Source organism: Hippopotamus amphibius, chromosome 12, assembly GCF_030028045.1.
Source record: "Hippopotamus amphibius kiboko isolate mHipAmp2 chromosome 12, mHipAmp2.hap2, whole genome shotgun sequence".
NCBI classification, from domain to species: domain Eukaryota; kingdom Metazoa; phylum Chordata; class Mammalia; order Artiodactyla; family Hippopotamidae; genus Hippopotamus; species Hippopotamus amphibius.
The window spans coordinates 59,657,561-59,801,739 of NC_080197.1; the positions used below are offsets into that span (position 1 = coordinate 59,657,561).

General features: G+C 40.6%; 1 protein-coding gene across 3 annotated transcripts; it reads left to right on the forward strand.

The window, feature by feature from the left end:
• The first annotated feature begins 361 nt into the window (after positions 1-361).
• On the forward strand, positions 362-105,819 carry BCAT1 (branched chain amino acid transaminase 1). Of its 3 annotated transcripts, none has more exons than XM_057703543.1 (11): positions 362-420; positions 43,829-43,900; positions 54,355-54,555; positions 59,182-59,292; positions 61,661-61,780; positions 78,934-79,097; positions 86,358-86,500; positions 91,978-92,063; positions 94,700-94,840; positions 97,399-97,473; positions 104,761-105,819. In XM_057703543.1, the coding sequence occupies exons 1-11, from the start codon at positions 415-417 to the stop codon at positions 104,800-104,802; spliced, it is 1,161 nt and encodes a 386-aa protein (XP_057559526.1). In that variant the 5' UTR covers positions 362-414; the 3' UTR covers positions 104,803-105,819. The 3 variants fall into 3 exon arrangements, with proteins under 3 accessions (XP_057559526.1, XP_057559525.1, XP_057559527.1); XM_057703542.1 differs by lacking the exon at positions 362-420 and adding an exon at positions 42,597-42,729; XM_057703544.1 differs by lacking the exon at positions 362-420 and adding an exon at positions 43,252-43,755.
• Positions 105,820-144,179: the final 38,360 nt, after the last annotated feature.

The following is a 144,179-nucleotide window of genomic DNA, read 5'->3' on the forward strand; positions in this document are numbered from 1 at the left end:
GAATGACAATCGAGATCTGTGATCTGGTTTTTCCCTCCTCCTTGACACCCCCACATCCCTACACACTCCCAGGCACTAGTTCAGGGGTAACGTGTCTGAAACACTGGCATCCTCCACCCCCAGGAGTGAGCGGTGGGAAGGGTCTGGACTGGGCGCCGGGTCGGAATTTTCGTGCTGGAAGAGACTCTACCCTCTGGGGGCAGTCTGGGGGAAACACAGCCTCACGGCTCTTCCTGCTGATGCAATCTGCAGGAGAGCCAGCCATCTCCGCTGCCAGGGCCAGTCTGCAACGCGCCCGCCACGTGTGCCGGCCGCCAGCCCGGCCGCTTCCCCAGACCCGCGGCGCCCGCATCGCCCGGGACGCAGCGCCTCTGCCTCCGCTCACCGCCAGCTGCCTTCAAGGCCGACCGAACAATGAAGGTAACTGCTTATGATTCTGACTGTATTTTTTTTACAAAAATGTGTGTATGCATTTGAGCCTGAGATTCCTCAGATGCACAGTTGGCAGAAAGGGGACGGAGGAAGCACCACACGGTTTGTTGCCCCGCACACGCTTGCAATCTCTTCCTTATCAATCATCATCGGACATCACCTTCCATTCTTCTTCGCTTCAGACGTCTGCTTCACCCCTGCTCACAGGATGTGGCGCCTCCAGCATTTTCACAGCTGCATTTGTGAACCGAGATAAAAGGCTGCTCGCAGCTCCTTCCCCTGCCTGTTTTGAAGCCCGGAAAGGAAGAGGAAGCTCTTCTCAATGTCTAAGATGCACAGGAGGTGGGGGATTTTGGAGGAGAGGTCTGGGGCTGTCGCTGGCTGTAACGGGGTTTCTGCAGGGTGTAAGTTAGGAGGGAGGTGCGGGACTAGGTAAGGGCAGGGTGGGGTGGGGGGAAACTGTCCTCACCGTAGACCCGGAGGCTCCTCTTCCTTTGTTTCCTGTGGAAACGCAAGCTTCTGGGAGTTACAAATCAAAGATGCCTCAGGGCATTCTTTTGTTAAAGAGCACGCTAGTGGCTTTTATTCATGTGCTAACGAAGGATAGGTAGCCTAGCTGCCTATTACTTGGGAAGGTTTCTGTGTAGAAATAAACAGTTTTAAGGGTGCTGTTTTTTCTGGTCTTACCTGTTGGAAAACTGCAGTGATATTAAAAACTGAAGTGCAACCTTTTTAAAGGAAAGTGAAGGATGGGCAAGTAGTCCTGCCTTCTCATATCTTGGAAGTAGGAGATTCCTTTGCGCGGTCTGAGCTTTGAGAAGAAAAAAAGCCATGTTTCAGAGATTCCAAGGAGGGAGATAAGTGCGGTTCTCAACTGGGCTTCTCCATAACCAAACCCAGACGACACTTTCGCTTATGAGAAATAATGTCAATGCTGTTTTTACACCAAACAAAAGTTTCCACTATGATTAAGCAGGCAATGAGTGGAAACGTAGTTCTGTATTAAAAAGAGATCATGCAAATGTGCCCTGGTAAAAAATTCAGCAGCCTTCCTCTTCTGAGTTAGAGATTCTATTTCTGGCTTGCTCATGCCTGTCTGATTTCAGTTGAAAAGTACACTTTGAGTATCGAATTAGTAAAAGGAGAAAATTATGAGAATAAACAGTCTTGCTTTTCCAACTTCCCCGTCCCAGGTGGAACTGAAGTTAATTATCTGTATGTAGTTGATTATCTGTAAGTTCATGGGTGCTTTAACATGAACCCCAAACCCCCATCCCTTTTACAAAGTACTTTTATAATGTTGCCATGATAACGGCTACTCTGTGCACCTAGGCCAAATAGAAATATGGAGACAGAGATTTTGGGGGAAAAGAGAGATGGCTTCATTTTTCTGCCAGGCAGAAGGGAAGACACAGCAGGCCAGCATCTCAAGAACTGTGGTCCCCCCCACTGCCCACTTCTTGGGAGTTGGAGAAGATTTTATACGTGGGGCTCGCAGTCCAGGTAAATAAGAGTCCAGGTGGTGAGGATCTTGCATTCTTTTCTTCTGCAAATTCATGATCAAAGCTGGCATCAGGCAGTGCAGCAACTAGGTCTGGTGTCCCTGAAGTTATCCATCCATAACCTTCTTTCTGAAATGAAGAGTGCTACAAAGGGGTGTGGGGGGGAAGAAATGCCAGGTGCAAGGTGTTACTCATATGCAGTCAGAGAGTAATCAGCTTTGTGAAGGACAAGTCTAGCTACAAGTGTTTGTTAGTAGTAACAGCTAAAGAATAACCAAGATTGACTCCCTCTTGCAAGAGCACCGGCGTTACAACTGCTGAACAACCACTCACAGAAAGACACTGGAACTCACCAAAAAAGACACCCCACATCCAGAGACAAAGGAGAAGCTGCAATGAGACGGTAGGAGGGGCACAATCGCATTACACTCAAATCCCATAATTGCTGGGTGGGTGACTCGCAAACTGGAGAACAGTTATACTGCAGAAGTCCACCCACTAAAGTGAGGGTTCTGAGCCCCATGTCAGGCTTCCCAACCTGGGAGTCCAGCAACGGGAGGAGGAATCCCCAGAGAATCAGACTTTGAAAGCCAGCAGGATTTGATTGCAGGACCTCCACAGGACTGGGGGAAACAGAGACTCCACTCTTGGAGAGCACACAAAAAAGTTGTGCTCACTAGGACCCAGGGGGAAGGAGCAGTGACCCCAAAGGAGACTGAACCAGACCTGCCTGCTGGTGTTGGAGGGTTGCCTGCAGAGGTGGGGGGCAGCTGTGGCTCACCAAGGAGACAGGGGCACTGATGGCAGGGGTTCTGGGGAGTGCTCATTGGTGTGAGCCCTCCTAGAGTCTACCATTAGCCCCACCAAAGAGCCTGTGGCCTCCAGTGCTAGGTAGCCTCAGGCCAAAGGACCAGCAGGGTGGGAACATAGCCCCACCCATTGGCAGACAAGCAGATTAAAGTTTTACTGAGCACTGCCCACCAAGTTGGATTAAAGTCATACTGAGCTCCACCCACCCAGTCCTACCCACCATCAGTCCTCCCATCAGAAAGCATGCACAAGCCTCCTAGATAGCTTCCTCCACAAGAGGGCAGACAGCAATATCAGCAGTATTTCTTCTTGTGGAACTGAAAACCACAGCCACAGAAAGACAGAGAAAACGAAAAAGCAGAGGACTTTGTACCAGATGAAGGGACAGGATAAAAACCCAGAAAAACAACTAAATGAAGAGGAGATAGGCACCCTTCCAGAAAAAGAATTCAGAATAATGATGGTGAAGATGATCCAGGACTTTAAAAAAAGACTGCATACAAAGATCGAAAAATTTACGAAAGACCTAGAAGAATTAAAGAGCAAACAAACAGAGATATGCAACACAATAACGGAAGTGAAAAATACACTAGAAAGAACCAATAGCAGATTAACTGAGGCAGAAGGGCGAATAAGCGACCTGGAAGACAGAATGGTGATAATCACTGATGTGGAAAAGAATAAAGAAAAAAGAATGAAAAGAACTGAAGACAGCCTAAGAGACCTCTGGGACAATGTTAAACGCACCAATATTCGCAGTATAGGGGTCCCAGAAGGAGAAGAGAGAGAGAGAGAAAGGACCCGAGAAAATATTGGAAGAGATTCTAGTTGAAAACTTCCCTAACATGGGAAAGGAAACAGCTACCCAAGTCCAGGAAGCACAGAGAGTCCCAGGCAGGATAAACCCAAGGAAAAACATGCCAAGACATATAGTAGTCAAATGGACAAAAATTAAAGACAGAGAAAAGTTATTAAAAGCAACAGAGAAAAACAACAAATAACATACAAGGGAATTCCCATAAGGTTAATGGCTGATTTCTCAGCAGAAACTCTGCAAGCCAGAAGGGAGTGGAATGATATATTTCAAGTGATGAAAGGGAAGAAACTGTAACCAAGAATACTCTACCCAGCAAGGATCTCATTCAGATTCGATGGAGAAATCAAAAGCTGTACAGACAAGCAACAGCTAAGAGAATTCAGCACCACAAAACCAGCCCTACAACAAATGCTAAAGGAACTTCTCTAAGTGGGAAACATAACAGAAGTAAAGGACCTACAAAAACAATAACAAAACAATTAAGAAAATGGTAATAGGAACATACATATTGATAATTACCTTGAATGTAAATGGGCTAAATGCACCAACCAAAACACACAGAGTGGGTAAATGGATACAAAAACAAGACCCATATATATGCTGTCTCCAAGAGACCCACTTCAGACCTAGGGACACATACAGACTGAAAGCGAGGGGATGGAAAAAGATATTCCATGCAAATGAAAATCAAAAGAAAGCTGGAGTAGCAATACTCATATCAGATAAAATAGACTTTAAAATAAAAAATGTTACAAGAGACAAGAAAGGACATAACATAAAGATCAAGGGATCCATCCAAGAAGAGGAGATAACAAGTATAAATATATATGCACCCAATATAGGAGCACCTCAATACATAAGGCAAATGCTAACAACTATGAAAGAGGAAATGCAAGGCAGAACTAGAGACACAGATGTAAAGCATAAACACATGGACACCAAGCAGGGAAAATGGGGAGGGTTGGGGGGGAATGAATTGGGAGATTGTTATACCACAGTGTACACTCCAAATATATGCTGTTTATTGTCTGTTAACTGTATCTCAATGAAAGTTCAAAAAAAAAAAAAAAGATAACCAAGATTGTTTAACTCTTTCAGGCCACGTTATCTTTCTCCTCTAGCCTATTGGAAGTTCTCTTTGTTTTCCTTGCTCTTAAGAGGAAAAAGAACAATCACTTCTATTTGCATTGCAACAATTTCCCCCACTGCTAGTTTATTCCCTTCATATCAATGGAGAGACTCACTTCTATATGTATTGCAATAATAACACAGGAAACTGGAAGATATCTTCAAGTAGTCTCCTGTCTGCTTTCTGATATTTTCATAAGATTAAGAAAGAAATGTTTGTATTCTAGGCATAATCTAAGGAGTATATGTTTCCTTTAAGCGTGTTTTTATTATTTCAAAAATCTTTCTACTAATCTTTTACCTAAGTATTGCTCTCATGATCATCATTTTTTAAAAATGTTATTTGCACAAGCCACCACAATAGGCTCTGTCCTCAGCAAATTTTCCAGACACGGTCTTGCCTGGGAGCTATTATTTTAAGATGGATACGTACAGAATGGGCAACCCAGTGAGAAACAGCATATACATTGAATAGGATGTGTATAAAAATGGTTAAGTACATATGATAATTTATTGAATTAAGGTGGAGATTTAAAAGAGAAATGTATCTGAAAGGACAGAGAGGAGAAGTCATTGTCAGGGATGCATGGTTAAGTGAAGAGAGAGGGCTGTTTGTGTGCGTGCAGGGGGCCAGACAGGATGCCTGGCAGGGAGAGGGGATTCACATTCCAGACATAGGATGTGGCCCTGCAGGCCGGGCTCAGAGATATGTAGCTAGTTAAACAGGCCTAACAAAACGGCATTGGTAGAAACTGCGGTGATGAGGAAAAAAAGAGAAAGGAAGAACAAAAGATGAGAGTTTAATTTTGACCAGTATTTCATTTAGTGAGTTCCCATAATAAATAATTTCATTTGATTTTAGAACTACAGAGAGAAAGCAAGGTAAGTTAAGAAGATTTTCCATTTGTATGCAAAAATTTCTCTTGCCTTTCAGCTCATTGTACCTGAGACGGTTTGATTATTTGAAATGGGTTTAAAACCTTGTGAAAGAAAGTTGAAAACAGTCATTTGATTATTACAGAGGCTTATGTTAAGAATTAAAATCAAGTTATGGTTTCCTTCAGCAGTTGTGTATCTCCCAATTACTTTTATAATTTTAGATGTTATTCCTTAGTTCAGGTCAGGACTTTTAGTTCTGCAGGGGAGGAAAAATAATTTTCTCTCTACCCTTCTAGATTCTTGACTGAGACATCCCTATAATGAAACACAGATTAACAGGAAAAAACCAGAAGTCTAATAACATGTATACCTGCTGTATACATGGAAGATAGTCAGGAAAACTGAGTCACTCCCTGACATGGCCCAAGCTATCATCTTAAATATCTTCTTCAGCTAAAGACAAAAGATATTGGGGCAGTGGGGCAAACCAGTTATGGAAGATTATCAGACAACACACAGTAAATTGCAGACTTAAGTCAGTACCTTCTCCATTGGTAAGAGTTTCTAGAGATTTAGTTATCCTTCCTTTCCTGGTACAGAGAGGGAGACACCCTTACAAATGGGGATTTCCCTTATAAATGCAACTTCTACTCTGTTTTAAGATATTCTTTTGTATCTTTCAAAGATAATTAGCTCAAAATAATACTTATGCCAAAGAGGCATATTTTGGGAGTGGTCTATTCTGCTCCCCTTCAGTTAGACTCGGGAAGGGTTGACCTAAAACAAATAGATTGTGGCAAATATTTCTCCAGCAAATATTACCAAGTCCAAGCTCACTCTGCTCACTGCACAACAGGCCAATGAATTGGAGATGAGGTGTTGAGGCAAGGAATATGACTTTATTCGGAAAGCCGGCAGACCGAGAAGACGGCAGACTAGTGTCTGCTAAAAACCATCTTATCGGGGCCTGGATGCCAGTTTGTTTTATAGAATCAGAGAGGGAGAGGCTGTGAGGAAGTAAAGTTAAAGGGCCACCATCTTGCAAAAGATCCCCGGGAATGGCCAGCCTCATGAGGGGATATGTTAACTTCAGCCATTCACACAGGTGAGCAGGGCAGATTGTCTGCCTGTGAGCTGAACAGCAACAGTCAGGCAGAGGGGCAGGGTTCCCTGAGGCAGGCCATCATGTATGATTATAATAACAAAAGCAACAAAAAGCAAAGGTTAAAGGCAAAGAAACAGATCTAACGTGGAGTCTGATTTAGCTCTACACAAAGATGGAATCAGCAGAGAAGTGCAGTTCAGGGTCTGCAACCAAGGCCAGCTACAGGCAAGTCTCCACACAGCAAGGGAAGAAGTCTTTGTAGAGGGGAAAAGGACTTTGGGGCCATAGTAAACAGAGTCCATGGCTTTTCATTGAGTGAGTTGTTGCTGGAGGCTTTCCTCTTGTTGGACTCCGCTATCATCACTGGGCTGGAGAGTTCCCTTTTCTGGTCTCCTGACTCTATTTAGTTGAAGTTTCTGTAATTTTTTAAAGAAGCGCCCAGCTGGATAGTACAACCTGAGAGGTCTAGGCTTATGAGTAAACTCTTTCTATGCATAAATGAAGAATTGTTTCTACACTGCAGGCACCTTGAGTGTTTGGGTTAGTTATATCTTTGGGGGTTTCAGGTTGTCTTCTTCTCTGAATGGCCTCTTCTCAATGGATGTAAGAAGATGAAAATGAAGAGTTTTCTCTGTCTTACTTTAGGCTTGGCAACTGTAATTCCTCTAAAAGATGCCATTCTAGGGAACCCCAGTGGAATGTTCAGCCTTACCAGGCCCGAGGGGATTTAGTTACCATATTAGAGTGAGAATCTGGTACCTTCCATGATAGACATCATTATTCCAGGCATCCTCTACTTTCTACATGACAGGAGGAAACTGTGACTGGTCTGCTCACTTTACAGTTGTACATGTGGGCAGCCTTTGTGTTGTAACTTTATCCCCTTAACAGCTGTCCAAATGCTCTGAACATTTAACGTGACATATGGTAAACATTCCTACTGATGGGCTTTCCTGAGTCTTGTAGCCCATTTGGTAATACATGTCCATGGCCATTCAACAAAGGCCACTGAGATTAGATTCCATATACATCAACCTGAGGTGCAACTCAAATGACGAGAGTTTCAAAATGAAGCATTTGGGATGCTCTGACTCATGAACGTAACTTTGCAAATGTTTGTAAACATTTTTATTGTCAGATCTAGTCTATGATTCACAATGTCAGTGGTGAATACAACGCCAAAGCAGAATCAGTCTTTTCTATCACACGAGGGTTCATGTGCCAGTTGCACCTGTGCTTCTAATCAGTCTCTTCAAATCCACTAGCTGAATAGTATTATCTCTAGAAATGGAGTATTTGTATCCTTAAAATAACTTAGGAATTAGATCACCTTATTAATACAGAATAGCATAGCATATAAACGTTTTCCTATTGTCATATTGGCCATGCTCATTTGTGGGAAAAGCCATTTTACAAAATATTTCTCTCGTGGTCAGTGATTTATTGGCTGCAACGGGTTTTCATTGCTGTGCATGGGCTTTCTCTAGTTGCGGCGAGCAGGGGCTACTCTAGGTTGCAGTGTGCAGGCTTATCGTGGTGGCTTCTCTTGTTGCAGAGCACGGGTTCTAGGCACATGGGCTTCAGTAATTGTGGCACGTGGGCTCAGTAGCTGTGGTTCGCGGGCTCTAGAGCACAGGCTCAATAGTTGTGGCACACGGGCTTGGTTTCTCCGCGGCTTGTGGGATCTTCCCGGCCCAGGGCTCGAACCCGTGTCCTCTGCATTGACAGGCAGATTCTTAACCACTGCGCCACCAGGGAAGCCCCCATGTTCAGTGATTAATGGGAGAAAGAAAATCTTTAAAAAAGAGATAATCACCCTCCAGAAATATAGGAAAAATGTCAAGAAGAGAGGAAAATGGAAGACAAGTGAAAAAAAAAAAATAGAGGAGACTACATTACAACAAGCAATAATTGTGAAAAGTCATACTGAAAAACATGTGATTCTTCGTAATCAAAAAATCTGTAAAATTCAGCTAGTTCCGTTAATAATCCTATATTTCATCTAAAAGAACCAATCATTAGTCTTTTTATTTTGACATGTAGATGTGAATATTTGATCAACTGCATGTACAGTCTATCCCCTAGTCTGAGAAATGTTTTTGCTACTTTGACTGGAGATGGTTGAGAGTCCTAGGACACAATTAGAGTTCCAATTCTATCTGACTCCTTATAAATCTAGACAGAAGGAGCACCTGTTGGGATGTTCTAGGCCAAACACGCTACAAATGTCTCTTACGTGTCCAGCAAAGACCTCAATGGATTTTGGGCATGAGGCTGAGGGTGGATTTGCACACGGTGATCATGCAGCAGTTGTTAATATTCCATCACTATGTGAAAGGGCAATTTTGCCTCGTACATTTCATTTCATTTTAGCGGATTCAGATTCAAAGTTATACTGTTTTGATTTTAGTGTTAGATATTAGAGCAGGAATCTGAAATCAGAATAAATGTTTCTTGGAACTTTGAAGATAAAAGGTAGAGTTAAAAGTGGAGCTGTAGGGTCTGCTTGGGGAAGCATAATAATGTATTACTCAGGGATTCCATGGTTTTCAAGCTTGGTGAATGGTCTGTATACTTGTAAGGTTAGTGTTGGTGTTTGTAGTAGAAACACATCCAGGTTTTGGGAAGGACTTCTTTGCTTAACAAAAGTAGAGATGCTTTACATTTTTAAATGCTATATAAGTTACGTAACATGGAAATGTAACCTCAAATCATTCATATGAGGAAAGCATGGCAGCTATTTTTTTTTTATAAATTTATTTATTTTATTGGCTGTGTTGGGTCTTTTTTGCTGTGCGTGGGCTTTCTTTTTAGTTGCGGTGAGTGGGGGCTATCTTCGTTTTGGTGCGCGGGCTCCTCGTTGCCGTGGCTTCTCTTGTTGCAGAGCACGGGCTCTAGGCACATGAGCTTCAGTAGTTGCAGCACATGGGCTCAATAGTTGTGGCTCATGGGCTGTAAAGCGCAGGCTCAATAGTTGTGGCGCACGGGCTTGGTTCCTCTGCGGCATGTGGGTTCTTCCTGGAGCAGGGATCGAACCCGTGTCCCCTGCATTGGCAGGCAGATTCTTAACCACTGCGCTACCTAGGAAGCCCAGCAGCTATTATTAACCCCATTTTACAGACAAGGAAAATGAGGATCAGAAAACTTACTAAAATTGTTCAAGATCACAAATAGCACAACATTATAGGAAACTAGATATTTTGACTCCTAGTCCAGTGTGCTGTCTCCCTCACCGCTGGTTCTAGCCCTTTTTGGGTCTGACGTCACCTTGTAAATCTTAGAAGAATGGACGCTCTCCCCAGCAAAATGCACGAATACACATAGGCACAACACTTTTATATCTAAATTATTTGTTGTTAAAACCAAGGCAGTGCAGTCTATTTAGCAGGGAAGACTAGTGGAAAATACTGAAATGATCTAGTTATTTAGAATAGTGGAGCCTATTAGCTCTTGCATCTGAAATCACTTGAGATATGTAAATATATAAGCAAGAGATCCACACTGCCCTTTCAATATTGACAATACCTGCCTTTAGTCCGAACAGAAAGGCAAGCAATATTTTCTTTGCCTTTCAGCAACACATAAGTTACCAGTTTCTTCGTTTTATCTCGTAACATATATAGTATAGCAGAGGAAAAAAACGTTTTCCTCTTTCCTTTTAGGTTCATTTCCTGGCATCCTGCAAATTAGGCTGACAAAAGACAGATAAACAAGAGAAAACCAGAGTTTATTAGCTCTTGCAGCTTGCCTGCACACAGGAGAAACTCAGTGATGAGTAACTCATTGGGGTGGTTAGAACTTGGGTTTATATAGCATCTTAGCAAAGGAAAACAAATTTGTAGAGAAGTGACAAGACAAAGGCAAACGTTTTAGGTTTCCAGGGGCAGCAAACGGTGGGAAGGTAAAAATACGGGGATGCTAATGGGGGAATATTTGTGCAGGTCCATCTCAGTACTGATTTTCTGTCTTCTTCATGGCTGTAAAACTCCTGCAGGAGAGGAGATTTTGGCAGTCCTCTTTTCTGAGAAGTTTCTGCATTTAGTCAGGGAAGGAAGTCTCCAGGAAGGCCTCCTGCTGCATCTGTTGGATGTCTCTTATTCAGCTTAAAATAATCCTTATCCCAAAGTGGCATATTTTGGGGTGTCATGTTTTGATCCTCTACAATAATCACAGAGTAGAACTTGATTCACAGAAGCTGCACCCTAGTTTCTTTGCTCTTAATCTCATGTTGAAGTGTATGCATGGCTGTTTCATTAAACAGAGTTAACACACAATTTCTTAGCAGAGTTTACTAGTTTGGGGTGCCTCCCCTTCCCATTTTATTGGTAACTTCCCTATCCAAATGGACAGGTCCACATGGCTATGTTGCTGCCAGATGACCCCTGCCTCAGCCACAGCTAATTATAGCAAGGGTGGATATTTGGCTCAAGTCCAACCATCTTTGAGTTCTTTCTTACTCTCTCATCCCCCACATTCAATCAGATACCATATCCTGCGGATTCTGTTTTATCTGTTTCTATATGTTCTCTCTTTCCCATTGCTGGTATACTGCTTTATGTTCTCATTACTTCCTGCTTGAATTATTTCAGAAGTCTCTCAGCTGGTCTCAAGATAATTTTTCTTAATTTTCCCAAGACATTATTTTGCTTATGTCGTTCACCTATTCAAAATACCTCTATGACTTCCCCATCGTCTACTGAATTTAACTTAGTGGATGAGGTCTTTTCTAATCTAACCTTTCTTCTATGTGGTTGTGTTCCTCCAGTCATAATGGAGGATTTGCTACTCCTTAAAATGAGCTTTCACATTTCCACATATTCAGTTCTAATTCCCCATACCTCCTCCCCATCTGCCCTGCATCACACCACTCACCATGCGGCTTACCTCTCAGGCACTTTTTGAGAACAGTGAGTTGTTTTACAGTGGAATGGGTATGAGTGGAAGACGGGAAGTTAAGAGTAGGGCCACCTTTTGAAGTCAGGAGATAAGATATTGATCATATCTGGCATCTCTGCACACACCTTTCCTCTCTTGCGTGAACCTTGTACTATCATTGGTGCTTTTATGGATATTGGTTGAGCTAAATGAATGATCTCTTTCTAGACACCCCGGACCCAAATTAATGGATTCTGTTTTATACTTCTTTGCTTTCAAACAGCAGATACATTTTTTTTTCCAGTTCTGGATTTATTTGGAGTCAAAGCTTTAACTGACTCCCAAAAGATAGAGGGTTATTAAAACAGACAACAGTAAGTACTTACATGTTTTAATGCTAATTGCCAAATTCATTTTATACAGCTATAATTCCCTGATTGATTTTTTAGAGAGTGTCAGAAGTGAAACTGTATATAGATTGTAAGCATACATTGCAGACATTTCTTGGAAAGTTCATTCAAAAAATGCTACATAGCAGTGTGAACTGAACCCATGAAAATCATAAGCAACAAAGTCAACAATACCAGTCTACTAAATCACTACCGTCTTCAGATTCAGGCAGTATGTAAAGAGAAAGTGTCCCTGCCACATCCCAAGAAACTGACTTAGAATATAGAACAGAGTCATGTGTCTAGGAATGTTAACCAACTCCCATACCATTTAACATAGGGATTTTTTCTTTTATTGTTGCAAACAAAGCACTTTGTAAGCAAACTAATTAACGCATACACTGACAAACAAATCCAACAAAAGAGGTACTTAGAGGCAGTGTTCACTGAATACTGGAATTTTGAAAGAAAAGCATCTATTAGGTCATTTTAGGCATTTACTTCTGCTAAAGAAGGATTGTTCTTTTGAGTTTATTTTTCTAGCTTTCAATCCTATTCCACTTAAAAATCTCGAGAACCAAGACTTGTCAAATCTTCGGTGGACAATTTTGCCACTTACTATATTCACTATGTAAAAGTTTCCTGATAATTAACTTATTTTCCTTTCCCTTTGGTTCTGTATCCTATTTGCTCTAATTGGTAATGTCAGGAACTCAGTGAATGTGTAGATAGAGAAGGTCAGCAAGGTTTGTGCTCCTTTAGTCATTTCACGCATGCCTCTTAGATTAACACTGTGTCTGCTGGTCCACCAGGCTCATTTCCTCCTCTTGACCAATGTCCTTAGAACACTTATTCACGGTAGCCCATCAGTCTACCACTTGGTGTTAAAAGACAACATCATGCTGGGAATGAGGCGTCAGTTGCAACCGCACGAACGTAACTACATAGTTTGAGATAGATTTAATAGTTCAACATCACTGTCAATACTGAATTTGATTAGAAGTGCCTTGTATTTACTTGTATGTGTGTGAAATGATATACGAACGAGAGTATTTACTGCAGCATATGTTTGTAATAACAAAAGATTGGAAGTCACTCACATTCATCAGGTGTAAAAAAGAATGAGGTTGAAAAAAAAACTGATGGAGGGAAAAATGGGTAAGCTCTATATAAAGGGACATCTCCACGAGCCTTTTCACCATATATGTTTGGTTATACACTTGATTTTTGACCATGTGAATTTATTATATTCAAAATTGAAATTAAAATGAAAGAAATGGAAGTCCCTTGCAGTGAAATTAATTTGACTCTAGAGCCATTATCAAGAAAATCTGAAATTCTGGGTAATTCAGCACAATCAAGTTGAGACCAAGGATATATGTCTTGAGAAAATCTCCAAACTATTATATTTAATCATAACTAAAAATTATCCTTTGCTATACACCTGAAACTAACACAACATTGTAAATCAACTATACTCCAATATAAAATGAAAATTTTAAAAAATTATCTGTTGAGAAAACAGGTAAACATACCTTGTACAACAAATTTTACAGTTAACTATTATATTAAGAATATACAGGAGAGAAGATGGCCCTCTATGAGCCATGAAGTGGGCCCTCACCATACACCAAATCTGCCTTGATCTTGAACTTCCCAGCTTCCAGGGGAGAAATAAATATCTGTTGTTTACAAGCCAAAAAACAAACAAACGAAAGTACACAAACTCTTCTTGAAAACTAACATTTAAAATAATAACCAGCAAACAATGATTGACTTGAGTTTCATTTAATTAAACATGTAGCTCTTACTAAGACTACCAGGCCTTGTAGCAGGTAATTGGCAGATGGAAATAATTCAAGCATTATTCATACTCTTGAGAAATCACTCTATTCAGGAAGAAAGATATATAAAAAGCAGCACAATAAAGTATAATAGGGGTAACAATAGAAGTCTGCACGAAGTATAGTGATACATGAAACAGATCAGTCAGAGAAATCAGGGAAGGCTTGAAATCAGTGGAGGTGATGTTTGAGCAGAAGCGTGAGAGAAGGTCAGGTGAACAAGAAAGTGAGAGCGTTTTAGGCACATACATGGTCTACTTTCACCCAACCCTAGACTTCTGGACCTAGATTCAATCACTCATTCCTTTACCATAAAAGACTGTGAGGAAAAGCCTGACCTCCCTTCCAGGCCACTGGTAAATACAGAGGCCTGAGTACCCGACATCCTCGAGGAATGAACTATTAGAACTCATGACACTGGCAACCGGCAAACAGTTAAATTCCCCACACCACACTTTGCTCACAAGGCCTCCATCCTTTGCTCTCTCATGATGCTCTGGTTTTCTCTCTTGACTCAACCATCCCTAGAACCTCCCACCCAAATTCATCCACAGCAACCTTTGCAACTCAATGTGAACACACCTCCGCTCTTCTTCCCTAAATGTTTCCCGCTCCTCCTGCCCTTAGGTGAGGTCAGTTCCCTCTACAGGGGAAGTGACCACTTTCTCTACTCTCTTCCCTCTCCGAGGTAGAGGGGGCTGGTCTCCTTCACCCTGCCCGCGCTGTCTCCACCTCAGACTCCTCCCATAAAACCCCTCTCCGGTGCTCACACCAGCAGCCTGTGTGCTTCTCTCCCTGCCTCAGAGCTATTACCGAAAGCCAAGCTGTCATTCCGTCACAGTATCCACTGAAGACTTTAGCACTTGGCTCCTGGTTCTCTCTTCCATCTCAAGTCCTCTTTTCCTCATATTATTTCAAGGTGCATGGATGGTCCATTCCGCTTTCTTGCATCGCAGTCTTTTTAATTTTCATTTCCATTACCGCGCTACATTCCTCACAATCCACCCACACCTATGGTCATACCCTAGATTTTTGGATGACACTAAATTATACCAAGTCCCATCAGTTATTTTTGGTCCAGGATACAGCTTACATCTGTATGGCTTTCTCCATTTCATCCACCGAGCGCCCAGTTCAAGCTACTAGCTTCTCTTCCGTGGGTATACACGTTTCTATGTTTGCTCACCTCTTGCTTGTCCCCATCCCCACCCCAATCTGTTCTTCACAAAGCAGAGTGATCACATCTGTCATCTTAAAAAACTCCGTATGCTTTGAATAAAACCCAAAGCCCCTCCCATGCTCTAGAAGCCCCCAGAAGATCTGGTCCCTCTTCCCTTTGCAGCCTCACTTTGTTACCACTGTTTGGATCTCCCTCCATCCCCCAAATTTTCCTTCAGGGACTTTGCACTTGCTGATCCCTTTGCCTTCATGGCCTTCTTCCTACTCCCCATCGAGCTGGCTCCTTATCACCCTGTCAGCCTCAGATTGAATGTCCCTACCTCAGAGATAACCTCATTGACCCCCTGTGATTCGCAGTCCTTTAGAGTACTAATTGCAATTTACAGTTATTTATTGGTGTGATTATCTGTACGGTTGTGGAATTGATATCTGACTCTCCCACTAGATCATACATTTCTTGAGGGTGGGGAGCACATCCAGTTTTTTGCCACTGTGCAAACGCACGGAGTCCGATACCTGGCCTAGGATAGGTAGTTGGTGAGTGTGGTAGGCAGAATGGTGAACCCCCAGTGATGTCCGTGGCTTAATCTCCTGAAGCTTTGATGTAAAGGAGATTTTGCAGGTATGACTAAGTTATAGATCTGGAGATGGGGAGAGTATCCTTGATTTTCTGGCTGGGATCAGTGTAAGCACAAGGGTCTTTACAAGAGGAAGGCAGGAGGGTCACAGGAAGAGAAGATGCGGTGGTGGATGCAGAGGTGAGGTGTAGGGGAGAGAGAGTAAGATCTGAAGATGCTACACTGCTTGCTTGGAAGATGGAGAAGGGCCCATGAGCCAAGGACTTCAGATGGCTTCTAGAAGCTGGAAAAGGCAAGGAAACAGATACTATACCTTAACTTGGGACTCTGACCTCCAAAACTTTAAGATAACAAATTTCTGTTATTTTTAAGCCACAAAATTCATGGTCATTGGTTACAGCAGCAATAGAAAATGAATATAGATTTTGGTACCTAGAAGCAGGTTACTACTCTAACAAATACCTGAAAACGTGGAAGTGGCTTTGAATTAGGCATTGGGCAGAGGATGGAAGAAATTTGAGGAGCCCAAAAGGAAAAGCCTAGGTTGTCTTAAACTGATTGTTGTAAGAAATATGGATGTTTAGAAGCACTGCTGATGAGGGCTCTGAAAGTATTGGAGTATATGTTCATGGAAACCAGAGGAAAGGGGATCCTTATTGTATAGTAGAAGAAAGCTTAGTGGGCTTGTATACTACAGTTATGTGAAAAGCAGAACTTGTAAGCGATGAACTGAGATATTTAACTGAGATTTCCAAGCAAAGTGTTGAAGTTGCAGCCTGGTTTCTTCTTTCTGATTATAGTAAAATGCAAAAGGAAAGATAGAAGTTGAGGAGGGAACTGTTAAGCCCAAAGGAACCAGGTTTTGATGGGTTGGGAAATTCTCAGATTCTCCAGATCATAAAAGATGCTCACATTAGGAGATGCACCATTAGGAAAGCACACTCTGGTGAGAAAGCTGAGGCTAAGTTAGGAGGCTGGGGTAGGATGCAAGGAAGAAGTGATGGTGCTTGGACTACGGGGTGGTGGTGTGGAAAAAGAGAAATGAGTTGATTTTACTGGGGCTTTTTAAGGGTCGTTTTCGCCTAAAAGTGGAAACACACGCTGCGCTCTTATAGAGCTCTCTTTCCTGACCACCTGAGCTCTCTGGCCATCTAAACCCTCTCCGGAATGTTCTGTCTTAGTGTCCCTTGGGAACAGATCCTCTTTTTCTACAGGTACACGCTCTGGATTTCTCCCTGGACTAAAGGTCCAGTGAGGGGTGGTCTCTAGCTTCCTGCTCTTCCCCACACCACTCCATCAGTGAGTCTTCTGGATGCCCTTTAGGCAACTCACTGGATCCACTTGGTCCAAGAAACAATCACCATCACATGCATTTCACCTTGGGCACAGACCGGAAGGCAGGGACATCTTGTCCTCCAGTCCTTGGGTAGCAGACAACTTAATACAGCGTTAACAGGATTAGAGAGAAAAGGAGAGAGAATAATAATGTCATGCAGCCACCAAATGACCCAAAGCCTGTAAGGAAGACAGAAATCCCTTGATCAAGAGATCCAAAAACTAGAAGAACCAGAGCAGCTGGTGCCAAAAGGTAAACGAAACTGAGATGTGGTAACTGATACAACTAATAGCAAAGAAGGAAAAATGCCCACCCCCTTCTTTTCATTTCCCTCAGGATGATGACTTCAGAACACTGGAATGCATTTTTTGGCCAAACACTTGAAGAGCACTTACTGTGTAAGCATCAGGCAGTGCTCAAGGTCTTGAGGCCATGAGGATGAAGAACAGGGAGAGCTGAGACTCTTATGGCCCTTACAGGGAAAGGCCACGTAACGTGATGGTTATGAGCACAATCTGGGACCAGGTTGCTGCTGTGTTTTCTTATCTATGAAATGGCGGTAATAATAGTACCTACCCTGCAGGGATGCTATGAGGATTGGATAAAATAACAAATGTAAAGCCTTTCCATCAGTGGTTTGAAAGAAGTACTACATAAATATTAACTAAGGTTATTCTAATTTACTCTCATATGCTAACAAATGAATTATTTCAACTAGTGATGCAGGAGGAAGAAAACAAAACTAGTGATGCAGGAGGAAGAAAATAAAACAAAGTGGCAGAGCTGAGGGGAAGCCAGTACTGATTTATACCCGCTGGTCAGGGAAAGCCTCACAGGGAAGGTGAACTTTGTGCTAACACCTGAGTACCATGAAAAACCATGGGGTGATCTGGAGGTAGCATCCCATGCATAGTGAGCAGCAGAGTTAGCTTTCTAAACTTCCTGGAGTTTACTGAGCAAAAGGAAAAGTTTCATGTAGGGGCCACATCATGAATACTCTTTTAAGCTGTGGTAAGGAGTGTGGGTTTTGTTTAAAGTGCAGTGGATTATTTCAGCAGCAGATGGAATTACATTTTAAAAAGTCACTGATGAGTCAAGTAGTAATTTACAGTTACATTTTTTTTCTTACACAACTCTTTGTTTTTCCTGTAGTTAATTATTGCATTCTTTTCTTCCGTTTGCTTACTTTACTATGTATTTATTATGAATTGTTCCCAACTCTCCACTAGACTCTATAATTTTGCATATCTCAATGTATCCATTTATCTGTCAGTCCTTTTTTTCCCCCCCGGATCCTTTTTTTTTTTTCTGCCACCCTTCTTGTTCTTGTTCCAATCTATCCTGGTGTCTCTCTAGGCCAGCTGCACAGCTGTCTTTCTAAGACTTCTCCTTGGCATCCTGTGTCATCTGTGTTAGGTCCCCAGATTTCTGAATCTCGTGGCTTCCTCTTTCTTCGTTTACTTCCTTATTCGTGTGGAGCATATCTTTCAGTAGTTGCCAATTAAAGAGTATATGAGAGGTAAATGTTTTGATTCCTTGGGTGCCCCAAAATGCTTTTGTTCTGTCACACTGGGTTGATATTTGATTGTGAACAGCTTTCTGAGTTAGAAATGATTTTGCATCCAAATTTTAAAGGAATTACTATATTGTTTTCTAGTTTCCCGTGTCATTAAGAAGTCAAAAGGCTCTCTTTTTAAAAATAATTAATTAATTTATTTATTGGCTATGTTGGGTCTTCATTGCTGCACACGGGCTTTCTCTAGCTGCCATGAGTAGGGGTTACTCTTTGTTTCGATGCAGGTGTGCAGGCTTCTCATTGCGGTGGCTTCTCTTGTTGCAGAGCACGGGCTCTAGGTGTGTGGGCTTCAGTAGTTGTGGCGTGTGGGCTCAGCTGCTCTGCTGCACGTGGGATCTTCCCAGACCCCTGCAGAGATCAAATCCATGTCCCCTGCATTGGCAGGCGGATTCCTAACCACTGTGCCACCAGGGAAGTCCCCATAGGACTCTCTTATTTCAGATCCTTTTTACATGCAACCTATTTTTGTTCTTTCCAGAGCATTCAGGATCTCTTTTTATTGCTAGCGTTTGGAAATTTTATGATGACATGAGTCCTTATTCATCCTAGGAAATCTTCTGGTCATATACCTTTTGATAATTTCTTCTCCTCCTCTTTCCCTGTTTTCTTTTTCTTAATCTCCTCTTAGTTTATTATTAGACTGCCTTGATTGATCCTCTAATTAAAAAAATTCCTCCCCAAATATCCAATTTTGGGGGAGAGGGGGAGATTTCATCAATGTTATCTTCCAACCTTTTCCTTGAATTTTAAAATTTTAGTCTTCATATTTCTAAGACCTTTAAAAATTCTCTAATTATTTAAATAATATCATATTCTTGTTTTGTGGATGAAATATCTTTTCTACATTTCTGAGGAAATTAATTATAATTAAAACATTTCTTTCTACTCTCTGTTTTGCCCCTCCCCTACAATTCTTATTTGTTTCTGTTTTTTTTGGAGGGTGGGGGTTGCCTTTCATGTAGGAGGCTTTCCTCGAATACCTGGTGACCTGTGGCAACTCATTTATATTTAAGAATGAGGCAGTAAGAGGCCTCTAGGAAGCTTTGTGCACACACTTGTTACCTCCTCTGGTCCATTTCACAGTTTTATGACTACAAGAGAGTGACTAGGCCATTTCATTGGAGGACTCCCAACCATTCTTAATTCTAGGTCTTTTCTCAGGGTTCCGTATAGTTTTTTGCAGGAAGAATCACCCAATCTGCACAGGACTTCCTGCCTATGTTTTGTGGGCCACTGTGGGGAATTAGTGGTTTCATCATTTAGTGTGTGGATTTTCACTTATTCTCCCTGAAAAATGTTTAGATTCCCTCAAGCCTGGATCTCTTGTGGCTCATTTTTCCAGTGGATATAACTCTGATTTCCTGCTGGACTTAGGAAGAAGTAGTTACCTGGCTGTGCCAGGTAGGCATGGAGACCCAGAGGTAGGTGTAGATGAACCTTATATGGGTGAGACAGGGTGTTAAATGGAACCATGGCCTCTACTGAGGCTCCAGTGTAATCAGCTCTCCACATCCACAACTGTACTGTGTGATTTTATATAAGGGACTTGAGCATCTTTGGATTTTGGTATCTGATGGGGGTCCCCAGAGGATGCTGTAGGGAACACAGAGGGACAAGTATCTACACTTTCCAAACAGACATGTTTGATGCATTCAAAGAACTTTCTAAAGGACAGCAAAACTAGTTCTGCAAACTTTAACTCATTACTTGTCTCCAATTTATATTCAAGGCTGGAGATTGAGCAGGCAGGGGAGAAGAGCATTATTTGGAAAAAAAAAAAAAAGGTTGGCCAAGTAAGGTGTGTTTGGCATTTCTCCTCCTTTACTCTGGAGGAGGGAAGGAGGGATACTCCCGTCTCTCCTACAGGATCCTCACCAAAAACTATGTGAGGAGATCAGTGGATCCCTTTGCTGAAAGGGTCTGGAGTGAAGCCTGGAGATTTCTTGAGCGTACTTGATTTGCATTCCCTGTTGTGTGGGGGTGGAGGGTGGGGTATATACCAGTGTCTGACTCTCCCCTGGGTCAGTCGTGGCTGGCTGGCGTTGCCTGTGATGGGAGAGTCAAGAGAGGTGTCTTCAGAGGATGCGGTTTACAATTCCAGAGTTTTGTGGGGCAAGGATGCCATGAGCTACATGGACTCTTAGGAAAGGAGCCATATCAGAGTCACCTGGAAAGGACCCTGTCCAAGAAGGCTGCTTTCTGGGGCAGCTGTTAGAGGCTGCTTAGGGGATATAATGCCAGCCAGAGCTGAAGGAGCCCCATCGGAGGTGAAGCAGAGTGTGCACTATTGCAGTGGGGACTGCAAGGCAGAGGTCTCCTTTGGTGGTGGGGTAAGAGAAGACAGGTGTGTGAAGCATCCAAAGATGCCCTATGATGCTATAAAAAGCCAGCATTTGACCAGTTCCCACGGGGGGTGGGGGGAAGGGCACTGCCAGAGTGTAATGGTCCTAGACAAGTTTGTTCCTGTTTCCTCTTGTTCCTGGTGCACATGACCCTGGGGCATCCAGAAAGAGCAGCTGGGGAGTGGAGAGGAGATGGAGCAAGGAAAATGGTGAAGAAATAGAAGGCCGCATTCCGGCTGCTGGGGTTGGAGTGGGGGCTGATCAGAGAGAAACAGCTGTGAACGTGACGTGAAAGTTTCATTTCAGTTCATACTGGGTCTTTTAAATACTTGAAAACAAGATTGGAGTCATACCTAAAAGTGACTAGGGACACAATAGGATCAGCCTGATCATCTCCAGATGGGGAACTGGGTTTTAAAAAGTGGGGTTGAAGGCTTCCCCAGTGGCGCAGTGGTTAAGAATCTGCCTGCCAATGCAGGGGACATGGGTTCGATCCCTGGTCCAGGAAGATCCCACATGCCAAGGAGCAGCTAAGCCTGTGCACCACAACTACTCAGCCTGTACTCTAGAGCCCATGAGCCACAACTGATGAGCCCATCCATGTGCTGCATCTACTGAAACCTGTGTGCCTAGAGCCTGTGCTCTGCAACAAGAGAAGCCACTGCAATGAGAAGCCTGCACACCACAATGAAAAGTAGCCCCCACTAGTGGCAACTAGAGAAAGCCTGCATGCAGCAATGAAGACCCAACACAGCCAATAAATTACATAAATGAATGAAAAAATAAATAAGTAAACAAACAAATAAAATATATAAAAAATAAAATAAAAAGTGGATTTGAGGGTGGTGGTGAGAGAAAAATAAAACTCTTACTGATTGTACTCTTCCCAAGTTAATGCCATTCAGTAATGGTTATATAGGTTTTTATCAAAACTCCCTACTTCAGCCTCAGCTTTAAAAGTCCCTGGTGCCTCTCTTCTGAGCCTTTCTGAGCTCTGTGAGGGAAATCAGGTTATTATCAGCATCTCCTCTGGGCAATGTAGTTTCAGTTCCTTGTAGGCTACAGAGCTGGTAATTTCTCACCTTCTGCTTTCTGCCTTCCAGAATGGGTTGATGTCACTCGGTGTTGTCTCCTATTCTCTCTCCCCTGCGGATTACGTGTTAAAAAATTCTGTTGTCTCAGTGAGTTTTTGGAAGGATTGTGGAGAAATGGTCATGTGTTCCACCATGTTTAGTTGGAATCTCAGGCAAATACTTTGGGATAAATCGTAACATCCTCAGTTTTCCCAGTACTGCTACATAGAGCTTGTCTATACACATCACTTTGAATTCTCCTCTTCCCCCCCATAATTGGATTTTTGGTCATTTCCTCATCACCAAAGTGCTGAGATTTTTTTCAATTTAATTTTTAATTTTTATACAATTTTTCTTTTTTTGGCCATGCCATGCAGTTTGTGGGATCTTCCTTCCCTGACCAAGGATTGATCCTGGGCCCCCAGCAATGGAAGTGTTGAGTCCTAACCCATTGGACGGCCAAGGAGTTCCTATATTTTTATACAATTTTTATAGGTTACTTTCCATTTATAGTTATTACAAAATTTTGGCTCGATTCCCCATGTTGTACAAGACATCCTTGAGCCTTCCTTACACCCAGTAGTTCGTGCCTCCCTCTCCCCCACCCCATATGGCCCCCCCCCACCACTGGTAACCACTAGTTTGTTCTCTATATCTTGAGTCTGCTTCTTTTATGTTATATTTACTAGGGTGTTGTATTTTTTAGATTCCACATATAAGTGATATCATACAGTATTTATCTTTCTCAAAGAGCTGAAATTTAACTCAAAACAAATGACTATTGTTTCAGGTAAAATTTTTAGTGAGAGGATGAAAATTGTAGCTCAGAGTTGAAATGGGATTTAAAGGTTGTATGTGTTTTTTAACTATTCTGTCCCACATTTTACAGACAAGTGAAAAATTTATATATGTATAAATGTATATTTTATATATTTAGAAATATTTATATAATTTCTCCAAAACTCTTTTTTTTTTCCCCAAAACTCTTTTAAAGAGGATTTCCAAACCTACTGTATTAGACAGGGTTTTCCAGAGAAATAGAACCGATAGGACATATATGGAGAGAGAGAGAGATTTATACCAAGGAATTGGCTCCTGTGATTGTGGGAGCAGGCAACTCTGAAATCTGTAGGGCAAGGTTGGCAGGTTGGAAATCTGGTAAGAGGTGACGCTGCAGTCCCAAGTCTGAAATTTACAGGGAAGACCAGAAGGGCTACAAACTCAAGCAGGTTTTCTGTGTTGCAGTCTTGAGGCCAAATTCCTTCTTCTGGAAATCTTAGTCTTTTTTTTTTTTTTTTTTTTTTTAATCTCTTAAAGCCTCCAACTGATTTGTTGTGGTGATCTGCTTTACTCAGTCTGTTGATTTAAATGTTAACCACATCCAAAAAATAACTTCACAGTAACATCAAAACTTGTATTGGACCAAACAAATGGGCACCATAGCCTAGCCAAGTTGACACATAAAATTAACCATCACACTTACTGTAGAGATGAAAGAATATTCAAAAACAAACAGTATGCCCTTTATCTAGATTCATCAGCGGTTAAGCTTTTCTTGTGCTTTATCTTTCTCTCAAGTGCTGAATCATATGAAAATAAATTCCAGCTGTGGTAATACTTCTCACCCCAAATACTTCATGTCCCAGGAATAGGGACATTCTCCGAATAGCACACTTAAGAAAATTAAAATGATTGCAGTAAGATTATTTCCAGTCCCTATGCTGATTGTTCCAGGTGGCTTCAGACTGTCTTTCAAAGCTTTCTGCTTATTTGCTTTGTTGTTTGCACACTGCATTTGTCCCTTTCAATCTAGAACTATCCCTTTTTTGCTGCTGTTCTTTTTCATGACACTATTTGGAAGAGTTCAGCCAGTTGCTTGTAGGATATCCCCACATCCTGGACGTGTCTAGTTTTTTCTTTTGGGTCCAGGTTAAACCTCTCAGTAAGAACACCACTTGAGGTGAGATTGTGTCCCTACTGCCTCACATCAGGAGACCCACGATGTTCCCTGGTACCTCTATGAACATGTTAAGTTTGATCACTTGGTGAAGGTGACGGCCAGCACTTCTCTCCATGTATAGGAATATTCCCCTTTTTATTTTTAAATTTTTAAAAATTATTATTTTTTTTTGGCTGCTTTGCATGGCTTGTGGGATTTTAGTTCCCCAACTAGGGATCAAACTGAGGTCACGGCAGTGAAAGCACTGAGTCCTAATGACTGGACTGCCAGGGAATTCCCTCCTCCTTTTTAATTAGTATATAATCTGTGGCATGATACTTCGGGATTATGACTCTCTCTTTCTCCAACCACCTTTCATCTGATGACTTTAGCATCCCTTGATTGATCTAATTCTATCACTCTCAGCATTGGTCCATTGGCATTCTCACGTAAGGGAGACGTCTCCCTTTCTCTCCCTCTGTCTCATTGTAAGTTGCTATTTTTTTTACAAGTTATTAAGAATTACTATATTTTTAAATAAATTAGCAGCAATTTCCTCAGTCTAGAAAAGGGAGGAAATGAGAGAGTACGTTACCAACATACCTGATTGAAAGTATCTAGTGCTCTAATCATGCCATCATTCAGACCAAGAAGCCAAAATCAAAATCACAAATACAAGTTGTGCAAAATCAGCTTGTATTTTTTTGTTTGTTTTGTAATAAAATCTAACAGTGAATGGGTAAAAGTTAAACAAACTGATTGGGATCCTCAGCAGCTGCAGAGATGGGCATGGATGGCACAGGCTGCTTTCTACGTATTGATACTTTCATATCCATTATGTGCCCTCTGTGGTCTGAAGACTTGGGTTCTGGTACCAGTGCTGCCTCTTTTTAGATGTTACTCTGGTCAAGGTAGTCAACCTCTCTGATATGCAGTTTGACTATCTCTAAAGTGAACATGAGAACTACACTTGGATACTTCATGTCCTTTGCCCTAAATGACAACCTTTCCACAGCTGATCAGATCTCCTCCTGTGCAGAAAAGCATCAACCAAGTAGATCTGAGATTGCTAGTCTTGGAAAGGTTTGCTGGCCCTTGTCTGGTGTCTGGGAACTTGAATTTCTAGAGGGTTCCCACAATTCCCTGATAAGAGTGGCTTACTGCACCGAACCTCTTTGTACAGATAATGTGGTTTCTGCCGTACATCTGTTTCCTTCTGAGAGTCTGAAATTTGTATATTCTGGCAGAGGGTGACTTCATGGCCGGCCCCCGATAAAAACCTCAGGCACTGAGTCACTAATGAGCTTCCCTGATAGATGACGTTTCACACGTGTTGCTGGAGGAACAAAGTGCACCCTGTGTGACTCTGCTGGGAGAGGACTCTTGGAAGCTTGCACCTGGTTTCCTCTGAACTTTGTCCCATGCGCCTTTTCCCTTTGCTGATCTACCTTTAGTCCTTTTTCATCCTGTAATAAATCACAGCTGTGAGCACTGAGTCCTGCATATCATCCTAGCAAATCATCACACTTTTTCCAGTTTTCTCATCTGTAAAATGGAACTTATGATAGTAATAATACTTACCTTACAGTGTTGTACGAAATGCGTGTGGAATTCAGGGCCTGGTGTAGGATGTGTCTGATAGAGGGTGGTTGTTACTATGCAGTATGTTGTTTACATAAGGAACATCTTGTGTTTTGTGTGCGTGTTCGTGTCTTTTTGTCAAAGTAACACTGGCACATCCGCTCACATAAATTAATTCTCACATCTTTGATGACTCATTTGATGAGAACAACAGGTTCACATGCCAGCTTCTATAGGACACCTGCTCCTTTCACTAAAATGTGGGTGTGTGGGTGTGTGTGGGTGTGTGTTTCATCACCTAACAAATGTGAAATAATTTGGGAGTTTTTTTATGGTCTGAATGTGTCTGCCCAGCATTCACATGTTGACTCCTAACCCCCAAAGGTGGTAGTATTAGGAGGTGGGTCCTTTGGCAGAGGACTAGACTCTCACAGCTGAGACTAGCACTTTATTTTTATTTTTTAAAATTTAAAAAATTTTTTTAAGATTTATTTTATTATTTATTTATTTATTTTGGCTGTGTTGGGTCTTCATTGCTGCGCACGGGCTTTCTCTAGTTGTGGCGAGCAGGAGCTACTCTTCATTGTGGTGCGCGGGCTTCTCATTGTGGTGGCTTCTCTTGTTGTGCATCATGGGCTCTAGGCGGGAGGGCTTCAGTAGTCGTGGCTTGTAGGCTCTAGAGCACAGGCTCAGCAGTTGTGGCACATGGGCTTTGTTGCTCTGAGGCATGTGGGATCTTCCCAGCCCAGGGCTCAAACCCATGTCCCCTGCATAGGCAGGTGGATTCTTAACCACTGCGCCACCAGGGAAGCCCAAGACTAGTACTTTATAAAAGAGGTTCCACAGAGATCCCTTGCCCCTTCTACCACATGGGAGATGACAAAAAGTCTGCATCCCTGAAGAAGGCCCTCACTGGCTATGTCAGTACCATGATCCTGGACTTCCTGCCTCCAAAACTGTGAGAAATAAATGTTTGTTGTTTATTAGCTGCCCAGTCTGTGGTATTTTGCTACAGCATCCCAAAAGGATTAAGACAGCTTTCCTTTTTTTTTTTTTTTCTTCTCCTGGTTCCTTTGATGTGCAGCTGGCAATCTGTAGAGTAAGCACACGTTACATATTTTAACAATAGAAAGTTACAGAAGTGAGGAAGGGGCATGGAATGGATTTAGAGAGGAACTTTACAGTTTGTCAAGTTGTGACTGATGGAAGCCGTGAAAACAAAATGTACTAAGGATATACCATAAACCTTCACTCCCTCTACAACTACTGCTTTTACAACATTTGTCCTTTGGTTGCCTTGAGGTGAAGGAAATGCTGCTGAATGTCTCATTAAATAGTAGGAAGACCTCCAAGGGATGTGATATCTCTTATGATCAAGAGAGCAAACCACAGAGAAAGCATATGGACCGGTATGTGATGTGACTCGGCTCCGCAAGCACCACGCTGCGAGAAAGCTGACTTTCAGGAAAAGTACAAGCCACACTCATTAAAGGCAGAATTCCAGGGCAATACTGGCTCTTGGCTCCGCAGATCCAGCCCTAGAACAGCCTCCTGTTGAACATCCATCCTTGAGAACCGCCCATTAACCCTTCCATATTTAGAGCATGGGGAGGGGAGAAAGAGGGCTTTAAAGTGAAAATTGGCTTTCTTTCCCCGGTCTGCCATCCAGTCAGTGCTCATTCTGTAGACTCCAGAATTTCTACCATCCACTGTCCGCGCCTTTTTTCTGGGTTAGGCCCAGGTGGTGGAATATACTCCCAGAAGGGCTCCCCTCTTTCAGTTCTTCCTGCTTCAACCCATTCTATACATTGTTGGGAGAATGTATCTCATATCGTGGTATTAATTCACACCTGTCAGAATGGCTATTATCAAAAAGACAACAAAGAGATCGGGATTGCCATATATACATTACTAATAAGAAAAAAAACCAAATTGTACACTCTAAATATATGCAGTTTATTATCTGTTAACTGTATCTCAATAAAAGTTCTTAAAAAAAAAAAAAAGACAACAAATAACAGGTGTAGGTGAGGGTGTGGAGAAAAGGGAACCCTCGTGTGCTGTGGGTGGGAAGGTAAATTAGTGTAGCCACTATGGAAAACAGCATGGAGGCTCCTCAAAAGATTAAAAGTAGAACTACCATATGATCTAGCAAGTCCACTCTGGGTGTATGAAGAAAATGAAAACACTAACTCGAAAAGATTTATGCACCTTCTCACTGCAGCATTATTTATAATAGTCAAGATATGGAAACAACCTAAGTGTCCACCAACAGACGAACTGATAAATAAATTGTAGTATGTGTGTGTGTGTGTGTGTATATATATATATATATATACACACACACAATGGGCTATTATTCAGCCACAAGAAAGAGAAAGAAATCTTTCCTTTTGCAACAACACAGATGGACCTTGAGGACATTATGCTACGTGAAATTAAGTCAGACAGAGGAAGACAAATACTGTGTAATCTCACTCGTGTGGAATCTAAAAACAAACAAAACCAAGTTCAAAGATACAGAGAACAGACAGGTGGTTGCCAGAGGTGGGTTTGGGGGCTGTGGGCAAAATGGGTGAAAGGTACAAACTTCCAGTTATAGAATAAATAAGTCCTGGGGATGTAATGTCGGGCATGAGGACTGTAGTTAGCAATACTGTATTGCATATCTGAAAGTTGCTAAGAGAGCAGATCCCAAAAGTTCTGGTCACAAGAAAAAGAAAATTCTGTAACTGTGTATGGTGATGGATGTTAACTAGATTTATTGTGGTGATCATTTCACAATATATACAAATATAGAATCATTATGTTGTGCACTCAAAACTAATATTATATGTCAATTATACCTCAATTTAAAAAAACATGTAAGTAAAGGAGGGTGGCAGGGACTCGAGGCGGGGGAGTCAAGGAAGGGAGGGAATACGGGGATATGTGTATAAAAACAGATGATTGAATCTGGTGTACCCCCCAAAAAAAAATAAATAAAAAAATAAAAATAATAAAAAAAATAAAAAAACATGTAAGTATGAAACACACATGGTCACACTTTTAAAACCATCTTTTTCTATGGCAGAAGGTAGAGTGATATGAAAAATGCCATTCTTTACTGTTGGGCCTGTTTTTACTCAGTAGATGGTTGCATTACTGTAAAGTCATAATATCTACTTATATTTTGTAAACTAATCGTATTCAAATGCACACAGTAAATGGCTATTTAAAAGCCATCTGTGGTAAAACTTTTGCGTTGTGGAACCTCTATGATATATCTGTTTTGTAAATTGAGACTGTCATATATTGGGCTTACTTTAGTGGGAAAAATTTATGCTGTCATCATTAGTGAGACAGAGCTTCCGTACCAGTTTTTTCCTTTTTTTTTGGCTGCGTTGGGTCTTCGTTGCTGCGTGCAGGCTTTCTCTAGTTGCTGCAAGTGAGGGCTACTCTTTGTTGCGGTGCACAGGTTTCTCACTGCAGTTGCTTCTCTTGTTGTGGAGCAAGGGCTCTAGGCCAGCGGGCTTCAGTACTTGTGGCTCGTGGCCTTAGTTGCTTCGTGGCATGTGGGATCTTCCTGGACCAGGGCTTGAACCCGTGTCCCCTGCATTGGCAGGTGGATTCTTAGCCACTGAGCCACCAGGGAAGTCCCAGTACCAATTTTTAAAAGCAGAGAAATAAATTAACCAGACTTTTTCAGGAAGCGAGTTTTAATTCACTTGAGGACTGCACCAAATCTGAATACTGAAGGAACCCTAATAGAAAACTGGTTTTTCTGTATGTTGCTCCAGTAATCTGAGGAAAGGCTAAAAAGCCAGGGGACCTCTTAGTACAACGGTAGAAGTGCTAGCTACATGAGGTGGTCACTTTGCCAGGAGGATTTACGGGACATCTGAGGTCAAACCACCTCTTCTCAGCCAGGCAGCAGGACTGCAAGGAAGCCACGCCACGTCACAAGGTCTGTGTGTAGCGAGGTGAAAGTTCTGTGGAGCCTTTCATCTCCTCTAAAATTAGAAATAATTCCAGTTTCACAGATGCCAAATTTTCTCAAATATTTCTCAGCGATGAAGATTTAATATGAATCTTCACTGCAATAATTATAACTAACAGACTAAGAGCTTACTGCATGCCAGCACAGGCTTTATGTGAATTACCTCATTGAGTCCTCATGAAAACTCTATTATTAGCATTTCACAAGTGGAAAAACTGAGACACAGAAAGGTTAAGTGACTAGGCCAAGCTTGCAGAGCCACTGAATCTGGCAGTGTCACTCCAAAGTCTGTGCGCTTTACTGCTGCATTATAGGCTCTCCCTACAAACTTGATAACCCGATGTTAGAAAAAAGAAACAACTATAACACATTCTGTTATGTTTGCAAAATGCTCTAACTTACATATTTCCTTATTACCTCTGTAGGGAAGGTAGCTAAGATTCAGAAATTAATGTGAGGTTTAGAGACATAAGATTTGCCCAAGATTATAGATCTCCTAGATAATAGAGCTAGAGCTTAAAACAAAAATCTTGTAGTGAACTCGGAATTCATGACTTAGTAAGATTCAGAAAAAGTTCCAAGGGTAGTTTCTATCCAGAAATGTGTGGAAGTTAGGGGAAGTAGGCAAAATATCTTATAAATAGGTAAAGGCAGTTTTAGTAAGTAAGGTTCAATATATTTATGACACAGAGCCTGAACAAACAGCCACTTTAAAACCTGTCTTTGAGAACTTCCCTGGTGGCGCAGTGGTTAAGAATCTGCCTGCCAACGCAGGGGACATGGGTTCCAGCCCTGGTCTGGCAAGATCCCACATGCCGCAGAGCAACGAAGCCCGTGCGCAACAACTATTGAGCCTGTGTGCCACAACTACTGAGGCCTGAGCTCCTAGAGCCCGTGCGCCTAGGGCCCATGCTCTGCAACAAGAAAAGCCATGGCAATGAGAAACCCGCATGCCACAATGAAGAGTAGCCCCCGCTCATCGCAACTAAAGAAAGCCCATGAGCAGCAATGAAGACCCAACGCAGCCAATAAATTAATTAATTAATTAATTTAAAAAAATCTGTCTGATTCTTTTATGCCTAACACAATTGAGTTTACTTAAGCATTTGTTTTCTCCTCTTTTTTCCTTTTCTCCCTATATATATTTGTGTGTAAAATATATCAGCTTATCTATCCACTTTTTTTTGATTGTCACAATAAGTTTAGTTAACATCCATTGTATGATTTTTTAGACAAAAACATGGTGGATTTATATAGTCAATCAATTTATTCAGAGAATTTTTTTTTGAGGTTCACACAGTTGCCTGGTTGTGTACTAAGCACTGGAAATTCAAGAGGATGAAGTCACTGCCCGGACAAGGGAAGACTGTTAGGAAGTGTCATAACTGCTCTAGGAAATGTAAGGTTAAACTAGCATCTCCAACCTGCAGAATTCACACCCCTGGGGATACAGAAAGACTTTCCAAAACGGTACCAGGACAGACAAGTGTTAGGAAGCCAATCATCTTCCAGGTTCTCAATCTTTATTTAAATCTTTCCCAACCCCTGGCTGCAGGAAAACATTCGGGGAGCAAGCATCTTGCTAGTTCTCTTTTCCTACCTCCCTTTCCGCAACAGCCCTTCTCCCACGCTACAAAAGAAAAACTTTCATTCACTCCAAATTGCCCAGCAAACCACCAGAGCATAAAGAAATGGACAGTGTAGATGACTGTGTCAATAAAGCCTTTTAAAATTAAGTCCCCATAAACCCATAAACCCACTGTCGGGCTTCACTTCTTTGTCTTAGTGCTGTTTCTCCCTCGGGGTGGAAAATGGCCTTAGAAACAGGAAGTTTCAGTGTGTGATGTGGTAGTGTGAACTTGGACTATGTTTGAGATCATCTGGGCTGGCAAGGAACATTGAAGAAAGGCAGGTGACAGACTCGGGGCACTGTTCTTTCTGTGCCTTATCTTTCCACATTAAAGTGAGAGTATTTGAGGTTTATAAAAAGCATGCTGGAAATGACGTCTATAGGGCATGCCCTTGGCTTTTCACCTCGAGAAAGCTTGACGGGCTCGTGTCCCATTTGTTTGCATTTCTCTTGCATACTTGGAATGATCTCATAGAGCAGGTGGTGATAAGTGCCCTGTTCACAGTCCTGATAGAGAATGGCACATCTTAGAGCAAAAGGGACATGTCTGGGAGAAGGTAGCATTTTATAGTTTCGTGAACATACATTACACTCACAGGAAAGGCATTTTCATTAACTTTTTTCAAAAGTTCACTGTATTCCAAAATACCTAATTTTCCTGTGCTGTATATCTTCTGCTCATGCCAACCATTAACCAGTCCTCATTTTTCCCATTTACCACGTACTTACTAAAATTAATCTCTCTTGATGGGGGTATGCTGTGGATTCTACTGTATATAGTATACTTAACAATCTTGAATAAAACAATACATCTACCTTAGTCGTGGCCCAAGGTCTTTTCTTTCTGCTATTAATTTTCTCAAAGTAGATTAACTTGTGCTCGTCAAAGTGGAGCAGCTGCTTTTAGTGGAAAACAAAATGTTCTCTAAAACAATCCAGGCTGTAATACTCTGGGTTTTAAAAAACAGTCCTCATTTAGTTAGGATTAATTTCTCCCTCTTAGAAGTTGATATGTGGTTCTGTTTCTGTAAAATGCAAAGTTATAAGCATAATTGTTTCCAAACATGAAGTGAAATTTCTAATCTTTCCACCTAGAATCTTCAGGTATCTGTTTCTCTGTCCATCTGTCACTCCTTTTTAGGGTACGTCGAGACAACCCTAGCGTAGAGACTTGCCAGGCTAAGGGTGTCTTCTGTGTATGAAGGAAAATGAGAAGTGCCAGTGAAGGCGAGAGGAGGGGCAGGAAGGGAGAGGAGGTAAGAGCTTCAGAATCTACAGAATCCACCGACCTCAGGAGTCTGCACTTTGCGAGCCCAGTGGTTTCAAAATGGGTGAGTGCCACAGAGACCCCTGGGGTGTCGGAAGGATTGATTATATTTGTTTTCCCTAACATGTAGGGAAAAATGAAATTGTACTTATATTTAACTCACATGGGTTGACGTGGGCACCCTCTACTCAGTGCATCAGAGGGTCACACTGTCACTGACTTTGAGCACTGAGTGTCGGCAGCGGGCGTGGCCGTGGGAAGGGTCTCCTGTGCAGCTCAAGCATTTGCCCTCTTTCACAGAGCAGGTTGTGACTGTGGCAATTTATATGAGCCTGGTTACGGGGCTTTGCAGATTATGTCAGCCAGTGTTAACTGATAATCCTTGCAAAAGGGACAACGGCGCTTTAACTGATTTCTGCAAGCAGAACAAAACAAACACCAACAAAATTCAAAGCACATATCATCAAAAAGTCTACAAAATAATAAATTCTGGAAAGGGTGTGGAGAAAAAGGAACCATCCTACACTGTTGGTGGGAATGTAAACTGCTGCAGCCAATTTTTTTTTCCTTAAAAAACTGAATATAGAGCTACCATATGATCCAGCAGTCTCATCCTGGGCATATGTTCAGAAGAGACAAAAACTTTAATTCGAGGACTTCCCTGGTGGTCCAGTGGTAAAGAATCCGCCTTCCAATGCAGGGGATGCCGGTTCAATCCCTGGTCAGGGAACTAAGATCCCACATCCTGTGGGCCAACTAAGCCTGGCACCACAACTACTGAGCTCGCGCGCCTCAGCGAGAGAGCCCACGTGCCCTGGAGCCTGTGCGCCACAACTAGAGAGACGCCCGCGCATCACCACGAAGAGCCCATGTGCTGCAACGAAACATCCTGCATGCCTCAAGGAAGATCCTGTGTGCCGCAATTAAGACCCAAAGCAGCCAAAAACAAAAACCAAAAAAACTTTAATTCGAAAAGATAAATACACCCCCAATGTTCATAGCAGCACTCTGAAGAATAAAGCATTGCCATTTGAAGCAACATGGATAGATCTAGAGAATATCATACTAAGTGAAGTAAGTCAGACAGAGAAAGACAAATATTGTACATTATCACTTATACGTGGGATCTAAAAAATAATATAGATCAAGTTATTTACAACACAGAAAACAAACGGACAGTTGCCAAAAGGGAAGGGGGGGAGGGATAAATTAGGAGTAAGGGATTAATAGATACCTACCAATATGTATAAAATAAACAGCAAGGGTTTACTGTATAGCACAGGAACTGTGTTCAGTATCTTATAATAACCTATAATGCAAAAGAATCTGAAGTTGTTTACCTGAAACTAACACAATATTGTAAATCAACTATAGTTAAAATAATAATAAATATTAGCGATATAAAAATAAGGAAATAACCAAAACAAGACAGCTAATATTTTTCCAATTCTTATTACAACTTCTCTATTATCCATGTTCCGAGATAGAAATATCAATGATTTAGTCAGAACTGACAAGCAGTGGGGCACAAAGTTGTGGTATCATCAAGAAGACTACTTAACAGGGAATTCTATCTACTGTCATTAATGATTACTTAGTCCTGCTGCATATTTGGCCTTTAGCCAAGGACGGTAGAAGAAAACAACCATAATTAGAAAGATATTTTAAAATGCTAATTATTTCATATTTATCTTTTTTTTTTTTTGGTCTCACCCTGATGCATATGGGATCTTAGTTCCCCGACCAGGGATTGAACCCATGCTCCCCGCATTGGGAGCGCAGCATCTTAACCACTGGACCGCTAGGGAAGTCTGTATCTCATATTTTTTATTCCTATTTTTGTGTATGACTTATCATGTATTAGTTTATTTTCATAAATAACTATATAAATATGTTAGGCTTGCATGCTGTTTTGGTTAACATTGCTATAAAACCAAATACCCCGAAACTGTGTGGCTTAAAACAGTGTCTTATTCTCTCTCATGGTCTGTAGATTATCTGGGCTCAGCAGAGTAGTTTTAACCTGGGGTTTCTCATGTGGTTTCTGTCAGTCATCTGAATGCTCGACAGGGCTGGACACTCAAGAGGGTGACTCACAGCACTGGCAGCTGATGCTGGATGTTGGCTGGAGGCTCACCTAGGACGGTTGACTAGCAAGCCTCTCCTTCACCTGGGCTTCTTATAGCATGGTGGCTGGGTTCCAATGCCAAGCGGGGGAGTCCCAAGTGCCTTCCAAGAGGAAGGAAGCAGAAGCTGCCAGGCCAATGAGAGTGTATGTCTAGCATCGGAGCAGCAACACTTCTACATTTCTGCCATATTCTATTGGTCAAAACAGTCACAGGCTCCACCTAGATGCAAGAGGATGGGGGAAGATCTCTGTCTCATGATGGGGTTGAACACAAGAGCATATGCAATGGGAGAAAATGTGGCCATCTCTGGAAAATACAACCTGACACACATGCTACAGTTTTTACCAATGAGTTTACAGTCGTACAATTCAGCATGGCTGGAACGAGTCACAGTTGTAGGTAAGATCACAACCTTGTGAACAAAATGACTTGACCAACAGCTGTTTGACCTTGGAAAGTTTAAATAATATCTCTGAAAAGCAAGAAAGTAGAACCTGTGGTGTGTATGGGGGGAGGGGCTCTTTGGAGTATTGGATGAGAAAACATGTCCCCAAAGTGTTATGGAACCAAACTTGGGTCCGCTCATCCATGCGTTGCAAAGCCAATCTACTGACACAGGGTTGTGGTGAAGGAAAGTGCCGCTTCTATTGCAGGCACCAAGCAAGGAGTCCAGAGCAGCTAGTGCTTAAAAGACCTGAACTCCCCAATGGGCTTCAGCAAAGCGTTTTTAAAGGCCAGGTAAGGGAGGGGAGTGCCCGGGTGTGTGATCCCCTGGTGCACAGTTCTCGGATTGTTGCTGGTGGGGCTGAGGGTGAGGTAACAGGGCGGTGCCACAGGGGCTCACATTATCCGTCTCGGCCCTGATAGGTCTGGGGGCTGTGTGCTCATGATCGTCAAGGAGTTAACTTCCTCCACTCGGTGGTGGTTTTAGCATCCACGAAACAACTCAGGACATGTGCATCCGATACTATAATCTAGGTGCTCCAGGGAAGAGCTAAAGCAGAGGATGTGGGGGAGGGGGCTGTCCCAGGAACTCCCCATGGGGAAGAGCCCAGGACCTCATAACTGGCTGGATGAATAGCAGATATCATTATGGTTTTGAACTGGGGAGTGATTGGTTTAGAAAAAGCTTTTTAGACCAAGCACTCTGATGATAGCACGGAGGATATAGGAGGGAGGGGAGGAAATGGGAGATCATGAATGCAGGGGAATGGGGGGACCACCTGGGAGACTGTGGCCAAAAGAGAGGAGCAGGTGGAGAAGACAAATGTGCAGGCAGTCTCAGTGTGATCTGGGGACTTACTGGAAAAATCTAGAGCCATGCTTTTGTGATTTATCTTTTGTAGATTATAAGTAAATTTTATGAAAGATCTGTTCCCATGAAATCATAAAGTCCTGATGAAAAGTTGTGTGAAAGTCATATGTTTTCTAAATCATTTCATTTTACTGCTAAAAGTTATTATTCAAAGTGGAAAACATGACACTCAAAATGTCGTGATAGTTAAATTTAAAGTTAGTTAACTGTCATGGGTTGAATTGTGTTCCTTCAAAAAGATATATTGAAGTCCTAAAACCCCAGTAACCTGTGGATGTGATCTTATTTGGAAACAGGGTCTTTGCAGATGTAATCAAGTTTAAATGAGGTGAAATTGAATTAGGATGGGTCCTTAATTCAATATGACTGGTGTCCTTATGAGAAGAGAGAAATAGAGACACAGGAAAGGAGACACCTGTGGTCTCCCATCAGAGGGTGAAGGCTGCAGCTGCAAGCCAAGAAACACCTGCGGTTACCAGAAGCTGGAAGAGGCAAGGAAGTATTCTCCCCTACGAGTAGAAAAGGAGGCATGGCCTGGCCCATGCCTCTTAAGTTTCTGTGGTTTTAAATCACCCCGTTAATGGTACTTTGTTACAACAGTCCGAGGAAACTGATACAGTAACTACAGTTGACCCTTAACAGAAGGTTAGGGGTGCAGACCCTCCAATGCAGTTGAAAATCTGCGTATAATTGAGAGTTTGCCCTCTTATCCAGAGTTCTGCATCCGAGGATGCAACCAATAGGGGATCAGGTAGTACTGTAGTATTTACTGTTGAAAAAAATTCACCTACGCGTGGACCTGTGCAGTTCAAACCTGTGTTGTTTCAGGGGTCAGCTGTATAAACACTACAAAGAATGCTAATTTTACTTGGTTAAAGGAGGCATGGCATAAAAAAGACCAGCTCAAGAATTCTTTTGTCAAGATTTCTTTATGATCATAGAAAGAAATTATTATTGACATGGAAAGGTCATGTCAACCTTTCCAAAGATGGGGGGTTCTCAGGGCAGGAAGGAACTGTCTTTCATCCATCTGTGCCCTCCCAGTCCAAGCAGAAAGCATGCAAATAATAGGTGTGCAGTTTGCTTTACTGAGCCTTTTTCTTTTTTAAACAAACTTTATATTAAAAAAAAACACACTTGAAGTGCTAGATGTAGACTTTTAAGGTTTCTCCTCATATGATACAGTTCTGACCATGAATATACCTAATCTAAGGGCTACACATAAGTGAAAAGCAATCATGATTTTTAATTAAAAAAACCAGAAATATAATAGCTGACATTTATTGAGCAATTATGAGATGCTAACTAAGACACTGCTGAGTCCCTGCCACAATGTCTTCATGTTGAATCTCATCATTGCCTTGTTACTTACTCTAATTTTACACATGAGACTCAAAAGAGGTTAGTCATGTGCCAAAGATAATAGAGCTGATAAGGGATAGAGCCAAGACCCCAACTGTCAGCTATGGCCAAACATATAACAATGCCCCCAAATTGCACTAAGACCAGAGCCACATATGGCTATTTAAATGTAAATGCAGGGACTTCCCTGGTGGTCCAGTGGTTAAGACTTTGCCTTCCAATGCAGGGGGTGTGGGTTCCATCCCTGGTCGGGGAGCTAAGAACCCGCATGCCTTGCAGCCAAAAGACCAAAACATATAACAAAAGCAATATTGCAACAAATTCAATAAACACTTTAAAAACCGTCCACATCAAAAAAATAATCTTAAAAAAAAAAACTGTAAATGCAAATGAACAAAAATTAAGCAAAATTAAAAATTCAGTTCTTTAGGCACTCTAACCCACATTTCAACTGCTCAATAGCCATGTGGCTTGGTGCAGAGACAGAATAATTCCATTATCACAGGAAGTTCTGCTGGAAAGCATTGATTCAATCCCTTAACAGTCATAATTCATTGAAAGCCCATATGATGGCTGGTTAAGGCAAGAGGTGGAATAATGGAAGGACGAGAACAGAGGGAAAGGAAGGAGAAAGATTTAGAGAAAGCAGTTCCTGGAGAAAGGAACCTAGATCTAGCAGTAGAGTGGCCCCTGAGGACATTTTTAGTCTGTTAGATTTGTAAACTTTGACAGTTAAAATTCCAAAATATATTAAATACATTCTTTTTAAAAAATTAGAAATCTGCAATTCAACAGATGGTTAAGTCTCAGTTGTGTGCCTGGCATTGGGTGGGGGGACTGCTAGGTGAACAAAGTAGACACAATTTCCCATCATCAAAAATAGAGCAACAGTACTCAAATAATTACAATAAAGTATGACAGTTATTTTGTAGTGGAAAGGATTCTATAGAAATAAATAGCAGAGGGACCCACATAGCCTAGACAGGGTTTAGAAATGTCTCCCCAGGGACGTGCTATTAAATAATCTGAGAAAGGAAGGATGAGGGGGCAGTGGGCAGTAGCAGGGGAGTGCTGCAGGCAAAAGGCCAGCTATGAGAAGGCCTGATGTCAAAAAGAAAGACTGAACTAAGTTACATGGGTGTCTGGAGAGAGGAAGAGTAGCAAAAGGTGAGCCAAAGAGCCAGGGACAGGTGGGGGAGCTTGCTGAATTATTCTGTCATAAGGATGATGCAAAGCCTGAAGATTTTTCAGCCAACAAGAGATACTGTTACCGAGTCCAAGCTTGCTCTGCTCACTGCATGACAGGCCAATAAATCAGAGATGAGGTGTTGAGGCAAGGAATATGACTTTATTCGGAAAGCCAGCAGACCAAGAAGATGGCAGACTAATGTCCCCAGAAAAACCTGTCCTTTGGGGGTCTGGATGCCAGTTTCTTTTATAGAATCAGAGAGGGAGAGGCTGTGAGGAAGTAAAGTAAAAAAGGTAGAATAGAGAGGGAGATGCAGTGGGGAAGTAAAGTAAAAGGGCCATCAGCCTTGCTAAACATCTCTGAGAATGACCAGCCTCAGTGAGGGGATGTGTTAATTTCTTCTTTTCTGTAGCCATTCACAGGTGGGCAGGGCAGGCTGTCTGCCCCTGAGCTGAACAGAGGTGTTTCCGTTTAACCTTCAGGCAGAGGGGCAGGGTTCCCTGAGGCAGGCCATCATGTATGACTAATAATAACAAAAAGCAACGAAAAGCAAAGGTTAAAGTCAAAGAAACAGATCTAACATGGAGTCTGATTTAGCTCTGCCCTGTTATAATATGTTTGGATTTGCATTTTGAGAGAATTTCTTTGACACGCTAAGAATGGCTTAATAGGAAGCAAGGCTGTAGGTAGAGGTTACTTGGAAGATATTTGGTACTAGGATGGCAGTAATATGGCTGGAGAAATAGCGACTGTCATGATATTTGGAACTAGAATGTAGACGATGGTGATCACCTGCTTGTGTCTAAAGGGTGACCCTGATATTTCCAGCTGGAGAAACTTCATAGAGTAGGGGTCAGTAACCTACAGGCCAAATCCTCTCTGTCCTATACAATTTTATGGGAACATAGCCATGCCTGTTCTTTTATGTATTGTCTATGACTGCTTTTGTGATACAGTGACAGATTTGAGTAGTTGCAGCAGAGACCACATGAACCTCGAAGCCTAGAATATTTACTATCTGGCCCTTTAAGAAAATGTTTGCCAGTTGGGATAAATGATCATTACCTACGAGGGACTGATTTACCAGGGAAGACTTTAAGTAATTTACATCTGTTACATACGTTATAATAATCTATTTCAATTGGCAAACATGAAGTGTTGCTATTGTCCCACTTTACAGATGAGAAAACCAAGGCACAGATAGGACATTCTCATTCACACCCATAGCTTCAGTTATCACCTACATGCCAGTGACTTATCAAATGTTTACTTCTAATCCAGACCTCTCACTTGAGCTTCAGACAGTCTCAATATCTCTAGCAGGCTCGTATCTCTAACAGCTAGTCTCAGGGGCACCTCAAAACTCAATATGCCCCAAACCAAACTTCTGCTCACCCCTTCAAACCACATCGTCTTTCAGTGTTTCATTTTTCTTGGTGAATACAGCTAACCACAGGAGCAAGCCAGAATCCAGGGAGCCCTCCTAGGTCCCTCACCCTCCCTGTTTCTTCTCACATCCAATCTATCTGAAGGTTGCTGAAATCTGGCTGCTTTTCTCCATCTGTGTCACCTACTACCTGCCAAGTCCAGCTAATTAATAGGATCATCTCACACCTGGGTTCTGTTACTAGCTTCCTTATAAACCACTGCAGCCAGGCCCTCCTCTAATGTCCAAACTTCAGGCAGAGGACACTTCAAGTCTGTCAACTGCCCACCCCCACCCCCTACCTGATGCTAATCTTTTGATGGTTTTTCTCCTTCTGAGGATTCCTTGGGCCCTTTCATGGTGTTTTTACATTGTTTTATTGTTTTTTGAGTTATTGTACAGCTACCTGATAGGAGTGCAAAACAATTCTTGTCAGTAGATGTGCAAATCAAAGGTTAGGGTTCAATTAATGTCTCTCCTTTACCTGGAAGAAGCCAGTTTCATGTCCATTAGCAACTTCATTTCTCTATTCACTAACCCAGTAATGAGTCTGTTCTTTGAACCAGTTTTAATATCTGCCTGGTAACTTCATTAAATGAGTTACATAAACTCTACAAGTTCATTTTATACCTCTATGACAGTCATGCTTTTACCTTTTGGGGAAACTTAACCTTTAACTCTCTCTCTAAGGCACTACCTGGCTGGCTCTTTGCCTATCCTCCTGGGCTCAGGCTCACCTTGGACAGAGCACCCTCCACGTGTCTCTCCTCCAGCCCTGGCTCTCTCTCTTGTATAAGCACCACACTCCTTCTCTTCTCAGAGATGTCCTTTCTGCCTGCAACTCACTGGATGCTCTTCCTCCTTTCTTCCTATAGTAAAATTTTTTATCCTCCAGATCTTTGCTTAAGGATTTCTTACTGGAAAGCCTTTCCAGAGCTTTCTGAGTCAGCTACATTCCATCATTCCATTATGAGAGGCTCTTAAAGCACAGGTAGCACTGGCTACATTTGCAATTTCACATTGTGGGATTAGTTAACACTTTTTAACACAAGTACCGTTTTTCTATTTGGCTGGAGGCAATGCGTGAGCATAGGATGGTGTGTGCTCACATTGTGTCCCCAGCACTTAACCCAGTGCCTGCACAGATGGTACACACTTAATGAATATTTTAGATAGATTTTTGACTGTAAGTAGATTGCTACTCAGGAGAGAGGTGGGCTGAAAAAAATACGAATTGAGTAGTCAGCAGTATCTAAGTGCAGCCATGAAAATGCACATGAAGCAAAACTATTGGGTTGAGCACAATGAAGGCTACCAGGAAACTTGTTTCGGTGGAATAATTGGACAGAAGTCAAATTACAGTCACTTGAAACAGAAGGAAACAGAGGCAGTTAATACAGATGTCACTTTCCAGAGTTTGGCTCTGGAGGGGAGGAAAGGTCAGGGTGGGCCTGTAGTAATTCTTTAATAACACCATTCTTGTATTACACATGCTTCCTTGGCCCAAAAGGGAGGATTTACAGGTCACATTTAAAATGGCAAGAAAATTGGAGTTGTATAGTATGTACCTTTAAAACAATAACAGGCTTTAAAATGAACGGTACAGTGTAGACATTTAAACGAGCCTTCTGAATGCAAATAAGTTGTAGCTCTTCAACTAAGGGTTTCTTATTTTTAGGCTTGAGGCAGGAGTTGAAAACTGGCAGCCCTAGAGTATACTTAATCTGTATTTTTTTTTTTACTTGTTCAATTCAATTTTACATTTCTTTAAAAAGAGACTCTGGTTTCCTGTGGCATGTGACCTGTCTGGGCTCCACCCCAGCGTAAGAGGCTTTTCTATGCCTAGTATGAAGGGGAGAGAGGAAGGGAGAAGTGAAGGCAGTTTTCTGAGCGATAAGATTAGAGCTATATTGTCTTCGGGGCTGTATGAAATCAATTCTAAAACCAGACTGGATTTATCCGCTTTTACCCAAAATAAACTGCCCTCCCCCCTTTCTAAGATCAAATCAGTACAAGTCACCACTTCCTATTAATTTCAAAGCCCAGAAAGGCTCATAATTTAGGTTGACATTGCTTCAGGAGCACACAGCAGACAATAGCTGTTACAGTCTTCCTTTTCCCTTTCCGATGTCACTTTCTCAGCTCTCTTTCTAAATGTTGCTATCACAGGCCTACATCAAAGAACTGTCAAGGCTGCTTGGTTGAGAGCTCGTTGTCTACTTTGCCTAAAAGCGATGAATGGGTTGGGTGGGTATTAGGTGGATCTAAGTGGCGTCGAGGTATTTGGGCAGAAACATCTCTTAGGGGATAAGAACCTAGTAGCCCCGTAACACCCCAGGTGACAAATCCGACCTGGGTAGGTGGCGAAAAGAAATCTAAAACTCGGAGGCGAAAGTCGGCGGCGCGGCCAAGCCCCAGCGCACGCACCGCACGGAGCCGGCCGCCACCACCCGGATTTAACCGCTTTTACCCAAAATAAACTGCCTGTTTGCGCGTAGGGGTCCGTGGCAGACAAGAACGCAGGCACAACTGCCAATCTTGGCTGCAAACTCTCAGGAAGGGGGAGGGAAGCAGAAACTACCTTTTGAGGGTTTGTCGAAGGAAAACCTGACCTAATGTAAATTAATTTCCCTGAAGTTGCCTTCCTCTGGGCGGAGGGGCGTTTCCAGGCCCACCCAGGCGATGTTTGGTAAATAAGGATGCTTGCTGTGTGCCTGCAGCCGGAAAGGCGTTCCTGCACTCTCGCGCCCGGGGGCTGGGGCTAGGGCTTGGGCTTTCCCGACTGAAAGACCAGAGGGACCAGGCAGTTGAAGGTTCCTCCCCCAGGGATGCTGGAGGGGCTGCGCTGTTCCCTGCGCCTGGCCCTGGCGCGGGGCTCAGGGTGGTGGCGGCCGGCTCCGCGCGGTCCGTGCGCTGGGGCTTGGCCGCGCCGCCCGCTTTCGCGTCCCGCCGGGCGCTGCTTGCCGCCGCCGCTCTCCGCAGCCGCGCGCTCCCGGAGCCTCCCCATGGCCAGCCCGCCCCCCGCCGCCGCGGCCCTCGCCCGCCAGGTACCCCGATCCCGGGCGTTCGCGGGGATGGGGGTGGGGGTGGGGCGGATGGGACCCCGGGTCTCGGAAGCCCATGGGCCTGGCCGGGCGCGATGCTGTTTCCCGCACGATCCTGCTTCGCCTTGCACCACCGTTCTGTCTCCATCCCCGCGCCCCCTCTTTCCCCAGCCCTGCCCGAAATCTAGAGTCCCAGCCTGAGAACTCTTCCTCGGAGCAGCCCCCGGCAGCCAGGTCTAAAGTCCCGCCGGTGACCCGCTCCGGTGTGCGGCGCGGACAGCCACGGGGAACGTGAGGGTAGCCATGGAAGCCGCTGTGGTGGAGGAGGGGGTTGGGGGCGGGAAGCGGAATTTCTGGGCTGCCAGAACTGACAACCACATCCTGCGTGCCTTCACCACCCCAAAATATTTTGACCGCAGCCTTCTGCCTCCTTGGATCCCTTTCTTCCTCTCTCCGCTAGTAATGTAGCAGATTCGGCCTTTTTGTTTTTTTCTTTTTTAAGGTATGCACCTTTTCCAGTTCGACCTGTTTCCACTGTGTCCTTAAGTATGTTTAAAATTTACCCCCTAATTCCATAAGGTTTCGTCCTTCACGTGTGGGGTGTGGTGTCGTTGCGCCTGCATCGGAGGCCCCTGCCCGTGGAGAAAATGGTTCACTCTGGTCCCCATCCTTTTTCCTGGCTTGCTATTGTGCGCCCGTGATCGACAAGACCACGAGGCTGAGCGCGCCCCGGAGATTTTTCTATAAATGGCTTAAAGCCCTAGTCTAGACTATTTTCTCGGATAAAAGGGAGACAATTACCTTCTTGTTCTTTGCTGGTGAACCCTAGCTCTGTAGGGCGAACCTAGAATTTAACCAGTCTGCCCGAAGCCAGCGGTGGAGGACAAAAACAGCCGCGACCTCCGGCAGGGCGAAAAGAGAAGGGCAGCGCTCGCAGGACCCTCTCCTTTGGGGCTTGTGCCTGGGTGTTTGATCCTCTTTCTCCTGTTTGCTTGGGGACCGGACCGGAGCGGAGCAAAGGGTGTGATGGTGAGTGATACTGATTACCCCAGACCCCAGTTACCCACCTAGTTTTCCTTAATGGATTTAATTCTTCTTTAAGGACTGCAATAATGGATGCTCCGCAGAATGTACGGGAGAAGGAGGATCAAAAGAGGTGGTGGAGACATTTAAGGTAAGTTATTTGCCAGAGGCTAAGTGAAACAACAGTTCAATTGAAGACAGCCGTTTCTTGTTGAGATTTGGGGCAGTTTTCACTGCAGTAATTTAGATAAGCTGCTATGCATTTTAAATTCCACTCTTCTGGGGGAAGTCATTTGGAGAGCAGTGTAGTACAGTCGTATCTAAAGTGACCTGGCAGTTAATTGCTTATTTTATCTAATAAATTATAAAAGTTTTCTTGGAAAATAACCAGTTCATGAATTTCACCTAGAGGTTTGCATGATTATATAATACTTTAACACTTCAGCCTATTTGTGGAAAAAGTTAAACTCATGTATTTCCTCTTTGAGCAGCAGCTAACATTTTAAAATAAAAAGGGAAAAAAGTGTTGGTTGTATTTCCTTCTTTTCTCTCCGAATTATGGGGTTTTTATATATTAAATAATCTCATACTTCATGGAGAAATAGTGAGGAGCAAAAGAGAAAGAATGTTGTAAAGTACTTTAAAAATCATAAAAACAGAAGTGAAAAGTCTTATTTTCTCTATAATTCATTATCTCCACCTACTCCCGACCCCCAGACTGTGGAGAGTTTTGCTTTTCTTTTTCCCTCCTGCTCTCTTGTGCCTGTTTCTGTCACTGTCAGTTGTCATCCATGGCAGAGTGTCCTAATGATCTCACATCCTGGCAGGGTTCAGAGAGGGAGTGAAACCTGACTCATCAATTTCATACATACCCAGCTCTATACTAGGTGCCAGGCACTGTGCTAGGCATTGGAAATCCAAAGACAAATTTAATATAAGGTCTCTGCTGTCAGGATTGTTTTAAAACCAAAGTATAATAGAATACAGTAATTTTCTTACTAAAATAAGTTTGTGAATTTGTTCCTTGTCCTTTAAAGGTACTGTCCTCCATAACCCAACAGTCAATCTATTCTGCTCCTCTATGAAGACTAAGCTCTAATACATTTTAGGGACTTAGATGTTGAGATATGGGTCCTTGAAAGAATGAGATAAAAAGGATTTCTACTTCATCATCTCTAAAGGTCATTTTATATAGTAAGTTCCTCAAGGTAAATTCCTCAAAGGTTATAGATAAATTAAGAACTTCCCAAAAGGCCTTTATACTTTTATACGTGGAAGAATTGTTTGCAAAGTGGAGTTAATTCCTCATGTAAATAATCTTCTCTTTGTTCATTTAGACTTCTGTACTTTAGGTTTTAGTTAAAGGGGGTGTATTGATATTCTATACTCATGTATTTGCATATCAAAACATGAGTGGTCATGGTAGTTGTATTCACAGTGCAAATGAAAAATGAAATTGATAATCTGGGGGAGGAAAATGGTGGATTTTACAGGACCATGTTGACTTTGGGCATGTTCTATCTCCTTTTTGATCAACCCCATTTATAACTTTTAAATTGTCTTTTGGGTCTCTCATGGGCAGTTTTCATATTGCATCCCCTCCCCCATTTTGATACAGTCATTTTAAAGTGAGGAAAGTGAGGAAACCATTTTCCAACAGAATCCAGTAATGAGTTGCATTATTACTCATACTGGGAAGTCCCACAGAATCTTTCTGTGGACTCCAGAGTCATCTTTGTTTCAAGGAGGTCCGCCGTCTATTTCTTCCCATCCCTCTGCTTCCATAGAATGTGGCACTTCAAAGCTCTAATTTACTCCTATTCGTACCTTCTTATTAGATTTTTTTAAAAGTGTCTCTAAATGATAATGAACGTGGCACCCATGGCTTTCCAAATAAAGCAAGACAAATGCACTTGTTTTATTTTTTAAATTTTTAAAAAATTTTATTTATTTATTTATTTGGCTGAGTTGGGTCGTAGTTGCCGCATGCAGGATCTTCGTTGTGGCGTGTGGGGTCCTTCGTTGCCAGTGCGGGGGCTTCTCTATAGTTGTGGCATGTGGGCTTAGTTGCCCTACGACATGTGGGATCTTAGCTCCCCAACCAAGGTTGACCAGGGATCGAACCTGTGTCCCTGCATTGGAAGGCAGATTCTTAACCACTGGACCACCAGGGAAGTCCCACACCTATTTTAGAACAAAGTTATGCAACTGCTGATACAGTTGTAATGCAGAGAGAGCCTTTGAAAGTTTTAAGTGCCAATTTGGAGAAGTACTGATGCCATATTGGCTGTTGGCCTGAATGCCACTGATACAGCCTTCGAGTGCTCTCAGTCTGGTTGCGCTGGCCTGCTGCGGCTTCCCTATGGTAGACTCAATGGTTCCCCAACCACACATTTTGAGTCAAGAAATTGTTATTTTAATATACCTTGTTTTTGTCAGTATTTCTTGCCATTTCACAATCGAGGCTTTATGGCCTTCCAGATTCTTCCACAGGCATATGGTATGAGACATCCTGGCTTTGAAGTCATCAAAGACCATTGGAGCATTGGAAAGAGACAGATTAATGATGCAGGAGAAAGTATCATTTTTCAAACTCTGTTATTGTTATCCATCTTTAGAGAGGAGATATAGAAAAAGAAAATGGTTTCTAAAGAACACTGAAAATTGTTTATAAAATATGTTTCTTTTATACCAGTGCTCTTTTCCCCTTGGAACTGCACTTCATATCTACTAAAACTAGCCACACACCTTTGATTTATATTGTTTGTTTACTATTGAATTTTATTCAACTGTATCACCTAATTGTTTAGATTTAGTATTCTTAGGTAATTTCTTTTTACACTCAGGTTAAAAGCTGTTATTTTTAGTTTCCAGAATTTTTGTCAAATAAAGGAAAATTGGAGTTCTTAATGAAATTCTCAAGCCACCTAATAGTGTGTTACTTTGAAAAGCTGCAGGTAGGGGCAGTTCTCACGTAGAAATCAGAAAGTTAGAGGGTTGCAATTCACATTGTTAAGAAATTATGTGTCTTACAAGAGGATGTTGTAGTTTACTGAAATGGAACTAATACTTAGTGATATAATTACATATATTCAATTTCTAGAAACTTCTAATATTAGCAAGTTGTTATTACAGTAGCACTAAATTGAGCATAAAAACATAACAGCTTTGCCATTAACTAACTTGATCTCTCAAGGCCAATGGGTCCCGCCCACTATGGGTGGCCTTAGAGGCATTTTAAAGAGAGGATTCAGAAAAGTAAAAAATATACACTAGGCCTTGATCATTCTTCAAGTTGACTCTCTGAGGTTTGGAACAACAGCAACAAAAAGGTCTTCCATAAATTATAGCAAGTACAAGTTTTTGTTTTTGGTTTTGTTTTTATAGCAGTCTATTATGTTGAGATATCCAAAACCATGAAGATCAATCCAGGTTTAGTGAAGTTTAGGACAGAATTAATCAGACATATTTGCTATGATACTGTGCTAAATGAGAGTTAGGCCAACATGATAAAGAGAAGTGACTCCCTGACTTCCCTGGTGGTGCAGTGGTTAAGAATCCGCCTGCCAATGCAGGGGACATGGGTTCGATACCTGGGCTGGGAAGATCCCACATGTCCCATGCGCCACAACTACTGAGCCTGCGTTCTAGAGCCTGCAAGCCACAACTACTGGGCCCATGTACCACAACTGTTGAAGCACATGAGCTTAGAGCCCATGCTCTGCAGCAAGAGAAGCCACTACAATGAGAAGCCCATGGACTGCAACAAAGAAGAGTAGCCCCCGCTTGCCACAACTAGAGAAAGCCCGTGTATAGCAATGAAGACCAAGTGCAGCCAATAAATAAATAAATAATAATAAAAAAGGGGAAATGGCTCCCATTCCCAATTGTTTTAAATCTATCCAAAGGATTTTATAGAGGAAACCAAGCATTTTGGCATTTTGAAGAGTGGGCTGTCTATCTGGAGGGGTTGTATGAGCAGTGGGTAAGGCAAGTGTTGGGCAGTTGGGAAGCTGTGGGTGCCCCAGGCTGCTGGGCTGGGTGAGGGTGCTAGTTTCCACATTTACTGCTGGAGGAAGAAAGGAGGGAGTTTGGATAAACTGGAGGCACCTCATGTTCTGTTTTACAAATGGAGGAAATAATGGAGAAAAAGAGGTGAGGATGGGAAGACATCTGTAGCGAAGTTTTAGTCCTCCTATCTCTTCCCATGTCAGACAGGAGTACGTAGTGTTCAGGCACTGGACTAATGTATACTCCAAATACAGTCCCGCCATGTTCCTTGTTAACAGAACTCTGATTGTGTTTGCGGTTCTCTGACCAGCCCTGCATGATGAACCTGCCTTCCCAGCCTCCCTTGCAGCTAGAGAGATCAGTGTGACACATTTCTAACCAATAAGGCATAAGGGAATTTCTGGGAAATTTTTGCTTTTGTGTTCAAAGAGAACAGATTTGTCTGGTATTGTCCTTTTCCTCCCCTTTCTTTGGAGTCTGATTAGATCATTAATACTGAAGCTACAGCTACAGCTATAGCAGCTTTCTTTTGACCCTGAGGAGATAGCCGAGAAAATCACAGAGCCTTAATTACAGGGTGCTGCCAGGCCTAGCTCCTCCAGCCTTGTTATCTGAGAAAACCAACTCTTGTTTGGGTTTTTACTTACTTGCGGCTGAATGCATTGATTGGTAAATGAAAAGTAAAAGGTTTATGCAGAACCTTAGTGAGAAGTAGAATTGTAAAAGGAAGCTAGTGCCCTGCTTGAAATCCTTGATTTTGGGGTTAAAATATTTGGTCTTGGGTGTTTAGCTGTTTATGGACTTTGAAGGTCATGATTAAACGTGATACTTGAAAGTACAAGTGTCTCAATTCATTGATTGATATGGGAAGCAGGGTGGGGAGAACATTGGGAGAATGATAACCTCAAAAGTAATGAACATGCAAAAAAACAGAGGAAGGACTCCCTAGGTGGCACAGTGGTTAAGAATCCATCTGCCAGTGCAGGGGACACGGGTTCGAGCCCTGCTCCAGGAAGATACCACATGTCGTGAAGCAACTAAGCCCATGCGCCACAACTATTGAGCCTGTGCTTTGGAGCCCATGAGCCACAACTGTTGAGCCCATGTGCTGCAACTACTGAAGCCTGTGAACCTAGAGCCTGTGCTCCACAACAAGAGAAGCCACAGCAATGAGGAGCCCACACACCACAATGAAGAGTAGCCCCCACTCGCTGCAACTAGAGAAAGCCCATGTGCAGCAATGAAGACCCAACACAGCCAATAAATAAATAAATAAATAAATAAATTTATTTAAAAAATAGAGGAAAAAGACACGAATTTGCTAGCAGATCCCATGTCTGGGAAGTGGATATGTGGTTGCCAGGTGAGATTTTTACCTTTTATTTTTCTTTCCTTCTTTCAGTAGAATTTTTTGAATAAATTAAGGATTAAGTCAAGAAGTAGAAATTAATATGAATATCAGAAATGGGGACCCAGCTTTGAAGGAAATATTATGTGTTCCATTTTAGACATATTCAGTTTGAGATAACCAAGTTCATATGATTGCAAGAGAGTATGTGGCTTTCAGTAAGGAGTCACAGATCTGGGAGACTTGAGTCTCTGTCACTGGTTCTCAGCCCTTCCTGTGCATTGGCATCTCCTGGAGAGCTTTAAACCAAAACTGATGTGGAGCCCTACTGCTGAGTTTCATTTTCACTGATCTTAGGTAGGGCATGGGCATTGATATTTTTCTTTAAACAAAATAATCCTCCCAGGTAAATCAACTCAGCAGCCAATGTTGGGAACCCTTGCTGTTCAAGTCGATGAAATCTTCAGGGGAGATGGTGTGGTGTGGTCCTCAGCCCTGACTGCACAGTTAGAATCCACTTGGGTAACTTAGACAAACAAGCACCCCCCGCTCCTTCCATCTGGGATTCTGGAATTGGGGTCCAGTTAAGTGTTTTTAAAACCTGCATAGCTGAATCCAGTGTTTGGTCAAGGTTGAGAATCACAGATACCAAGGAGGAAGTGTAGAGGCTCAAGGAAAAAGCTCAGCATTAACCAGATTCTCTTATTTTTCCACCAAACTCTCCTCCTTCCTTCAACTTTGCTCCTCCATACTTAACAAAAACAGCAAGAAATTAAACCATGGTAGCCTGGCTCTAGTATTATCCTTCAGATTACCTGGAATGGAGAGGTAAACTAGGGTTACCTTAATTGCTAGCAGTGTCTATGGTAAAGATCCCAGGGAAATAAAGAAGATGGCGTACAACCTTGGTTACACAGAGCCAGAGCCCATGGAGAATTGGAATGTTGCTCACTATACAAAAATGTAACTGGTTCTCCCAGCCACTCCCTTTCCTGCATCCCCGCCGCACTGGCTCTTTGCTATTTCCTGTGCATGCCAATTGTGTTCCCACCTCAGGGCCTTTGTACTTGCTTCCTCTGCCTAAAACACTTTGCCCCTAGATATCTACATGACCTAGCCTCTTCATTCAAGTCTCTGCTTAAATGTCACCTCATCAGGACTTCCTAGCTGGTGCAATGGTTAAGAATCTGCCTGCTAATGCAGGGGACACAGGTTCAATCCCTGCTCCAGGAAGATCCCACATGCCATGAAGCAACTAAGCCCTTGTGCCACAATTATTGAGCCTGCGCTTTAGAGCCCGTGAGCCACAACTATTGAGCCCGTGTGCTGCAACTACTGAAGCCCACATGCCTAGAGCCTGTGCTCCACAACAAGAGAAGCCACAGCAGTGAGGAGCCTGCGCACCACAATGAGGAGTAGCCCCCACTCACCGCAACCAAAGAAAGCCCTCACACAGCAAAAAAAGACCCAACACAGCCAATTAAACAAATTTAAACAAACCAACAAACAAACCAAACAACTACAACAAAAAACGTTATTTAAAAAAAAAAAAAGTTGTTAGGTTAATTTGTTACTGAACTGGTCAACCAGACTGTCCCAGGGTCCTAGCCTGGGCCAAGACCCCTGTTTTTGCCAGGGAGGTTCTTTTTCCAGATTTGTGCAGCCAATAAAACTGACGCTGAGACTGGAACAGACAAGCTTTATTCAATGGTTAAAGAATGGAGAAGTGCGAACCTAGTTTACAAATCAACTTCTCAGCCCAGGTCAGTCAGAGACACCAAATGTATAAGAGGGTCAAGTTAAAAGGAAGGGAATTGGAAAAAGTGGGAGGAACATTCATAAGTTATCCGAGAAATGGGGTGTGATTTGGACCCAGAACTGATGCAGCTCTCCTTTTCAGTCCTTGTATGGCTTTTCTGGTTGTCATGGCAACCATCAACTGTCATGGTGCTGGTGGGGGTGTCATTTAGCTAATGCAATACAATGAAAATATAATGAGGCCCAAGGTCTAGTGGAAGTCAGATCTTCCACCATCTTGGGCCTAGTTCTTTCTAGCCAGTTCTTGTTTTTCAGTCTTTCCAGCTTCTTCCTGAAACTTAGGTGAGTTTCTGTGGGTTTCTATTCAACGGAGGGGCAGGGGTACGTTTCTGGGGCAGCAGCCTTGGTAACAGAATGAATGAGTGATACTTGCTCACAGTGGCTACCACCTGTCTTTGGCTGTCAGAGAGTGTGCCCTAGAAGGAAGGCTGAGCCCTTGCATCTTGGTATCTCCAGTGCTTGTTTAGTGCAGTGTCTAAGCCACTCTGCTGGTGCAGTTAGTGTTCATTGAGTGAATAAAAAGGCGAAATACTAAGAAGAATAAAGCAGGTTAGGAAGGAAGAAAAGTAAGGGTAGGAAAAAATAAAAATCACCCAACAGTTTGATGAGGCAAAGCCATAGTCTTGTTTTTAAAATGTTCTATGCAGATTGCTATTGGAATAAAGTTGTACATATTCCATTGCCTATTGGTTTCATGGCAGGTAGCATTACTGGAAAGCCTAGAAATCCTGAAAGGTAGAGGACCCTGTGTGGTTGGCTTCTTCTTGATTAGCTAAAGTTAGAAATAGCAGGTGGGGGAATTCCCTGGCAGTCCAGTGGTTAGGACTCCACACTTCCACTGCTGGGGGCCTGGGTTTGAACCCTGGTCAGGGAACTAAAATCCCGCAAACTGTGGGGTATGGCCGAAAAAAGAAACCAAAAAAAAAAAAAAAACCCAAAAACAAAAAACCAAAAAAACCCAAACCAGAGATAGCAGATGGGAGGTTGAACTTTATTTTACTTTTGAAGAACCATGCAAATTATTGGTTTTGTCATTGAAAAAAAAAAAGCCGAGGTCTGTGGCCTTTGCAGTATTTCAGATGTATCTAGAATTCATGGATAAAAAACTCACCCCTTTTATTCACACGCTCTGCTCCATTTTCACCTACTTTCATCTTTCTGTTTTTGTTTTGCATCTTACTGCTGTTATTAAGAAACTTTTATTAATAGTGTTAATAGGTGAAAATTTGCATTGTTTGTCGTACTATATTGATATAGTTCCAGATTTTTCTTAGCCCAGGATCCCCCCAGTCACTTTGTTTTACTAACTAAAACTAAAGCACAAATGCTTCATTGTGCAAGAATACTGTGAAACCATTCATGTAATAAAAAGTTTACGTTAGAATTTCACTCACTTTAAATCCTGGCCATCTTCTATGAAAGGGCCTGTCATTCGTTATAGGGAACATCTGAAATCAACCAAAGTTATTTTCAGCATTTAAGAAAAGCTTTACTGTTGTGTGTGCCCGGCACTGTGCTAGGGTTGGAGAGCTGACTGCGAATGCTCCAGCCAGAGTTCTTATCATGGAACTGTTTATTACCGGCCCATTCAAAAAGTCTGACCTTCCTTATAACCTATTAACAGTCTAGAAGGGTCGGCAAACTTTTTGAATGGGCCAGGTAATAAACAGTTTTGGCTGGAGGGTCATCAGGTTTCTGTCACAGCTAATGGACTATGCCATCAGGTGAAATTTGCCCAACATCCTACCTAGTCTAGACGATAAAGGGAGAGAAATGGAATTCAAAGATCAAAACAATTTAGCTGGAATAAGTTTATTTTCTTGCACTTAGTGATGGGTTTTAGGTTAACTTACTTACTTGGATTAAATACCAAGAGAAGAAATTTTTTTCCCCAGATTTTGCATTTTACTGACATATTCCAAAGTAGTGTTACTAGACTGGCCTGAAAATTACAGTAGTGTGTTGTCCTTAATGCCTTGTGCTTCATTGTAATGTGAGCTTTCTGGATGTTTTAAAATAAATAATGTTTTCTGTACTTCCCCGGCAGTCCAGTGGTTAATACTTTGCCTTCCATTGCAGGGGGTGCGGGTTCAATTCCTGGTCAGGGAGCTAAGATCCCACATGCCTCTTGGTCAGAAAACCAAAACATAAAATAGCAGCAATATTGTAATATTTCAAAACGGTCCACATCAAAAAAAAAATTTAAAAAAATAAAAATAAAGTAAAATAGCATTTTTAGCCTAAATATTCTTCTAAAAATAACTATCATTCATAATATATCAAATGACTAAGGCAGCTATAAAGCAGGGAATTAATCAGAAGTAATTACATTATTTGAAAAATAATGATCAGAGCTGATGATAGGAAGTAAAATTCTGTATTTGATTTTGGAGGGAAAATTACTTTTGTGTACTGAAAGAAGTGGAGTCTGACCTTCCTTATAACCTATTAACGGCTTGACCTTGTCCTTGGTTAATTTGGTTTTTAAGTGGTCTGAAAGCTCCTTCCCCTGTGGATTTTGTCAGCGTTCTACGGCTGTTGTAAAGTTAGCGATGCTATTGTCTGTGATCCGGATGCTTACGTGATGGTCATTTGTAATCAGCAAGCCGGCTGTGGAGAGCTGGTGAAATGGGGTTGTGTGAAGTTGTTTCCTATTACTCTTATTTATCTTTCTTTGAATAAGGGGTCCTTTGTTCACTGTTTCCTCAACACAGAATAGAGGGTTTATATCTCAGTGTTCAATCTCTACTTCTGTTTTCAACGAGGAAAACATTTGCTTCACTCTGCTGCCTGTCTCCTACAATGCACCAGAGGGTTTTGGAAGCTCCTGCCAAGAATTCTTTGGGGAGCTGGAGTATAACCATCCCAAGAGGTTCAGTTTTTAATGACATTCTTTTTAGTTTAACAAGTCATTGTGAGTGTTGCTGTTTTCATGCTAAGAACCCCCCTTTCTTCTTTCTCGAATGTTCCACATGGGGCCTATGATGGGAGTGAAGAAGAAAAACGTTCTTCTTTTAGCATCATTTAACTCCATCTACTCTTTTGTCCCTGTTTCTAAATGTCACTGAATTTTGGTTCTGACATTTATTCAGCAGGGTACGGTGCAGAGATTTTCTTTTTTTTTTTTTTCCTGCTGTGCCCTGCAGCTTCCTGGATCTTAGCTCCTCGACCTAACCACTGAACCACCCAGGAATTCCCTACATTGCAGAGATTTTTAAACTACAGTCCAAATTCTGAAGGCAGGCATGATTTGCTTGGCTCACACAGTGTTGTTAAGTTTCTGAGTTAGTTGCCAACATTTAAAAGTCAAATGACTTCACTTTTTAATGGCCAATGTCTTAAATTGTATCTGTCTTCATGCCCTCTGTCTCATCTAGCTGATGAACGTTCAGTTACTTTTCTTTAACGGTGCTGATTTTCTTTCCCAGGCTAAAGATCTAATAATCACACCAGCCACCATTTTAAAGGAAAAACCAGACCCCGCTACTCTGGTTTTTGGAACGGTTTTTACGGATCACATGTTAACAGTGGAGTGGTCCTCGGAATTTGGATGGGAGAAGCCACACATCAAGCCTCTTCAAAACCTGTCATTGCACCCAGGTTCCTCGGCTTTCCACTACGCAGTGGAAGTAAGTACTTGGGAATTGATGATGGCGATTACTTGGTCTTCACTGGGGTTATTACTAGGTAGCTCCCCTGCTCAGATAGTGTTAGGGCAGCAGGGCTTTACCATATTAACTAGCGGCAAGTATAAATGGCCTGCAAGCAGTTGGATTGAAGGTAAGCCTTTTTTTTTCTTTTCTTTTGGCTGCATTGGGTCTTCACTGCTGCACAGGGGCTTTCTCTAGTTGCAGAGAGCAGGGGCTACTCTTCATTGTGGTGCATGGGCTTCTCATTGCTGTGGCTTCCCTTGTTGTGGAGCACGGGCTCTAGGTACTCAGGCTTTAGTAGTTGTGGCACACAGGCACAGTAGTTGTGGCTCGTGGGCTCTAGAGTACAGGCTCAGTAGTTGTGGTGCACGGGCTTAGTAGCTCTGCTACATGTGGGATCTTGCCGGAGCAGGGATCCAACACGTGTCCCCTGCATTGGCAGGCAGGTTCTCAACCACTGCACCACCAGGGAAGTCCTGAAGGTAAGGCTTGAGAACTAATTTTTTCAGGTAATCTTGAATTTTTTTAAAATGTGAATTAAAAAATCATGTAGATAGTGAGCACACTGTAGGGTATACAGAAATAAAAATATAATGTACATATAATGTGCACATGAACTTGTAACATTGGCTTATAATATTATAAATAAAATTATTTAGAGCCAGTGGGAAGGACAGTTGGCAAGAAAATTAGCCATCCAAAAGCCTGTACTGTTAATATTTGACTAAATCACCTCTTAGATCTTCTAATGATTGAGAAGGGGTCATTGAGTACCATATTATATTTAGATCTTAATGCTAACTGCATGGTTTTATGACAGCAATAACTTGTAGTTATGCATGTTAAGGGACATGTAATTCAATGTCATCCTTCAGGCATGAGTGGAATAATGATAAGCATAAAATATTAAATAGTCAGAGGGTGCTTCTCTGGTCCTGGCCAGGATACACACTTAGCCAGATACCCAATACACTCCCCATTCCCTTGACCCCAGTATACTTTATTCATTTTTAATGTGTTGAATATCTTTCCTAGAATATTGGGGTACAGGAATGAAGCAATGGCCTACTTACTAGGGGACTAAAAGTTGGGAATAGTCAATATTTTCATAATGATAATGATAAAATAACATGTGGTTATTGAAATCCTGCCTGGTACTAGGTATTTTATATGGGTCATCTCATTTACTTGTTTTAAGTGAAAAAACATACAGTTAATCATTCAGGTTCTGGAGTCAAACTTGCTGGGCTCAAATCCTGTCTGTAGTCATATTATTTTAATCCAAAAGTGAACATACAAATAATTTCCTTGGACATCTTTCTCCTCCACTCATCAGCCCTATTGATTTTAGAATACTATTGATTTTATTTTTAGAGCTACAACTCATGTGGTTTTGTTGATTTCAAAAGTTTTTTTTGATAAATATGTGAAGATTTTAAAAAGTGAAGGAGAGATGTGAAGCGTGAGTAGGGAAACTGGATGAAAGAAAATGAGATTTTATAACAGGGATTTCATTTCCAGGTTGAGATAAATATTTAGTGAGATAAAACATAATTTGAAAAAATGGACACCATGTACTATTAAATGAATGCTTATACATGAGTGCCCATATAGCTACCATCCAAGAAAGGAAATAGATGCTCTGAGTATCCCAGAAGCCGTCTTGTGTCCCTTCTACATCATAAACCCTGTATCTTCTGGCACTTGTTCTTCTTTCTTTTGTGCTAACTTTTCTTCACTTTTCTTTTTGGATTGTTTGTATCTGTAACACTACGGTTTTGCAGCTTTTTTTTTTTTTAAGATTTATTTTTATTATTTACTTATTTTATTTTTGGCTACATTGGGCCTTCCTTGCTGCGCGCGGGCTTTCTCTAGTTGCGGTGAGCAGGGCTACTCTTCTTTGTTGCACTGCTCAGGCTTCTCATTGCGGTGGCTTCTCTTGCTGCAGAGCATGGGCTCTATCTAGGTGCGCGGGCTTCAGTAGCTGTGGCGCGTAGGCACAGTAGTTGTGGCTCGCCGGCTGTAGAGCACAGGCTCAGTAGTTGTGGCACATGGGCTTAGTTGCTCCTTGGCATGTGAGATCTTCCCGGACCAGGGATTGAACCTGTGTCTCCTGCATTGGCAGGCAGATTCTTAACAGCTGCGCCACCATGGAAGCCCCTACAGTTTTGCTTCTTTTTGAACTTTGCATAAGTGGAATAGTGTGTATGTGTGTGTGTGGGGGGGGTGCACATGCGTCTATTGTTTGAGCTCAATGTTATGTTAGATCTGTCCATCCAGGACCAACCCTAATATCTGTGGGTCCTGGGGCAGAAGTACAAACAGAGATATCCCATAGTCCACCCTCTCTGTCTCTTTCTATCCTGGCTTCATCCTGTACTACAGGGGCCTTGCACACACACATAGATGCCCACACCACCTACAAACAGACGACCCTTGGCCATCCCTTGGACTTAGATGTGGGCATCTTAGTAGTCCTGTCTGTTCTTAAGAGGATGAAACTAAAGAGGCCCATTCAGGCCCTGAAAATAGGATCTGGGCCACTTGGGCAGGGAATTCTAGAGAGCTGGTACTTGGAGTCTGTCTAGAAAAGGGTCCAGCCAACTACTTGCTCCATTTTAATAGATAAATAACAAGGACTTACTATGAGGGTGAGTCAAAAATTATCCGCACTCTGGCTATAGAATTTCTACAGGGAACTATATTTAATATCTTGTAATAACCTATAATGGAAAAGAATCTGAAGAAGACTATATATGTATGTATATATGTATAACCGAATCACTTTGCTGTACATCTGAAACTAACACAACATTGTAAATCAACTATACTTCAATTAAAAAAATATTTACCATTTTAAGTATGTTTGCTACAAGTTTATTTCTCCTTTTTTTCTTAGTTATCTAGGAAACTTTTTTTAAAAATCATAAATGAATGTTCGGTTTTATCAGGTGCATGTATTGCAATGAGATGATCATATAGTTTTTCCCACATAAGCTGTTAATATAATGAATCTCATTAATGTATTTTCTAATGTTAAACCCAACTTCTATTCCTGGGATAAATCCAGCTTATTTAGGCTGTGTTATCCTTTGTGTATTTTGCATCTGTATTATTCAGTGAGATTATCATATAATCTTTACATAAATTTGAACCTATGTCAAATGTGTATAATTTTTAAACTGTGAAGTAAATTGAACCTTACAAAGTTACCTTCCTTATCTCAAGTAAAGCTTCTTGCATGAAAGTCTGTTTTGTTTTATATTTAGCAATATAACCTCAGCAGCTTTATTTTTGAAAGTATCTGTATGATATATTGTTCTTTATGCTTTTTTGTTTCGAATGTTTCAGATGTTATCAGCTGAATTAATCTGACAACCATATCTTTTAACTGAAGCTTTAGTCCTATTGCATTTAATAAATTATACATATATTTGCACTTCAACAAAACATCTCATTTTGTGCTTTTTAATTGTGCTCCAGGATTTATATATCTTTTCTCATGTAAGCTTTAAGGCTATAATATTTAAAGGTCCTACTTTTCTCATTCAGTGCAACATACTTTCTAATTTCCATTATTTTTCTTCTTTGACTCACACTTATGTTACATAATGGGTTTCTTCTTTTCCAAGATGTTAATATTTTGTGGTTATATTTTTGGTTTTGATGTCTGGCTTGGCTTGAGGTGGGAAAACGTGTGAAAAGAACATGCCTTTCTACAGGTGGTGTATGCAGGGCTCTGTGTGTCCATTAGGTTAGTTTGTTGTTCTTGTTCAAATTGTCCATATCTTAACCTTGTTTTAGCCTGTTTGTTCTATCAATTACTTAGAGAACCTGTGGTAAAAATTTCCCTTTTTTTTTTAAATTTTATTTTTATTGGAGTGTAGTTGATTTACAATGTTGTGTTAGTTTCCGGTGTACAACAAAGTGATTCAGTTATACGTATACATACATTCATTCTTTTTAAGGTTCATTTCTCATATAGGCTATCATAGAGAAAAATTCCCTTTAAAATGGTTGCTTTTCATCTTTTCTCTGTAATTATCAGTACGCGCTAACTTCTTTTCATGTCCCCGCCCAGTGTTTGTCTGTGGCAGCACCCTGAGAAGGTGGCATGGCCCTAACATAGCAGAGTCTTGAGCTGCTTGGTTTCTGTGATTTGGGAGACTGAACACGCTCTGGTCCCATTTAGATTACCCGCTCTCCAGAGTTTGTACGAGCCAGATAAAATAAAAAGATGCATGGCTGTTTGATGGATCAGGGGCAGGGTACTGTGGGGCCTTTGATTCCATTTCTGTTTTCTAGGCAGTCAGTCCACGTTGTGTGGTTGTTCTCTTCCAGCCTCCACTGATTTATGTATTTAACCCTCTGGCTCCTGTTAATAAGCAAAGGCAAACTCCCAATTCCCACCAGATCTTGGTCGTAAAGGGACTTCTTTTTATCCCAATGACGATAGCCAGCCCGTCTGGCTTTTTCCGTTTTGCATCTGTGTCAGTAGCTTTATGTGGTAAAGGAGACGAGGGCCCACAGGGAAGTCGGTCTTTTGGACACAGGGATTGTTTTCATTTAGTTACCTTGTAACATTTATTTCTCTTTTATCTTCAGTTATTTGAAGGATTGAAGGCATTTCGGGGAGTAGATAATAAAATTCGTCTGTTTCGGCCAAACCTCAACATGGATAGGATGTACCGGTCTGCGATGAGGGCGACTTTGCCGGTATGTAAATGCAGGCGTCTCTCTTGTGTTTCTCTTGATGTGATGGGTCACTGAATTCCCCCAGACAAACCATTTCTGAATACTTAGGTCCACATTTGGTATAAACTGTAGGAGCACTGAAGTTATTTCTGATCTTTTTTGTAATCAGTGAGGTAAAAATACAAACAAATAATCATTTGGCAACTTCGCAGTCTATTTCTTTATGAGCGTCTGTGGGGGTTTAATGTGTATGTGGAAGATAATGGAATAAGGAAGAAAAATATGCCTCAGACTGAAATAATAAAATGTAAAGACGGTATGAAATTGTATCTCAATAAAAGTTCTTTAAAAAAAAGACCACATGAAATTATGATATGAAAATCTGATGTACTGCACAGATAAATGCAGGATGTTTTGCCTCACTGCTTAAGACACTGGCAAGTATGCAGTGATTGAATTAGTTGTTTGGATGTTTTACCCCAAGTTTTATTTAAAAAGAAAAAAAGGATATCAAAAATGTTTTCTTATGGCCACCAGGCCCTGGCTGTAAGATTGTTTTTTTATGGAGCAGAATTCATTCTGAGGTGGGTAGGATTTAGACCCTAAGGTTCATGTCTAGGTAGGAGGTCCTAGATTACTTTCATTCCCTGATACTTGACCAGGCTGCCTTTCTGAACTGAAAGAAGTCTTTTCTTCCTTTGACATAGTTTGTTTGTCCCTAACTTTCAGCTGCGTGTTGAAGAAGCCCAAGTGATGACTCCTTTTTATCCAGGCGCTTCTTTCTCCTTCCTTTCTTTATTTTTCTTTTTCTCTTCTCCTCCAATTATTTATTTATTTATAAAAGTATTTATTTATTTGTTTTTTAAGAACTTTTATTGAGATACAGTTGACATACAATAAACTGCATATATTCAAAGTGTACAATTTGATATTTTTTTTCCCCACCAGTAATGTATGTATGGCAGCCCCAACCTCTCCTTCCTTTTATAACCCATGCTTCACTGACCATCTTCAGAGGCCAGAAGATAGTAGCAGAAGGGAAATTCAAGTAATTTCTTTGGATTCGGTCCTAGTTCCACGCTTTACCCATTACAGACAAATCATTGGGAAATCCTTTAAAACGGGGACAGAAGGAAAGGCAAGTAACATTTATTGGACATCAACTCTGCCGCAAACTGTGTTATGTGGTTCTACATTCCTTGCCTTTTTAATCATAACAGGAAGGTATGTATCGTAAATTTTAGCAGCACCTTTGTACAGAGAAGAAAACTCAAGCCCAGAGAGGTTAAATGACTTGCCTAAGATCACACAGAATAATGGGACAGGGCAAGAGCTTCACTAGGGATGTAAGTTTTTAAATCCCTAGTGACGTTCTTTCCGCTAAATCTTAACCTCTAGACAGCCGTATCAGAGACCCCGCACTTGATACAGGGAGATGATATGTCCTATGTGATTGGCAATCCTGATTTCTGTAACATTACCACACCGTGATTGCTGTTGTAAATTAATATTTATTTAAATAGCTAAATCCTGATGTCATGAGCTCTGTTCATGTGTGTTTCTGACTCATTTCTACCTTGCATTACCCATCTCATCTCTGAAAGTATGTTTCTTTGCCCTTCCAAGTGAATAGAAACTACCTATTTTACAAACTGTCACCCATCTAGTATATAAAAACCTTTTTCACTTTGAAAGTAAACTACTCTTTGCTTTTGCCCATTTTCCTATTGGATCATCTGTCTCTTTCCCACTGATTTTCAGGTTATCTTAACATTTTCCAATTACAGTCCTTTGCTGGTTATGTTACAGATAACTTCACCCAGTGTATCGCTTCTTATATCGTTTGAAGAACAGAAATTCTTAAGTTTTAAAGAGTGAAATTTTGTCCACTTTGTTTCCTTTATGATTTATGCTTTGTGTCTTTTATTTAAGAATTACTTTAAGGTGACAGTAATATTTTCTTTTTTTTTTTTTATGAAAGTCAATGTTTTCTCACATTTAAGTGTATAATCCAACTACAGTTGGTATTTGGGTATGGTAGGGGAACCACTTTTTTATCTTCCTCATGTGGATAATCTATCATTCCATCACAATTTGGAGGGGAAAAGTCACAGAAAAAATTCTTGCTTGGTTTTATTATTGTTGCTTTAAAATTTTTATTTATTTATTTACTTATCATTTTTTAATTTTTAAATTATTTTTGGCTGCACCACACAGCTTTGCAGGATCTTCGTTCCCAGACCATGGATTGAACACAGGCCACTGCAGTGAAAACCGCTGAACCGCCAGGAAATTCCCTTTTTTAGCAGTCAGAGCTTTCATGAGGGTCATTTCTTAGTGCTCCAGTGGAAGAACATTGCATCATTCTTTATGCTTTTCATTTCTTCAGGCATTTGACAAGGAGGAGCTTTTAGAGTGTATTCAGCAGCTGGTGAAATTGGATCAAGAATGGGTCCCCTACTCAACATCTGCGAGTCTGTACATTCGTCCTACATTCATTGGAACTGAGGTGCAGACTGACTTCCTGTTTTGGGTTGCTTTGGTGGGCAAGTTATCTCTGTTTATGCTTGTGTGAAACTTCTAGTGTGTAGTTTGAAATAGTCCCCCAATGGCATCATTAATGCTCCTTTCCCTGCATTATTAAGACTGTAAACATTTTCCTTAAAGGGCCGGATAGTCAGTATTTTAAACTTTGTGAGCCATATGGTTTCCATCACTCCTCAGCTCTGCCTTGTGGTACAGACGCAGACACAGACCCCAACATAAATGAGGAGAGGAATGAGCAAGGCTGTTTGCCTTCCCCTAATCAAGACTAACCATGATCTCCTCAGTTTACCAGTGTAATGCCTCCTGTCTGGGCAGTGCTCCTCCAAGGTAAGAGCTGTAATGGTTTTGAAATTTGGAGGAGAGAGAGCTGTTACTTTTTAATCTTCATTTTCCTAAAGTCTTGGAGTTACTTGGTAAGGGCATAGGAGTGGATGGCCCATTTTCCCCATAGACAATGTTGAAAATAAAGTTCACGGTGGATATTAGGGAAAGCACTTGAGAGCTAGGGGAACAGGTTTTTGGATTTTTTTGTTTTTGTGTGTGTGTGTTTTTGTTTTGTTTTGTTTTAAATAAATTTATTTATTTATTGGCTGCGTTGGGTCTTCGTTGCTGCACGTGGGCTTTCTCTAGTCTTGGAGAGCCGGGTTGTGGTGCATAGGCTTCTCATTGCAGTAGCTTCTCTTGTGGAGCACAGGCTCCAGGCGTATGGGCTTCAGTAGTTGTGGCACGTGGGCTCAGTAGTTGTGGCACACAGGCTTAGTTGCTTTGTGGCATGTGGGATCTTCCTGGACCAGGGATCAAACCCATGTCCCCTGCATTGGTAGGTGGATTCTTAACCACTGCGCTTCTAGGGAAGTCCCTAGGGGAACAGGTTTAAACAACATGGCTGTAAGATCTCCCGATAGGTTACAATCTGTTGGTTGGTGCCCTTGCAAAAGAAGGGCATGCCTGGAGTGGCCAAGGCCATCTTTGTGGGTGAGTATGTGACATAAAATATAAAGATCCTGTCCCTATCTTCTTCCTCTATTGGGCAGGGGAGGCCCTATGGAGAATGGTTGATATGAGGGATAATTGATGGGGGGAGATTGAATGTGGGCGGTGGATGGAGGGGGTGGCATATGGAGGTCTTTAGGGATAGGGAGAATGAGACAGAGCATTTGCTATAGTCTAGCCATTCTGCTCTCTATGGGGTAATTGTATGGTTACCGTGTTCTCCACTAGGTTGTGTGAATGCAAGCAGTAAGGAAATATATAAGGCCAGAGGATAAGTACCTAAGTGGTCCTTTGGCATCCTTTTGATGCCTTTTGAAAGACTATTAAGTGTCTGGATAATGAATTTCAGGAATTGCAGTCTCCCTAATAAAGGTTAAAAATTGGAACAATTAAAAAGTCACCTTCTCCTTAAGTTTCTAAAATTTTAATATTATTGAGTTTTTAAATATTATTTAACTTTAGACAAGGAAGAAGCAGTTTTTAAATTTTGTTGAAACATTACTAATCTCAAAGCACTCCTTCCTAGCTATCCCGAGGTGTTTTCCCACTCCAGAGATCTGATTCTTCTATTCCTAGTTTGTTGAGTTTTTGTCATGAATGGAGGTTGGATTTTGTGGAATGCTTTTTCTAACTGTCTTGACGTGATTATGTGGTTTTGTCTTTTATTCTGTTATAATGTATTATATTAACTCATTTTTAGATGTTAAAACAACTTTGTATTCTTGGGCTAAATCCTACTTGATTATGGTGAATAATTCACATTATATCTTGCTGTATTCGCTTCTCAAATATTTTAAGAATTTTTATCTCAATGCTCATGAAAGGTATTGTTCTGTAGTTTTCTAACATACCTCGTTCTGTGATTTAGTCAATTCTGTAGACTCCCTGGAATTCTACAATCTAGAGTTAGGCAAGCTTTTAAATCTGATTTTATAGTCTGACTGGGACTCCCAACAATCCTTTCTATTGATGGTCCTCAAACTTCTGCATGCGAATCACCCGTGTGTTGTTTAAAATACACATATTTACCCCAGTCCCCAGAGGTTTTCTGGTCAGGTAGGTCCGGATGGTGATTCTGATGCCCGCCCAAATTTGAGAATCTCAGTGACAAAAATCCCGCCAGGTAGTCCTCTCCTGCTGCACTCTGTCAGCTTACATATTTGAGCATACTTTGGGTCTCAGAATCAAGACTTTTAAAAAATCTGTTTTCCAAGTAGTAAGCTGAGAGTTGAAAGAAATAACCATCTGATGAGTCAACATTATTTATATTCAGTTGGTATGTTTAAGTCCACTGGAATCTTCTAATTAATGGTATAGCCAGAAGAAACAATCACCTGTAATTCAGAAAAGAGCATGATACAAATAGCATTCAGTAAAGCATATGGATTTAAACATTTGTGCACCACACGAATGTTCTATAGTCCAGTCTGATAATTATCGCTCATTGTCTTTTCACGGTGGCTACATTTGACATGTGAGATACTAGCTGGAGGATTGGAGCCAGTGGGTAGCAGGTCACTAGGATCCTTTCATCAGGGAAGATTGACTTTTGCTTGCCTATTTATTTATTTACTTATTTATTTATTTAGTTTTAAATTTTTGGCTGCGTTGGGTCTTCGTTGCTGCGTGCGGGCTTTCTCTCGTTGCGGCAAGCAGGGGCTACTCTTTGTGGCGGTGCGCGGGCTCCTCATTGCGGTGGCTTCTCTTGTTGTGGAGCACGGGCTCTAGGCGCATGGGCTTCCGTAGCTGAGTCCCTTGCTTGCCCTTTTGTATGACTCGGTTTTCTGATGGCTCTGTCCGTCCCTGACTTCACAGAAGAATTGCAGGCTCACCTGTACGTCAGTTAGCTGACGTTTTGGTCTTGTGTGCTGCTGGCCCACATTTTTCATCTTTTCATGATTAAGTGGGTCTTTTATCCAAGAGCTATTTTGATTTCTTTGAATGAATGAATATATGTTGGGGAAATTTTTTAAGTGATGTAACCACTGACTTGCTCACATGTGCCCGGTCTCTAGTCCCTGGTATGGCACTCACTTGCGTATAGAGAATTCAGAATTCCAGTATTCTTCAATAGACATATTTGTACTGGGCTCCAGCTCCAACCCAAATGATCTAAATCCGTGGAGCCAGAATCAGACACTCTGCATTTAAACAAACTCTCCAGAGATTTTTAAATTACTTGCATGAGAATCACCATCCCAAATCTTGTGAAATAATTAAAAATGTCTAATTAATTAGCCAGCAAGTAGAGATTGCCAATAAAATAATACCAAGCTGCCAGTGGGTGGAAATTTGAAAAAAATTTTTCTGTAAAGTTTACATTATTGGGACTTCCTTGGTGGTGCAGTGGTTAAGAATCCGCCTGCCAATGCAGGGGACACAGGTTCCATCCTTGGGCCAGGAAGACCCCACATGCCACAGAGCAACTAAGCCCATGTGCCACAACTACTAAGCCTGTGCTCTAGAGCCCTCGAGCCACAACCACTGAAGCCCACATGCTCTAGGGCCCACGTGCCACTACTACTGAGCCCACATGGTGCAACTACTGAAGCCCAGGCACCTAGAGCCCGTGCTCTGCAACAAGAGAAGCCACCACACTGAGGAGCCCGTGCACTGCAATGAAGAGTAGCCCCCACTTGCCACAACTAGAGAAAGCCCGCACACAGCAACAAAGACCGAAAACCAGCCCCCAAAAAAAGAAAATTAAAAAAAAAATTAAAGTTTCCATTAGTAAAAAAATACTAAACAGTATTACATAAACCTCTTGTAAAACATTTAAATTAGAGGATAAAATCATTCACAATCCCAAATAATTTCTCATATTAAAAAAGAATTTCAACATCATTTTAATCAATATCTTCTGAAATATTTATTTATCGGTTATTAAAAACTTCAAGAGAAAGTAAAAAGCTGGAGTGTTCCAAACATCTGCTGATTGTCAATTGGAAATTAGATAAAATATGAAATCATAATATTTATTTTTTAATTTTCTTTTTATTGAAGTCTAGTTGGTTTACAATGTTGTGCCAATCTCTGCTGTACAGCAAAGTGACTCAGTTATACACATATAGACATTCTTTTTTTATATTCTTTTCCATTATGGTTTATCACAAGGTATTGAATATAGTTCCTTGTGCTGTACAGTAGGACCTTGTTGTTCGGCCATCCTATATAATAGCTTGCATCTGCTAATCCCAAACTCTCAGTCCTTCCCACCCAGCCCCCAATCACAAGTCTGTTCTGTCTCTGAATCTGTTTTGTAGATAGGTTCATTTGTGCCTTATTTTGGATTCCACATATAAGTGATATCATATGGTATTTGTCTTTCTCTTTCTGAATTACTTCACTTAGTATGATAATCTCTAGTTGCACCCATGTTGCTGCAAATGGCATTATTTCATTCTTTTTTATGGCTGAGTAGTATTCCATTGTATATATGTACCACATCTTCTTTATCCATTCCTCTGTCAATGGACATTTAGGTTGTTTCCATGTTTTGGCTGTTGTGAATAGTGCTACTATGAAATAATAATATTTAAATAAAAAACATTTACATGAACAGTTTCTAAATTTTCACTTTACCAGCTGAGAAGCTAAAATTACATGACTGTCAGGTTCAGTACTGAATACCTACGAACCGTACATCTACAGGAGCTAGGCTTTGCTGATTTTAACATCTGTTTTATCCAGCTTCACCCTATTTGGTAACTCCAGCCAGGTATATAGCTACATGAACGTGTACACGCGTGCACACACACACAGTGTGGCCTTTATTTTCTCAGCGATCCTGATGAGTGTATAGGTGTTTTGACCATAGTCAACAGCAAAATATGCACAACCACAAACTGAGATTCCCTCTGATCACTGCTTCGAGCCTCCCGCTTTTCCTGTTTATCGCGGTGTCATCTCACCCACTGTCTCCACTGGGGAGGTGGTGGAGTGAGCCGCTGCTGAGTAACGTCAGGGCTGAAGATAAGTGTCGTTAGGAAGGTCGAGTCTGTTGGTAGGGACAACCCTCTGAGCTGCAGGGGTCAGCCTGCCCAGCCCCTCTGACCAGGTCCCAGGCTGTCTACCACACACACATCTGCCAGCTGCTGGTGGACTTGACGTTTTCAGCTGCACTCCAAGACAGCCTGACTTTGGCTCTAATGCATCCTTCTACTTTGGAGGGCCCCAAATATATTTCTGGAGTTGAGCTCAACTAGAGAAGCTGTCTGCTTCTGCTTAATATCACCTCCAGGGGACAACGCAGAACAACATTTGAAATCATTTTACATGAAGTTTCCCCATTCACAACTTCACTGGAAACCTTTCAGTATGATGTTTTCATGAGAGCTCATATTTTATTTTTTTTAAGCTCTTTATTGGAATATAATTGCTTTACACTCTTGTACCAGCTTTTGAGGTACACCAGAGTGAATCAGCTGTATTTATATATATATCCCCATATCCCCTCCCTCCCGCGACTCCCTCCCACACTCCCTGTCCTGGCCCTCTAAGGCATCACCCATCATCGAATTGATCTCCCTTTGTTATACAGCAACTTCCCACTAGCTATCTGTTTTGCAGTTGGTAGTGTATATATGTCTATGCTACTCTCTCGCTTCGTCCCAGCTTCCCCTTCGCCCCCTGCCCCCCCAACCCTGTGTCCTCCAGTCCAATCTCTGCATCTGCATCCTTATTCTTGCCCTGTCACTGGGTTCATCAGTACCTTTTTTTTTTTTTAGATTCCATATATATGAGTTAGCATACAGTATTTGTTTTTCTCTTTCTGGCTTACTTCACTCTGTATGACAGACTCTAGGTCTATCCACCTCATTACATATAGTCCCATTTCATTCCTTTTTATGGCTAATATTCCATTGTATATATGTGCCACATCTTCTTTATCGATTCATCTGTTGATGGGCATTTAGGTTGCTTCCATGTCCTTGCTATTGTAAATAGTGCTGCAATGAACATTTCGGTACATGTTTCTTTTTGGATCATGGTTTTCTCTGGGTATATGCCCAGTAGTGGGATTACTGGGTCATATAGTAGTTCTATTTTTAGTTTTTTAAGGAAACTCAAAACTGTTCTCCGTAGTGGCTGTACCAACCCACATTCCCACCAACAGTGCAGGAGAGTTCCCCTTTCTCCACACCCTCTCCAACATCTATTGTTTCCAGATTTTTTGATGATGGCCATTCTGGCCAGTGTGAGGTGACACCTCACTGTGGCTTTGACTTGCATTTCTCTAATGATCAGTGATGTGAGCTCATATTTTAAAATCCTGCTGCCTAATGGTCCACTCCATGATTTCTGGTTCACTCCACAGGGAGCTTAAGTGCATGTAAATTTCATAGAAATGTCTTTTTTTTCTTTTATCACCTTGTAAAATCTTTATATTACATATATAATTTTACCTATAGTCATAACAATTGCCATGAAAAGAATTCCCTTTATCCATGGCCCTTGTTTATTTATGCTTATACATCTTATCATCTTTTCCCTTCACAGTTCGCCTCTATTAATAAAAGCATCTAAACAGATTTGAAAACTAGTTATTACAGCAGCAATTTGTAATCGTTAATTTGGGTTTTGTCTACACTTTTAATGTATTCTTTTGTAGTCCTATTTGAGATTATATTTGTATCTCATTCCACTGTTTATAAACAACTTAAAGTCTTATTTGTATAACTATTAACGTGTTTCATATTAACAACACCTTTTTAGTATCTTCAAATCTCGGTTATCTGTTTTTTGAGATACAGCTTGTTTGCACTGAGTTTAGTCTGTGAAGATCAGCTTGCTATTATCAGGCCACTCCTTCCGATGGACATCCTCTTGAGGCTCTTGTCCATTTCAATGTTATCACAGGGGACAGTTGTCATCACTCTCTTTTACTCTTTTGGAGTGTTGGTGCACATGGTTAATAATGATACCCCTCCGTTCATGGCACCTACCGTCATGGGGAAGAAGGGAGGCCTCTCTTTGTCTTTTAATTCCCTTGTATCTTTTTCCCTTACTCTTATCTCCTCTTCCACACTGGAAACCGTTCTCATGTATTGAATGAATATTCGTTTGGTTTATATGTATTTTAAGCATCTCTTATTACCTTGGATGCCTGTAATTTTAATTACTGTAAATGATTTTATTGTATACATCTAACTGTGTCTCTCAGCGTTTTCCTCCGTGCTCTGTTTCTCAGTTCTATCCAGGTTACTATGTGTAGATCCAGTCCATCACTTCTAATTGCTGCAGAGTTCCCCACGCTGGACATTTATCACACTTTTTCCTAGTTCTCTTACTGGGATTCCATTTTCCTGTCTCCTTATATAATACTGCAGTGAGCAGTTTGAAAATATACAGCCTAGGGAATTGCTGGAAGAGTTACTATTTCCTGAAAGATGCCCTAGGCCTATCTTACTTTTCAATCCCAAGAAAGTCCTGCCTTTCATTCAAGGAGGTCCTGGTTCTCTTTGATGAAACACGATAGTCCAGTCTGCCGTCACCCCTATCACCTGGCATTGTGAAGCTCTCCTGACTGCCAGGCACTACGCTCGGTGCTTTCTCTGCACTGATTGACAGCAACCTGTGAGTAGGTGCCACTGGCATCACTTCAGAGATGAGTAAACTGAGGCCCAGAGAGGGGAAATAAGAACCCCCGTGCTCTTGCTTTTGTGCTGCTCTTGTGCACTTGTCACTGTGCTGTTCTAGGGATGCCACCTCCCTGCCCTCATGAAACTTAGTGTCTCATGGAGCTTGTGGGAGTGTTAGACCCACAGAATGAATGTATTGATAGCTGGAGGTCCGTGTTATGAAGAAATGCGGCATGGTTCATTAAGAGTGCTTGTTGTGGAAATGTAACTCGGACAGGAGCTAATAAGTTCTTTACCATCTTGTTTTTGTTTTTGTTTTTTATGGTAATTTATTTTGACAGGGATGTCAATACAATTCATTGGGGGAAAGTATAAATTAATTTTTATTGGAGTATAGTTGATTTACAACGTTCTGTTAGTTTCTGCTGCAATGTGGATCAGTTATATTGATACGTATACATATAGCTACTCTTTTTTTAGATTCTGTTCCCATGTAGGTCATTACAGAGTATTGAGTAGACTTCCCTGTGCTATACAGTAGGTCCATATTAGTTATCTGTTTTATATATAGTAGTGTATATATGTCAATCCCAATCTCCCAGTTTATCCCTGTCTCCCAATCTTGTTTTAATGTAAGTCAGCCTTCATGTCTATTTCCTTTCCTTCTCTGAGCTACCAGCTTTCTTGCTCTCAATTATCTTTGACAGAATCACTCCAGATTTTATATATGGTGTTATATATTTTATAATATGTTATATATATTCTCTAACACGTGTACGGTCACACTAAGTCTAAAGTTCATTCACAATGCTTCCGAGTTTAGGAATATCAATTTTCACATGAAACCTGCAAGCATATTTCTGGGATTTTAAGGAGGAATTTGGGGAAGGGAAAAATTTGGTAAAAAATTCAAATGATACCAAAAGTATACAATGGAAAGGAAGTTTGCTTCCTACTCCCATTCTGATCCAGACAGTTCCTCTCCTTCTGAGCAATTCCTGTTGCCAGTTTTCCTTATATCTTTCTAGAGATACGTATCGATAAATATACACATATCTAATCTACCTGCTTACGTGTTTGTACATTAAGAATTATCCTTCTTTTTACGAAAATGACAGTTATTCTTTGCCCAATTTTTGCCAATACTCAAGATTTTTAAAAACTAGACACACACACACTCACAGTTTTTTTTTTTTTTTTTTTTTGGCACACGGGCTTAGTTGCTCCAAGGCATGTGGGATCTTCCTGGAGCTGGGATCGAACCTATGACCTCTGCACTGGCAGGCAGATTCTTAACCGCTGCGCCACCTAGGAAGCCCACACTCACAGTTTTTTAAAGAATTCCAACAAAAATCTGTGGACCCAACACCAGGTTAAGATTAGAACACGGCTAGGACAGTTGACTCCCTTCTTGTACCTTTCCCTGTCACCTCCGCTCCCCTCCCCCATGGAGTCACCCCTCCCCACCCCCTGGGGCATTCTGTTTTACTACAAAGGGACATTTGGGGTTATTTCCGATTTTTGATTGTTGAATAAAGCTGCTGTGCACAGCTTTGAACGTGCCTTATGGTGGACATACATACTTCTCTCCATTGTTTACCTAGGAGCTGAGTTGCTGGGTCGGAGGGTATATATATGTTTGGCTTTTCTTAAATACTGCCAGACAGTTTTCCAAAGTGCTTGTACCGTTTCACTCTCACATCAGCAATATATGAAATTTCCATTTGCTTCATATCCTTGTTAACATTGGTGTTGTCTTATTAATTTTACCCATTCAGCAGTCCTATCTCCTTTTATATCCCTGAGGACAAATTGTGTTGAGTACCTTTTCACATGCTTACTGGCTATTAAAAATCCTTTTGTGAAGTGCCTTTGCAAGTCTTTTGTCATTAAAAAATTGGTTTGTGCTGTTTTTTTTTTTTCCCATTTTCCTAGCTGTAAGGTACATTGTACATTATGCTGTACTTAACTGAATACAGGATGCCATAAAATATGAGGCACCATTATTTGGGGCACTGAAATGGAAAGACATTGCCAGTTAAACTATGAAACAGCACTTTCCCGATAGTCCTGAGTGACTCGTGAATGAGTCATACCGGCCGCTTATTTTTTGAAATGGATGTTTTCTGAGGAAATCTGTAATTTCCTCTGCCATCAGTTGCACTGCTCAGCTTGTGATAGGTATATTTAGTATATTTTTGCATGTATCTTAATAACAAAAGCTAATAACAGCTTTATCTTACGGGTTTCTGCCAACCATAGGTCCCATTAGAAGACTTGGTTGTTGCTTTGCAAGAATATATTGAATTGCACTTGTTTAATATTATTAAAAATATTTGTTTTACTAATACCAAATACATATCCGGCTGCTGTTTTTGTGCCTTTCTATGCAGTAACTTTTCAGTGCCACATCAGACTGCAGTTATTTGAGGACATTTCATACGGCCAGCTCAACATCTGTAGCATCACCAATGCCCATAAGCCATTGGAGCTACCATCAGTACGAACAGCTACTTCCAAGTTTGGTAATGACAACTTTTCCATGACTGCTGTGTAGCCCGTAGCAATTGCAAAGTGCTGAGTCCAGGTTTTCAGACATGTTAAATGTGAAAAAGTGGATGTCTTAGAATCTGTGAAATATGGTGGCGTCATTTGTATAACCAGTGTCCTGTTGATCAGCCATTCTATTGTCAATGTAACAGACATAAGAACTGTTATTAATAAGTTGAATAAAGTAGGAAAAATTGAATTTGGGATCTTTAAAAAATTCAAACTTTCTTCACATTTATGCTATGGACCTATCCCCTAGTGCACAGAAAGACAGATATTCGAGGATAGGTATTACAGCTCACAAAATTTGCTGATAGATGAGACTGAGAGGAGAGATGTCCAGTTTTCCTCTTGGGCCATTGCTGCTGGTTAGTGAGCATTTGTTGGGATGGAGAGACGGAGGGAGAGGGTTTTGTTTGTTTATTTGTTGGAGTGACGATGGATGGAATCAAGAGTTTAGTTTTGGACACCGGAATGTCAGCTGATGATGTCAAGCTGGTGGGTGGATGTACCAGTCTGGAATTCAGGGGAGATTTGGCAGTTTAAGTGCTACATTCTCGTCTTTAAAATGCCTTTAAAGTCCGGGGCCTGGATGGGGTTATCAAGGGAAGAACTGTAGAGAGATGAAAAGAAGGCAAGGAAGAGCCCTGGGGCAGGCCAGCGTTTGGAGGAAAGGGAGAGGAAAAGGAATCAGCTAAGGGGTCTGAGAGGTAGCAGCCTGTAAGGCAGAAAGAGCAATGAGAGGGCTTGGTATACTAGAAGCCAAGTAAAGAACGGGGAAACAGTGATGAACTGTGGCGAGTCCCACCCATAGGACCAGTGAGATGAAGCCTGAGAACTGATTTTTGGATTTGCCAACATGGAGGTCCTTGGTGATCTTAATAAGCATCTCTCAGTGGGGGTGGCGGGGCTGAAAGCCTTGAAGGTCATGGATTCAAGACAGATTGAGAGGAGGGGAGGTTGTGATCGTGCATAGGTGTAATTCTTGTGAAGGATTCTGCTCTGCAGTGGAACAGAGAGATGGGTGGATTCCTGGAGTGGGGCAGGTGAGAGATACCATGGCGTATGGCAGTGATCCAGAAGAAAGGGAAAACCCATTATTAACATAGTCACAGGATTTCCCAAAGTCTCCTCTGTCACACTTCTACCTCTGAGGCAGGCAGTGCCATGTGACTGGATGGAGGGACAACCCCCGCTCCTGCCTAGTTCCCTAGCTGGTAGTTCCCCACCTGCTCTGCTGTTTCGCTGATACCACTGTCGCCGTGAGGGCTCTTCCCTGAGTATGACGTCCTTCCCCCTTCCTCAGCCGACTCACAGGCCGAGACGGTCGCGGGTGCTAGCTCCCTGTGCTGGTCTCGTCCGCTGCTCTGTTCCAGGCCCCGTCCTGTGCTTGGCCCCGTCCATTGAACCAATCTGGATGGAATCACGCAGTCGGGGCCTGAGGGCGGAGGCTAGGTCAGTGAGGAGACCCCGGTTCTAAGGCCACACCCTCCTGTGGCATTTTCCTGTCATCCAGAGAAGGGGCAGTTTCTGTTAAGGGCCAGGTAGTAGATATCTTCAGTTTTGCGTTCCTTGCAGCTACTCACCTCTGCCTTTGTAGCACAAAAACAGCAATAGGCCACACGTGAATGAAAGAAAGTGTTCCAGTAAAACTTAAAAAAACCAGGCAGCAGGCTGAGGTTTGCTGAACCCTGGTCCCAGGCACTTTAGAAGGAAATGAAGCCTGGCTTTCCTGAGAGTGATTCAGTGTGGCTCCCCCGGGTGCTTCCTCATTGAGTGTTCTTGGCCACTTCCTTAATAATTCATGCTAAAATTCCTATTTATGATTGATTTCACATTTACCAACCTGTATTTTCCACATCATCAGTTAGGAATCCTTGTCTTTTTCCCAAGTACCCATTCTTCACAATTCCAGCATCGAGGGTTGACTGGTTCAGTGGTCACATGTGCAATCATCTTAACGTCGCCTGCATGCCCAGTGTATTGGTGTATGTTGAATTTATTTACCACTATTGCTATTATCAAATAGTATTTATTAAAAAAAGAATAACAATCGCTATTTGTTGGATGCTTACAAAAGATTAGGCCTTGGGTACTTTCCACAGATTATCTAATTTAATCCTGATATTAACCCTGTGAGCAGTTATCATCACTGCCTTTACATAATATTAGATAAGACAATTCACTGTTCTTTCAGTCTTTCTTACCTTAGTTTTAGTTTTCTTTTAACTATGTTTTTTATATTTTTTAATTTTCTATTATTATTTTTTTAAAGATGGGTTTGTTTGTTTATTTATTTATTTATTTTTGGCTGCGTTGGGTCTTTGTGCTGCATGTGGGCTTTCTCTAGTTGTGGCAATCAGGGGCTACTCTTTGTTGTGGTGCGCGGGCTTCTTGTTGCTGTGGCTTCTCTGGTGGAGCACAGGCTTTAGGCTCGAGGGCTTCAGTAGTTGTGACTCGCAGGCTCTAGAGCACAGGCTCAGTAGGTGTGGTGCATGGGCTTATTTGCTCTGCTGCATGTGGGTTCTTCCTGGACCAGGGCTCGAACCTGTGTCCCCTGCATTGGCAGACAGATTCTTTTAATTAATTAATTAATTGATTTTTGGCTGCATTGGGTCTTCATTGCTGCACGCAGGCTTTCTCTAGTTGCGGTGAGCGGGGGCTACTCTTTGTTGCGGTGTGACGGTTTCTCATTGAGGTGGCTCCTCTTGTTGCAGAGCACGGGCTCTAGGAGTGCGGGCTTCAACAGCTGCGGCACATGGGCTCAGTAGTTGTGGCTCTCAGGCTTGGTTGCTCCACAGCCTATGGGGTCTTCCCAGCCCAGTGATCCAAGCCATGTCTCCTACACTGACAGGCAGATTCTTAACCACTGCACCATCAGGGAAGTCCCTGTGTTCTTTTTTTCAATTTTAACATCATTCTTATTGAAAAACTATAAGAAGAGTTGAGTGATTAGCCTTTTTCTCTAGTCTTAGGTGTATATTGTCTTTCTCTTTGAGCGGGGCTGAGAAATAATCTTTTATAGCAAGCCTCAGAAAATTCTGGACTTTTGCTTTCCCCATGATATTCTTTCAATGATGTCTACATGCAGTATTAACTACCTGTTAGTCTAGAGGCTGGCACTAAAGGAAACCAGGCAAGAGACAGGAACATTTTCTTTATGGTATCAACTCAACATATGAAGATTAGCATCAGCTTTTTTTAATACACAAAATAATTCAAGTTTGGTAAGTAGTTATCTAGGTTGTTTTCACAGCCCTTTTCCATAAACATCTTAAGATGGACAATTTTTCAACAGATGTCTAGTAAGCACCTGGTATAACAACATAGGATGCTATGTGTAGGGGACAAAGATCTTGCATGTCATGAAGTGCACAGATTATCAAGGGGGCAGAGAATTAAATAAGCAGCTGTAAGAAAGTGTGATAGGTGTTTTATCTAGACTTAAGGAAGTTCAGGATGCTGTAATACCATGTAACACAAGCAAGCACCTAGGCTTGTCAAGGGGGCTTATTTCCTGAAGTGACATTTAGATGACATTTAAATTGAGATTGAAGCGTTTGTATTGCTTAGAGAGAGGGGATGTCTTAGTCGGCTTGGGCTGCAAGCCGTGAGAGAATACAAAAGTTATGTGTCTTAAACACCAGAATTTAATTTCTCACAGTTCTGGAGGCTGGAAGTCCAAGATCAAAGTGCCAACAAAGTTGGTTTCTGGTGAAGCCTCGCTTCCTGGCTTGTAGACATCCACTTCGTCGCTGTGCCCCACAGGACCTTTCTTCTGTGTGCAGGGAGAAAGTGGGGGTGGGGGTGGGGGAGGGAGCAGGGCGCTTATGCTCTGGTGTCTCTTCTTATAAGAACATCAGCCCGACAGGATTAGGGCCCCACCCTTTTGACCTCATTTAATCTTAATTACTTCCTTAAAAGCCTTATCTCCAAATGCATTCACACTGGGGTTTAGGGCTTCAACCTATACATTTTGAGTAATCTGAAGGGTTCTGTGTGGTTTGACCATGGGTTGCCTAGAGTATGAGGGCTGTGGTGAAGGCTGAGGGTGGAAAGAAGGTCTGGTTTGAACTCTCTTCACATTAGGAAATCTTGGGAATTTCACTGCTTTGTTTTGTTTTGTTTTTCCCTCAAACTCATATCAAAAAAATAGAGCTCTGGACTAAGAGTAGAAGATCTAGAGCTTAATAACTGAAACTTTGGATGAATCATTTGAGCCCCAGTTTCTTTGACTTAAAAATAGAAATTAAAACCCTTGACTTCCTGGATTGTTGCATTGTCTGAGATAATAGTTATGGAATGTCTTAGAAACTGAAAAGTACTGTGTAATTATTGAAGATTGTTCATTACTTTTTCAATCTTAAACCAAACCAACTAGTTCTTCCTGCAAACACATTCCAAGAATTTGGTGTCCTTCCCCTTTGTGACTCACACTCATGGCCCCGCGTGGACCACAGGTCAATCCTGTATCTCTTACGGCACCCTGGTACGCTTATGTTCTTTATCATTTCCCCTCTACTCATCTTTTTTTTTTTTTTTTTTTTGCAAATATGTTTATTTATTGGCCAAATTGGGTCTTTGTTGCTGCACATGGGCTTTCTCTAGTTGCGGCGAGTGGGGGCTCCTCTTCTTTGTGGTGCATGGGCTTCTAAGTGCAATGGCTTCTCTTGTTGTGGTGCATGGCTCTAGGTGCATGGCCTTCAGTAGTTGTGGCACACAAGCTCAGTAGTTGTGGCACACGGGCTTAGTTGCTCTGAAGCATGTGGGATCTTCCTAGAGCAGGGATCAAACCCATGTGCCCTGCATTGGCAGGTGGATTCTTAACCACTGCACCACCAGGGAAGCCCCTAAATAATCATTTAAGGATAAAGGTGAGTGAGCTATGATCAACACCAGTACTCGAAGTGCTTGTAAAACATGAGTTGACCTTGCTTAAATTTCAGAAACTAAAATGTTAGTACACATAAATACATTTTTTTTGCAGCATTGAAAAACTCTAGTCTATAATTTACCTGCTTGCTAAGAATAAAAGTGTTGCCTAAAGGTTTAAGATATTCTTTTCTAGAAATAGATTTAATGCATGTTATTCTGTTTTCCATCTGTGCTCTCTCTACTACCACCTAGTGGAATAAATGCAAGTTTACCTGTCAATTAAAATCAGCAAAGGAAATGAATAAGATGAAATTTATCTGTGAAAACTATTTCCATAATGATGAGTTATTGTTGCCTTTTTTAGTAATGTGTAGGTTGCAAAGAATATATGAGTGAAAAAAGCCCAGGCATTCATGTGGTATCTAATAAAATGCTTATCAGCTTGTCCATAAATAAGCAATTTTATTTAGAACATTAAAAGCTAGGTAAATTATTGAGACTGTGTCCTTCATATTGTATTTCTAAATTATGTTGAGAAGCATATTAATTCCTCAATACAGTGGTCAATAAAAAAATTTGTTTAAATATTAAGCTTCAAAGCACCCCTGATAGGTAAATAAAACTGCAGAGATGAGTGTCAATTTTTATCAAAGTTGGGAAGAAAGGCAGGTGTGTGTGTTATTCTGAGGATTTCTTTTCCAAATAACGAAATCCAAAAAAGCAAATGGAGTTTAAGGCTCCTCATTCTTCATCAGTAGGGGTGTCTTCTTCAGCCCCCACTAAAGAACAGACATAGATGAGCAAAAAACCAAAACTTGTTGTCACTTGCTGACTCATTTCATTAACTCAGTTATCCGTTACCTATTATCCGTTTGCTCTGGGGCCCAGCCAAGACTTGCGTGGTCCTCATGTTCACATGGAGTATGAATGGACTCAGCTTCCCATTTCCTAAGCCTTTCTGATGGCATCAGTGTGCACATATACAAACACATTTTATTATGCTCGTGAATATTTTACCTACCTGATTCTTTATGATTTTGGCATAAGTAGTGGGTGAGGGTCCTTGAGCTAGTAGGTAGTGGAGAAGGAGATTTAATTGAAATTCAGAAAAAAATATATCCCCAGGTTCACTTTCAATCAGTTTCATCAAGTATTACAAAAGCCATAAAATCAGGGGAATTGAGTCTCTTCTAATTATTTCCACGACAGACCGCTACACCATCCAAGCAGACTAGACTGCTTTTGAAGACTAGACACATGTATTTTATATCCCAAGACTTAATGTAATAGTCCTGACTTGTTTTCTTATTCATGTGGTATTAGCCCAGAGGCCTTTTTTGCCTTTATAATACATAGCCCTCAAAACCTTTCAGTCTTAATTTTCCTCCTTAAAAAAACAACTGTCACTAATTACTTAGAACTGCCTTTGTGCTGGAGGAATGTGTATGATTTTGCATCGTTGGCTTGCGATTTTCCAGTATTGGTGGGAAAGGCCATTTTCTTTGTCATTCCTGACACTAATTCCTGAGTCTTTCATCCTCTCGTCTTTTTTTGGGGGGTTGGGGGGGGCGGGGGTTGGTATCTTGTCTGGTGTCTTTGCTTCTCGCTAAGCTGCACTCTTGCTGTCTGCTGTCTGTCACAGTCAGGTGTACTAGTGACACATTCCCCTAAGACCGCTGCCTGCTGGAGGCCCAGGTGTGTCCTGGAGCAGTCAGCAGTCAGAAGCAGAAGAGCAAGTTGGAGAAGCAATTATTAGATTTCACCCCCAAAGACTGAAATCACATTCTTCCCTTTTTCAGTTCCCAGTCAGTGCAACACTGAAAGGTGTTGGGCTAGTTGTTAAAACTACACTCCTAAAAAAGCCTCCTAATAAAAAAAATTGTCAAATTTGCTTTTCCTTTAAAATCATAACTAAAGCAAAGCAAAATGGAACCGAAGCACCCCATTCTCAGTGTTTTCTTCTTAAAAGAGAAGACCATCAGGCTCTGTGTAACTCAGTTTTAAAAGTAACAGCTGTCCTGAGATAGTCCCTTCTGGGAGATTGTTGCAGATCTATTCTAGACTTTGGTGTTTGCATTTTAAATTAACAGTTGTGTGTACTTTTACTTTATTACAGCCTTCTTTGGGAGTCAAGAAGCCTACTAAAGCTCTGCTCTTTGTAATCTTGAGCCCAGTGGGACCTTATTTTTCAAGTGGAAGCTTTAATCCAGTGTCCCTGTGGGCCAATCCGAAGTATGTAAGAGCCTGGAAAGGTGGGACCGGGGACTGCAAGATGGGAGGGTAAGTCAGTCTGTGTTTCCGTCTAAAGGAAAGAGTCCCTTATGACCATTTAGTTATTGCCATTTCACTTCAATACAAGTACATATACTAGCATTCACATTGTAATGCTCATTTTTATTTTGTGTTTAGTTTTCAGTGTTTTGAATGTGCTAGTTGTTTAAAGAATAACCTTTGTGGCTCCTTGTAAGGGAGAAACATTAACTGTTATATATAATGTTATAGGGACTTCCCTGGTGGTGCAGTGGTTAAGAATCTGCCTGCCAATGCAGGGGACACGGGTTTGATCCCTGGGCAGGGAAGATCCCATGTGCCACAGAGGAACTAAGCCCACGAGCCACAGCTACTGAGCCCGTGTGCCACAAATATGGAAGCCCGTGCTTCTAGAGCCTGTGCTTCACAACAAGAGAAGCCACTGCAATGAGAAGCCCCCACTCGCCACAACTAGAGGAAGCCCGTGTGCAGCAACGAAGACCCAACACAGCCATAAATAAATAAATAAATAAATAAATAAATAAATAAATAAATAAATAAAATTTTAAAAAGGATATATATCTAGCAAGAACTGAAGTAACTAAACCAGGAATAAAAGCAGTGCTCTGAATGAGCTGCCCTGGAGGCTGGTCCCTGACCGCAGGCTGGCAGTTGGCATTCAAGGGCATCTGGTGCTGGGCCCCAAGCTCTCAGTTGGCTCCAAGGAGTCCTGTCTGGGGAAGGTGCCTGCTTCACTGAAGTGCTGTCTTCATTGCCACGGATTGTAGCCATACCTGCTGCCAACTGGCTGAGGGACAGCCCTGCTTTGGCTCGGTCAGGCCAGTCTCATAGGCCATATGTAGCTGGCTGGAAATAAAAGAGCATTTGAAAGTGTTAGACAATTTCAGGGGTGGACTTGGCCGTGAATCGGGAATGCCCCGATGGGTGAAAAAGAATAGCTGGATTAACTAGCGTGGCTCTTCCTTTGTGTGTATCACACACCCAGAGCAGCAGCAGGCCTGCAAGGTGACTCAGTGGCTGTCTTCTGGGCCCTGGTACAACATGGAGATTCACGGAGCCCTGGGAGAATTGAAGGATGTGCTGCTGGGATGCCAGAGAGACACTGACAGCTGGCTTTGACCCTTCCATAGACATTCTCTAGCTCTTTCTTTTCTACCAAAAAAAAAAAGCATGGAGATAAAATTCCATGTCCTGTCATTCCTGTTGGTGTTCCCTCATAACTGCATTCCCTCAAGGGGTTAGAGAAATCCGGGTAGAGGCCATCAAACTAAGAAGTCATTCCTTCCTAAGTCCTAGGTTAGCCAGGTCGAAAACTACTTTTGTTTGTTCTCTCGATGTCTTTTTCACTTGTTCAGACTTCTTCACAGAGCGTGTGCATATGCACCCCTGCATGCCATCTGTATTACTCTGGAAAACTTCTCTTAGAGTGCACATTGCAGTAAAGCAACAATCTTGATGAAGAGATAATAAAAGTTTTTCTTCTTTAAATCTTGCTTTCTAGCTCCCCCTACCTGCCTGGGAAAAGATAACCTGGGGACACTGAGAAATTGCAGGGAAATCTTTAGTTTGGTGTCTGGGCAGATTGTTATTTGTTGTAAAGAGGATATAATGCAGTCTCACAGAATCTATGATCACTAGGGCAATTAAAAATTCATACTTTTCGGGACTTCCCTGGCGGTCCAGTGGCTGAGACTCCACGCTTTCACTGCTGGGGGCGAGGGTTGGATCCCTGGTCAAGGAACTGGGATCCTGCATGCCAGGCAGCACTGTCAAAAAAAAACCCCAAAACTTTCTGTACAGCACAAAGCAGAAGCTCCAGTGTTACTATGTACACCTAATGTATCAATATTGGCGCCTCAGTTACAATAAGTGGACAGCACTAGTGCAAGATGTTAATCATGGGGAAACTGACGTGGGGGAGAAAGGGTATATATAGGAGCTCTTTCTGCTCAGTTTTTCTGTAAACCTGAAACTGCTTTAAGAATGAGTCAATTATAAAAGAAATTAATAGTTTGGCTCATTGAGCTCAGGTGGACCAGGATCGATGGACGTTGACTTGAAATTTCTTAGAGAAGAGAGTGCTAGATCTCATCGGTAAAAGGGAAAATGGCAAGAGGGCAGGCAGGAACTAAAGAATTGACTTGTCACATCCCTGCCTGTTGTTTCCAAGAGGTTCCAAAGCTCTGTACTCCTGTACTTCCATCCTGGAGGAGTCCAAGGGAAACAAATGATTTTGCATTGACCATCAACCAATTTAGCGGACAGAGACGTTTGGCAGCAACCTTAGATTTGCGTGTTATTGCTCTTTTCTAAACCTAATTAATTTAATAGTTACCTTCTAAACTTTTTTAAAGTCAATTAAATAGCTGCTGATTTTCATAAGCTCAAGAACTTTATGCTTTGTATCTAAGTGGATCAGAGGAAGGGAGAGGAGAATATATATATATATTTTAATTCTAACATTTTCTCACCGTTTTGAAGCCATCAGAGATGATATTTTCCTTTTATTTCTAAATGTACATTAGTGAGAAGAGTAACAGTAGCACACAGCTGAAGGAGAGTTCTAGCACAGTAGTTCTCACTTGTGGGTGCAAATTGAAGTCACCTGGGAGAGCTTTTCCATTGAGTGATGTCTGGGTTCTCCCCGCACCCCACCCCGAGATTCTGGTTTAGTTGGTCTGGCAGAGAGCCTGAGCATCAGGCTTTTTTTTTTTTTTAATTTTTTTTATTTATTTTTGGCTGCATGAGGTCTTCATTGCTGCACGCGGGCTTCCTCTAGTTGCCGCTGGCGGGGGCTACTCTTCGTTGCAGTCCTCGGGCTTCCCATTGCAATGGCATCTCTCATTGTGGAGCACGGGCTCTAGGCTCGAGGGCTTCAGTAGTGGTGGCACGAGGGCTTCAGTAGTTGTGACTTATGGGCTGTAGAGTGCAGGCTCAGTAGTTGTGGTGCACGGGCTTAATTGCTCTGCATCATTTGGGATCGTCCCGGACCAGGGATCGAACCTGTGTCCCCTGCATTGGCAGGCAGATTCTTAACCACTGCGCCACCAGGGAAGTCCCAGGGTTATTTTTATTGTGCAGCTAATACTGAGAAGCACTGAGCTAGAAGCCAATCTTTCATCGGAGGAACATCTTGATTCCCAGGCAATTTCTTAGTTTGCTAGTTAATTTGAACTAATTTAGGCCTCTCCCTCTCTCCATCTTAATTTTCCTCTTTTTTCCCTTATATTCTTATTCTGCATTTGAGTGCAAGCTTTGAAGTCAGAAGGACCTGGCTCAAAAAACTAACTTCCTTGGGCGTGTTACCAGTCTAAGCCTCAGTTTCCTCATTTATAAAGTCAGGGTAATAATGCCCACTTTATGAGGATGACGTGAGATAACGTAAAGCACCTAGGACCCTGGCCGGCACATAGGGAGCTCTCAGCAAGTGTGGTGTTAGAACCTAGCAGTTACCAGCGTGGACTTGGAAATCAGAGATATCTGAGAATCACACACGTATCTGTGTGATCTTATACAATTAAGTCCTCTCTTCCCGCATGTCCTCAAAAGCATAAAGTGTAGGGTTGTGTTAAGACGATTCATTGAAATAATGGGGTTAAGTACTTAGTACCCTGCCTGGTAGGTGGTACCCTCTCAACAGACAATAGTTTGTATTGTAAGGCTCTCTTTCTTGTTTCATGTCCTGGACTCTATCTTAGGAGCAATCAATTGGATTTCGCACAGTACAATTTACTCTTTGGGAGGGATGTACTTAATATTTCTAGTCTCCCAGATTCGATTATAAATTATATTAAAATTTTTTCCATGTAGACAGTTTTCTCTCCAAGGACACGTATTTCTCTTCTGAATATTAACAGCACGTGGGAGGAAACCCAAATATATTACCAAGGTATCAATTACCCTGTGGCCATTAATAATACAGTTTACACCTGAGAGAGAATTTTGATACACACTTGTGTTTGGGGAAAAAACCACCTATAGATAAATACTCCTTTTCCTTTCAATGCACTGAAGCAGTCAAGGTCTTTAGTTCTTTGTCCTGCCCAAGTAGCTTTACGATGCTGGGGAGCCATGGTTTTAATTCAGCCATACTCTCAAAAATGTGTGTGTGTTTTTACAAATTTCTTTGAAAGGCCAAATATGCACGCTGAAAATTCTCTATGTGCATTTGAACAGACCAAAGGGCATTGAACTCAGGAGAAAATTTGTTTCTTTATTTTCAGATGTTTTCCTCAACAGTGTTATCTTATGAACTAGAGAAAATTCAATTAAAATACTCATTAAAAAAAAAACCCTTAATTTCACTAGGATATAACAGGCTTATATAACCTGTTTCTTAACTTTTATTATTTTATTTTTGCTAAACAATCTATGCATTATATAAGGCAAGTATTTTTATTTGCCAGATGAATTCAGGGAGGCAGAAATATGAGCTGACTTGCTCACGTTCATTTATAACCCAATGGTAGAAGTAAAAGAGCTGCCTCTGGGCCTGCTGGCCCCAGACCCATGCCCTGTCTATCAAACTCCCCTGCAGGCCGGTTTGTACTTATTAAAAGGTATTCATAATTTAACCCAGTTACTTCCTATTTGCCATCATTTCTGAATATGGGTGGTCTGACATTTTATGGTCATTAAAATTAAAAGCCTCCTATATGTTAGAATTGTGTAATCTCCAGATTGACTAATCATTTACATAAAATGTAAATGATTAGTCAATTTACCTGTGTTTTGAAGGATACATTTTGAGGGTCTTTTAAACGAATCTTAACACCTTGGTGTGAGTAAACCTCATCAGGCCCCAGACTGCAGTAGCCCTATAGTACGATGCGTTTCCCATAGCTTTCTAGAATTGTTTAGTTATTAGTCAATAGTCTTTGAGTTACAAGTCAAAACCAGCTCAAACCATCTTAAGCAGAGTAGGGACTGATTGGCTCATGTAAGTAGGATGGTAGCTGTGGACCAATAGGAACTTAAATCATTGTTGCCAGGTGTCTCAGGTGCCCTTGCCCGTCCTGCCCACACTGCTTCCACCCCAGTCTCTCTCTTCCCTCCCTTTCCCTCTCTTTCCCTCCTGTCCCCATCTCTTGTCATAGCTTCCGGCTCTGCGTTAGCCTAGGGCTCCCTACTTCAGATGCTTTCCCCTTTGAAGGCTAGTGATCATGGACGCAATAGACCCAGGTTTACATCATAGCACACAAGCTGCCACTCCTCCCAAAGGGAGAAAATATATCTTTCAGGTTTCGTATGTTGAAATGAATGAGTGAATGAATTCAAAGAAGAACTTAAGAGCAGCTTAGTTACTCGCGCACCCTTTTATTCAGTTGTGGCAGGGCAAGGTGCTATGATTGCCAGCCCAAGCAGAATGACTTGGCTCTGTGCGAAGAGCCAAAGAGTACATAGCAGAAAGAGTACCTGTGCAGGTGAGAATGGCAGGTAGACACTGTGATACATGACTTTTGTGCTTACCTTAAACTTTGACTTATGCAGTACTACACATTTTAATCTTGCCCAGATGTAAAAGAGATCATTTAAAAGACTTGGGTGGGGACTTTCCTGGTGGTGCAGTGGCTAAGAATCTGCCTGCCAGTGCAGGGGACACGGGTTCCCTCCCTGGTCCAGGAAGATCTCACATGCCGCGGAGCAGCTAAGCCCGTGCACCACAGCTACTGAGCCCGTGTGCAACAACTACTGCAGCCCGAGCACCTAGAGCCCATGCTCTGCAATAAGAGAAGTCTGCACACTGCAATGAAGAGTAGCCCCTGCTTGCCACAACTAGAAAAAGCCCCGGGGGCAGCAACGAAGACCCAATGCAGCCAAATAAATAAATATTTTTTTAAAAAATACAATGAATAAAAAGCCTGGGTGGATATTTTGTGGCAGGTAACATTAATGCTTTGTAGTATGTTTGTTTGTTTCTGTGTACCTCTCGGGGCTTCATAGTCCAAGGATGGGTCTAGGATTTTTTTCCTAGTCCTAACTATCTTATGGGAGTGCTTCTCAAACTTGTTTGCTAATGTCCTTTGAAAGCTGAGGAAAGTGAATTATACAGCCATGGGCGTAGGAAAGCAAGCAAGCATCACATTTATTGGAGGACTGTCATGTTTTATCTAAAACATTGATTCATATTTTGTATTATACTCCATAATTTTCCCATTTAAGTTTAATAGAAGATAAATTTAAAATATTACTTCCTTTGCTGCTAAGGCAGCATAAAATTGGAGAACTCATTAATGAGGACAGTGAGAGAGCTAGGCATCGTTAGGAATGAATCTACCCTTTCCAAATGAAATTTTAAGGTATTAAAAACATTAATATTTCTGTTTAGACTTCAGGTCTCCTTCCAAATGATAGACCAATTGTCAAAATATCTCTTTTTACAAAAAGTCAATTTCAAGATAATTAAATTTCTTGTCTCTTTACTTTGAGTGTGTTCTCCATGTTTTGTGTGTGTGTGTGTGTGTGTGTGTGTGTGTGTCTGTGTGGGGGGGGTGGGGGGTAAATGTTAATTGTATCTTACACTCTGATTCACAGAGGAAAGTGCTCCACTACCAAGTTTACTTAAACTTCTCCTAGGGGTCAGGTAACAGATGAATGAATGAATGAATGAATGAATTGCTAAACTACATTGTCATTTCAGGAAGATATGCCGTGTTCCTTTGATTTTAAATAATCCAAGATGAATAGTGCTGGTTGATAAAAACAGGCTTTTGGAATACTTTTGGTTAAAATCAGGATTTTTAACACCCTGTCTTACCATTTAGGGAATTTAGCCATTGGACATTAGGCATTTCTTGGTTCTACTGAAAGGTCTCAGAGCACAGGGTTGGTGCTCTGCTCATTTATACCTGTAACTTGGTGGTAATTACTTCTTTAAGCCTCAGTTTCTCATCTGAACCATGGAAATAGTGATCATGGCTAACTCATAGTGATGGTGTGGGATTTAAATGAAATAATTGTGTAAAATTGATTGGTATGTGAAAAAATACTCAATAACTTTTAACTGTTGTTAACTTGTCTATTTACCTGTGTTCTAACTTTTCGAGTTAGAATTCCACGATTTTCCTTTGCTCTTTCTCTCTCTCAAATGAGTGCAGTTAGACCATTTAGGTTCTCTAATGTGTCTCCTGTAACATTACGCAGTTAAGTAGAGAGTATATATTATTAAGAACATAGTACATTGACTACATCCGCCTGTGAATTAAAGACTTACTGGGAGGTAGGAGCTGAAGTAGTGTCATAATCAGTATGCTTCCTCTTTCTCAAAAGGAATTATGCCTCATCTCTTTTTGCCCAATGTGAAGCGATGGATAACGCGTGTCAGCAGGTCCTGTGGCTGTATGGAGAGGATAATCAGATAACTGAAGTTGGAACTATGAATCTTTTTCTTTACTGGATAAATGAAGATGGAGGTAATCCACTCAGATTTGAGCTCTTTGCTATTTTTCAGTCATTTTCAGTGGGACTGGAAAGAAAAGAACTAGAACCTTAGAACAAGAGAATAAGTAGTACACTTCCAATATCTAAGAAATTCTGTGCTTTTGCTGTCTAAGTAAACATGATTTAACTTTACAGAATTTATAAAGATTTTAGGTTTTGTTTTTGTTTTTTGGCTTTAGATGTAATTACTACTGAGATGTCAACTTAAAGAATTTAAATCTCCACAGTTTGAAGATATGTTGTCTTATCTCCTTTACCATCTTATCTTTTTTCCTATCTGAAATCCCTCGAATTTGGAGATGGGTATCAGATCAATTCAGTGGTCATTTACCATATACTATGTATAAAATGCTGTAGCAATGAACATAGTGTACTGTTTCTACTGATGAAATTTAGTGTACTCTCTTGCTGTAATTCATTTAACGATCTTTCTATATATTTTGATAATACATTAGAAGCCTTCCAGATTTACTCTCAATTTGAATAAAGGACACTATTTTTAAGGACACATTGATCTATTTGGGGATTGTATTTAGATTCTGGTTCATTCAATACTATTAATATATATGTCTACTATAAAAATCAGTACTTCTTTATTACCTTTAATATCCTGAATGCTCATTTTATCCCTCTTTGGTTGTTTTTTTTTTTTTAATTAGTTGGCAGAGACCACAGGGGTTCAGTGATGTTTTCACAAAGTCTGTGGTATTGTATTAAATGGTATTTTTCCCAGTAATGGGGGGAAAAATACATATACATGCATTTATTTTCATCAGAATTTTAATAGTCAAAAAATTTAGAAACATTTTTAGTCTTGTTTATGTTCCTTGTTTATTTCACAGTACCAAGTGTAGAGACTAGAAATGTAAAATGATAAGTTTCCAAATACTTATGATGTCTTGGGACTGTTTTTGTTTTGTTTTGTTTTGCTATTTTAATTAATTTATTTGTTGGCTGCATTGGGTCTTTGTTGCTGCGTGCAAGCGGAGGCTACTCTTCGTTGTGATGCACGGGCTCCTCATTGTGGTGGCTTCTCTTGTTGCGGAATATGGGCTCCAGGCACGTGGGCTTCAGTAGTTGTGGCACTCGGGCTTCAGTAGCTGTGGCGCACAGGCTTAGTTCCTCCGCGGCATGTGGGATCTTCCAGGACAGGGATCAGAACCCACGTCCCCTGCGTTGGCCGGTGGATTCTTAACCACTGCACCACCAAGGAGGTTCTGGGACTGGTTTTAATTAAAATTTTAAATGAAGTTTTAATTTTAAAGCAGCCATAGTAGCCTCTATTTCTCTTTTGTTATTTGGCTACAAACAGAGGAAAATGGTGATTCAGATGTGGCTAATTTTGGAGCTAATTTGAGCATTACTTGCAGAGAGTTGTAAGATGAGCCTTATATTCCAGTCAGAGTTAGAAAAAGCAGAAGGTGTGGTGAGTACACTGTGTCCTGGGGTTGACCATTGGTGATCCTTGGCATATGAAAAGCCAGATATACAGCATGCTTGTTCTTTCATACCAGCTGTTTGTACTTGGCACTCTGTAAAAACAAAATTTGTACTGGAATATTTGTGATTTCTAAATTTGAGTTATTGTCTATGACACATCAAAAGCTGTGCTTGAAGGTTGACGGCCAGTGTTGGACTCTGTACTTAGGAGATAATAAACTGATTCAGCTCACTCTTTCCACCTGCCCACTGCCATCTCCACCCCCCAGAAAACCCACACAACCCCATACAACACCAGTGACAGAAGTGGCACCATCCTTATTTATGGATGAGGGATGTCAGAATTTAGTCTGAATCATAGCTACATGATTTAACTAGAAACACCAGAAACTGTCCTGGTGAAAAATGACTGCTTATACAAATAATAATTATGAACCATTTCCACCATGGCTTTTAAAGGTCAGAAGAGAAATGAATGAATTTGTTTTCTGACTCTTATAAGATATACAAGACCTTAAGAGTTACTCTTCAGGTTATGGTTGCCTGAGATAAGTTTAGTTTTAATATGAAGGTGCTCCTTTAATTTGAGGCTGTTCACCTGACAAATCAGATAAAACTTGAAGTCAGGAGAAAGGAAATGGAATGAATGTTTGAATAGTACTTTGAGAGAAGTAAGTAGAATGTCAGGAATAACCTTTGGGCTTTAAAAAAAAAAAAAGACTTTGAAGCAACTCCAGTAACTTTGATTTATACCATGTGGCTTTAGGAAAATACAAAGAATGAGTTGAAAATCAGCAAAATATTGTTTTTTTTTTCCTCCCAAACTTTACCAGCAGGTGGTATAAGCAGAGTTCTTCCCAAGAGCACCCACTCTCACTGTTCCTTTGGGACAAGGTGGCTGCCACAAGGCTGTGCACTAGCTTGTGGCACTTGGCCTGCCACTGATGTGGTTTTGTGTTTTGTTTTTGTTTTTAAATTGAAGTATAGTTGATTTACAATGTTGTGGTAGTTTCAGGTGTACAATAAAGTGATTCAGTTATACATACATGTGTGTGTATTGTTTTTCAGGTTCTTTTCCCTTTTAGGTTATCACAGAACACTGAGTATATTTTCTTGTGCTGTACAGTAGTAGGTCCTTGTTGGTTATCTATTCATGTGGGTTTTGATTCCAGTAACAGCAGCCCTGGTTATAAGATCACGTGGCCCCAAATTCTCCTTTTTTATGCTGTTGATGAGTAATTTAACACACACTTGCTATTGACTGCTGAGAAAACAATTTTACCTTGTACCCGACACTGGAGCCACCTTGTGAGTAAGACTCAGTCATCGTGGTCGAGCTCGCAGTTGGTTTGGGAGCACTCCTCCCGCGTGGCTGCCTACTCACCTCCTTCAAGTCTTTGCCACACACCCCATTCTCAGGACGGCTTTCTCTGCACACCTTAACACACATCTTAAATAAAGTCTCCCCGCCAGCACTCCCCATCACCTTCCCCTTTTTTCCCTCCGTCATCTAACATACTATTTAATGTCATTATTTGCCTCTTCCTGTTAGAAAGTAAGCAGGGAGTTACCTCGGTTTTGTTCACCTGCTGTATCCCTAGTGCTTAGAGCAGCCAACAGCACGGATACTGATACTGAGACGCTTAGCATGTATTGTTGAACGAATGAAGAATTGTGTGGATGGTGTTTCGGGCATCAACGCAAACCCACATTCCTGGTTTCCATTAGTGCTTGAATTTGGGAAGTCACAGATGAATCCTGCTGTGATTGCTTCTAAATTCTTCACCTCCCCAAAATGATTTCTCTGTCAAAAACAAGCTGCGTTCATGAGCTCTGTTTTCCTCCTGTTGAGCAATCTGGAGCTCGTTCTGGCTCTTGTGAGCATGTTTGTGGTTGCAGAGGAAAATGAATACTTCTCACCCAAATGTTGTCATGTCATCATCTCTGTCTGGCAACCAGAGAAGCAGATGTTCTGTTCCTTGACCTCAGGCTAGTGGTTACAGTTTTGGGTGTTAAATATATTTCACAAAACTGCATTTGCACATGTGGGACCGCTGTTTTCATTTAACTTTGTGCAGTCTTTAGAACTCAGCAAGTTTTAAGAAGGGTCTGGTTTGGGGGCACTAGAAGTGTGTGTCCTATATGTGTGGAATGTGTCTGCATATAGGCACACACATATAGACCTATACATTTATATATCCAGCTAGCTTGCTATTGCAAAACACGTTTATTTTGAGACCAACACTTCTAAACATGACAAAAAGTAGCCCTAAGAACATTGCCAAGGACAAATTTTCTTCTTTTGAGAAAGTGGTTTTCAGCAGACGATTTCTAGAAACAAAATTTAAAGGAATCATACAGCTATAGCCTAGCAAAAAGGATTCTTCATTTATTTTTTCTTTTTAGCTCTTTATTGGAATATAATTGCTTTACACTGTTGTGCCAGTTTTTGCTGTACAATAAAGTGGATTAGCTGTATTTATACATCTATCCTCATATCCCCTCCCTCCTGCGACTCCTTCCCACCCTCCCTATCCCAAACCTCTAAGGCATCACCCACATGCTAATCTTCTCTGTATCGTTCCAGTTTTAGTATATGTGCTTCCGAAACGAGCAGCACTCATTTATTTTTTTATTCAAAAACATTTATTATAGTACCGCTCAGGGCCAGGCATGTTGTTGAGTTTTAGGGACACAGGAATGAACATAGAGTTTTGGTCTTCCAGAGAGCTGGGTGATTGGGGACGTCTGATGTGGCCATGGTGGAGTGGATGAGCCTAGACCATAGTCTACAAAAGGAAAGGGCAGTGGCCACAGTGTTGGGAGACTTAGGCTCTGGTTCTGACTGTCCCCCAGTGTCACCAACCTTGGCAAGTCACTTATGTTTTTAGGGCCTCAGTTTCTCCTTCTATAAAATAAAGATTGCACAGGTGATTTCTAAAGTCCTTTTTGGCTGCATCAAATGGCTTTGGAGCTCAAAGACTGTGATTGCTACATAGCTTTTGCTACCCAGTGATCCTTTCCAGCATCCTTTGTGAATTCCTCTGCAGATACATGATGGGCAGCACATCCTCTGTTACAAGATTCAGCATCTATATAAAGTGATGGTTTAAGGTTTGAATTTCTCACTAGATTCAGCTTCCTGGGTACCAGAGGTGAAGAGGAGGAGGAGGGATGTTGAGTACCAGAGGGATCCTTCTGTAAGGAGGTTGTGTGGCTGGCAGACCACACTGACTCCTGTAGACCCATCATCATGCCAACCCTCGCTGCCGTTGGGAACGTCTGTGGTCCCTCTCAGAGTAGACCAGTGTCTTGGCCTTGGCTCTGTGAGTCACCTGTGGAGTGTTATTTTGGTTTTTGGATTTCTTTTTCTCTTCTTTCTTTATTTTTTCTTTGTTAGCCGTGTTCATGCTTGAGCGCATTACGTCTGAATCTTAGAGGGTGAAGTCAGCATCTCCATATTTGATGTGGATACTCCACCAGGCTTGAAGATCACTGTGGATAGACTTGTCAAAGGCCAGGGTGGGAGCAGTGGTGGCCTGAGTGGGCACGCACACCTCTTAGGGATGGCTTACTCCACAGTGTTCTTAGAAGGTTTGGTAATGCCCACTGTTTCTGAGTAAGAGTCTACCTACATTTTTCTAATTACTAACCAGCTTTAATCCACTTAGGTAAATTTTGACTTTGGAATGTTCCTCTTAAGAGTATTTTGTAACTCTTACTGTTTGTTAGTGGGAAGCCGTCTCCGTTTTCACTGGTTAAGGATAAATTGAAGATGGTTAGACGACTGATTTCCTTTCTTGTTCTTTTTTCTTCCTTTTTTTTTTTTTTTAACATAAGTATCTACCTGAAGTGTGAGTTGATTTGGGAAATTTGATAATGCAGAACAGTGACCTCCTTTAATGCTGATGACCAGCAAAATTGCGAGAAACGTTTTTTTTTTTTAAATGGCTGTCGATAAAAGGCATGACTAATAAAGTTTGACACTGTTCCCATTTCTGATTGACAGAAGAAGAACTGGCAACTCCTCCGCTAGATGGCATCATCCTTCCAGGAGTGACGAGGCAGAGCATCCTGAACTTGGCACATGAGTGGGTGGGTGCCTTCGACAGGAACCAGTCTCATTAGCGCAAAAGAAAAAGTAATCAAAATAAGCCCAGCTTAGTGTTGAAATAATATCCTGTAGTTCCGATGAATGTTATCTAATCTTTAAATCTTAACTTGAGTGAAAAGAACTCTTCTAGAAGGACTGTTTTGGCAAGACTATCAAATAAGTACTGTTTGTAGGGAGGGCAGGCAGAAGCCAGTTTAGCAAGCTGCCTTAGTGAAGAAGTATTCTAGTAGTAGCGTCAAGCTTTACACCAGGTGTCTCTTACCAGCTCACCTGGTTTATCCTCAGCATGCTTTTTTTTTCCGCCAGCCTTTAACTTTTCAAGTCTGAGTGTGTTGTTTCCAAATGGCAGTGATACATATTCCTTCCCTTCCTCTAGTTATTCCAGTGTAACCATGTTTGTCATAGAAATTAAAGAATTTTATTGACATATAAATGTTTACTAACATGACATTATTAGTTTCGCTGCCTTCTTTCTCCCTCCTTCCTGCCCCCATCCTCCCAAATTTACATACATGTTTATTTTAAAATCTAAATATTCAAGCAAATGTAAAGTTTTCAGTAGGCTTTCTGATTCACGTGACACAGACAAGTGTGTTAAACCATTCGGTACTGAAAATGACTTAGCATATTCAAAATGAATATTGAATGAGTTGGTTAATCTGGCAAAGGTTCTTGGATGGGACTTTTGACCCATGTGTTGAAATGGTCTCCAAGGGACAAGAAAAGGCTTTGAGCAGATTGTGGTCAAACAGTGCTAATAGGACAAATGTTTAGAAACACACACATCTAGGAGAGTACAGTTTCTCTGGAAAAGGCTTTGGAAATAGAGAAAATGTGCTATAAATAATTCTACAAAACCCTGAAGTAGACAAGACCCAACTGCCACATGCTGGCTGGCACATTGGGCATGACATTTACAAACTGTTGGTATAATTTCAAACAGCTTGCCCTGTCCTAAATATGTTTGCAATTGGAAAGATGTATTTTCCAAGCTCAGTAATTTTTGTTTTATTAAAGAGAAAAATCAACCAAGTACAGAAGGTTTGATGACAAGTTGCAAGTGGAAATGCTTTCCCACACTAATGATTTGCTAGCATGAAAAATAGGTTATTATGGAGGAAGTTTTTTCTTGACTCCTTAGCTATAATTTATTTTTAAAACTGTGAGACATAAATGCCAAGAGGCATGTGGGGGGTTACCATTATTTGCCAGACAGGGGAAATTGTCCAAAGATAAGTAAGGGTGAGCAGTGTAAAAACAATTCTATTTATTTACAAGAGATTTTTTTTCTTTTCCAAAACACAGAACTCAGCTTGTTTTCATTTAATTTGGCTGATTTTTTATATTTATTTATTTATTTGTTTACCTTTGTACAGCTTAATTGCAATTACAGACTGAGATAAAATGAAACATAAAAAGCTGTATTTTTCTTGCAGGCACATTTCCCTATCCATCCAAATATACTTACAGCATGATGCCTTCTTCTTCTAATGTTTCCAGCCTTGCCAAGGGCTGTGATTTCCATTTTTATCTGTTGTGGACTGCAGATTTAAAAAAATACTCTCATCTTATTAAAAAAAAAAAGTATCCATTCTTTGTTTCCCTTAATTCAAATAGCCACTAACAAACTTTGAACTTTAGCCACTAACATAGGAGAATGAGACTTAAACAGGTTAAAGAGTGAGTATTAAACAGTTCAAACAGAGCTTAAAAGCATCAGAATTTTTTTCCACTTCCTATCCTTGAGCAAATAAAATGTTCAAATAGTTCAGCTGAAGTCGATGAGCAGGTATACCAATAATTCTGTAATGAAACTCAACCTGGAATAGCATCAGAGAAAAGGAAGAGGATTGCTGCTGTAAAGTCGACTGAACCAGTGAGTTGAGGAAGAAAAAATATGCAATGTAATTTCTCAAATACAGTCCAAATATACTATCTGTTTTAAACTAATGAAATATTTCAGATATTTAAATTCAGTCTCTGTTTCTACTCCATAAAAGACACAGTAGAAAGAGGACCACATTTGAAGCCAGACAATTCAGATGTGAGTTCAAATCCAGTTTCTGCTGTTTACTAGCTGTGTGGCCTTAGGGGTGTCACTCAGCCTCCTTGAACTTTATTTCCTCATCTGTAAAATGGGGATGATAATACCCGCCTTAAAAGTTAGAGAACGTGGCATGCAGTGGGTGCTCAATAAATGGTGGCTATAATTATTAATATTAGATAATAATATATTTCTCTAATTATAAATAGGGTTTAGAACACACATGAAGTAGCACTCAGGGTGCATCAACTTGTGAGACTTTGGCCTTGATAACAAATAAAAGGCAGAAAAGCAGGCTTGCGTTAAAACATACCATGTGCTCTATCGTACTGATCTTATATTTTATATTCTGATCATCTCATTTAGAGATGCTGTGACCTTGGAATAGGTTGCTTAGCATCTCAATGTGTTTCCCAAAAGATGATATCAGTCTCTCCAACTTTTCTTCTAAGGACGATTAGGACGTTATTTGAGTCCAGTCAGAACGTAAAGTAGAAAGATCCATGCCACAGCGCATTTTTTGCATGCCTTTTCCTTAAAAAATATGTTTGTCTTTATTTCTGTTCCAAACAGGGTGAATTTAAGGTGTCAGAGAGGTACCTCACCATGGACCACCTGACCACAGCCGTGGAGGAGAACCGCGTGAGGGAGATGTTTGGTTCGGGTACCGCCTGTGTTGTTTGCCCAATTTCGAAAATACTGTACAAGGGTGAGGTAAGACACTGCTTCTTCACTTCCTGTTGCTTCCAAACATTTGCCTACAATTTAACTCTTTAAATATGTGGACGGAATGCTAGTTGGACCCAAGATGCAAAGGCTCTTTTAGGTAACTTTGCATTCTGTTAACCACAGCAGTTTGTCCTCATGAACCTGTGTTAGCAAACGACTCACTCATCTTTCCGCTGGTTTCCCAGAAGCTCCAACAGTTTTGTCCTGCCTTACATCAGTTTGGGGATTGGAGATGTGCCAATAGACGTATACTCATTTTTTTCAACCATCTCACTAAGGAAGGTTTTTACAGGTAGTTAAGTTTCAGTCTCTGGTTTCCGAAAGTACTTCCAAACTACTGGAGTAGGAATAGCAAGTTGTTAAGGAAAACCCATTGGAACTGATCAACTCCTACATTTTTCTTTTCTTTTCTTTTTAATTAATTAATTAATTTTTTATTGGCTGCGTTGGGTCTTCTTTGCTGCGTGCAGGCTTTCTCTAGTTGAGGCGAGCAGGGGCTGCTCTTCATTGCGGTGTGCGGGCCTCTTATTGCGGTGGCTGCTGTTGCGGAACACAGGCTCTAGGCATATGGGCTTCAGTAGTTGTGGCAGGTGGGCTCAGCAGTTGTGGCTTGCGGGCTCTAGAGCACAGGCTCAGTAGTTGTGGCACACGGGCTTAGTTGCTCCGCGGCATGTGGGATCTTCCCAGCCCAGGGCTCGAACCTGTGTCCCCCGTGTTGGCAGGTGGATTCTTAACCACTGCACCACCAGGGAAGTCCCATCTACTACATTTTTCATCTTCATCTTCATTATTTACATCATCATTAGACCACTTTATAAAAAATTTTCATTGGGCAAACCTGACGCATTTACTAAAATCTTCCAGAAGGAATTCAAGCATTTAGTTGGAAGAAATTTCCTCCTAGTAAATTAGTTGTGTTTATATGTGCTGTACTTCCATTTTCTTGTCAGTTTTTTTGCTTTCCTCTTTACAACACAGCTCCAAGACTTATGGTTAACATCCTCCTCTAACTTCATAATTTAGAGGCATGTGGGCATTATTTTTATAATGTGAATTGGTTTAAATTACTCAAACACAAACTCTGTTGGTTTTTAAATTCAACATTATAATTATTTTTTCTCAGCTGGGTGGATTGATTTTTTTTTTTTTTCCCTGCTGATTTTAGCAGTGGTTGCTCCATTGCTTGAGCTTTTCTTCCTTCTTTTTTTCTTTGCCATGCGGGATCTTTCTGTTGTGGTGCTTGGGCTCTTCGTTGTGGTGCGTGGGCTTCTCTCTAGTTGTGGCTCACAGGCTTCTCTCTAGTTGTGGCCTGCGGGTTTTCTCTCTCTAGTTGTGGCGCGGGGGCTCCACAGCACGTGAGCTCTATAGTTGTGGTGCGCGGGCTCTGTAGTTTGCAGCACTCAGGCTCTATAGTTGAGGCGCAAGGGCTCGGTAGTTGTGGTGCACAAGCTTAGTTGTCCCATGGCATGTGGGATCTTAGTTCCCCAAGCAGGGATTGAACCCGCATCTGCTGCATTGGAAGGCAGATTCTTTACCACTGGACCGCCAGGGAATTTTCAAGCTTGTCTCCTGACGTGATTCCATCTACAGATGGATTGTTTCAAGGGAGAAGAATTATTCTATTGTATGTGGATACTTGTACTGATTATAAAGCTACTGTTTCACATTTTACTGTGGTAATATCTAGGTAATATATTACTGGTCCACTTTCTAAATGAACTGAAGTTATCATTAGGTCAGATTTTTAAAGTCCAGTTATTACTCCACCTCTATAAGTAAGTAGATAAAGTTTAACACATTTTTATGGCCTTGTTTTAGGGGGACATTCAGAGCCAAAAGGTACATCTAATTATCCTATTATCCTGAAGGGCATAATAAGAAAAGTAAGAGTACGGACTGTCTACTAAAATCAAACTATCAAAAGCCCGCAAGCTAGTGAGGCATGAATGGGCATGGCTCAAAGTGTAAATTAGGGTCATAAAATCTCTCTGCCCGGTATTTAACCATGCTGTCCAGCTTTGTGGAATTTGTGGCCCCTGGAAATTTGGCTTAGAACCAGACAGATTTAGCAGCCGCTTTTGTGAAGACATAAACTTGCTTCAATTTATGTCCCTGAAATGACATGCTTCAGTTTGTGGCAAAATATCTTTTGAGGTCTCATTCCCTGCCCAGAGAGTTAGATGTAGAAGCTAGTCATTCATCCTTGTAGAGTCTCAGGATGCTGGAAGAGGTGGGGTTCTTTAAGTGTAGCCGCTATTCTCGGTATCCCTGACATCTCATTGGTTCCTCAGATCAGCCTGAAGATTGATGTATAAACAAGTTGTGCCCTGAAATCAGTTGGTAGGAAATGAACAATCTATCATTGGCTAGTTCGTTTTTATTCAAATTCAGAATAGAAAAGTCTTTGGCATAAGGAGCTACTATATGTAACGAGGTTATCGTAATGCCATTCCTTATCTCAGTAAAATTGCTGAGTTTCTTACTTGTTGTTACTGTGTATGTGAATATCCTTAAATTATGTCATGTCTGGTTTTCTTTCATAGACCATACACATTCCAACTATGGAGAATGGTCCTAAGCTTGCAAGCCGCATCTTGGACAAATTGACTGATATTCAGGTAAGGGCACCTGTTTTTCAAATGCTGTCTTATTTCATTCAAAGCCTAGAACCAAATCTTGGCTTCAGCGGAGAGAAGAGAGTAAGTCCTACCATTTGAGGTCAACAAATTAAATTTAAGGAAAATGTTTCTGATATTATGTGTGAGTGTGAGCAAAGCAGAAATGGGAAAGAAAGATACATTTTTTTAAAAAAAAGGAAGGAAAGGGGGAAAACTGTGTGTGTGTGTATATACATACACACACACATATAAAAATATATAGTGTCAGGGACTCAATTACTTAACATTAAAATATATATATAAATTTTGATAACACTTAAAAATCTCATTGAAAAGTATAACATACTTTTTATAAATAAAAGGAAAGACTTTTTTTCTTTAAGAACTTTTATTGAGATACAATTAACATACAGTAAACTGTATATATTTAAAGTGTACAATTTGATAATTTTTTTTCTTATTAGTAATGTATATACGGCAATCACAATCTCCCAATTCATTCCCCCCCCCCCCCCCCCACTTTCCCCACATGGTGTCCATATGTTTGTTCTCTACATCTGTATCTCTATTTCTGCCTTGCAAACTGGTTGATTTGTACCATTTAAGAAAAGACTTTAAAGTAGAAGAAAGCACAGAAAAAAACTAAGATTACCTGTGATTCCATCGCAGATAAAATCACTGTTAATTTTTGATATCTCAACTTCCAGTATTTTGTAAGCATTTATATATTTTTAGAGAGATATTTTTCTAACAATGGGATCATACATAATTTTGTTAACCTGCTTTTTTCCCATTAATAAATCATTTGCTTTTTCGTATCAATAAATTTTAAAATTCCACGTATGAAGTTTAATTGAATTCCACTATGTTGATACATAGTAATTTTAAAACAAATCTTATTATTAAACATTTATGTTGTTGGAAATTCTTTCCGTATTATGAACAGTGCGTCCTTGATTTTTTTTGCTTGGGATTGTAATTATCAGGTCAAAGAATGTGCACACCTGTATTTTAGTACTGCTGACTCTGTTTTGTCTGTTTTTTCTGAGCAACAATCTACAGTAATGTCATCAGGCAGTTAAACATCTTTCTAGGTAGGCATGTAATACACCAGGTAAATCTGGGTCACCTGTGAAAGATATTATCCTAAAGTTTGCTGAGCCCGGATGCCCTCATTGCCAGTCAGCTACCCGAGGGAGCTGAGATTCATATTAAAATGTGAGACAAAGTTTGAGAGATTGGGTGACATCAAATGGTGCGGGGTCTGAAAAACTCAGCAAAAATTTTAAATTGGTTGGGAAAACAGCAGGTCCCTACAGAGGTGTTGAGGACTTTGGATGAAAATGCTATTTTTTGAAGACTTAGCAACTTTTATGTGAAATTTATAATATTAAAAGAAAAGAATGATTGTGTTTTTTGAACTAATGAGTTGTCTTACACTCTTCAATAGAAGTTTTCTATAGGAATTTTTTGCAAGCTAAATAAAGGAATATCTTATTTTTGAAAGACTAAAATTTACTCAGTTGTTTTCTACATAGAAACAATCAAAAGTAATTTGAAGAAATTTAATAAAACTTTCTGCATAGATGGTTCACATATTTTTATTTTTAGAGTTGTCTGAGTAAATCTGGTGAAGGTAGATAAGTTATTAGTGTTTTGCTCAAATAAAAAACATAAATAGGACAAAAGATTATATAATTGGCTAGATTGTGAAGCCTCATCCAGAACAAAAGTTGAAAGATTTTTAAGAGGGGAAGAAGTGTGACTAAAGTATAGTGGTAGTAACACTAAAAACTAATGATACATTCAGAGCTTCATACTGAACAAAGAAGCAAAGGGATACATGAGATAGTATAAGGATTCTGAATTAAACCACAAACTGGAAGCACCAAATCTGCTCCAAATTGTTAAGTAACAAAGGACCATCCATTTGGAATCTAAGACCACCTCTTTCTTCTTCAGTTATTTTGTGCATGCGGGCATGGAACCTACAGTTTCAAAATTATTCTATTTTTTTAAATTTATTTATTTATTTATTTATTTATTTATTTATTTGGCTGCATTGCGTTGTCTTTGCTGTGTGAGGGCTTTCTCCAGTTGCGGCGAATGGGGGATCCTCTTCGTTGTGGTGCGTGGGCTTCTCATTGCAGGGACTTCTCTTGTTGCGGAGCATGGGCTCTAGGCGCATGGGCTTCAGTAGTTGTGGTACTTGGGCTCAGCAGTTGTGGCTCGAGGGCTCTAGAGCACAGGCTTAGTAGTTGTGGCTCACGGGCTTAGTTGCTCTGTGACATGTGGGATCTTCCCAGCCCAGGGATCAAACCCATGTCCCCTGCATTGGCAGACGGATTCTTAACCACTGTGTCACCAGGGAAGTCCCCAAAATTATTCTTTTACAAGATGGCAAATTGGTGCTGTCAGCCAAGCTACTAAATTGTCTGTTTCTCTCCAAGAAAAATAATTTAAGTAATTACTGAGGAAAAAGCATAGGATTGCATCATGTTTTACATTTGATCTCTTTGACGTTACATGGAAACATGATGTTTCCTCCCAAACACTGTGGTGAATTGAAGAAGAAAGAGCAACAACAACCAAAAAACCCTCAAGGTTCTTGCCAGTTCTTTCTCTGAGGAGAAAATTCTTTCTTAACCACAGATCTGATTTTCATTTAACTTGTGTACTTCTGTAAACGAGTAGGAATCTCTGAGGCTGAGTGTTCATCCCATTTGGCTAATTAGCTATATGGTTCCCTGGGTCTTAGATCGCCCTACAAATACCTCTTAGGAGGGGAGCATTTCAGATGACAGGGTTTTTTTCTCCCTTTTTCTTCCTTTCTTTCTTTTTTTTTTTTTTTTAATGTAACAAAGAACAACACTTCTGGGTTCATACTTAACCAGACTTGAACTTGGAGCATATCGCCGCTGTGCCCGTGTTTCCTCTCTCTCCCGTAGCTCTTTGCTATTCCAGTCAGCATCATATTCACCTTTGCTGCTGCCATTTGGGGTCTTCTCTGTCCGCCAATGTGCTCTGCCTTTCTGTACCTTCTACCGTTTGCTCCCTTGATAGGGTGTTGGCTGTCCTTCAAGACACATCTCACTTAGGAATCTCTTCAATCCCTTGAACAGCATCCCTTTCCCCCAGTACAAACACATACTTACCCACTGAAATGCTGCTTCATCCTCCAGCTTCCACAGGCCCTGGGCTGATCACACATGACCTTGCAATTACATTCTAATTAGTCACACACTTATATTCGTCCTGTGCTTGTTTGAGAATGGGCACCGCTTTATTCTCTTTTTGTAACCCCAGTATTCAGCATGGTGCCTGGGCCATAGTACATACCCAGTAATGTTTCTTCATTCTGTTTTTTTTTTTCCTTTGATTTGCTTAAAGCAAATCTTCATTCTTAATAAAGGAATGAATGGGTGAGCAACACACCAAGCAAGTACTAAAGAGCAAAACCCTGTTGCCCTTGTGTGTTAACTCATTCTGAGAAGAGATGGGAGGAAGGTATTGAGTAATGTCAAACTGTTTTTCAGAAAAACCTTCAGAGAATCTGGCTTAGAGTTTTTCAAAGTGAGATATACATCAAGACTGCTCTCAAGAGCAGATAAGAGCTGGAACTTGGGTGTTAAACATCAGGGCAGCAGTTTGAATAACTAGCCGTGCTGCTATTTGCCATTTCAGAAAGCAGGAGGAGTGATTGCCAAGACCCAGAGCTGGGCATCTTCAATAGGTTTTTTTTGTTTATTTTACTTTATTTTATTTTGTTGTTGGGTCTTCGTTGCTGCACACGGGTTTTCTCTAGTTGCGGAGAGCGGGGGCTGCTCTTCATTGCGGTGTGTGGGCTTCTCAATGTGGTGGCTTCTCTTGTTGTGGGGCATGGGCTCTAGGCTTCAGTAGCTGCAGCACATGGGCTCAGTAGTTGTGACACATGGGCTTAGTTGCTCCGTGGCCTGTGGGATCTTCCCGGACCAGGGATCAAACTCATGTCCCCTGCATTGGCAGCCTTTCTTTTTTTCTTTAAGAACTTTTATTGAGGACTTCCCAGGTGGCACAGTGGTTAAGAATCTGCATGCCAATGCAGGGGACCCGGGTTCGAGCCCTGCTCCAGGAAGATCCCACATGCTGCGGAGCAACTAAGCCCGTGTGCCACAACTATTGAGCCCATGTGCTGCACCTATTGAGGCCTGTGTACCTAGAGCCTGTGCTCCGCAACAAGAGAAGCCACGGCAATGAGGAGCCTGTGCACCACAACAAAGAGAAGCCCCACTCCTCGCAACGAGAGAAAGCTTGTGCACAGCAGCAGAGACCCAGCACAGCCAATAAATAAATAAATAAATAAATTTATAAAAACCAACTTTTGTTGAGATACAATTGACATACAATAAACTGCATATATTTCAAGTGTACAGTTTGATATTTTTTCTTATTAGTAACGTGTATATGGCAATCCCAATCTCCCTGTTCTTTCCCCCCAACCCCCTGCCTGCCCCCCTCTCACAGTCTTCCCCACTTGGTGTGCATGTTTGTGCTCTACATCTGTGTTTCTATTTCTGGGCAGGCAGATTCTTCACCACTGCCCCACCAGGGAAGTCCTTCAGTAGTTTAAAATAAGGGAAGCCGAATGGGATAGAAGCAGGATCTGTATTGCTTGCTCCTCACCAGATGGAACTTTAAAAATCTGTTTTCCCACCAGTGGCCACAGCTTTGTAAGAATAAATAACCATTAGTAGTTACTGTATTTTTCTTGTTTTCAGTGGAACAGCCTGTTGGCTTTAGTTCCGTAAGTTAAAAAGCCTCCCCCACCCCTTTTCCTGGCCAAAGTCCGGAGCTGTCCTTTGCGTGCAGACTCGCTGAACATCCCAGCTGGCCTCGATGGCTCGGGCACCTCTGGACTAGCTTCCCAGCCCCTCCTTGTTCTCTCATCCACACTTCTCCCCTTGTTACGGGATCACAGAGCTTTGCATGGCCATTGAATACCGTTTAGAACCAGGATGGCAAAGTGTTACCTGGTGGGCGGCACTGGTGATATTTTCGTTGGCCTTGTGGAGAGTAAGTACCTGACATGCAGATCGGCCTTATATGTTGCTAAGAATTTTCTGCCGAAAGTAAAAGGCATTTTAACAAAGGCCTTGTAAAATTATTTGCCATACACGCATTGAATGCAAGTAAATAGGCTTGTGATTAGTCATGTTTTTTAGTTCAGTGTTCTCATTGGAATTGATGAAAAGATGAAAATTCTGCACATCACACTGAGTCTTCCACATGGACTCAAAGTACCATCCCACAGGCTCTATTTGATTTGCTCCGTTGCAGACAGTAAAGGTGTGGGGCTGCCGCTGTGGTTGTGTTAGTGACCCTGACAGTGGTATAAGGACAGTTTGGCCCATTGCAGACAAGCGTTTTTTTTCCTCTCCTTCTCTGGACACCTCTTGAGGAAAAATTTCTGTCCCTGCTGAAATCTGTCATTTCTACTCTGAATTATTTTGCTTCGGAAAATTAAATTACATTATCCATCGTTGAAATGAGAGATGATTGTTAACCACCTCGGTCTAGATATTATGAATTACCTGTATTATCCCATCTCTTGGATACATCTCAGAATGCTGTGATTTTACATAAAAGCATAAATTATAGGATGAGAGAGAGAAACCTTAACACATATGCTGCAGGTTCATAGAATTATGTGGCCTATGACTGTCATTGTATCCAGAACTGATCTTGCCTGTTTATAAAACGAAAACAACTAATTGAAAGCAAATTCACTTTAACTGGAGAGATTCAGGATGAAATTATAGTGGTCATGAATCATAAGTTAGTAGGTCTGCTAAAATGTCAATATTGCTCAGTTATTATTAATGGCTAAAGTGTCTGATGTATTAATGGAATCCAAATAAGAAAAATAAAACATATGTTTTGCTCTTACTCCTAAGTTGTGTTGCCACCACCTATAAATCAGGCAGAATTGGGGAATGTTCGTCATCAGTCAACAGAGTCCACAGTGGGAGGCCACACTCTTTAGGCAATGCTTTGTGATTGGACTAAGCAAGTCACTTACAGTCATGGGGCTTCCTTCATTCTCCTTCTTCTGTAAACCGGAAGGTTCTAAGTGGACCCATTCTTGGCTTCCAGTATTTTTACCAATTTGATAGATTCTGTTCTCTGAGGTCTTTAAAGTTCTTTAAGAGGCACCCGGTACATGGACAGTGTGATGTAGGAGGAATAGCATTGCACAGAGGCAGAACTGGGCTGCAATTAAGAACTTCCTAGAAGAGAACAGACTTGTGGTTGCCAAGGGGAGCGGGGAGGAGGGAGGTTTAAGGGGAGGGCGGGTTTGTTGGGAGTTTGGAATTAGCAGATGCAAACTATTATATACAGAATGGATAACCAACAAGGACCTACTGTATAGCACAGGGAACTCTGCTTAATGTTATGTGGCAGCCTGGATGGGAGGGGAGTCTGGGGGAGAGTGGATACATGTACATGTATGGCTGAGGCCCTTTGCTGTGCACCTGAAACTATCACAGCATTGTTCATCGGCTAGACTCCAATATAAAATTAAAAGTTAAAAAGAAATATCCTGTCATAAACCATAATGGAAAAGAATATGAAAAAGAATATATATATATGTGTGTAATTGACTCACTTTGCTATAAGCAGAAATGAGCACAATAGTATAAATCAACTACAATAAAATAATTTTTTTTTGTAAGAGTTGCCTAGAGCCCTAGTGTCCTTAAATGAGAAGCTGGGCTTAAAAGTTCATTCCTCCTCACACTTGACTTTTAAGCCCTGGAACTTTCTATAAGAGAAACCTTTCCTGGAATCCCAATATACAAAAGCGGTAGAAGTGGAATTGCTCTGAAGTGAAATCCAGAGCCCCACTTATTTGCATCATCCCCTGTATGCTAGATGGTCATTAATGTTCTTTCCAATTCAGGAATCCTGATGTTTTTTGTTCATTTCAACTGAAGTTATATTAGTACTGAAGAGGCAATTCATGTGAAAAGGGGACGTGATCCAAGAAGCTAAATACAGAATGGCAATGAAAAGGCATATGTAAGGGACCTATACCAGCTATAAATTTGAGCTCAACAATAACTGTAAAATTTGTGATTCTTTCCAGTTATTTGTTTACCACATAATCTTATTTTCAATGTGAATATGCTTTTAATGTTTAAATCAGAAGTGAACCTTGAACGTTGGTTATATCATTAAGTTGATTTATAAGCTGTTCCTGCACTGTTAGCTTTTGCACTGAAACATGTTTTCTTGCTTTTGTTATAGTATGGAAGAGAAGAGAGCGACTGGACAATCACAGTATCCTGAATGGAAAAGAACAGGGTATCATTTGTGTGCTCTTGGGACAGACTGTTGCATTTGAATTATGAGAAATGTCTGGCTACCTGTTTTTAGTTGTGCATGATGTAGTTTGTATTACCAGTGTTTCCAGGGTGACTGTTTCCTCATGCCGGAGAAGGTGAATTGCAATCATCCAATGGTAGTTTATAAACTTGCTTCTAGAAGCTCACCTTACCTTCTCTAGAAAGATGACCATGGAAGCCATATAAGCGTAGAATTTTCCTCCATAACCTTAGTGCCTCCCTTAGTCCTTCACTCAGATAAAAAAATGTTTATTCTTTAGCATAAGTTATATTCTGCTCTTCAACCAAATGAGTGTTTTTGTATTTGAAAGGTGATCTGAGTAAATGTCATAAGTACCATTTCCTGCAACACATCTTCATCCTCAGAAAGTGTTGTTTTTTTTTAAAGCAAGACTTTGAGAAACTGGATTTCCTCCCCTCATATTGCTTTCCAGGTCCCCTAAGTGTGTCTTAGGGAAACTCTTTCCCTGCTTCCTGATGTCACGGTCTGTGCACTGCTCGCCTGCTGCTGCAGTGAGGCCCCTCCCTGCGCTCTCCACATTGTGTTGTAATCGGCAGTCAGGCTTCACTACAAGACTGAGGGTCTTGTGCCTTATAGATCTTTGTGCCCCCTGCCTGGCCCATAGCAAGGAATGAATGAACATTTACCTTCTATAGAAGTGTACCTTCTTTGTTTCTATATTATGAAACCTCTTTATTAGAATTTGCAATTGATTCTGACTTTGTCTATATGTACCTCGTGTCTTTATTTTCCACGGACTGCTAAGTTATTAGTGATGCTCAGAGTCATAGTTCGTTGGAGGAATGATTTCTTATTTGAAGACTGTCTTGGAATTAAAGTAATAGCTCTAGAGAGATCATGATATCATACCAACCAAATGGAAATGACCTATGTGTTAAAGACAAATGTTAAGTGTTAAATACAAAATAAATCATATTTAGTTTTTTGGTAGAAAGCAAAGAGGTATATGGTCTGGTTTTTATACTCTGGTTTTTGTAGATGCTCATTTCTGTTGAATGGATAAGCACATGGTTAGGGTACACGGAGAGAGATTATAGATGATATTTTCCTTGTTTAGGAGCCATGAGTTAAAATTGTATCCTGGTTTATCTAGGGGAAAGTCAAATCTTGATAGAAAACATTTACCCTTGGAAGGTCAACTCTCAAGACATTATATTTTGGTTTCCTTTAGTCCTAATAACTTTCATCTTTCTGATCATATTTCATTCTCTTTTCAGAGCAAGGGAAAAATTCTAAAAGTCTGACGTGCTAGAAAAATTTCCTTAAGGCATTTAGCAGCACACAGCAAATGGGGCTTTGATTCTTTTCCAAGACTTTTGGCCATAGGGTCTTTTTAGATAGGAATGGTAAAATGAAAATGAAGGAAGTATAAGATGCAAAGGAATGGCAAAAATATCTTTTAGGGGGCTTTCAATTGGCCATCTGAAATCTGGGGAGAGTCTGTTCTTTTTAGGCCTGAAGCACTTTAACTGTCCTCTACACAAGTTTATTCACCAAGTCGCATTCTAAGGGTCTGCGTTTGCCTTGGCTAAATCCTGTGACTTCATTTTCAATATCGTAGTCTAGAAATGACTTAAGGTAATTCTGACCTGTCAAGTAGCGTATAATAACCAGACTCAACATTCATATGAGAAATGGAAATCATCAGTTTGCGACAAATACATTTTATACTTTGCATCTGTAAATTTAGTATTGCGAGACATGTTCGTTGTAAGAGTTGAAGAACAATGTGTCTTGACATTAGGTCTGTGTGATTTCTTTCATCAGACCTTAAGAGCATTTTAAGCCCTTTCTACCAGACTTAGTGAAGATGAAGGATATACATTTAAAGAAACAAGGTCTCCTAAAACACAATCTGCCATTCTCATTTAAGTAATAAGACAGGAAATTGACCTTGACACTAAGTTGTTAAATAGATTTAAAAGGAACATCTGCACATCTTTTTTCCTTGTGCACTGTTTGTTTAATTGCAGTGGATTAATACAGCGAGTGGCACATTATAACTAGGCAATTATCCATTCTTCAAGACTTAGTTATCGTAACACTAATTGATCATTTAAGGCGTAAGATAGTCTAGCATTAGGAACATGTGAGGCTAATCTGCTCAAAAAGATCAACAAATTAATATTGTTGCTGATATTTGCATAATTGGCTGCAATTATTTAATGTTTAATTGGGTTGATCAAATGAGATTCAGCAGTTCACATGTGCATGAATATAAACAGAACTGGTGGCACTTAGGATGAAAATGATTAACTTATTTTGCATGTTCTCTTCCTTCCACTTTTTTTTCAGTTTTTACATTTCAGACGAAGTGTGTCAGCCTTTTTCAAAACACATCAGTAGAAACCAAGATTTTAAAACGAAGTGTTCAGGCACTAGACAAAACCTGAGCATTTCCTAAAGCTATATGCTATTAGGAATTTTCTTTGTTACAGTCATTTATCAAGGATTCAACTCATGGTACAGCAAAAGAAGAGTCCATTTCAGGGATGTGTACCGTGCTCCCCAGAACCTGCAGGAATGAATAATAATACCTACTAAAACCTTTACTTTGGAAAGTACAGAGGAAAAGTAAAAGGGAAAGAGGAATAAATGACTGAGAAACAGTTTTAGGGAATCACTTTTTTTTCTACCTGGTAAACACCATTTATTCTTTTCTCAAAAGATTGTCACAAGGAAAGAAAAAAAAAGATCAGAGGTAGCAGCAAGAAAGTGCAGTGTCACATCAATTATGTGACGGGGCATTGTCAGCCCTCCTGAAGATCTGGGAAGCCTACACTATATACCCTGGGTGAAAACTCTTCATCACAGCAGTTTTGTTTGCTTGGTATGATTGTACTCAAACAAGCGGTCTAGCTTGCCTCAAAGCAGAGCACTCTGGGGCACTTGAAGGCAATTAATGAGTATATCTTGGTCAAAAGAATTGTGGAAACTTTTTATTAAAGCTTCAGTTTCAGCTCTGCTTTAGGGAGTTTGTGCTGTAAAATTAGCTGCCAACATAAGCTTATTTATTCTCCCCATTCCCACCCAAGTTCCTTTTTAAAATTATGTTCAGTTTACCCTTATGATTGGGAGAAATATTTTAAGTGGAAAACTACATTTGTTTACTTTCAATGAGTGATATTTTCTAAAATATTTAGAGCAATAAATATTCATGAGATGCACTAAAGCTTAGACAGGGGTTAGAGAAACACTGTAAGGAGAATCCTTGATTTCATGTCCTGATTCTAAATAGGATCAAAGAATTATTCCTGTAATGTGGATTTCTTCTGTGGATAGACAAAAACTTATGTTATAAATGGTAATCCTGGCAAGTAATTTTAATAGATATTTACAACACCTATCACTTACTTTTGCGACAAGTAGAATTTGTTCAGCTATCTGTTTTCCAGATATCTCCCCACAGGAGGCAAAGAGTACCACTCTTTCTAATAAGCATTATTTATTAATTGACAAAGATCACAGAGATGATCAGTTAACTGGATAAATGTTGATCGAGTACCCACAAATCTGTGTCTAACGCAACTCACAGTAGGGATTAGAAAGTTAGTTTTAGGAAATAAGTAGTATGTATATAGACATTACCCTCATGGACTTTATACTCTCCTACTTAAAATTTTAGGTGTAAAAATATTTAATACAGTTAGATAATAAGGAGATAAAGGCCAGAGCACATCTGTTTTCAAGAAATCACAGGGAACATTTTCATCTCGTTTTTAAAAGAAATATGTCCTTTTTTCCATTCTTTTCCTTTCATGAGAAACTACTCAGTAGATTAGTATTTAGGGGTTATTGGTGTGAATTACCTCCTGGTTTACTTCTTACTGCCAACCCGGTACATTTGTTAACTGCCTTTGGAGTTATGGAGCAATGTTAAGTTGTTGTGGTACATGTAACGAAAGAACACCTCAAATTACAGCATCTTTGCTGATCTTCTTAAACTCAAAGTCAGGTATTATTGAAATAAACAAAATGTTCTTAGAGTGAGGTTTTCTGGAAAATGTCAATTATGAATCAAACTGTTTAGACTGTTGGCTTGAAAATGATGGATTACAGCTACTCAAAAAGTAGCAGGTGGAAGACTAACTTTAATACAACAATTTTTCACAGTTTGAGGTTTTAAAAGAAAGGCCATTTAAAGTATTGCAAAGAGATTCTTTTTTATCATTGCCAGGCAGCTCTTTTAAAAATACAAAAGTAGAAGAAAGTGATTTATTTTCCATCTTCAGCATACATACCATAGGAAAAGACTTCTCGGGTATTAATTTCAGAAAGTGATAAACATATCTAGAATCGAATCGAATCGAAATGAAACATATCAAGTGTTTGGGGATAAATAACTCCCTGGAATCAGATATATGTAAACGTATTTGCTTTCGTGAATGATAAAGGTATAAAATTCAGTGTTAGCAAATGAGGTAATCTTTAAAATCTGGATACAAATATTGACGTTTTAAGTAATCTTTGTATGCTTTCTGTCTGAAGGTATATTTCGCATACCACAGTCGACCCGATTAATAAGGTCTAAAACTTGAGTCACATGATGTTCTACCTGTGGAATCCACTGTTGGGATGGTAAAAGTTGTGAGCTGTGATACGGGAATGAATTAAAATGTATTCTCGTTGACAGATTTCTCTACATGTCCACTGTCCCGATGGCTAGTTTCCTCATTAGCCATCACTGAACGGAGACAATTTTAATTAGAGAAGATGTCAGAGGAAGAACAAATGCTAGTGGAGAAAGAAAGGAAAAAAGTCAAACTTGCTTCTGTGTTGTCCGAAAGAGCTTTTTTTCCTCATTCTGCCGGCCATAGGGATCTTCAGCTTTCAACATAGGTGCCAAGTACCAATAGTGCCAATTAGGAAGTGACTAAATATAATGGCCAGCTTATCAGATATTAGGATTCAGTCATGATCTTGAGATAGTGATCCAATGGCCATGTTACATGGGAACCACTTTAGATTACTGCCAGTTTGGTTAAGACTTTATAATTGCACGGTCTATAAGATCTATTATGTCGTTTCTTCAACCATTGTATTAAGATCTGTGACGCTTCTTGAGACTGAATAAAAGCCTAAGTGGCAAGGAGTAGACAGTGACGTCTCTTTCCCCTTAGCAATACCCTTTGCCACCATCCCCCTTTCCTTGGTGAAGGTTAACTGATTTGGATATTAGGTGAATGTTATCATTTTGTTTTTAACTAAAATGTACACCATGCTGCGATTTCCTCCAGCTAATTTCACAATGGTCATTCAAGTCATTCCCAGGGTCAAGAAAGGAGTGCAAAAAACCTGCCTCAATTTCTACTTCGTTGATAAGTTTCTGAAGCGTGTTAGCATTCTCTCAAGAGCATGGCAGTAAGTAGATTTTGAATGACATCTTAAAGATAAGCTAGCTAATCTGTGTGTGTCTGTACGTTCTGCGGATGGTCCCCTGTTGACATACGAGAATGAATGATCCCATGGTTTGCCCAGTTAGCCAGTACATGAAGCCTAACCCCCTAGTCTGAAGAATTTGTGCTTACTTGATATGGTGGCTGAAAGAAAACTAGTGTGAGGAAGTAGTTTTTAAATCAGAGTTTATCGATAGAAATGGGAGAATACCAGTTTAACTATGGAATTTTTAGAACGTTTTCTCTTGCATCTAAGTCTGATTGTAATGGAAAAGCCCCAGCCATTGCTTGTGTCAAGTTCCTCTGGTTGTGTAGTGATTCTTGAAATTATCTTTAAGAATAATCAAGTAGAAAGAAATAAACACTTTGTAGATAAGGCTTGGCTCTCCTGAACAATTGTTTAAAGATTATGTTAAAAGGATTTCAGCTCACTAAATGTAGTAATGGAAGTGTGGGAAATATGGTGGGTAAAGGAAACTACCTCATTCTTCGAAGGTTTTGTAGAAGCACAATTAAGCGTTCTAAAATGGCTTTGTTATATATGAACCATCTGGTGTGAAAGAACTCTATATTTGTAATGTGTAAAGGACCTGGAATAATTGTATTTTGCTGGCAACAGACACATTCTTTATTGTTTGTAGGTTCCTCCTCAAATCTTTAATTATACACTGTTTCTGTCATCAATAAAACAATTTCAAGGATTCCTGTTTGTGTCGTCTCTTGAAATCGGCATTGTTGAATGCATCAAATAATAGTGCTTAATTACTATTTTTGTGATGTTCCAAGGTTTTTGGTCATGAGATGTAAATGTAGTGTGTTTTTAAACCAAAATGACATTGAGAGAGAAGGAATTGAGCACATACCCCTGGATAGAATCAAATGTCTCATATTTTCAAACATGTGGATAAGAAATTCAACGGGCATTTAAGAATTGTCCTTTCCCCTGGGTATGGGTCTGTCTGCAGCAAAATTTAACTTTGTCTTTTGCATTTTGAGCAAAATAAGGGGAATGGATTACTTCTTCCCATTCACTGTCATAATAGCTCTCCCTCACTGATGAAACAACACACGCCCATATGTGGCTTTAGAGTAAAACACAGAATATAAAGTGAAAGACGTTCGATTTAAACTTAGAGAGCATCAATGATGTGTCCTTTTCATCAAACAATGGTGAGTATAAATGGCCTTCATAAGCACATATCTGTGAGAGAATCAAGCCACAAGCAGTATCTCTGAGGGTCACATATTTCATTCATTTTCTTGTGATTTGTCCCAGTTGCAAGTGCAGCAAAACCTAAGGCTTCTCAAGGAGTTACTGTAAACTGAACTTAAAAGTGTCAAAGTGCTCAGTGACCCTCTTCTCCCAACCCTGTCAGCCTGTGAAAATATTGGCCTTTGTCAAGATCTTTATCAAGAAGTTACGTGCAGAGTTTGGAAGGTCCAGGTGAAGGTTATTAGTCAAGTTCTCTGACAGAGTCAATGTTCAAATCCCACAAGGGCGACAAAGATAGACCTGTCATTCCTGAGGGTGATGACATACATTCACTGGAGCTTATATGATTTATCAGATGAGACAGCAGTCTCCTTCAGGGTAGAAAGTGTCTCTTCTACATCAGTTCACTAACAGAAGCCAAAAAAAAAAAAAAAAAAGGTGGGGAAGGGGGGTATTTTCAGCCTTTGTAATTATTTTTCTGTTACACTGATTCAGTTTGATCTTAAGCATATTATTTGAATCAAGAATTGATTCCATGTACATGGGCTTTCATAGTTGCTTGACACCATGATATCTTTAGATGAAATGTTCTCTTGTAGCCTGACTTTATTTAAAATGGTGACGACTAGTAGGATCACATCCCTGTAACTGAAAAACCCACAGCCAAGATGTAGACTCTTCCTCCGGGTGTGTAGAATCGCCATGGGGCTTGTTCTCTAGCTATGTCTGTAGGTGGCAGGGATAGTTTTGGTTGAAACCCATGGTTCATTCTCTCCAAAGGGCGTCATCACGAACTCAATAGGATTTTTGAAAAATCTGAGAGTCACTTAATGAAAACATTTTAGAGCTGCAAAATTCAGGCTGATTGTATCCTAAATGCAATATACCTATTTTTAAATTGAACTGATTAAAAAGAGATTAAACTGCATTTGTTTTCAAGATAGCTACCATAATCTAGTAAACATTTCTCATCAATATCCAAGATAATGACAGGCAGAAGTGGTGCATGTTTAATCTCTGACTTCCTCCAAGTCACAGCTAGAGGTAACAAAACTTCCTACTGTGCAGGTTACCTAACAATTAAGAGAATGATTGAGAGTCACCAACTGATCCTGTGGTCTTCAACCAGCTACTTAAATTGGTAAAAAAAAAAAAAAAAATGGAGATCCTTGTAGTACCAACCTCATACGTTATAAAGATTAATGAGTTCATATTGCAAGGAGGGACTTCCCTGGTGGTCCAGTGGTTAAGAGTCCACCCTCCCAATGCAGGAGACCCAGTTCAACACCTAGTCAGGCATCTAGATCCCACACACATACTGCAACTAAAGATCCCACATGCTGTAACAAAGACCCGGAGCAGCCAAATAAATAAATAAATACTTTAAAAAAATATAGTAAGGAGATTACAACAGTTCATGTGTAGAGCATGAGCTGATGAGATCTGATTAAAAATAAGGGAGTGAACCCAAAGCCAGAGGGGCTAATAGATACTTCACCATATGCTGGTGAAGAAGCTGTGATCAGCCCCTCCCTCTAGGCCTGGTGGGGGTGGTGAAAGGTCCTAGATTCAGGGTACAAATACGACAGGACAAGTGACATCATCTAACTCCCCAAACTGTGTAGGGTGAGTTAGAAATGTGTGATCTACTCAAGCCTGGAAATAAAAGTCAGGGCTAGATTAAGCAATGGTTGGTAAAATTATTGAGAAGTATTCAGGTGTTTTCAGTTTTTAGAAATACAGATTAAGTTCCATGTTCCACATGAATGTCACCGTGATGGTTTTCATATGTCGACTTGACTGTACAATGGTGCCCAGTTGTTTGGTGAAACGCTAGCCTAGAGGTTGCTGTGCAGGAGATTGTTTTGTTTGTTTGTTTGTTTGTTTTAATGTGACTAACATTTAAATCTGTACAATTTGAGTAAAGCAGATTACTCTCCATAATGTGGGTGGGCTTCATCCAATCAGTTGAAGGTCTTAATTCATGTTATATACTATACATAAATATTATATAGGTGCTAAATATATTGGTTCTATTTCTCTATAGAACCCTGGAGAGTACAACAATAAACAATATTCTTAACCCTCTTACTTACGGTTCCCTCTTCTAAGGAAGAAAATCATGTGCTATATTTTTGACTCAAGTATCTAACCTCAGGTGTGCCTAGCTTTCAGAAAATATTTCACTGCATAAGTCACCAGCCATAGTTTGTTAGAATTTCGGGACTAGGTATGTTATACAACCCAAACTGACTCAATGAAAGGCAGATGTCACCAGTGAAATTTCAGGCATCAGTGAGGAAAATATATTGTGGTGTTAGGTCATGAAATATCCCATAAAATATGTTAGCTTAGTGTTTCTGGCCTGAATCAATGCCCTTAGAATGCAATGTGGTCTAAAGTAGATGGTTAGAACTCCCTTTTTGGTATAATTAAGGGATGGGGTTATCCTGTCAGGTAAGCAGCCACCCTGGTGATAAAAATCAGCCTCACAGATCCACTAGGCTACGATGATCGTCACAGAGTCAGTCATGTGGACCCTGCTGACTTCACACAGCACAACAATCAGTTTCAACCCCATCCTTACTGATGCTCTCACAACCATGCTCAATTTAGGAATCATCTTTGTAGCTGTTTGGGCTTTTTTTACCTATCTTCCCCATGTATTAAAGTTATATTTTGCAAGACAGTCTTTGTAAACTCCTGAGTAAAGAGTATAGCTGATTGACTTTGGTGTACCTCAAAAACTGGTACAAGAGTGTAAAGCAATTATATTACAATGAAGAGCGTAAAAAAAAAAAAAAAGAAGAGTAAACTCCATCATTCTGCTTCTCCAATGAGATTTGACAAGGCAGTTTAAAAGGCAATAAGAAGCCAAATGAGGTTAAGTGATGGGGACAGAGAGCATCTGAAATAGTTCCTCACCAGTTTGGTTCTTCTCCCAGGAGAAAGTGATTTCATGTTTCCCATGAGAAGGAATGGTATTTTTCCTGCACTGGCTTTTGTCATAATCACAAGGTTAATGTTTGCATTTTCTGCAAGAGTATTCTCCCACCCCAGTTTAACGCAAACTCTTTAATGTCAATAATTCTCCTGATACGATTCAACTATTATTCTTCTTGCTAATCACCGATTTGAATGGCTAGTATTCAGCTGAAGGCCACAGTATGAAGGCCTCAGACGGCTTTGCTCTCATTCTTCCCCTCTCATCTAGGTGACCATGAGAACTTATTTTTTATGTCAACCATTCCCTCTCCCACTTGACCAGTAACTCTTCAAAGGATTACATCTTTCTCATTCTCCTATCTTCCCAAAGCAAAATTCTTTACTCATATATAAGTAGTACGTGTTAAACACTCTGTGCAGTGCTTAGCATCTGGGAGGCACACAGCATTGGCAGCTCCACACTTTTTCTTGAAGCACTGCTTATAGCTCCAAGTGTTGAAGACATCTCGTCTGCAGGCTTCATCTCACCTCATTCATGAGTTAATTGGAAGCAGGTCTGATAGTGCATTTATCAGCTGAAGTTCAGGGCCATGAAATTAGCTTTGCTGCCCTCATCCCAGCATCTGGTACCTCTCAGAAGAGCCCCTGCATCCCATTATGCTTTCTCCCTAACCCTCAACCTTCGTGTCCATCCATCCTGATTGACTGGATTTCTGTCCTGGTATAGTTCTTTGTAGGAGTCACCCTGCTCACAGCCATCAGGCACCATTTCAAGCTTGAACACTGCTCTTACTATTCAGACACAGACAGACCCAGTTTCCATCCAGATTTACACCTTTGGAACAAAGTCACTGCCTCTTACTTGATTATGACTGTTGCTGGACCCCATCAACCAGACGGTAACCATTCATTATTGAAAGTGGCCTTGACTAGACCTGAGTTTGCTGTAACCCAAGGACATGGTGATTCAGACTGAGCCCTATCTCCTCCATCAGGTGGCATCTTGCCTGGCACTGCTTTTTTCTGCCAGCTTGCTCTTGATCTCAACTTGCAAGAGCTCCTTCTTGGCCCAAAGAGACATAAGCATTTAGCACTGAAAAGCATCCTAGCTTCCTGTTGCCTAGGTTTAATTGAATTGATTGTTTTCTGAAAGTGTCTTTTAAAATCTAAAACATAAAATCTAAAACAGCAACTGCTGGATGAGTTAAGAAGTTATCTAAAACCTTACTACCAAAGCATCATTACTAGACCAGCAACATGGGCATCTCCTAGGCATTTGTTAGAAATGCAGACTCTCAGGCCCCACCCCCAGACCTACTGAATCAGAATCTGCAGTGACAGGGCAAGAATAAAGATGCAGATGTAGAGAATGGACTTGAGGACACGGGGTGAGGGGGGAGGGGAAGCTGGGACGAAGTGAGAGAGTAACTGACATATATACACTACCAACTGTAAAATAGGTAGCTAGTGGGAAGCTGCTGCATAACACAAGGAGATCAACTCGATGATGGGTGATGACAGAGGGCTGAGATAGGGAAGGTGGGAAGGAGTTGTGGGAGGGAGGGGATATGGAGATATATGTATAAATACAGCTGATTCACTTTGTTGTACAGCAGAAACTGGCACAACAGTGTAAAGCAATTATATTCCAATAAAGGGCTTAAAAAAAGAATCTGCATTTTAACAAGATAATTAATTCACACATCCACATTTCAAAGCACTGATCTAAACACTTCTCAGTGAACATCAAATGGAGGTACTATTGAGAAATTTGGAAGTTTAGAAAAAGATTCATTTATTTAGGCTATTATTTTTTTAAATATTAGCTATATAGATATTCTTTATTTCTTTTAGGTTATAGCTCTTTCTTCCCCCTATTACTATTTTTGTTTGTTTGTTTTTTGGCCACACCACGTGGCTTGTGGGAACTTAGTTCCTGACCAGGGATTGAACATGGGCCCTCAGCAGTAAAAGCACAGAGTCCTAACCACTGGACAGCCAGGGAGTTCTCAGAAAAAGATTCATTTAAAAGGCAGAACCAATTTCATCAACAAAGGCGTTTGTTCTGAAGTCGAAGTGATTTTTCATCCCCATACTCAAGGTAGTCTTGAATCTGCTCGAAAACCCAGCATATGCAGGTTTGATATGAAATGCACTTCTTGAATTCCAAATTCCTTCTGAGTTTTCTCCTGGCACTCCCTTTCTGTCTCAGCCTCATGTGAGTAAGTTATCATGGTGGTGTCCGTGAAAATTACCACACAGGAAACAACAGGAGACTCTTAATTACCGAATTCCCACACACCATTTATTCTTTATATCAGAGCCATTGGAGAGCCTCTGGGCATATGTACACAATTGCAAAGATGAACAAGATTCCCAGCCAAGTTGCAGCTGTTCTTAAGTTTCTTGGAACACTAACCTGGATAAGTACTTCCTTTTATATCACAGCAAGTTCTCTGCAGTGACGGCTGGTTGTCTGATAACCCGAGGGACTCGAGTAGCCTTGTGAGGCAGGGCAGGTGCAGTGCTGGGTGCAAGTGACTCCGATGAGTTTTCCTTCCCCAGTTCTGAATGTAGTGAGTTTCTTAGAATCTGAAGTTAGGGTGCTGGAAGCAAGTCAGTTGGGTTTAGCTCCTACTAGAAATATGTTCTGTGTGCTACTGTGGACCAGAAGTGATTCTAATATTAGTTGGACTGCATCTAAAGCAGCACAGATATGATGAATGCATTCCTCTTGAACTATCACCAGAACAGAAGAACAGCTGGCCCTTTTAGGAGATCATTCTGATGTTTCACATGTTAGGAATTTTTTTCCCCTAAAGTCTAAAATCCTTTTTGCTGCCAAACAAAGACATTTTCATACATAGTTTCTCTACAGACAGTCATCTACACACTGGCAAAAATGATAGAATTTTAGAATTCAGTGTTCAATAATTCTTCTCTAGGTAAAACTCCAGTTCTCCTCTTTGTGTCTCTCTCTCTCTTTTTTTTTTTTCTCTTTACCTTTTGTGCCTTTTTTCTTAAGCCTCTCAAAAACTCTCTGCTGCTCTCACCCTTCAGACTCCGGACATGGGCAATGAGCTTTAGTAACCTTCTGGGCAACGGAGAGAACACAGTCCTTACAGGCAGTGTTCTGTTCATACTTCCTGATATGATGCTCTTTTTCCTGCATTGCTTTACTCCTCCTGGAGAATCAGCTGTAGTTGTTTATTTGGTGGCCTTTTTCTTTCTTTCTTTCTTCTTTCTTTCTTTCTTTCTTTCTTTCTTTCTTCCTTTCTCTCTTTGGCTTCAGCGGGTATTAGTTGTGGCACATGGGCTCTTTCGTTGAGGCATGCAGGATCTAATTCCCTGACCAGGGATTGAACCTCGGCCCCCTGCATTGGAAGCCCCAAGTCTTAACCACTGGACCACCAGGGAAGTCCCTGGTGGCTTTTTTCTTTTCAGCCATGGGGGTTGTCCCTTTTGCCCCTCATCGTCCTTGTTTAAGACACTTTCTCCAGTTTGCCAATAAATATCATTCTGAGGTCTACTTCTAACTCCTAGCTAGTCCTTGTGTCGCTAAAATGAAATTCAGTGTCACCAGTGATTAAACCAAGAGGAAACTCGAAGCAGTTGTAGTGTAATGCTGAAGTCAGGAGTTCTGGATGTGAGGCTCTGACCCCCTAACTCCTCTACCAACCCCATGACCTGGAACAGCTTAACTGCTCTAAAAAGAAGGGCTTCCATTAGTTGACCACCAAAGTCTCTTCTTGCTCTAAGCTTCCTCATGTCTGAGAAATCTGTCATGAGTGGACTCAGTCTTCTCCACGATCCTTTCCATCCCTCCCCTCTCCTAAAAATTAAAAATTTTCTATTTTAAGAACTCACTTGCTTAAAAATTACTCTTTGGAGAGAATCTAAATGTAACCATCCATTTTTAAAAAAGGAAGTATTAAGAAATATATACAAAATCTAAAACATTATAAAGATTAATACCTTCATCATCCATGCACCAATCTCACAACTTTAATAAATAAAATATTATCGTTAAAATTTAATCCTCTTGATATCCTCTAATCTATGGCCATTCCTTCTCTATACATATCTCTCCAAGATAGTCTTTTAGTCTTTAATGTAAACTCAAGTCACAGTGTTATCCTTGCAAGAGCTATTGTATTTAAGCCTAACCTCTAATAATAAAATAAATAGGTTATAAATACATTTAACAGAATTTTGGCAGATGGAAAAGATGTGGGGAGCAGGGTGTCCATCCCAGTGGAAAGAGCTGGCTATGAGAATCATAATATACTTAAATTTTGTCCTCTGTGTGTCGACACATGGACTTTCCCTGCTGCTAGTGCTTTATTTACATATTAGGGTTCTAGCAACCATACTAATACTAACTTTTCCATCCCATTTTGTAATCACTTAACCTCCTTGTTCACTAGCTTTCTCTTTGGAAATTGAATGTGGAAGAATATGGGAAGAGCAGTCAGATCTACAGCAGAGAGACAAAGAATGACTACTTTAAGTTCCATGGGTTCAATAACAAACTTGTTTAATTTAGAACAAATATCAGTAATTATGTCAGTCCTAGCGGATAGTCACCTATCACTCCAAGTAACACTTGGAGTTACTAGGCTTTTGCTGTGCCCACAATGTTTGCAACATCATCTTTACTTTTTCCTTGCCAACCTTCTTCCAGCCATACTGGCCACCTTCTGGGTTCTCAAAAATACGCAGATCCATCTCTCTCCTAGGCCTTCTGCACATGCTGTTCCTTCTGCTTGGAGTGCTCTTATCCTACTCCTCACAGTGCTAGTTATTTCTCCTCCTTCATCTCCTCGGATGAGCACCTTGTCTAGAATGACTCCTCACCCTCATTATCTCATCTTAGCCCTCTCTCAGTTTTTCTGCTAAGCATGTATCACAGTTGCAATTTTACGGTCTCCTCCCTTAAAATGTAAGCAGTATGTGGGCAGACACCTTTCTGTCTTCTTTACCAATTGCTTACCACAGTCATTAGCAATAGGAGGGATTTAATTATATCTTTTAAAAGAAAAAAAGTAACAGAAAGAAAGAAAATGAAAGGAAGGAAGGAAGGAGGGAAGGAAGAAGGAAGGAGGGAAGAAGAAAGGAAAGAGAGAGAAAGAAGAAAGAAGAAAGAAAGAAAGAGGGAGAAAGAGAGAAAGAAAGAAGAAAGAAAGCGAAAGAAAGAAAGAAAGAAAAAGAAAGAAAGAAAGAAAGAAAGAAAGAAAGAAAGAAAGAAAGAAAGGAAAAAGAGAGAGAGAAAGAAAGAAAGAAAGAAAAAAGAAAGGAAGGAGGGAAGGAAGAAGGAAAGAAGGAAGAAGGAAGGAGGGATGGAAGGAAAGAAAGAAAGGAAAGAGGAAGGAAGGAAGGAAGAATAGAAGGAAGGAAGGAAAAGAAAGAGAGTATTCACTTTCTTTTTGTATAAATCTTGTGACCTCTTTTTTTTTCAGTAATTCATGGAAATATCCTTTGAGGGTAGTTCTGAGTCTTTGCCACAATGAATCTTATTGCGTGGTAAATTGGGCATTTCTTCATTAAATTATTGGTTTGAAAGAGAATCTTGACATTTTCAAGTCCTTTAAATAGACTTAAAGCACCAGAGCTAGCAGTCAACCATCTTTGGGAGGCTATTGTCAATTAAAAAAAAAAAAAGAAAGATTTTAACTTTGAGATAATTACAGAGTCACATGCAGTTGTAAGAAATAACTCACAGGAACCCTGAGTGTCCTTCACGCAGTTTCCCCCAGTGGTAACATCTCGCAATACTATAGTACAACAGCACAGCCAGGAAAACGATTGTTTTTCACAAAGTGACAGGGTGTTTTTTTCTTTTTCAATTCCAATTCTTTATTCATTCTCCGCCTCTTTCACAAAAAAGCCTTGAGGTAGTTTATATAAAGGACAATTATAATACCATTGTTTTACAATCAATTACAAAGGAGGAAACAAGGTTAAAAGCAGATAAGAAAATAGGTTAACTCTTGGGGCTAATTCAAAGTTTATAACCTAGTTCTCTGCAGAGTCAACAGATTCTAATTAATTTCCAGCTGGAAACATGCCAACTCTTCAATGGAAGACAAAGCCTTTCTTAGTTCCTAAAACAATAAAAAGTTCTCATAAGGGACAACTAAGTATGCTTATAAGAGATACAGTTTTTATCACCTTCCTTGAATTACAGTGAATGTGACAACAAGTGGGGAACCACAGAGCTAACTCATTAGCTGAATAGCTGCCTCCTGCAAGACAATTGTCTTATCATAGACCTTCAGGTTCACTCACATAGAGTCGAAACACTTGATTCTCAATTCTCAAACCACGCTGCATTATTAAACTCCTGTGAGTCAGTCACAGGGAACAGGCAGTATGGTAATAATTAGAGCTATTCACAAATACTCTGGTTTTCCTCCTTCTGGGTTCCTGTTAAGATTGCAATTTCCTGCCCCCTTGAAGTTAAGCTTGGCCGGTGACTTGCTTCAGCCAATGAAATATGTGTGGAAGTGGTGTGTGTCCCTTCCAAGAGGAAGCATTCAATTGGTGGTGCGACTGTGCACACTTCTCTTCCCTGCCTCAGTGATGGCGGGATCATGAGTTAGCGCGAAGCCTCCATCATTCTGGGCGCCAAGAGACTAAATGAAGCAGAGACTCTGCTGGCCCATGTTGGACATATTGTACAAACGAGAAATGAAACTGGATGGGAGGCATGGAGATTCGAGGGTTGTTCATCGTCACAGGTTAACCTGTTAGCCCATCTTGGTTGTTACGGGAAAAAGAAACCTCTCAAAATATATTTACTTGATTATTCTATCAAGTCAGCTTCCTTTTCTTTTCTTTTTTTAAAATTAATTAATTAACTTATTGGCTGCATTGGGTCTTCGTTGCTGCACATGGGCTTTCTCTGGTTGTGGTGAGCAGGGTGGGGGGGCTACTCTTCATTGCGGTGCACGGGCTCCTCATTGTGGTGACTTCTCTTGTTGCAGAGCACAGGCTCTAGGCACGTGGGCTTCAGTAGTTGTGGCGCATGGGCTTAGTTGCTCCGCGGCATGTGGTATCTTCCTGGGGCAGGGATGGAACCCGTGTCCTCTACATTGGCAGGCGGATTCTTAACCACTGCACCACCAGGGAAGTCCCCAGTTTCCTTTTCTTGAGGAGCCTGACTTCTCTACCCATTTCCTCCCATTGATAAGTGTGGAAAATTCTGGTATTAAATGGCTTTTGCAGCCAATTGAGCGATAAGTATGATTTGCTCCTCTTTTGCTCTGAAAATAGTCTGTCCATGACACTCTGGGAAAATTACGCTAGCAGTATATTAAAACTTTGGGAACATCTTACAGCTAGTTCCATAAGAACTAGTTAACTTTTTTTTGTTTGTTTGTTTTCTTTTTTTTTTAATTATTATTTTTTGGGGGAAGAACTAGTTAACTTGTTAAAGGAGAATAGCTGATCATTAAAACCCAAACCTAGAGGGTCAAGTGACAAAGTGAGATGGGAGGAAGTTGGCTGTTTGCTTTTGATACCTCTGACATTTCTGCCACTGATACAACTGCTTCCTGCCCTTCATCCTTATAGGCACTGCTCACTCCTTGGTGATAAAAGGAAGAGGGAAAAGGTACTCACACAAAGCATTTTAAATTATCTGTTAATTGGATGAAATGGCAATTAAAGTGCGTAAGGGCTATATGCATATTCATAGATTGTCTTCAAAGGGTACAATTACCGAGGCCAATGAAGAAGATTATGAGTTAACATTGGATTGTGATTTGGGGCGGAGGAGGGTGAGATATGTTCAGATATCTTCCTCCAAATAGCTGCGAAGATTAATTTGTGTCTCCAGTTTTATATGATAATGTGTAGAGGTACAGTTTGCCTGGGAGCATAGCATGTTTGTCAAAGGAACAAGTTCCACAGCGGGTAGTCATTGGCCATAGAGCACAATACTCTAGAGGTACAGGGTGGATTTCTTACTCAATATAAAGATTTAGATAATATTTTCCACGATATCCATGTCTAATATTATTTCCATCAGATATAAGTATTTCTGCTTGTGGTAAAGATTAAATATAATATTCCCTTTGTGAATTTCCACAGGAACAAGAAAATAATATTTTTGAGAGTAGTAGCTACATTTTCTTTCAGAGCTGCCAAAAAGAGTATGGAAAAGACATTTTGGGATACCATGTTGAAGTCCTCTCTCTGCCTTCAAGAGCATTTTGACAGTTAAGATTTAATGTCCAAGTAACAATGCAGTAAACATACGTTCAAATTCCACAGGGCCCAGGAATGGATGGGAGTTACAGACACTTTACTCTGTCTGCCCTTGTTCTGCTCAGCCGCTGAGGTCCTTGCAGGGGAAAATGTGGAAGGGGAAAAAAGCCACACACATTCCCAGGGCACCCTGTAAGTGCCTGAGTTTTTGTCACTATTTTCCTGCCACTTCAGATAATGTAAGGCAGCTGGTGAAATATAAATGCTCAGTGACTACAGTTTGGAGATTTCCAAAGATAAAAGTATTTTCAGTTACTTTGAGGTCAGGTTCATCTGAAAGAGCCGTTGACATTTTAAAAACTATTTTTTAAATTAATAGATTATTATTTTTAAATTTTTAATGAAATGTTAATTTACAATGTTGTGTTAGTTTTAGGTATACAGCAAAGAATAATATACATATCCTTTTTTAGATTCTTTTCCAACATAACTTATTACAAGACATTGAGTACAGTTCCTTGTGCTATACAGTAGGTCCTTGTTGGCTATCTATCTATTTTATGTACAGTAGTGTGTATATTTTAATCCCAAACTTCTAATTTATCCCTCATTCCCTTTCCCCTCTGGTAACCATAAGTTTGTTTTCTATGTCTGTGGGTCTATTTCTGTTGTGTAAATTAATAGATTATTTTTTAGCGCTAGTTTAAGTTTACAGAAAAATTGAACAAAGGTACAGAGTTCCCATTCACTTCCTTCCCCCATTCCCTTCTTATTCACATATTGCAATAGTGTGGTACATTTGTTACAGCTGATGAACCAATACTGATATATTATTATTTACGAAAGCCTGTATTTCTCTTAGGGCTCGCTTTTTGTGTTGTACAGTTTTATGGGTTTTGACAAATGCATAATATCTTATATCTACCATTATAGTATCAGATAGAATAAATTCACCTAAAAATCCCCTGTAAGAGACATTGACTTTTATTGTGATTTCAGAAGTGTGTTCCCAGCATCCTGGCCCTCTGGATACAGTCTAGCTCTGCAGGGCTGAATATTGTAAGAGAGGTGCTCCGTAGTAACGAGAGATGTATGGCCTGGTGGTAAAGTGCATTGGCCCTGCTTTGCCACTGCCACATCATTTAGCCTCTCTCATCTGTAAAATGGGGCCAAGTACAATATACAGTACTTAGTTCATGAGTATTAGATGAGATTACACATGTAAAGAACTTAGAACAATTCCAGGCAGATAGCAGGTACTCCATATATTTCAGCTGAAATTATTATTCAAAAACAAACATAGGTGTAGAACTAAACACACACACACGCAAACGAGTACAAGTTAAATTAGGAAAACCCAAATAAGTTCAGTGGGTTGTATCAATGTCAACGTCCTGGTTAGGAGAGAATCCTACAGTACTGTAAACTATTACTTACCACTGGGGAGGTCAGGCAAAGCGTATCTCTGTATTATTCCTTACATGTAGCATGTGACTCTATAATAGTCTCAATAACAATTTCAATTCAGAATAATTCAAGCAGGGATGGGAGGGGGGGCAGTGTTGTAGGGGTTGCTTATTAGAGATAGAGTAACGGCACTGTGGGATCATAGATCACACCCTACCTGGGAACCAAAATTGGCCGTCAAAGCCTTTGGGAAAAGTTGGAGAAATTTGAATATGGAATGAGAATTGTGTTCTTATTTTTGTTAGAATCGGCCTGGGTATTGTGGTTGTAGAAGGGGAAAAAAATGAATCCGGTGCCTCAGCTCTTCATGGCCTGAACCTGCAAAGCTGTGCCAAACTGATTATTAGAAAACCTCCCTGCATAACTCTTTGCTTTAGATTATAATCACCACCACACTCTCAATGTCTGCCCCAGATTTCTAGAAGAGAAACTCAATAAGCCACAGCAGGTCATTATTTTGCCCAAGACCTAAGCCTTTAGATATTGCAAACAAAAAGTCTTTCTATAAGAGGGTCACCAGCTCTATGGGACATATTATCAACAAGGGATTATTAATCATACATTATGTGCAGCCTTCCTCCCAAAATGAACTACCCAGATATGAAACAGAACAACAGGCTCCACTGAGGAATCGGCCTCCTTGAATTTAAATGCCGCAGATGTGTTCCCAGCAAGACAAACGAATGAGTAATTATTACGCAGCACAGTGATAGACCGTATGCTTTTAGACAGTGTCCTTTCAACTTTAGTAGAGGTGTTTAATGTCCCTGTTTGTAAAACACTTTGTTCCCATAAACAGCTAGATCTTGGGAATTTCCTTATTGTCTAACTTTTGAGTTCTTGGAACTGATGAGTGCATTTCCAAGAATGAGAGTTTAGGGAATGCCTTTTCACCTACTGAAGGTATTCACATTGCTTAGAAGTTTTAGATAAAGAACTGCTCTATCTCAGCTTCAAAGAACTGTAATAACATATGCATTTTTTTCCTCTCTAAAGATCTTTTGTCAACCAGGCTCCTCTCTTTCTGATCTTTTCTGATAGAAAGTTACCAGCATGAACACGCTTGTGGTATTCCTGGAGCTGTGATGTTGAACCAAATTTTTAAAGGTGTTTTGAATTCAAATATGAGAATAAGCTCCTGTGGGAAATTCCTTCTTTCTTTCCCTTTCTTTTTCTTTCTTTCTTTTTCCTTCCTTCTTTCTTTCTTCCTTCCTTTCTTCCTTCCTTCCTTCCTTCCTTCCTTCCTTTCTTTCTTTCTTTCTTTCTTTCTTTCTTTCTTTCTTTCTTTCTTTCTTTCTTTCTCTTTCTTTCTTTCTTTCTTTCTTTCTTTCTCTCTTTCTCTCTCTCTCTCTTTCTCTCTTTCTTGCCTGTGTTGGGTCTTTGTTGCTGTGTGCAAGCTTTCTCTACTTCCGGTGAGTAGGGGGCTACTCTTATTGCGGTGGCTTCTCATTGCAGTGGCTTCTCTTGTTGAGCAGCACTGGCTCTAGGCACGCGGGCTTCAGTGGTTGTGGAGCATGGGCTCATTAGTTGTGGCTCGTGGGCTCTAGAGCGCCGGCTCAGTAGTTGTAGCACATGGGCTTAGCTGCTCCGGGGCATGTGGGATCTTTCTGGACCAGGGCTCCAACCCATGTCCCCTGCATTGGCAGGCAGATTCTTAACCACTGCACCAGCAGGGAAGTCCTGGACATTCTTCCTAAGTATAAATATATACTTCTATTCCTATTTTTTTAATTGTAAAATGTGTTTTTAAATGTACACTTCACAGATCAGATATTTAGGACAGGTACTATCCACACTCTCCTCACAGTGACAGCTCATGAATGCTCATGGAGTTACTTTTTTATAGATTAAATAGAGCAGTTAAATCACATACAAGTAACCTGGGCTACCAAATTTAGTTTTTCTCTTGGTTAGTATTGTTTCTTTTAGCAGCTTTACTCATATATTAGGGGTTACTTCTCATTTGTTTGCAATGAAAATATTGTCTCATGCATTAACATTTTTTGTTTTTTTTTAAATTCTGCAAATGGAGAGGTGTTTGTTTAGATGATGATTTAGACATCACAATGTTCCCTTTTGCAGAAAAAAAAGGGGGGAGTGGTAGGAGTTGTTAACAAGCAATCTCTAGTTCCCCTTCAGATTCCATATCCTGTGAGTCAACTCATTACTAGCTCAGAAGAATACCCAGAAAGCTATGACATCTAATATCTGTTTTAAAAAGATAATTTTCTGTTTTCCCAACTACTCTTCTCAACTTAAAATGTCCCAGTTGATTTAGCTTTCCCCAGATTTAAATTTTTCCTGGTACACAGTTAGAGTTATTTTGGTAAATTTTAGCTTACTTTGCTTTGAAACCCACTGAAGTTTAAGTGATAAGTAAAATTGTTATTTTTCCTCTGAGTCAACAAACATGAGACATTACTGTGAGAGATGGAAAGGGTGCAATTTACAACTATACCAAGTCAAAGTTTTGATAAATTGTCTAGTGGTGATACCAGCATGAGGTATACGAAGAAAAATATGACTCTTTAAGGTACATCTACCTTTGGAAGAGGAAAGCAAGTAGAATAACTAAAGTTTTCTCTTAGATCCTCTCATTTAGGGCATTAATTTGAGTGCCTTACACACACACACACACACACACACACACACACACCCCTTCTCTAGTCTCACTAAGTACCTGGATTAAACTGTATCTCTAGCTAGATAGATAAGAAGATAGATACAACCTAGCAGAATGTCATTTATAGATTTAAAAATATAGACCATGCTAACTATACCTTAATATAAATAAATAAATGGACCAGTTTGTCTCTCTACATACAGACTTTTGTGGTTTTAATTGGACTACTTGTTCTCATTCAGCCTTTAGTTGTTATAGCTACACTCGTACATGGCAGTTAGCTGTACATGAGTACGTGTTATTACATAGGTTTTGGGGTTTTTTTTTTTTCCCATTAAGAGTCATTTTTACTGGATTAATTTAGTTTGGTTTTGAAGATAAGCCCCTAAAAGCTTGCACTTGAAGCAGTGTACTAAACCATGCTTAGTACAATTGCAAGTTATCTCACAGCTCAATATTTTGGGCTTTTTAAAGGTAAAGGAGTAATATTGTTCTCTTCAAAGAGCAAAAATCTATCCTCATGCAAAATCAGTCCTTTAGTAGAGAAAAATGCATTCTTTAATGTGGGGAAGATGAATACTTTCATGGAGTATAGTTTCTGTATCTTCCTCCATAAGAGCTTAAACTAATGTTTTATTCTGCAGCCTCTCCAGGCAATCCCTGTTCTTTTCACTTTTATCTTGTCCTTATTTTGACTTTCTTAAAATAATCTCATTCTCATGGCTTGCATAACTTGAGCATCCATTTCCTGATAAAACTCACTTTCCAACCCTTACTCCTTTCAGTTAACACTTAAAATGTGTCTTGTCTCCAGTGCTTGAGGTCCTCACTGATTTTAGCTGCCAGAATCACCCCAGATTATTCTTTGCATCAGGCTTTGCATAGGTTTGGTATGGTTGACATGGACACAATTACTGTTTTATTTTCCAAAAGCCATGCAGGCCTCTTCTTCCTTTTTTTTTTTTTTAAATTGTTTTTTAAGCTCTTTATTGGAGTATAATTGCTTTACACTGTTGTGCCAGTTTCTGCTGTACACCAAAGTGAATCAGCTGTATTTATATGTATATCCCCATATCCCGTCCATCCAGCAACTCCTTCCCACCCTCCCTATCCCACTCCTAAGTAATCACCAATCATCGAGTTGATCTCCCTGTGTTACACAGCAACTTCCCACTAGCTATCATTTTACAGTTGGTAGTGTATAGATGTCAGTGCTACTCTCTCACTCCGTCCAGCTTCCCCTTCACCCCCCACCCAGTGTCCTCAAGCTGGTTCTCTACATCTGCATCTTTATTCTTGCCCTGTCACTGGGGCAGTACCATTTTTTTAGATTCTATACATATGAGTTAGCATATGGTATTTGTTTTCCTCTTTCTGGCTTACTTTGCTCTGTATGACAGACTCTAGGTCCTTCCACCTCATTACAAATAACTCAATTTCATTCTTTTTTATGGCTGAGTAATATTCCATTGTATATATGTGCCACATCTTCTTTATCCATTCATCTGTGGATGGGCATTTAGGTTGCTTCCATGTCCTGGCTGTTGTAAATAGTGCTGCAATGAACATTGTGGTACATATACCTTTCTGAATTATGGTTTTCTCAGGGTATATGCCCAGTAGTGGGATTGCTGGGTCATGTAGTAGTTCTAATTTTAGTTTTTTAAGGAACCTCCATACTGTTCTCCATAGTGGTTGTACCAACTTACATTCCCACCAACACCACAGAGGGTTCCCTTTCCTCCACACCCTGTCCAGCATTTATTGTTTCCAGATTTTTTGATGATGCCCATTCTGACCAGTGTGAGGTAATACCTCATTGTGGCTTTGACTTGCATTTCTCTAATGATGAGTGATGTTGAGCATCTTTTCATGCAGAAAAAGCTTTTGACAAAATTCTTGCTGTCTTAAATTAGCTTTGAGGTCTGACTTGTTTCTACCCAACACAAAGGAATATTCTTCCTGCTAGATACCTTCACACTTCCCAATCAGTGACTTTCCTGAAAGTTCTTTTTCTATCTTTAAAGTCTAGTCCTTGACTGCAAATCCCAGAGAATTCTTACAGTCTCTTCACAGAAAATGATGTCCTTTCCTCAAGAAATTTATGACTTAATATGGGGAAGATGGAAGAGGGGATCAAATATTACCTCAGCTTGTCAGGAATGGTTAGGATTAATTTGGAAATGCTTCTTAGATTACGTAGATTTATAGCTGTAGTCTTGGAGTATTATAGCTGGATGGACAACTTTCCTGAGATTTCTGACTTCCTTGGAATATTGGAAGCCTTGTTGAGCTTATTTCTTTCTTCTGTTTTTTGTTTTGTTTTGTTTTGTTGTTTGTTTTGTTTCTTGGCTACGCTGGGTCTTCATTGTGGCACATGGGTTCTTCATTGCAGCGTGCAGGCTTCTCTAGTTGTGGTGCAGGCTCTAGAACATGCGGGCTTAGCTGCCCCGTGGCATGTGGAATCTTAGTTCCTCGATCAGTTATCAAACTTGAGTCCCCTGCATTGGAAGGTGGATTCTTAACCACTGGGCCACCAGGGAAGTCCCTGAGCTTATTTCTTATATTTACCAATATTGACTTTACAACCTTAATATGGCATGGGAGATAACTGATATGATTATAGTTAGTAGATTGGAAATGAGGACCTTCTAATTTAAGGTATATGCATATTTTTCCTCCTTCCAGAAACGCAAAGTTCAGAAGCTCAGGTTTTATCAATTTTGTAATTTCATGTTAGTTGAAATGAATTCCCCTGATTCTAAGGTTTGAGTGAGAGGTGATTAAGACAGAAAGGAACCAAACATCTGAGCAACAGATGTTCACGTAAAATGCTGGGCAGTAAACCAGGGAACACAGGAAGGCGGTGTGAAGGAACAAGCGATTGCCAGTGTGGGCAGAGGAGAAATGAAACAAGGGAAGAGGGAGGTAGGGCCAAACGTGTGAAAGGAATGTTTCAAAAAGGTGGTTGATGAATTTGGAAGAGAAGGTACTTTTATTTTTCCTTAGTTTAGACTATGTTTAGGTGTTCACCTATTTACTGTTTACTTCCACGCGAAATGAAAGAGTAGGTTCTTGTACAGAATGCTTGGCTAATGCCCAGAAATCACAAGTTTTGTTGAGAAATACTTCAAATAGAAGTATTATCTCTAATGGGTTTTTAAGAGAGTGTTTGAGATACATAGGGGTCAACTTATGGGAATTAAAAATATTCTCTCCGTAGTGTTTTTCTCCCCCTGAATCTTCTAAGGCCCATACTATTTTTTTCACTTGCTTTTTGACTCAAATTCCAGGTATTGGACAAACCCAAAGATTATAAACTTATGATCTCTCTTATTAAATGACCTTAATTTTGCTTCATTTTTAAATGAGTAATTGGATCATGAGTGAGCTTTAGAAATATTCAACTAAAACCCAGAACATTGATTATTTTCTGGAGGCCACTAAATAGGACCCATTTGATTATCTTTATTAAGGAAAGATTAGAGATTCCTCTTTGGTTACAAAGAAGTGTAAATTTTGTCCATTGCTATGTAATAGTCATTGTCCCAGTTGATGGAGAGATAAATGGGAATTCATTCAAAATTGAAATACTGTATTATAGACATGATTTTACTTACAAGATTCAATATTTGATTATTTTTGAACTAAATTTTGGTGGTATTATATATACCAAATTGCATAACTTCACTATGCCTGTAAAAAAATATGGAAAAAAAGCAAATTCGAAAAAAGTATAATTATACCTATCAAGTGACTTGATAATGCTTAACCTTTGGGGTGGAAACAAGGACAACTTGACCAAAGAAAATGTCATTACCAATCTCCTTGAAGCAAGCAATGATTAAATGCAAAGGAGCAGTATTTCTCAAGTTGATTGAAGAGTGCTGCAAATTTTCCTTGATCTAAGAATTTAAATATTTAAAAATTAACATACACTCTCTGTTGCTCACAAGTAAGAAATATATCTTCTGAATCCTCCTCTCATTGGCTGATTTTTCAAGATAGATGTGTTCTCTTTTATGATTTCATTATGCAGTCTTCGAGTCATTTTAAAGTTACTAAATATTTTAAATTAAATGTACCAATTTGAAACATCTCATGACATTATAATCTTTTTAATAGTTTTAGTGTCTAGGCTTCATGTCCACATGTCTCTAGAAGTGCCTTCTATTTTTCAAATTTTTAGCAAAAAAGTTTAGAAAGAAATCTATCTTGGACGTTTTTCACGGGGCACCTTGTACATTCAGGTTCATGAGGACGGTGAGCCCTACAATATCCACGGGTCCTGCATCCGCCCAAATGGAAGATGGGCTGTACTGGCCACTTCATACAGGGGACTTGAGTATCCACGGGTTCTGGTATCCGGGGAGGTTCTGGAAGCAATCCCCTGCAGATACCGAAGGATGACTGTGTATTTGAAACTCCTTTTAATACTCTTTTTGATATGTTTTGGTTTATCTATTTGTTGTGTCTATACTCTAAAATATCTATAGGGAATTTGTTTCCCACGCGGACTTCATTGCCAACTAACTTCCTATGTAGAAATTTAACATGGCTTTGTGAGTTCCTGGATGTATTTCTAAAATGTACATAGTACTATGTGTCAGCAAGCACAGCGATCCTCTTCCAAAAGGGATGGGATGTCAATGTAATTACACAGGTATCCCCTACTTTTCAAAAGTTTGCTTTACACCACATTGCTTTCAGGGAAGACCAGCATTAGTCCCTGTTTTTGCTAATGGACAAAAATCCAAAGAGGATTTCCACTTTCAGAAAAAAAGCAAAAAGTGAAAATAGCGGTCAGCATTTGTTTTGCAGGGAGACGTTATAGAGGCATTATAGGTCTAGTAGCTTGAGTGACCCCGCCAAGCTCCTTCCCAGGGAAATGCACGCAGCATCTCAGCATCATGCCATCATAACTTTGTCTGTGACCATCTGTGCTTTATCTCAATTTATTTTGTTCATTCATTAGCAAGATGTGTTCTAAGGTAATTGCTGCTTCACTTTACACCATTTCGATTAGGAAAGGTTTCATACGATCTACTTTCAGATAGCAGGGAAACCTGGAACTCCATTTTACTTTAGGATATGGATAATGCCTCCCCCCCATCTCTCCCTCCCCCCACCAAACACACAATTCAGGATCTGGACTTTAATAAACGTGATGGTATAATAATGCGTTTCATTTCCAAACATGACTGCTTTGGGGTGTATCTGTGTGATGACGGCATAGGATGGGTAGGGCATACACGAGTGAGTTAAGTTAGTACCAATTACACATGGTCAAGGAACCATGGACTCACATACTTCAAGTGACTCAAGGCACTGTTGCTATAACTTTTTCTCAAAATGGTCTTCTCTTTGCCTGAGAAGAGTGAAATAATATAGTATAAGTCAGCAGAGGAAATTACCACGTGCCCACAAGCCCTGAGAGAAATCAGGTCATCTGCACAGGATTCAGGTAGTAAGCCCTGAAACTTATGAAACTTAATATGTAAGGTATTGCTTTCAGCTGTATTCTTGCCAGACTTTTGTGGCTTTCATATTTGTGGTAGGCAATGTGCAAACATTTGGCTGTGGCAAATTCTGGACTCTTAATAGCCTGGGGAGAACCAGCAGGAAGGAACATGGAGGGTAAGTGAGCAGAGTTAGAAGACATTGAAGTATGGGAAACAGACGTGGGTACACTGGATAGTCTGTCAGCAACTCAGCTTCAACCATGTCCCCTTATACATTCTCCTCCTGCAGGGAAGAACTCCAGAAATGCAGTTCTCAGAATGTTTTGGATTAATGGTAGACATTTCCATGAGGTTTGGAAGGTGCACAAAGAGAGAGCCATTATTCTCCAGCGGCAGCTGGGATCATCCACATTGGCTTCCTTTGGCTTCTGGGGTCCTCCTGGGAGTCACCCACTGTGACACTACAGGTGGCTGAAGATCACCAGTGGAAGCTTTCCTGTGATCCCTGTACTTCCTGATTAAATAACTTGGCCGAGATCGAACAGCTAAGCAAAAAAGGGCGACTTCAAGCTCAGGGATTGAACTCTGGAGCCTGTGCTTTTAGCCACTCTCTGTAGTGACTGCTGCAGAGTGGAGATGGGACACTATTCTGTTGTCTTCTAGTGCTCTTGTATGTTTTCATTTTTGACAAATCCTCAGGCCAAGTTTTGACCATCCTGTAACTGTATAACTTTAACCTTTTCCATTGCTTCCATTATCCTCTTAAGGCAAAATAGAACAATAGTCTACCTTCTGCCATCAACATCAACTTATAACATGACTCTATTTTATTAAAAGCCTGGAAAGGTACCTTATTTGTAGAATTTATTCAACAGCCTTAGCTTAGAGAGATTGTACTGGGGTAGCTTTAATAGCCCTTCGCAGACCTCATTGTACACCCGGGTCTCCTGGAGGAGATTCCAGTAATAAGCAACCCCACATCCCACATCAGACGTACTGAATCAGAATCTAAGGTTAGGACCTGGACATCTGCATTTCTGACAAGCAACCCCAGGTGACTATCATGCATTCAGGTAGATACTGATCCCCAGCCTGTGGTCTGAAGAGAGGAGAGGTTTCAACCTGTGGTTCCAACGGAGGAGAGGTTTATTGGAGGAAGCTCTACATACCCTGCTTCAAACAAAGCGATTCCATTTTTAGCTTGTTTATGCATTGGAGTTCCACTTGATTTTATTTGCTAAGAGAGGTCCACTACTTTTTTCTTAACCACTGCCATTCTCTCAGGTGAATAGTGCTCCTCAGCTCTACATATTTTCCTGTTTAATTCCTCAGCGGCCGCACAAAGTTCCAAATGCTTTTCTTTTCCAGCTCACCAGGACACTTCTTTCCATTTTGCATTCCATCTCTTCTCGATTCTCATAGACAACTGGAATTGAGCTGAAAATATCCACAATTGAAACACAGTCCTTTACTTTTCTCTCAGCAATGAAATCATTGCATGCATATAATCACACAGTGGAAACCCTGAAGAAAGCTTCTTGGTTTTTTGTAACAGATTTCCATATATCCATGTGACCTTGTTTATGCTTGTCATTTATGTTAATATGTTCTGAAAGCAAAAGGAGTATCTAATTTGCTTGGCATAATATTTAAAATCTGAGTCAGGTGTTCTTAAAAGCTAAGATCACTAAGCTAAAGTAATGGTTTCTGCCATTTAATGAAACTATTAGGTTTTTCTCCCATGTTTAACGACTATAGACCATAGATTCTATGTTGTGAGTCTAAGGAATTATGGAAGGAGAGTGAACAGTAAAACCAAGTAAAATTCCTGAAGATGGCTGGAGGTGGATTTCAGAGTACACACCAATCACATCACATTCACATACAAAGCACACAATATTTCATAATTTTTGCCTGATGAGAATTATATGAGCCTGAAATAAAATATATACTATTTTAAAATTTTAATATGTACTTATGTCACTTTCCTATATATTTATATGTGTCTGAGAAAACTGCATACACCCTGAATTGTTTTAATATCTCAACTGATACAACGTTTGCCACCCCTCCCTTCTCTGAGCACCAAACCCTGAACCTTTTACCCATTATCCGTGGAACATCATGCAAAGCACTTTATGTGCATCTTCTCAAGCCATCTTCAATATAATGACAGGATGTAGCTATCATGTATTATCCCATTGTACAGATAGGGAAGCTGAGGCCTAGAGATGTTAGCAAACTTTCCCAAGGCTATACTGCTAGGGAACAGAGGAAGCCAGGTATAAATCCTAGGATTTTAATTCTAGCAGCCAAGGGCCTACTGTGATGCTATTTTGTGCAGTTCTCCAGTAAAACGAATGTCAAATGTCAGCTCACCAATCATTAGCTAAATCTCTTTTCTCCTCTGCCTTTTCCTACCTCCTCCTTTCAAGGTTCAGGAGGTAGCACACTCTGGTGGGATAAGCACTGCCTCTGTCACTTTGGCAGATACGTGAACTTGACAGATGTATCCATTATTTCAACCCTATGAGCTTCAGTTCTGAAAAACAGACACATCAACCCTCCAGGGTTGCTGTGAAGATGAAATGAAGTAATACGTATGGATGTGCTCTACCCAGGGCCCAGTCAATGGGCATTCAATAAATGCTAGCTTGTCTTCTTGCCTACTTTCCTCTTTCTATCTTATTAGCTCCAGAAAAACAAATGAATACAAAAAGCCTAGGCTGCTTTTTATTCTATGTTCTTTGAGTCCCCGTAATTGGAGGTGATCAAGGAAAAAAATGAGTGACTCCTTGATAGAATGTTGTGGCTGGAATTCAGGCCCCCAGGTAACTGGCTTCACCAACCCTTACTTCACCTACATTCTCCATTTCCAGGACTCCAAGACAAATTAATGATCACAATGTGTCACTTTATTTTTGAGGGATTTAGTTACAGGTAACTTCCCCTCCCCCCTTTTCTTTTGGTTACCTCTTATAGTCTCAAAAACGGATGTGAAACAGAATGACCCCAGCTCAGCCACACAGAGGCTGCAGCCAAATGAATGGTAGTGCATTCATTTAATATCCTGGTATAAAAATTGATGATAATAAAGTAGAAATACATGCTTTTATATCTGTTCTGGTTTGGCTACTGCCCAGATTGTGATCAATAAGCCATTCAAAGAAAGCCTATGTTGCAAGAAAGTCACTGAAGTTTCTTTAATCAACTTCTTTATTATTAGACATCTAAATTTTGTATTAGGGTCAACATTGGCTTTCTTTCCCTAAAATTTCAGTAACAGTTCACTCTTGCTCACATGAAGTATAACGTTGCTGGTCGGGGATAGTCTCCCACGTGGTCATTCCAGGGAAGGGAGGACCCAGGCCCCTTCCTCGAGCCGTTTTATCATCGTCTGGGGCTTTGGGTTGCTTCCCTGGATTTTTTGTGTCTCACCAACATCAGGACAAGAGAGCGCAAAGGATCACTCAGGAGGTATTTATGCACGAGAGCTTCAGGCTGTTTGTATCACTTTTTTTAAATTTAATTTTTATTTTATATTGGAGTATAGTTGATTTACAATAGTGTATAGTTTCAGGTATACAGCAAAGTGATTCAGTTATACATATACATGTATCTATTCTTTTTCAGAGTCTTTCCCCATATATGTCATTACAGAATATTGAGTGGTATCACTTTTGCCCACATTCCATCACCCAGAACGCAGTCCTATAATCATCTCTACCAGCAGAAGAAGCTGGAAAATGTAATCCAGCTGTGTGTCGAGGAAACAGATTTTGCTCAATATCCAGCAGTTTCTGCCGTAGGTTATTTCCAATTTATTGCTATCATAAACAGCTCTGAGATGAACACCATTTTGTTTCAGTCTTTGGGCACATTCTTAAACTTTTCCTTAGGATACATTATTTACAGTGGAAATTTTGCCAAAGACGTACTTTAAAACACATTTCAGCATTTTGATGTAGTCAACTGCCCTTCTGAAAAGTTGGATCAGTTTGCTGCAGGTTAGGATTACCCAGGGAGCTTTTAAAAAATCCCAATGCCCAGATTACACTGTGGACCAGTCAAATCAGAATGTGTGGAGGTGAAGCCAGACATCAGTATTTTTAAAAATCTCCAAGTGATCCAACGTTCAGCAGAGTTTGAAAACTACTGCCTTAGGGATTCCAGAGCAGAGCATTGAAGGAGCCTCTGTTACTGACAGCACAGTGATTCAGAACTACCTAAAAGGGCCATCACATGTCAGAGAAATAGACCTCTAGCCTGTGTAAGTCTGTCATTTGGAGTCTCAGTGATAGCCAATGAACCTATATACTAATAAAGGTAGGTGACTGTCATTAAAACTGACTTGATTTCACAGAGAAAAAATAAATCTTCTCCACCAGCATTATATAATGGTAATCATTTTTCCATACTTTTGTTAACAAGTATGCTCTTTCAGAATCTTAGTCAATTAGAAATGACCACTAGTTTCTTCAGTTGTAAAATGATATCTATCCCTTAGGGTTGGTGTCATTATCAAGTTAGATGGTTGGGAACATGATTTATAAATTTTAATCTCTGTATATATTCTAGTTATTTTGAGAATGATGGTCCGGTAGACCTTGGATGGCTACATTCATTTTCAAGTCCTTTCAAAAAAGGCAGTGCCGGGGCTTCCTAGGTGGTGCAGTGGTTAAGAATCCGCCTGCAAATGCAGGGGACACAGGTTCGAGCCCTGCTCCAGGAAGATCCCACACGCCGCGGAGCAACTAAGCCCGTGTGCCACAACTATTGAGACTGTGCTTTAGAGCCCGTGAGCCACAACTATTGAGTCTATGTGCTGCAACTACTGAAGCCCGCATGCCTTGAGCCCGTGCTCCGCAACAAGAGAAGCCACTGCACTGAGAAGCCCACTCAACCCAACGAAGAGCAGCCCCTGCATGCCGCAACTAGAGAAAGCCTGTGCGCAGCAATGAAGACCAGACCCAACGCAGCCAAAAAAAAAAAAAAAGAATACTTTACCTAATGTACATTAGTGAGAGAAAATTAACAAATTTTACCCTGAGTCCATAAGAACTGAAATGATAAAAATTAAAATGTCGCAAACACTAGGATGCAGCTTTCCTCTACCTTGCCTCCAATAAAAATGCTGATAAACCACTGCCAACATGTTGGTGCCACCAAAAGTCAAGGACTTAAATTTTGGATACTTGCTCAAGGTTTTTAAGTAATGTTCTAACTCACAAACCCTGCAGTAGGCAGAATAATGTTTCCCCAAAGATGTCTGGGTCCTAATCTGTGGAACCTGTGAATATGTTACTTTACATGGAAAAAGGGAATTTGCAGATCTCATTAAGGAACTTGAGACGGAGAGATTATTCTGGATAGATTTAAGGGGGGGGGGGGCGTCCAACCTAACCACACGAGTCCTTAAAAGCAGGTAACCTTGCCCAGCTGAGGTCAGAATCAGAGGGAGATGTGACCATGTAAGATTCGTTGGAGGGATGCTATATGGCTGGTTTTGAAGATGAAGAAAGGGGCCTATGAGTCAAGGAATGTGAGTAGCTGAACAAATATGGTATATTAAATATATACGTGGAATCTAGAAAATGGTACTGATGAACCTAGTGGCAGGGCAAGAATAGAGATGCAGTTGTAGAGAATGGACGCGTGGACACAAGGGGGAAAGGAAAGGGTAGGACGACGTGAGAGAGTAGCACTGACATATACACACTACCCTGTGTGAAATAGACGGCTAGTGGGAACCTGCTCTATGGCACAGGGAGCTCAGCTCAGTGCTCTGTGATGACCCAGAGGAGTGGGGGGGGGGGGGAGGGGGGGAGGCTCATGAGGGAGGGGATACAGGTATAGGTATAGCTGATTCAACTTGTTGTACAGCAGAAACTAACACAACATTGTAAAGCAATTATAATCCAATAAAGATATTTTTAAAAATTAAAAAAAAAAAGCTGTGTCCACTACAAGCTAGAAGATGCAAGGATTCTCCTTTAGGAAGGATTGCTGTCCTGCTGACACACCTTGATTTTAGCCCAGTGAGAGCTTTTGCCTACTTCTAACTTCCAGAACTCAAAGATAATAAATTTGTGTTGTTTTGAGTCAATGAGTTTGTGATAATGTTACAGCAGTAATAAAAGAAAAAAAAATCCTCTCTTTAAAAGTCCTCCCCCTACAACGATTTCCCCCTTTATTTATCCTACAGCTGTTTTGTTCTTGAACAATAGATGGTGCTAAGAATCCATGTTTCTAGTGTCGTCAGCAGCTCCTCCAGTTCCAAATAATTAGGACCATATGACAGCAGTCGAAACAGTTACTCATGAAAGTCTACAAATCACATAGTTGGGGATTCAGAAAACCTTCATCAGAGTAGTGATGAATGCCAGGACGTTGGAGATTGGGTTGCTATAATTCAAAAGTAACTGCTTATTACAAACTCAAAGAACAATAAAACATATTTTCTGTTTGCTATATCGAATTGCTTACATCCCTTAAAAATATTAAAACATGAACTCCAACCCCCCTTCAAAAACACTGAACACCCTGAGGCCACACAGTACATGAAAGTGAATTGGAGATGAGAAACTACAGGGAAAAGATGCCTGCCAAAGAAGTTATACTGCTGTTGTTGCCTTCTTCATACTTGATGCGATACAACACAAGAGAGTCAGGGAAAGATGGCAGTCAGGTTTTTCTTGCAAACTATGCACTGTATGTTTTATTAGTGCTGACTTTGAACAAATGCGACGTTATTTATATTCAGTTCCCAGCTGGCAAGATTATATTAGTTTGACTAATTTTTAATAGTCTAAAGTATCTGTATATGTAGATTTTTGATATTATTACAGTTTATAAAAGTATGATCTGTGCTATGGTAATATTTTCAACTGCAGCTCTATATTCAATTCTCTTTGGTCTAATTTAATAAGATGGGTGGTTGACATCTTGAATTTGATGACTAGCATTGTATAATGTATCATTTTGGGACTCAAGTAAACTCTCTTATAATAAGAGGGAAAGAGGGTGCATTCTGAGGTCTTTGGGGAGCCATGTGTATGGAAAGATTCAGAAACACTCGATGATCTCAATATCAATACAGTCACTGCTTCCATCCTTTTCCTTTTCTAAACAGTAAATTAAAGATACTCATTTTCTGAATAAAAGCAAACACAGCCCTGAAGGTTGAATATCTTTCAACTGAGAGTGAAGGCAGGCAATACAAATCCACTTAGAAAAACCACAAACTCGTGGGATCTGAACGATGAATGCTCTGAAATTCTGAGACCATCGACTAGAAACATAGATAATGACAGAAATGTCAAGGGGACAGCATATAATGTCAAGGAGACATCTCATTTCTGTTAGGTAAATAACTTCTTAATCTCTTCTAAGCACAACTCAAGACTTTATCTATCTGAAAGCCTCCTCCATCACTCAAGGGCCAGTCCCTGCAAGACTCTGCTCCTACATAGGTAAGAATCAGGAGCTGAGAGAGAGACAGTACTCGTGCACACTGACTACCCCACGGCACTGTGTGTTCCGAGTACAGTTGTATTCAGCTTGAGTTCTTGACTTAGTGAAATAAAAGAATTGTTTAAAGAGACTGAATCAGCTGACTAAAAAGAAATACAAGCCATCAAGGGCCATACAAATGAAGAAAGACATTCTTTTTTAAAAAAATAAATTTGTTTATTTGTTTGTTTTTTTATTTATTATCTGCATTGGGTCTTCATTGCTGTGCATGGGCTTTCTCTAGTTACAGAGAGCGGGGGCTACTCTTCATTGCGGTGCATGGGCTTCTCATTGCGGTGGCGTCTCATGTTGTGGAGCACAGGCTCTAGGTGCGCAGATTTCAGTAGTTGTGGCACGGGGACTCAATAGTTGTGGCTTGCGGGCTCTAGAGCGCTGGCTCAGTAGTTGTGGCGCACAAGCTTAGTTGCTCTGAGGCATGTGGGATCTTCCCGGACCAGGGCTCGAACCCATGTCTTCTGCATTGGCAGGAGGATTCTTAACCACTGCGGCACCAGGGAAGCCCCAAGAAAAATATTATTTAAAAATTAGAATCAATTTCTAAAATCTAAGTAAATAAGAAGTCAGAGCTATGATTTTCAATTGAGGAGCCAAGGAACTGACCATAGTTTTAACTTTTATTAGTGTCACAAAACGTGAGAGTATTTTCTTGTAAGTCTAATGTCGTGGGCAAAAACTCTCACAACCTAATATTAGGAATGTATAAAATTATTTGCATTGTATTTTACACACTTCATAGGAACGGGTGAGACATTGCGTGTGGCAAAGGGTGGGGTGGCGCAGGGTGGGCGGGGGTGGAGGCAACAGAGGGTATTCGGGGGAGGCCAGTGGCTAAGAAAGGTGACCACAACATCCGTCTCAGTTAAAACGGACTTAAATGACCACCAGAGGGACTCCAAAGTTCACTCACTGATATTGTACTTCAAGCAAGAAACATTTTAGAAGATTTGGATTTTTGAACACACCATGCTAAATAGTCAAAATATGGATAAAATACAGCAATAGGTGTTAGCCATTAATTAGGAGGAAGAAACGTGGATGCTTAAAATTGAGAGTGTTCAAAGACCACCAGCAGAGATAGAAAGGACTATAATAATTGATATGAGAGATTTGTTAAATAGCTAAATTTAGTCTGGATTTAAGACGCTGTTTTATTTCATTAAATTTCCAGTGTTTCTGTTCTGCCAGAAGGTGTTGCTATAATATAGCTGGGCTTGGAGGACAAAGTCATGTGGAATGAAATGTGGTCAGACTGGATAAAAATGTAAACCATATAAGTATATAGAATTCAGGCACAAAGATATCCATTATATGGGGAAAAGAGGGCTTTACTGTAGTATGTGTCCTGCTATACATAGTTCAGCAAAATGTAAACATGAAATATTTCCCCAGTGATATTTGTAGCCATATAAACAGTAGCCCAACTTTTCTTTTCATTAATTCTCATTTCTTAATAAAGGGACTTCTGTAGGGTGAAATTTGGGCAAAAATAGCAATGATCTGTAACTTTTTTATAACAGGGTATAGCATACATGGAATAAAAACTGAAATTTAAAACCCGCAGATTTTTTTTTTTTTTACAAACACAGCTTTGCTTTCATGTATGAAGTCCCATATGTTATAGAAACAAGCACAGTGGGTGCACAAAGGAAGAAAAACTAACAAAGGATTGAAGAAACTAGAATACAATCCTCTTTTTAAAAAAAGTTGGGATTTCTTCCAATATTGGTAAACAAAACTCAAACTGAATACTTCTAAAAATCTCACATGGTCAGTCAAAATTTTTAAACTGATTGTTAAAATGAATGTCTTTTAACTGAGTTAAAATGTATTTTCACTCAGACTTAATCCAGAATATATTAATTTTACTCTCAAAATTCAGACCAATGCAATCCTTTTTTTTTTTTTTTTATGAAGAAGTTCATACCGTGCAAGGCAAAATACATCAAGCATTTAAAATGTGGGATTACAGTTTACCCCAAGTTAGCTCAGCACAGGTCAACAAACCAAGAATAAACTAAGGCACATAGATAATGCAGCCTTCTTTAAAATACTAGGTCTCAATCTTCCTCCTCTCCAATTTTTTTTTAACCCAAATGTGTAAAAACAGATCATTGGAGTTTGGGAATGCCTTTTCCACTTTGTTCTGCCCAGCTCACACTTCACTCATATTGAAAATTTGACCCAGGTGTGATTTTGTCCAGAAAGTTTTCTCTGATCCGAGGACAAGGCAAGTACTCCTGTACTGATTTCCACCATTACTCATGCTGTGTTAGAAGCAGGGCCTTGCCTTACTGGTCTAATGCTTAGCACCGTGTCAAGTTGCATAAATATTTGTAGGACTGAAACTGATTAAGACTAGATCATCCAAAAATAGCTCTTTGGGATCAGTTTTGGGTTTCCTTCAATCCCCAATTGTAATGACCTCTGTAGAGATTTGTGGAAGATTGAGAATCCTGCTTCTTTAAAAAAAAGAAAAAGAAAGCAAGTCAAACCCTGCAAGGATAGGCCTGATTTAAGAGGTCTACACCCCAGTTGTGTTTGAATGTTGTACTGTGAGCCTCATGGCTGCAGAAGAGGGCAGCAGAGTTGTATCTAGGGTTGGGGATCTCCTTGTTGATTTCTTCTTTAAGGGAGGATAAAAAGGGGCAAAGTATCAGGGCTAATAACCAGATTTGAAAGTTCTGATAGTTCCACAGAAGAAGAACTTTGGAAGAGTGTAAAATACATTGAGAATTTTTTTTTTTATCTTAGATGTGTGAATGACAGGAGATATAGGGAAGTACTCATACTGTGAGCTCATTAAGAAGGTTAAGCAAAACCCCCGTAAAACTGCCATAACATTTGTTAGTTGCAGAGGTAAAAGAAGTAATTATGAGACTTCGATACAATAACTGTTCAAATCAAAGTCAGAGATGTGATTTATTATGTTAAATGTTTTACTTTCTCATCTTTTTATTGATCTAAGGTACATTATTTCTTCCCCTCTGTCATGACTATTTTTGAGCACCCTTGGCTGTCTTTTTTTAATTGAAATGTAATTGACATATGACATTATATTAGTTTCAGGTGTGCAATATAGTGACTCAATATTTGTGTATATTGTGAAATGATCAGCACAATAGGTTGAGCTCCTTGTTTTTATCATCACCTCTGATGTGTATGGAAAGGTTCTTGATTAATCCAGAGAAAGCTCTAGTCCAATCACTAAGTCACAAAGCATTTTAAAAGAAATATTTTTGTTTCTACTTCATAAGTAACCCTTTTCCATTTTATACAAACAAGTTAAAAATTATATTCTCATGGCAGCTTTCATTGATCCAAAAAAGAAACTCAGTAGTAGATTTGATTCTGTTTGGGAAGGAATAGACTGCTTATTTTAAGGTTATTTCCTAACTATTTCTAGGCCCCCAAGTAGTAGCGAACCAATAACTTGAATAATGAACAAGTAGTATTTCCCTCGAAGTGGAGATTGGATCCTTAAACCAAGGTAGCAGCCAATGAAGCAGTTTTTCCGTATAAAAGAGATATTAATAAATGACTAACTCTATGTGATACAAACTGAGGTGGAGCTTTACACCCTACATCTTTATGTTCAAGAGAGAACTATATTCAGTAATTAAGATTGTGACGTGATCTGGTGGCATGTGATGCACTGATAAGATTAAGTGAAAACCAGGCAAATCTATACCTAACCCTCTGTCAGGAAGGCGTGGACTATTCATTTAACAAATGCCTATTGAATGCTTACCATGTGTCAGACACTGTTCCAGCCTCTCAGGATTCGTGAGCGAGCCAGACAGACAAGGATCCCTGCCTCTGTGGGGCTCACGCTCCAGCAGAGGAGTCAGGGGGCAGAAGCCCGTGTGGCAAGAGCTGGGTAGCAGGAGCGCGGGAGGTAGGAAATAATGTGGAAGGGGTTTACTGGGGGCAGCTCATGGGGGCCTCACAGGCCACTGTGAGGACTTTGATTTAACGCTGAGCAAGATGAGAGCCGCTGGAGGATTTTGAGGAGAGGAGTGATACAATCTGGCTTACTTTTGAAAATGATCCTTCTGGCCGCTGCGTTGGGCAGACCCGGTAGCAGGAGGCAGGGCTTTAGGAGGCTGTTAGGAATGCAGGGAAGAGAGGAGGATGGCTTGGACCAGGGTGGTAGCTGTGGGAAGAAGTGTTTGGAATCTGGGTATGTGTTGAAAATAGAGCTAATAGGATTTCCTGCTAAATTAGAAAAGGGCTGTGTGTGTGTGGCGGGGGTTGGGGGGTGAGAGAGAGAGAGAGAGAGAAGGATAATGCTAAGGTTTTCATCCTGATCATGTGGTGTATGGAGAATAGGGAAAATAGGGAGAAAAAAGTTGGCGACAAGTATAAACAACTCTTTCAGACAGTGTTCATACAGAGAGGAGCAAAACATGGCTTGCTAGTCACAGGAGACCTGCAGTCAGGAGAGCAGC

What these genes read in the sequence shown, in the direction of transcription:
- BCAT1 (XM_057703542.1), top strand. Translation starts at nt 42,688, where the DNA reads ATGGCCAGCCCGCCCCCCGCCGCCGCGGCCCTCGCCCGCCAG. An exon ending in CCGCGGCCCTCGCCCGCCAG is followed by an intron (nt 42,730 to 43,828) that starts GTACCCCGATCC and finishes TTCTTCTTTAAG; the next exon opens with GACTGCAATAATGGATGCTC. An exon ending in CTTTCCACTACGCAGTGGAA is followed by an intron (nt 54,556 to 59,181) that starts GTAAGTACTTGG and finishes TTTTATCTTCAG; the next exon opens with TTATTTGAAGGATTGAAGGC.